Source organism: Ochotona curzoniae, unplaced genomic scaffold (assembly GCF_017591425.1).
Source record: "Ochotona curzoniae isolate NIBS_2020 unplaced genomic scaffold, NIBS_Ocur_1.0 contig_21, whole genome shotgun sequence".
In the NCBI taxonomy this organism is placed as follows: Eukaryota; Metazoa; Chordata; class Mammalia; order Lagomorpha; family Ochotonidae; genus Ochotona; species Ochotona curzoniae.
The window spans coordinates 10,785,806-10,927,779 of NW_024465322.1; the positions used below are offsets into that span (position 1 = coordinate 10,785,806).

The window sequence follows — 141,974 nt, forward strand, 5'->3', positions numbered from 1 at the left end:
CTGCTGCAGCTCTCTCTCTCTCTTTTTTTTCTTCAGGAATGTGTATAAGCTAATTTGGTATAAAAACTACAGTGCAAAATCACATGTTTTGGAAAAAGGATTGAAAATAAAAAAAACTTGTTGACACACATCGAACAGTTCTCTCAGTTCACTTCAGCACAGTTGGAAGCAGAAGGACAGATCCAAGGGTCTAGTAGCAATTGTAGAAACCCTTAAGTTGAAAATCCCTCACAGGGACTAGCCAAGACCCTATATAGATCCCCCAAGTGACCAGCTCCATGCAGTTTGGATTGTCTCCAGCCAAGGCAACGTTGTCTGTAGATTCCTCGCTAGAAGCACCGCTAACCTCACTCTCAGGAGCAATGCATTGGGATGGCTGACTCTGAAAAAGGACCACAGGGAGAAACGGTCAAGCCCAGCCCCTCCCCTTCTCACAGAAGGGTGGATACAATCTCTAAGCGAGTGGGCGAGGAGGAGAATGTCATGGTATAATTCAATGTCATATTTATGGAGTTGTATTTCGTAATGAAATTACAGAAAGTGAGATGCTGGAAGAACTAGATGTACGGGCTGAAAAAGATTGAGAACTACTAACAAATACAGAAAATGACTGTGATCCAAGGAGGGCTGAGAAGAACAGGCCATTTAACTGGGAGCTTGAGAAAACGCTGTTGGCTGCAGGGGTGACAGTGGGACGAGTAGGATCAGGCTGTTCCCGGAGTGTTCTGTTCCAGCTTCCTCCCCCAGCCCAGACTCCAGTTCTGGAGCAAGCTGTGAATTTGGATGGCTTAATCTGTGACTTGATTAGCTTGATTAAAGGCCGAGTGAAGTTGAAATGTTTGGCATCGCATTTCAGATCTGCGACATATTAATATCATCCCTGGACAAGAGGGAGTTCTGAACGTCTAAGGGCTTTAATTGGGACTGCAGGTGACCAGGACAGTCAACAGGGGAAGACTTGGTAAAAACAAATGCGGAGAGAGACAGAGAGAAAAAATGTATTGTGGGAAGAAAGTCTTCAAAAATTTACTCAATTTTTAAATTTATAAAGAAATGCAAACAATTCTAAAATTGAAATATTGACAGTTAAAAAAACATTCAGATGTTTAGCATTCTTACTCTCTCTTTTTAAATAAAGTTCTTTCTATGATTTTATTGAAAAAGCAGAGAGATGAAGAAAATATGGAGCACTTCTCCTTGCTGGTTCAATCCTCAGGTGACCACCACGGCCGAGGCTTGGGCAGGGCAAGGGCAGGCCCTGAGAGCTCATCCCTGCGCTCCCACACAGGTGGAAGGGAGCCAGCTGCGAGCCTTTGCCTGTTGCCTTCCCAGGGTCGGCTTCACAGAATGTGCAGTGGCTCCAGTGCAATGCTCTGACATGAGATGGGGGCGTCCCCAGTTCTGTCTTAATTGCTGCACCAAATGCTTGTCCCTTTACTGAACATTTTAAAATATATTTAAGTTGCACAGCATAATGTTCTCATTCACATACACACTGTCAGATAATGACAGTGTCAAGCATGATGATATATCCATCACCTCACAGTTACTTAAAAAGAGCTTGACTTCCTCAGCTCAGCTCCAGGGTACAATGCTGTAATCTCTAGGCTAGATTTTAGATGTATTGATACATACAAAAGTGTAAGTTTACACCTGTTCACCTGTGTTTCCCTATTTCTACACTCCTTTCTGACCCTGGTAATATTCACTGTTGTAGTCTTGGTTTCCATGTGTTTGACTTCATAGTAAAATTCCATCTGTCAGTCAGACAATTCGGTTGCGTTCTGGTGTCTTATGAGCACAGTGTCCTCCAGTTTCATCTGTGCTCTTACGATGCTCGGATCCTTCTTTGCCGAATCTCAGTAGTATCCCGTTATGCAGCGGTTTCTTTACCTATCCATTGCGCAGCTGTGTAGGCTGTTTCCTTATTTTGGCCTCTGTGAATCAAGCTGCGGAGAATGTGGGAGTACTCTACACGGTACTGATCTGACTTCCTGTGGCGAGATAACAAGAAGGGGGTTAGCTGGGTCAAACGGCACTTCTATTTTTAATTTTTTGAGCAACCTCCATACTGTTTTCTGTAACAGCTTTTACAGTGCTGCTTAAGATTTTAGGGTAACAAGTCTGTGGCTTCCAGAAATTGGAGTTACAAAGTAGTCATCAAAAGGACATATTAAGGAGAAGCAAACAGCGTGGCATCCAGGTGCATTGTCACACTCCAAACCCATTCGCTTCACTGTAGCTCCGTTCAAGAACAACACTCCCTGGAGAATGAACGCGGCATTCCACCTGCATGCTGCCTGTGTCCTGTGGAGGACAACTTAGTTTAAGACACAAGAAGTATCACACTCCTTGCTTTTTGTGTGTCTTGCGACCTTTCGTTTCTTTTTTTCAGGAGATGCACTGTGGCTGGCTCCCACCGGAGGCTTCTAGGTTGCTCTGTAATGACTTCTCTGGGTTGAAGTATCCAAAGGAATTCCTCCTTTTGTCATCCTTCTTAGAATACTTAATTAAAAGTCGTCAGTAGGTAGGGAAAATTGCTGAACAGAATGCAAATTCTAATTCAGAATAATGATCCGAAAGGCTCAAATGAGTTCAAGGCTATTGTATCAAGTTCTTTCTGAGAGCCAGAGGTGTCTTTTCCAGGTCTCCTGGAATGGTAGCTGATGCATAGAACTTTCCAAGCCAGAATTCCTTCTCGACTTGGTCATTAAAACAGGTGGAACAGATAAAAATCATTTTAATTAGCTCAGCATTCATATGTAAATAAACACGCTACCAAAAGGATAGAGCGTTTGAAAGGATTTCCTAAGGAAGGTTGATCTACTCCTTCCCTCTGGATTCTGTTTTCATTAATGATTTATTCAGACTTCAGAAAAGGAATAAAGGTTTTGATGGTGCTATGCCAAAATTATTTCAGGTTTTGTTTAGTTCCTGTTTAAGATTTATTGATATTGGCACTGCATGGTAGCGTAGCAGCTAAAGTCCTCGTCTTGCATGCGCCAGAATCCCATATGGGTGCTGGTTCTAATCCTGGCAGCCACGCTTCCCATCCAGCTCCCTGCTTGTGGCCTGGGACCCTGCATCCATGTGGGAGACCTGAAGGAGGCTCCTGGCTTCAGATCAGCTCAGCTCCAGCCATTGCGGCCTCAGTGGACAGAAGATCTTCCTCTCTGTCTCTCCTCCTCTCTGTGTAGCTGCTTTTCCAATGAAGAAGAAGAAGACACATGAACGAAGAAGAGTTGCTATCCTCATTCACAAGAGGTCACACTGCTAACATCTTGACCTTGAGATATTCAGATAGATTGTGTCACTGCCAATGTCTGATAAGCAAAAAATCTTCAAAATAGTTCTGCCGGTATGCCTTGCATTAATCACTTTATAGGCTTGCTAGAAGAACGGTGAGGTACTATAAGGGATGTTTAAACTATTACGCCCAGCACATCCTGCGTGCGGTACAGCCTGCTGAATGTACACCTTGTGTTCTTCTTCATGCATCCTGGATTCCTGCGGAGAGGGTGTATGATGTGGGCGTATTTCGTGTGCTTGATATCTATAAATACACGCAGGCTGCTCAGAGCTGCTCACTGTTATTTCAGCACATTCACTACATACACCCTCACCCTCCCAAAAAAGGAGCAAAACTGAATTCCATTCTGCTGTGATGACCATGATTCTAGACACATTGCTGTAGAGCAGATCTCATTTCAAATGTATGCATTTGAGACACACACACATAAAAGACAAAGACGGAGGCAGACTGAGAGAGCTTCCATCTGCTAGTTCGCTCCCCAGATGCCCAGGGCTGGGGTCAGGAGTCGGACACCTGTGCAGGCCTCCCGGATGGGTGGCAGGAAGCCGAGACGGCGAGCCGTTTCCAAGAAGTGCATCAGGAAAAGCTGGAGTCGGGAGCTGGACGGTGCAATACAAATGGGGACCCTGCGCTCGTGTCCTATGTCAGAGCCAAATACAGGCTCTCAGAGATTGCTTTTCTAGGTGACCCTCACCTAAAGAGGCAAAATTGACTTCTGTTGTCTCTCCTCTCTCCTCCTTCAGTGCTGGCTTCCGGCGTGCTGAGGGCTCTTTCAGCCTCTTCCTGCCTCTGCTGCCTTCATCCTCTTCTTCCTCTTCCTCTTCTTTTTTAAAGATTTATTTCTTTCGAGGCTGATGCTGTAGCACAGCTAGTAAGGCCTAAGATGCTGGCATCCCATGTGGGTGCCCGTTCACAGCTGGACTGCCCCTCTTCCATTCCAGCTCCTTGCTAACATACCTAGGAGGGCAACAGAGGATGGCCTGGGTACTTGGGTCCTGGTCCCCATGGGCAAGAATGAGGGGTTGCTCCTTGCTCCTGGCTTTGGCTGGCCCAGCCTGGCTGTGGTGGCCGTGCGGGGAGTGGGCCTGAAGACAGAGGTGCGGTCTTGCTCCCTCTGTTCCAGTATTGGTGAATGTACCTTTTAAATAAACGAGTCTTTGGAAGACAGACAAAAGTGATAGAGGCCCAAATCGCAATCAGGATGTAAGAAACCTGCTGGTTCACTCCCTAGACGTCAGAGCGTCTCTGGGTCTCCAGAGTGGGCAGTCTTTTCCCAGAGCATTAGCAGGGAGCTGGATGGGAAGCAGAGCAGTTGGGACTCAAACTGGTACGATCCAGTTTATTCATTTTACTTGAAAGTCAGAATTACAGAAAACAGGAGACACAGAGATCTTCCATCTGCAGGTTCGCTGCCCAAATGGCCACTGTGGCCAGAGCTGGACCTGTCCAAAGCTGGGAGCCAGAAGCTTTTACGGAGTCTCCCACGTGGGTGCATGGGGTCAAGCACTTGGGCCATACTTTGCTGCTTTCACAGTCCTTTTGCAGGGAGTTGGATCAGGAGTGGAGCAGCTGTGACATGAACTGGCGCTCACATGGGATGCTGATACCACAGGCAAAGATTTAGGGTGCTGTACCATTGCCCGCACAGTATCAGTTTTAATGGTATCATAGTGGTCTACTGTAAAGTGTTGTTATAGTAGCAGTTAGCAAGTTATCTGTTTATAACTTGGGGTTTGGGGCCTGGCACATTGACCTAGTGGCTAAAGTCCTTGCCTTGTATGCGCCAGGAGCCCATATGGACACAGCTTCTAATCCTGCCAGCCCTGCTTCCTGTCCATCTCCCTGCATTGGCCTGGGAAAGCAGTCGAGGGCAGCCCAAAGTCTTGGAACCCTGCACCTGCGTGGGAGACCTGGAAGAAGCCCCAGGCTCCTGGCTTCGGTTCAGTGCAGCTGCGGCTGTTGTGGTCGCTTGGGGAGTGAACCATCGGATGGAAGACCTTTCTCTCTGTCTATCATCCTCTCTATACATATCTGACTTTATAATAACTTGGGATTTTGAATTTATTGTTATATGAATATGTTGTATTAAAAATTCTGGTAGTTGGCTCATGTGCATTTTTGATCACTTCCTTAGGATAAATCGCTAGAAGTGGAATTCCTGTGTCACAGGGCACATCTGGTTTTTGAAACCTTTTGGTGCGTGTGTAATGATGTCTTCCTTCCACAGTCTCCTCCACCCAGTTTGGTCTGTCTGTTTGAGCCAGGCGGCTCCCACTGAAGACTGCTCTGTCTCAGAGCCTCCTGCTTTCCATTTCAAACCACTCCTCAGGCAAGTCTTGGGCTTCCCAGCAGAATATCTCACGTTACCCAGCAGCTTCACCTGCTGTCTCCATCGTCAGTCAGGCCTATTCTACTGTCAGTCCTACTGTTCTGTTCTTTTTGTGTGTGCGGAATTTGCCCCCTTTTGCTTTCATCTGGATCCTCTATTTCTGGGCTGGCTTGGTGACACAGTAGGTTACGTTGTTACCTGCAGTACCAGAGTTCCCATCAGAGCACCACTGCGAGTCCTTGCTACTCTGTGCCAGCTCCCTGCTGGTGTGCCTAGGAAAGCGCTACTCTGCCAGCTCCCTGCAGTGTGCCTAGGAAAGCAAAGCAAGGCAGCCGGGGCCGTGGGCCCCTGCACCCGCGTAGAAAGCCCCAGGTGGAGTTCTTGGCTGCTCATGTGCACCCAGCCCAGTCTCTGCCATTCATGCCGTTTGGGGAATGAACCTGCAGATGGATAGCATCTCCCTAGCTCTCTTCCTCTGGCACTCATTCAAATTAATAAAATAAATCTTAAAAAGAAAAAATCTGTATGTCCCTGAAGTCCATGTCAAAAACACCGTTTGCAGAAAGTGTTTCTGGGGAAAAAAAACAAACAAATAAACTCTTCCTTCTGATGATCTTTTCAATTCTGTACTGCGTTCCTCCATGATTGCAGCTGTGTATGTAGCAACGTTTGCTCAGGTGGGCGAGTTGCTTTCAGACTGACTCTACTGTGAGGACAGAGCTAGATGCTGAATCTTGAAAGGAAAAAGTTCTGGAATATTCTCTATTTTTAAAATCAGTCATTATCTCATTGCAAAATTAGGTGAATGGACTGGATATATTTGCAAAGTGATGTTACACCTATAATTAGTTATTGATGAAATGTCAATAATTTTCAACTGGTCCCATGAAAGACACATCCACTTATTTGCCAAAATTCTTTTACCTGCAATTCATTGTAAAAGGAAAATCTCTCACAACCGATTTCATCGTCACAATGACCAGAGTGCTTGGTGGTCACATGACATGAAGTATGGAAACCACATTAATGAGGTTCCATTGCACAAAGATATTTTAATTCATTGCTCATGATAGAAAATAGAACCAATGAATTTTAGAATCATCCTAGATACTGAACACTAAAAACAGCATTAAGATTTAAAAATATATAAATTATTTCCATTCCACTCCCCCAAAGTATGGTGCTTCACTGTTCCAAAAATATTCACATTCAAATTAAACTGCAATTATGAACACATATAGCTTTCCAAAGAACAGTAAAAATGGATTGTGCTAAATAAAATGCATGCTACTGTAATATTTAAACATGTTTTTAAAGTAAATCATTATTATAAACACACATGTAATTACACTGGATCTAGAAAGTTCTAAACAGGAATTCAAACAAACACAAAAGAAGAAAATTCTTGAAGCCTTTGACCAACATGGAGTGAGCAGGCCAGCATATAGAGATGGCCTCTCATACCCAGGTCTCCCCAGCCCTCATTCAAGCTTGTCTTAGGCCATATGCCCACTCCTAAAGTTATCTTTTACTTGGATTCCTCACGACCTTGTTGAAGTGCTATGTAACAGAGTCAGGATTCGTTTGAATCAGTCTGCCTTAGAAAATACGACGAGGAACACTTTTCTCATGATTTAATTTTATCTGGCTTTGAACAAAGCCTTCAAAATGGCAGCCCAGGTTCATTTTTAGTTCAATGAAGAATAACTCTCATACATATGCAGGATGGATTCAATTCTATTTCTTGGGCTGGATCCTTACCAAGATCTTAACAAGGAAAATGAAGAAATATGGATGCCTCAGGAATTGAGTAACCACTTCCATTCTGCTTAAACATGCCTGTCCATGTCCAGAGGCTGATGAGCACCGGATAAAGAACCAGCAAGGATTTTTTTGGCAAAGGATCCACACTGGCAAAAGTAATTCCAGGACTTGGGCTGGGCTCAAGCTTTGGGATTTATGTGGGAATTCAAGGATTATCTTTTTATATTATCATATGAACAGTCTGAAGAAGTAATACAAACTCCTAGAGGTTTGGTTTCATAAGGTCTAGAGTTTAAATGTAATATTTTTCATCTTAAGTACTCAGCATTGTTCTTTGGCAAAGTGAAGCATTATCTCAGGGTATTATACAGTAATTCCTCTGCTAATGAAAACTGTTACTAACAATTTCGTGATTCAAATAAAATAGGAGACACCAGAAAATGTAACAGGGAACAGGTATGAAGTTATTTATTTTTTTAGCTAAACTAATCCCAATAGGACATTACTCCATGTTTACGAGTCACTTATATTAAAGTGTAGTCTACCGGTTATTCTTCTTAACTGACATTAGACCATTCTTTTTAAAAAAAGAATAAAAATACTTATTTGAAAATCAGAGTTACTAAGAGAGAAGGAGAAACAGAGAGATACATCCTTAATGTGGTGGTCACTTCCCCAAATGGCAGCAGTGGCCAGGGCTGAGCCAGTGTGAAGCCAGCATGAAGCCAGGAGGGAAGAGCTTATTCCGGGTACCACGTGGGGGCACAGATCCAAGCATCTGAGCCATCTTCTTCAGGGCTATTAACAGGGAGCTGGATCAAAAGTGGAACAGCTGGGTCTTGAAGTGGTGCCGATGGGATGCTGATGTCACAAACAGTGGCTAAACATGCTACACCACAACACCCACCCCATCACTTTTTTTTTTTAGAGTTTTATTTGTTTTCTTTTTTTTTTTTTAAAGATTTATTTTTATTATTTTTTATTGGAAAGGCGGATATACAGAGAGGAGAGACAGAGAGGAAGATCTTCCGTCCGATGATTCACTCCCCAAGTGAGCGCAACGGGCCGATACTATGCCGATCCGAAGCCAGGAGCCTCTTCCGGGTCTCCCACGCGGGTGCAGCTTCCCAAAGCTTTGGGCCGTCCTCGACTGCTTTCCCAGGCCACAGGCAGGGAGCTGGAAGGGAAGCGGGGCTGCCGGGATTAGAACCAGCGCCCATATGGGATCCCGGGGGTGCAAGGCGAGGACCTTTAACCACTTGCGCCACCGCGCCGGGCCCGAGTTTTATTTGTTTTCATTTTAAGAGAAAGAGAAGTTCTCCATCTGCTGGTTCATTCCCCAAATTCCAGTAATAGCAAGGGCTGCTGGCCTGGATCTACAGCCTGGGTCTCCCATCGGGTCTCTCTTACAGGTGGCAGGGGCTCAAGCACTTGAGCCGTCATTGCTCTCTCTTGGGCTGTGCAGAAAGCTGCTTTGGAAATGGAGTAGCCAGGACCAGAACCAAACACTCCGATGGGGGGATGCAAGCTTCCCAAGCAGAGACTTCACTGCTGTCCCAAGCACCTGGCCCTCACACCAGATCATTTCCCAGTTAGGCTAGGGAGAGAGACACGGCATCAGAGTCTGTCTGTGGATGGTGAGGCTTGGAGGTGAAAAAAAAAAAATCCTCCAAAGAACAGATTGGAAAATGAGGATTCCAGAACAAACTTATTTCACAATTTTGCTTAGGGCGTACACTATTAATAGTTAGCTGTGGTGGACAAACAGAAGCTGTGGGTAGGAGCTTTTGTATGTGTGCACGAAAAGGCATAATTTGAGATGAAAGACAACAACCTAATAATACTTCGCGGAATTTATTAAGAATTTTTACTTGCTTTTTCTTCTCCCTAGCATTGCTGACTGTGTAGAAAGATGTTTAGTCCTAGATAATTCTATAATGAGGTATTACATCACCAGACTACATAAATAGATACCACATAACTATATACAAGCAAAAATAGATTAAGTAAATTTCCTTTTCTTAAAAAAGAAAATACACAGAGAAACTGCTTACCTGATATTCGTGAGTGTGAACCTATTTTTGGATACTTCCTGTACTAATTCCAGCAAGTTTCCAATTAAACTTTGCAGCAAACACTTTCATTTATTTCTGTAGGGACCTTAGATGTAGCATAATGGGCAGGTGTGCTGTGCCGGTAGCAAAGTCGGATATTAAAGACTCCGTTAACAAGTAGGCAAGCACTTGTAAGCCGAAGGATCTGTAAGACTTCTCCGTTAGCCTGGAGACCCCTGCCAATGCACTGAACACCACAAAGCTTGTAATAAACACGCGTGGACAAAGGCATTTGCAGAGTAGCACAATTTTACAAGGATTCTTGGAAATGCTTCATCATGTACCATATGCACGATGCTGCTACAAAAGAATAAAAAGCAAAAACCCTAACTTAGAAAAGCAAGTGGAGAAATCCATTTTAGGCTAACTTCAGGAGAAACTTTTCAGAAGCTCTCCTCCTTCTTTAGTGCCTAGTTTTGAATGAGTGATTCTTTCCACACTTGTCATATTTGCACTGGAAGGAGTTACAAATACAGAATTTATGGTTTTATGCTCTTTGGTATAGTAACCTCTTTTCTTTACAGAAGCAGTTCTCAGTATCAGGTTTTTGCTGTAAGGTGTTTTGGGCCTGATAGGTGGTATCATTAGCTTTGCTGCAGTGTCTTCAATTCAACTCAGTGCTTAAGTTGACTTTTGCCACCTATTACTACCATGAGGTTGTTTGTCTGCATGGTTTTCATCTTGTTACAGGCAATACAGTCTGGTCACTGACATGAGACTATGATTATTGGGAATGGCTCAAGAATTTTAGTTCAACAGTATAGCAGCAGGATGGGCTTTTCATAAGAACTCAACATGCTAAATAGGAAGGAAAGAAGTTGCTAGGGGCCTGGGGTCAAACAGCAGCACCATTGCTCTGCCCCGATGATGCTGCTGGCTCTGCACTTGGTCAAGCATCTTTGTGTATGTCTTCCAGGGAAGGGTGTCACAGATAACATAGAGGCTGGAGCTGGCCGAAGACCAGTTTTGCAAAGTTCTTTGACCCACCTAAAAATGCATATGGCCTCATAAATTTGCTACTGACCTGATGCAGGCCTGCTTATATCTGAAAGCCGAGGGTCTGACACTGTCTCTTTCAGAAAGCAACAAAGGGTCAGTGTGGACTAAGGAGCAATTTTAAGTCATTTCATGGGTCTTGGATGAGATCCTTGATTAAATGCAAGGCGAGGAGTCCAGCCACCAGGCTATTGTGCTGGGCCAAAAGCAATCATCTTGTAAAAGAACTCTTCATTACATACTTTTAAAAAGATTCACACAAAACGCATAAATTATGACCATTTCCAAGTACTCAATATCGCATAGCCTCAAAAATCGACCTTTGTCAATCATCTTTCATACATTTTCTTTCCCCCTTTTTGTTTGTGTAGCATTTTAAGACAAACCTCAGCAAACTCATAGTCTAATTGAGACAATGTATTTATTTGAAAGGCAGAGGCACAGGGCAAGAGGCAGAGAGGCACAAGAGAGCCAGCTCACTCCCCAAATGGCCACAGTCCCTGGGACGGGGCGAGGTGGAAGTCAGCTGCCAGGAGCTTCATGGAGTCTTCCGTGGGGTTTTGGGACGCAAGGCCTTGGGCCACCTTCCCTTGCTTTCCCAGCCCCATTAGTGGGGAGCTGCACAGGACGCCAACCTGTGCCATATGGGGCACCCACATTGTAGGCAACGGGCTCAGCCTGCTACTGGCCCAGGCCTGGCCCCAAAGACATCATTTTAGTGAGCGGATTTAGCTGCTTGCATTATACTCACCATAGAACAAGCCAAATGCTCCACTGTGGCCTAGTCTGCCTCCAGGATCCCCAGTGCCCTGATGCCCTCCCTCTGGCTGCTGTCTGCGCCCAACTCTGCTTCCCTGACACTTGAGGGTCTGACCTCAGGCTGCAGTCTGCCCAGAGGCCTTGGGAAGAATCACTTCGACCGGGCCTCACCTGCGGGGTTCCTGCCTGAGTCTGCACTGGCCTTGGAGCCTTGGCGTTTGCTCCCAGTGCCCAGCGCTCCACCGCAGCGGGCATACCGGGCACATCACCAGCTACAGCTCACTGTTTGCAGCTCCTGTGGTTAAGCAGCCGGTCCTGCCCTGCCCTCTGCCCAGGTTTCTGTCACCCCATCTGTGTGGCGCTGGGGGGTGGAGGAGGCTCCCTGGGCCGAGCCGTCCTAGGAGGGCTTCTCGTCCTGACTCCTCCTGGGCGGGCAGGCATCTCCATTCCTCTTCTCTGGCTGCATGGACAGCTCCGCAGCTAGACTTGGTCTAGCGTGTTGGTGCCTCGCAGCCTGGCGTAGTGCTCACTTCTCTCGCCCAGGCAGCCAAGCTTCTAGCGTCAGACACTGGGCAGGCAGATTCGTCTCCTGCAGCCTCAGTTTCACCATGTGTAAAGGAAGTGGTTTGCTGGTGCTGGTGGGGGGGAATACCTACCCTCCCTGTCTCCCTTGCACGGCCTCAGATCAAAAAGGAACCCGGTGAACGCGCCCGAGAAGCAAAGTCAGCAGCCGAGCGCGTTCGGGGCGCCCTTTTCCTGCGTTTTCTAGAAGCCTTCCCGCCGCTCGCTCCGGGAGCCCCGCGCCCGCCCCGCGCCCGCCCGCGCCCGGCTCGCGCCCGCCCGCCTCCGGCAGCCGCCGCCTCCGCCGCGCCGGGAGGAAGGGGAGGCGCCGGGGGAGGGTCCGCGGGGCCGCGGGAGGCCGCCTCTCGGGCCGTCACGGCGTCGCGCCGGCCGCGGCCGAACCCGGAAGAGGCCGAGCCCGCGCGTCCGGCCGGCCCGCACCCCGCACCCCGCACCGACGGAGCGCGCCCGGCCTGGGCCGTGGCCGCGGGGGCCGCCGCCGCAGGTGGTGGTGGCGCGCCGCGAGGCGGGCGCATGGCACGCGGCTGGGCGGGCGGGCTGTGCCGGCGTCCGCGGCTGGAATGGTGCTGGCGGCGGCGGTCGGTGCCTGCGTGCTGAAGCCCGAGACGAGCCACCATGGAGACGCCGCCGCTGCCTCCCGCGTGAGTGAGCGGGCCGTGGCCGCTGCGGAGAGGCGCGCCCTGCGGCGGCGCTGCCCGGGGACGGTGGGAGATGCGGGGCGTGATGAGGCGCGGGTGCCCGCAGCCCCCGGGTGGACTGGCCAGCATTGCCGGGGAGAGAGGGAAGACGCAGGGGCAGGCGGGCGGGGGGTGCCTTCCCGATCCACTGGGGATGCGAGAGCAGAGCGGGGGGGACCCGCGCCGTCCTGTGAATACCTCCTTGTGATGCAGGGGCTGCGGGTGCTCAGGCTGCCCACCCCTGCTGCCTAAGGGATGGACATAGGATGCACGGAGTCCCTAGGAAAAAAAAAGGCAGCTGGAAAGTGCCAGATTCCCGGTGTCTCAATGAATCATATGTGAGGTTGCAGGCTCCCGAATGGCTAACAAAATTGATACCCCGCGAGTCTGTCTGTGGCTCCCTAAAGGAGCTGCGGCCGTTTAGGGCATATGACCCGTTACCTGGCACTGCGGAGGATTTTATCCAGAAATCAGAGCGTTTCTGTTTCCTTGGCACCCTGGGCCAGTGAGTAGTGTATTGACCTGCCAGGCACAGGTGTCCATTTCCTTGGTATGCGGGCACATTCAGCATGTTGAAGATCCTGCAACAGGACTACTTTCTAGAAATGATAGCAGCCCAAGAATTCTGTGGAACGTTTTTTTTTTTTTCTTTTACATTATTTAGTACTGATTTTTTTTTTTTTTTAACATCTTGGTAGAAGTGTGGGCGTCAATCCTCTGGAGTTTTTGAACATTTTCCTTTTCCTGCGCTTTCCTGAGGTTCATCTTCGGGAAAGAACAGGAGCTCTTTAATGTGACTTCTTGAAGCTCAGGCATTCTCATTCTGAGAAACGGTGTCCCCGAGAGCTGTTTCACGAAGCCCATTGTTTTTCGGTTACATTTGGCCAGCCTCACTCCACGCTACTTGCACCACACCAACCTCTTGTGGTTATTTGGCAGAGCTCCAAACAGAATATGGACAATTAAAGGATAGATATTTTTTCATGTCTGGTCCTTTTCAGTGGGGTTTGGCAACTACTGGTTCTGAAAGTGCATTGTGGAATTTCTAGCTTGAGTGGCAGCGGTAGCGGGGTGCTAGAGGGGAGATGCCGAGGTGCTTGACCCTCTGGGCAGGTGGAAGGAGTGTGGGCTCAGCCTCACCTTGGCTGCGGAGCCTCGGAGGGCTGGGGTTCCGCTGGAGCAGGTCGCGAAGGCTCGGGAACTCTTCGGCAACATGATGGTGGATGCACACAGCCGGCAAACGCTGGCAGCAGGATGTGTTATCGGTGTTTTTGGACAATGTGTGGCCCGAGAGAGGTAACATGTTGGTGTGTCCGCGGTAGTACGCGCCTGCCCCCTGGGTGTCAGGGCTCTGTACTCCCTTTGTTACTTTTGTAGCACTGGCAGCCAAAGAGCAGAACAGGAGATCTAAGGATGCAGGTGAAAAGAAGGGTGTAGAAGCAGGCTCTGGAGGGAGGGAGTGAAGGTGTCGGGAATGCTTTAAGCAGAAGTAATGACAGATGCAGTGGGGCTGTGAGTGCGGGCACTGATTGAATTGAAACTAGGGCACATCAGCTGGTTCTGATCTTGATGTCCAGCACAATTTTCTTGGATGCTAAGACCCCATCAGGAGTGCTGAGACAATGAGAGGCTGGGATAGCGTGGCCAACCTGGGAGGCCAGCATGGAGGGGAGAATTGTTAAGACCTCTTCATTGCTGGATGGCTCAAGTTGTTGAGATGTGTGTGTGTTCATGCATGGAATCGTAAATGCAGATGTGTCTTGTGTTATGTGAACCCTATGCAGAATTGGTCTGAGTGCAGTGTACCTCTTGGCGATCAGAAGTAGGCCTTTGTGCCGGTACTCGTTGGCATTGCCTCCACTCGCATGGACTTGCTCCCCTTGGCTCTGAGAGATACAGGCAGCATCTTCGGAAGGGGGCTTCACTGGACCTCGCTGCTGCCATTGGCTCAGGACCAAGGCCAGTGGAAGTGACCGGGAGGACTCAGATTTTTCACAGAGTTAGTTTGTAGCCCGAGTTTGAAAGCAGAAGAAGATTGACCTGGACCTGGGGAGCCTGGGGGATGCGGCTGGAGTTCCAGCAGGTTTCCAGCTGGTCTTTGTGTGGGTGTCTGTGCGCTCGTTCATTCAGGCCGCAGGTGCTTGCAGCGTGCTTCCGTCTGCCCGGCGCCATGGGCAGCGCTTCTGTGTGCAGCTCTGAATAGCTGGCCGGGTGCACATTGTTCTCGCACCCCACTTGCTTCCCCAGCGCCCGCCACCGGATTGTGTGGGAGGAAGGCAGGCCCCTCTGCCCAGGTTCCTGTCGCCCTCAGGACAAGCTCCTAGAGTTTAGGATCTTATCTTTTGTGCTTTTTCCACCCCTCCCTCCAAGTTTCTCTCATCTTTTTGTTGTTGTTGTTGTTGTTTGTTTGTTTATAATTAGAGCTGTGCCGTCCACAGATTTATTTCCCAGATGCTGACAGCACCTGGAGCTGGGTCAGGCTGAAGCCCAGGAGGTGGCCTGGCTCTTGGCATGCGTGGCAGGTGCGAGGGCTTGAACCGTCATCTGTTGCATCCCGGAAAGCTGGAGCAGAAGCTGGTGTGAGCAGGCCTGGGGTGCAGGCATCCCCGGGAGAGCTTCGCTGCTCTGCCTGTGTCCACCCCTCCTCCCTCTTTCTGCTTCTCGCTTGTCACATCCTTAAGAATATGTGGCATTTAGATTCTGTTGCATTCTGCTGTCTGACATTTGCTTCTCAAAAGGTATGCAGGTATACATGAGGTCCAGGTATTCAGCACAGATGAGTACACCGGGGAGCCCTGGCCCCCAGCGGTGTCTCCCAGGCTGTAGCTTTTGTAGTGATTTGTGTAACATTTTCGTGTGCATCAAGTCGAAGGAGGCCTGACCTCCCATCCCAAGCCATTGCCTTGGCTGTCACTCTTACGGGCTGTTCCTTGGCCAGTTGTCGTATTCCTGCAAGCCTCACTTTTTTGCTTTCCCTCATAGACCTGGGCAGACCTGCCTCAGACCCACCCATGCTTTTTCACCGGACGCTCTCAACACCAGAGGCGGACAACTTGTTGACTTTGTCCTGTGGAAATCAGGCAGTGAATGGGTTGGCTTAGAGTAGAGGTTCTCAGAGTTTTGGATTTCACCTGTAAAATCAAAAAGAAGTACAATATGAACTGGCTACGTTCTTAGTTGTGTGAAATAATTATTGTCAAGATAAGAAGCATCAGCGGTCGCCATTGTTTTATGAAAAAAGAGACATTTTAATACTCCTCAAACATAAAGATCTCTCTGACTATGGGAGAGCTCTTAAATTGAAGGCATTTTTGGGAAGCTTTTTGCGTTGTGTTCATTTTGTCACACACCAGTAAAAGATTCCTTGAAGCTGCAGACTTGCAGAGCACTGGACCGCATGCCCGTCATGTCTGCCCTGAGGTGTGACCCTGGGGCAGGCGGCGCCTTCACCCGTCCTCTGTAGAGTGCGTTGGAGTATGCACTCTTGCTTTGGTTGAATTAGTGCTGAACGTGAATCGGGTATCTCATATCACAGGTGAATAGACAAAGATGTTTAGGATATATAGAGGCAATGAAGGCCCACAAAACAGTGGGGAAGGAAACCACAGGCACCCCTGTGTGTGGAAGGGAGTGCTTTATGTGGGAAACAATTCTGAGATGCACTTGGAAACTGGAGGTGGAGTCTGGAAGCAAGTTGCATGTGTTTCTGGTACTGGGGGTCGCAGGTGGCACTCCCCGCCTCAGGAGCCCCCAGCGCCTTGCTTGTCACGTGCATCCAGCAAACAGGGGTCGGGCTTGGGGCAGGCACTCGTGAATGTGCTGGCTGGGCATTGGTGGGGGTCTCAACTGGGGGTGTTGGTGAAGTCTCCTGCTTCCTTAGATCAGCCACAAGTCTTTCAGTTGCTTTTCTGTCATATTCTGACAATTCCAAGTGTGTGTTTGAGGCTTTTTTTTTTCTTTTTTCCAGACATGCATGTTTATTCAGTGTGTACTATTGGCTGGGGTTTAGAGCTATCTCAGAAAACAGTCAAGCCCTTTTCTTCATGGAGGAAGTGAATAACTGAAAATATACATAATATATTCACAGTGGGAAATATTCAACCAGAAAAGAAAGCAATATAGGGAATAGGAAATAAGTGGAGAGAGTGAGAATATAGATAGGGTCCAGATACGGTCATGTCTGAGCGCTGGGGCAGAGCCTAGAAAGGGAATGGCAGGTGCAGAGATGGGCTGCCCTGCCTTGGGCAGTGCTATCACGGCTGTGCGCATGGGTCACGGCTGTGCGCATGGGTCACGGGTGTGCGTATGGGTCACGGCTGTGCACATGGGTCACGGGTGTGCGTATGGGTCACGGCTGTGCACATGGGTCACGGTGTGCGCATGGGTCACGGTGTACGCATGGGTCACGGCTGTGCGCATGGGTCACGGCTGTGCGCATGGGTCACGGCTGTGCGCATGGGTCGAGGTGTGCGCATGGGTCACGGCTGTGCGCATGGGTCACGGCTGTGCGCATGGGTCACGGCTGTGCGCATGGGTCACGGTGTGCGCATGGGTCACGGCTGTGCGCATGGGTCGAGGTGTGCGCATGGGTCACGGGTGTGCGCATGGGTCACGGCTGTGCGCATGGGTCACGGCTGTGCGCATGGGTCACGGCTGTGCGCATGGGTCACGGCTGTGCGCATGGGTCACGGTGTGCGCATGGGTCACGGCTGTGCGCATGGGTCACGGCTGTGCGCATGGGTCACGGCTTTGTGCATGGGTCACGGTGTGCGCATGGGTCACGGTGTGCGCATGGGTCACGGCTGTGCGTATGGGTCACGGTGTGCGCATGGGTCACGGTGTGTGCATGGGTCACGGCTGTGCGCATGGGTCACGGTGTGCATGGGTCACGGTGTGCGCATGGGTCGCGGCTGTGCGCATGGGTCACGGCTGTGCGCATGGGTCACGGCTGTGCGCATGGGTCACGGTGTGCGCATGGGTCACGGTGTGTGCATGGGTCACGGTGTGCGCATGGGTCACGGTGTGCGCATGGGTCACGGCTGTGCGCATGGGTCACGGCTATTTCTTCTGTGTGATACACTGTACTTTGTTGCTTTTCAGATGACTGGCATTTCCTGAAGTGTTCCTTTTGACAAGATCTGCCTCCAAAAACAAACCCCTACTTCCCATGACACCACCTTGGTTTGCCTCCCGTAGGTTCTCCTTTCTAATGTGATTTATGTTATTATATTACCCTAGGCTTGTCAGAAATCTTACTGTCAGGCCTCAGGTGTTTGCTGTTTTATTTTACTTATTTTTTGGCTGAGGAAATAGAGGTTAAGTTACTCTTCCAAGCTCGTGGATTATTGGGAACACTGGGCCCGCAAGCCCTGTGGATCGGTTTGTGTCTTAGGTGACTTCTTCTGTAGTGCTGGTCAGGAGCAGTACGGTCAGTCTTTGAGTGATTACTCTGCCACGTTGTGACTCAAGTGTCTTTAAGTCTGGGATCTAGACCTCTATGTTGTTCTTGAGTTTGGAGCTTTGAATGGACTCTGCTTTGAGCTCATGGCTCCGACACAGCACGGCCGATACTGAGTTCATATCTTTGTTCTCAGGCTGACCTCACTTCATATTAACTGCAGTTACTCAGTGGAGTAACCATTCTTTTTGTGCCTGATAGCAAGGATGTCAGCCTCATCTCTGATTGGTCTCTTTTCGTGTGCCATGTCTCACGGTCCCCAGAGACCAGAGTCTGTTCCAGGCATCCCCCCCACTGCCCCTATTCTGATGAGTGGATTGCATCACTTGATGCTGGTTCTTTTTCGTTGGTCTCCTGTTGAACTTTGTGTATTCTCTCCTTACCTTGCAGTCTACCTGCTATGCTATCCTCCAGTGTCTTAGAGTCACATGATGTGACTCATCAGAACCAGCTACTCAGACAGTCACAACGTGTCATCATGTACACTTTATGGATCCAAGACCATGATGCATTTTACTCTCCTGGGATACACTGTGAGCAAGGCCAGTGCTGCCATCCTCCTGTTCCCGGTTAAAGCAACATGGGCTTCGTACCAGGCCCTGTTGGAGCCCCGTCCCCTCTACGACATCTTCCATTTTTACTCCAGTTCATTCCAGACCATGGTTGCATTCCTGCTAGCTTGTCATCAGTAGTGGGTCATCTTGCACCTGTGTTCTGACTGGGCCGTGATGGACTCCCAGGCGGATACAACCGGAGAAGAATCCCCGTTCTGCCAGTGGCATCCAAGTGGCAGACACATGTTGACTGATTCATAGCTCTGGTCATTTTGAGCGTTGTAATAATTTAATTAAAAATGAAGAAAGCCAGTAGAAACCATAGGAATAATACTGCAGTCTTGTTCCACGAAGCCTTACCTTGTCCTTTTCCTTGTCAGGTTTGTTTGCTATCATCTGGCATCGAATGCTGGTGAATATTTGTGACATTGTGTTCTGCTCCTGTAAGCATGCTGTCTGAAGCCCGCAGGGGCCGTCCCTGACCCGGGGTTCCTCGGTTAGTGTCTGGCACCGTCCTGGTCTTTTCCCCAATTCTTGCATTGTTTTTTTGTGCTCGTGCTAGAAGACATACATAGCCCAGTGTTGACAGCTGCTAGGTCGTCTTGCCACCCCTCTCAGTGACCAAGTGATGGCACTGGGAAAGGTGGCAAAAGGGGTCAGGAACCCAAGAGAAGCCGTGGAAATGTCTGAAATGGATCTGCCTCGTCTCTGCTTGACCCTGTTGCCAACACCCTACTGAGACAGAGCTTTGTTAATTATGTGTAAAATACTCTTCGAAGATTGATCTTGCATGAGACATGCTTTTATCCTCGTCTCCTTCCTGGTAATAGTCAGTGTCAGGGACAAGAAGTGCCTGGTTGTACTGTGTGTGTGGTGTAGGTGGGAGGGAAAGAGAGCCGTGAGCTGAGTGGAGCTGAAGCCTAGCGTTTTACAGCTCTGTTGTTCTACTATCAGAGGGCGATTATACTCCCTCTTCCATTTCCCTCCCCGCGTCCTCCTGGCTGTGCTGCCCTGATACCCAGCACCTACACAGAGGGTTACAGGGTGGCATGGTGATCATGGCAGGGCTGTGTCATGGCCCCTCTGCCCCTTCAGTAAGGCTAGGGCTCTTTTTTATAAAGATTTATTTATTTTTATTGGAAAGTCAAATATATATATATAGAGAGAGAGAGAGAAAGAGAGAAGGAGAAGCAGAGAGATCTTCCATCTGCTGATTCACTCCCCATGCAGCTGCAATGGCCAGAGCTGAGCCGATCTGAAGCCAGGAGCCTAGAGCCTCTTCCAGGTCTCCCATGTGTGTGCATGGTCCCAAGGTCTAGGGCCATCCTCTACTGCTTTCCTAGGTCACAAGCAGGGAGCTGGATGGGAAGCAGGGCCGATGGGACATGAACTGGTGCCCGTATGGGATCCCAACGCATGCAAGGCAAGGACTTTAGCCACTAGGTTACCACCTGGCCCAGGGCTCTGGCTTTTAACTGCTGATCCATTTTAGTGAAATTGGGCATTTCTAGCTTTTCTGGATTTTTTCCAGACTGGTGGAATTGGAATTATAGCTTTTACGCATGTATGTATCACAGACTAAAGCGTTCAGTGGTGCTGTAATAATATTGTCTGTAGCATATCCTGTGACTGAACACAGGGTAGGAAGTTTATTTTTGTCTCATAAGATACTTCATGTTCAGTTCAGAGGGTTACATACTGAAAATAGGCTCCAGCTGCTTACATGTCTATAGGGCAAATGTTAACACTTTTGATCAAGAAAATATAATATGTTTTTCCAGATTATAGCTTGCTTATTGGCACCATACTCTGGAATTTAAATCCCAAACATTAGGAGAAAATTTGCGGAACTTTGGTTTTTTGCGCTTAGTTTATCCCTAAAACTGAGACTTGAGCCTGCCACAAACTGAAGTGCGTTCCCAGTGGACAGACTCGTGGCTCAGGCTGGCTCTCGGCGCTTGTGGTCATTTGGTCGAGGGGAAGCGTGGCAGAGTGTGATAACAGAGTGAGCTAGCAGGTGATGGCCGATTCCCAGTTCTGCTCACATTTCTACTTGGGCTGTCCTGGATACGCGCCTGGGAGCAGAGTTGGGAAGACACGGCTTCGGAAGGCAAGTGTAGCTGGGAAGACAGCAGGGAAGAATAACAGCAGTGTGATAGAGTCATGGAGAAACTCGAAGCAGTGCAGCATGGCTGGTGGGTTTGAACACAGCAGCTGCTGACACGAACTTGGCAGAAGTTGGTGAGTAATGGTGGGTGAGTCATTGCGAGCAGGGGAGTCTTGCCACTTGTGAGGTGAGCGGGCAGGGGAGAGCAGAGATGGTGGCCACCCAAGGGCCTGCACGTGAGCATGTCTGATCCTCTGTTAACTTTTGAAGCTACGTTATTGTCGTGAATTATAGCATTGTTTCCACCAGAAAACCCTGAAAGCATAAACAACCTGTGTTTTCGAGCGCGCTTCTTCTCCATCTGAGAGGATCGTCCTGGGGTGGGAGGGAAGTGGGTGGAGGGACATATTACATCATCGGGTTTTTTTTTCTTTATTTCAAATCAAGCCTAGCTGCCCATCACTCTTGCCCCTGAAGATACAGGAAGAGCGTGCCTGGGGGCACACATGGGGAGGGGCAGCTACATGTGGTTGGGAAGAAATCACTTGAGTTCTTTGGTTCATTCAGCTCTTCTCCATTGGAAATCATTGTTCTGAAGCAGATGAGGTGTTCTTAAAAAGGTTGCAGTAGTCTTGAATTTTGAAATCTTGGTTGTTGGAGGGAGACAGGTGGTAGGAGACTTTAGAATTTCATTACCAGCAGTAGTGTCTTCTTAGGCAGAGCTAGAAAGGCACTGCATCTGAGATCCGAGCCTTGTCCCTATTTGGGAGTTGCAGCAATCAGCAGGGAAATGAAGGCTTTGGGATTCTGTAGCCTGGGGCATGGCAGGTCGGGGGGGAAATCCAACGCCTTGGGCAACTCAGCAGATTTAGAGAACTTTCCCTGTTGGTTATAGGAAAATTGCAAGGCTGGTGCTAGTGTAGTGTTGGAGAAAGACTTTAAAGGGGGAAGAAGCTTGTAAATGTGTCTCCTTTAGAGGGGATGGTTCTTAGAAATGAGAAGCACTTTTTTTTGAGAGAGAGAGGGTGGCTGCTTGCTGCTGAAGGGAAGTAGGAAGATCTCAGTTCTTGCCTTGCATGGGGTAAAGTGAAGGACAGAACCTCACCTCCCACCTAGCCACTTCCTCCTAGGATCTGCTTATTTTTTACATCTATAGTTTTGGAAGTGATGCATCATTTTCTGTTACTCAGTGCTGCTGCTGAATGAGAGCCCATCTAACACCAATCCACATAGGAAATGGGAAATTACGGGAAGGGCATTAGTGTTGGAAATAGGCCTGTGCAGCAGGGGTGCCATATTTGTAAATGGTTCTCGGAACAGAGAACACTTAAAAAGAAAAATCAGTGCAATTTCTCACGTATTGTTTTTTTAAGGTTTTGAATAAAGTCTTTTCCTTGCATAGTTTCTGGAGTACATCAGAAAAAGCGGAACTGGAAATAGCTTCCAGAGACAAGCAATCTAAGGAATTGATCGTGGTGTGGCGTCTGTGGCAAAGCTAATTCCGTAGCGCAGAGAGTTTTAATTCCTCATTTCTTAAGCAAATATAAACACTGCCTCTTAAATAAGATTTTCTTTTTAGAGCGGTTGCTGTTGTTTCCATTCTAAGCCCTGAAAACTCTCCCAGTCCTCAGTGTTAGTATCTTCCCTCGGTTTCAACTTGACGTTCTGTAACCCACCCCCACACAGGTGTTCTTATCCTGCTGTATGCGTGGACACTGAGTGTTCTGTGGTCAGTTTGCATGGACAGGTATGTCTGCCCTGGTGCTCCTCTGCCTGCTTGCCCATTGTTTGCTTTTCAATGAAGGTGACAGTTTCTGTTTTTCACTTCCAGAGTGTTCTTAATACAGTTCATGCAAAATGCACATTATTAAAAAATCGTGCATGGATTTTAAAGTATTTTGCAGAAGAAAAATAAACTTAACTTTAATTTGATTTTCCTATAAAGTATTTATTTATTTGTGTAACAGAGAGCTGTCCTCCAGAGGCCTGCAATGGTTTGGACTGGACTGAGCTGAAGCTGGGACATGGGAATGCAATTTAGGTCTCCTTCATGGATAGTAACAACCTGGTCATTTGAACCATCATTGCCTGCAAGGGTCTGCATTGATAGAAAGCCAGGACCAGGGCATCAGACTCAGTAACTCCGGTAGGACACGCAGATATCCTAAGCACGAGGCTGGGCCCAGCCCTTATAGATGGAGTTACAGGGAGAGGTTCAGACAGAACTTCCACTCCTTAAAGAGCCAGGCTGAAACCAGGAGCTTCTTCCAGATTTCCCATGATGGGTGCAGGGACCCAAGCGCTTGGGCCATCCTTTGCTGCTTTCCCAGGTGCATTACAGGGAGTTGGATCAGAAATGGAGCAGCCAGGTCTGGAACCAGAGCTTGTATAGGCTTGCTGGTATTACTGGCTGGGCATCAGTGCCTGCTGTCCCCCACCCCTCCGTCAGCTTTTTGAAGTGTCTTGGTAAACTGAAGCTTCCTTTTCCAGGTGTGAATATTTGTTGAGCTTTCAGCTTCTAGACCTACCAACGCTTTTATTACTCTGGGCAGATGTCACTTGTCCTCTGCAAGCGCATCCCTGCGCGCCAGGAAGCCGTGGGGAATAAAGTGCACCTCTTTGTCCCACTGTAGCTGTGGCCTTTCCAGTCGGACCTTGCGCCAATTCACTAGTTAAGGCCCCTTGAAAACTCTCACGTGGTGGAGCATTCGAACTGATTTCCACTTCCTGTAGGCAGAGGCGCAAGGAGTTAGGTGCTTTAAATTCTGTAGGGGCGGGGCAAGGATGTGAACCAGGATAATTTTAGCAGTTTCCTTAGTGTCTCAGTGCATGCCCCACTTTCATGGCTTTGTATGCCCTCTCCATGTAAACAGCAAGCCCCACATTTCCATCTCAAACCAGACGTTTCTCTCCAGCAGTACACACCAACATTTATCTCACAGTTTGCTATCTTCATCTGGAGGTCTGGTATCTTGAAATGACGTGTTAGTGCTGAGTTCTCAATCTTCCTGCTTGTCCTGGCTTCTGGAGACCTCATCCTTTTTCTGACGTGCATGTCTGTTCTGTGAACAGATGCTGCCAGCTGTGCTGTTCATGCTGAGCCAGCCGTCTCTTCCTTCCTCTTCAGTCCCTAGAGACTGTTCTCCACTAACAGCTGGACTGGTCCTTTGGCTTTGGTCACTCCTTGGCAGTGCCTCATCATGGTGAACGCCGGGCCTCACGGTGTCTTCCAGGACCTGTGTGGTTTGCCTCTCTGCCTCCCTGCCTCCCAGCACTTGATCTGGCTGTGGAGGGCTCCGTGTTCTTGGAACATACCAAATACTGCCCTTGGCTCTTGGTGTTTCTTCATCTGACGTCCTCACCCCTTCGCAGACAGCAAGCAAAACATGAATCTGATTGCTCAGTATGTCAAGTTTGTACGGGGTGTGTTCCCACTCCTGTAAGATGTGACTGTAGCAAGTTGATTTCCAACGGTCATTTCTCAGCGTCTTCCTTTGGTGGCATCTGCTAAGCCACTCCGGCTGTGTCCTGTGTCCGTCTTGGAAGCTTCAACAGTTAGAGCAGTGATCGTGTGGTGGTGGTTTACTCATGTGACCCTAGTGACAAGGAGAAAATGTTCTGAGCTGTGTTGGTCCTGCAGTGGGCTGGCCTGTCCTAAGGAGGAGAGGAAGCCATGCATTGTGTCTTTGTAGTTCGAGAAGCCACAGCTAAATGGTCTTTAACGATTTCTCTGTTCTTTTATGTACAGATGCACAAAGCAGGGTCATCAGAAGCCTCTCGATTCAAAAGATGATAATCCTGAAAAACACTGCCCCGTGACAGTGAACCCATGGCATATGAAGAAAGCTTTTAAAGTCATGAATGAATTAAGAAGGTACTGTTACGTGAATGTGCATATAACTGTTGGTCTCATTTCTGTATTTTTCAGTCGTTACAGTTAATTGCTTTGTTGCTACCAGGGACACTCAGAGTCTTGTTTCTCCCAGTTTGGTTTTGATCTGAATGCTGGATCCAGGTCACCCAGCGGAGAGCAGAAATTCTCCTAGCAGCCTCACTTCTCCCGCAGGTCCTCAGTAGCAGGAAGCCCCAGTTACGACGCTGGGAATTCAACCTAGACACTATAGATGTGTCCTAAACCGAGTGCCCTAGGTGGCAGCTTAATTGCTAGACCAAGCACCTGCCCCTGCAAGTTTCTGAAGGGAGGAAGAAAGCAGTTATCAGAAATGTGGATAATGTAGGACTTTTTCCCCTGTATTGTAGCCACAGCTCTTTTTTTTTCTGCCAGTCTGAATTGAGATACTTTGTCAGTAGAAAACTTGCAATAGCTTTGTTAGTGCAACAGAATGAAATAATTAGTAACTTTAAAAAAATACTGATTACATGTTGAAATTAAAATACCAGATTTGGGGATTAAATAAAATGTTGAAATCGGTTTCATAGTTGGTACCTTTTTGATGTGGTTACTGGGAAATTGTCGCTAGCATTATGTTTTTATTGGACAGCAGTGGTCGAGGGTTTCTGACTCACTATCCAGAGTGTAGAAGGAGGACATAGCTCTCTTGGTGCTGGCATTTTACGGATAGAGACCTGCCTGTTACTGAGTGCGTCCTGAAGTGTTTGGAGAGCTAATGCAGTGAAAAGAGTGACATTAAAAGGTGACTGAAAATATCCGTTGTGCGTGTATTTTTTTTTTAAATAAAAGGGTAGTGTAGATATTAGGAGTCTTAATTGTGCTTTCTCAGTCCTGGAGAGAAGATACTTGTTTTCCTGCTGTTTCTTTCTTAAACCACTCTGCACATGAGGGACATTGAGTGGCTGGGAAAACTATACATGGATTTCAAAAACTTTGGGGACCAAACTAAACTTTGGGTTCCATTATTGCATGAACTTTTCCAAGTCCCTCTGTCCCAGGAAGGGAGAGGCTTAAGCTTTCCTTCCAGCTCCCTGTGCTGTTCTTCCCTGAATTCCACCTTCTCAGCCCATCACTTGTTTATTCTTTAGTGACTTCGTTCATGATCTAGGTACCAGACACTGTGGCAAGCAGGAGCACATGCAGTTGCTGTGCCTCTGGGACCATGGTTGCCTTCAGGACACAGACATGCATCCGAAAATCACAGATATCGTTTAGCATCCAGTTGCAATAACAGAAGTGCTCCAAAGGAGCGCTTCCAGATTCTAGGAGGATTGGGAACCGTGGACAGGAGTAATGATATTCAGATCTGAATGAGGGTGGAGGTAAGGGGGTGAGGTCAGGTTGCCCGTGGTCCAAGTAGGGGGCTGTGGTGGGAGTAGGGTGGCCCCTTGGGAGGCACTGCAGGGGTCGCTGGAGAGAGGAGTTGAGTCAGAAGTTGCCTTGGGAGTGAGCAGTTACAAGAACTTGGAGCAGAGATGTGACATGATCAGGTTTGTGTTATGAATACTGGCTGCTGGATGGAAATGGATTGAGGAGAGGCCAACGGAAGTTAGATTGAATATTGGATTATTTGATTTGCTTCCTAGGACTGCTCTGACAGCATTTTCGAAATGCAGCTTTTCATTTATTCATTGGGAGAGTATGTCACTGAGGTGATTCGGCAGGGCTGACCGTGCTGTTTCCTTTTTTGTTTTAAAAAAAATCCTGTTGTGACAGTAGTTTTAGAATATAAAATGCATTGGTTACTAAGAGGAACTGAGAGGAAAGGAAGAAAAGTTTGTGCTTAAGACATTTAAAAAAAATTATCTTAAAACAATTTGAGCGGCACTGAGACAGAGTGCTCCCATCTCCTGGTTGGCTCTCCACAATGTCCACAACTCCTAATACTGGCCAGGCAGAAGCCAGGAGCTGGCAGCTCAGTGGGGTGACAGGTATCCCGCACCTGAGCGAAGGTGTCTGCACTGACAGGAAGCTGGAGCCAGGAGCCAGAGCCAAGGAGGGAACTCAGGTACCCCGGGGAATGTGGGATGCCTACCCCGAGACTGGGAACTGGAATGGCTCTTCTTTGTCTTGTATCAAAAATCTGAAAGAACTGACTTTAAAAAAAGAAAAGGAGCATATTCATTTGCAAGGCAGAGAGGACAGGAGTCTGGCTCTTCCATCCGCTGGTTCACTGTCAGCAGCATCACCCGTGTTTCCCTCTGCCCACTGCTGTGGCATGTGAGTGCAGCTCTGCTGACCTGGGTTATTCATCAGACTGTGGGGAGGGGAGCACCTGGCACTCCTCTTGAGGCAGATGGCCTGGGTTTTGGGGAAACTCTTTGGTCCTCCGTCTTTGTGCCTCGACTGGAAGGAGAGGCGTGGACAGGGTGGCTGTAGCGGGTCACTGCTGCTTTCATGCTCTCTGAGTTGAGGTTTTTTATCCCCTGTCTACTGAAAAATCTTGTGTTCTAAACTCTAGGGTCATTTACCGCCCGCCTCCATTTACCTGTCTGTCCCGTTTTGGGTGTGAGCGCTGTGTCTGAGACAGGACCCTTCTGTTCTTGGTGGCCTGATGGCAGTGGCTGGTGTGTGAGACCAGGCTCCTAGGAGGTGTTGATTGTTTTCAGAACAAAGAGTGACCTTTGAGGAGCTGCGGGGCTGGCTTGCAGGTCTGGAAACAGGAATATTTTAAGGAAGCCACCAACCTGCAGTATTCTTTGGTTAAAAAAAAAAAAGACTGTCTTGGGGGCTCATCAGAACCCCTGTTTTTGAAAAAGAAAAATAAATCGTTTTCATTCTTACCTCTTCTGGCTATTTTGAGTAGTTCAAAAACAATCTCAGAGGAAGCCTCTTTTCTTGCAGTTAGAAATCATTCATTATTTCCTGTCCTTGCATCAACTTCCTGTTGCCGGGCAAGGGCAGCCGAGAGTGGTTTCCGGACTGCTGGGAAGGGCCAGTTTCCGTGTTTTCACACTCCTGGGCTCTAGCCTCCAAGTGTCAGAGTGAAGCTGTGTGCTAAAGGGAGTGCTGGGTCCAGTGTAAGCAGTGCTTGCTGAGTCACTTCGAGTTATAGCTGGTGTAAGGTGTGTTCATGGCAGTGAGAGCACAAATATTTTCTGAGATTTAAGTTGAAGAATTAAAATGATTTTGGAGCAAAAGTACATGACACTTCCTTTAATCAAAGTTCTTTAGACAGGAGGCCCAGAGGTTTTGTTCTCTATCTTGGCCCAGTCTGCTCTTGAATAACATAAAAACTTTATGATGTAAAAACCTTGTGGTCACTTTGAAATAACAAACTCAGTAGAGATTTGTGAGTGTGTGGTTCCCCTTTGAAGTCAGCTGGCGTGTCCATAAAGCTCTGGGGCCTGCAGACAGTACCACACAGGCCCCTGTGAGTCTCACAAGAGCAAGCAGAAAGGAAAGAAGGACTAACTGGAGGCCAGACCTGGGTGACCAGAGGTGGGTCCGCAGCAGCCCACAGAGGGGGGCATCAGCGGGCCCTATGGGAGTGCAGTGCAGTTCACTTAGAGTGGCGGGCGCTAGCCTTCCCCTGTCTGACTTACTGCTTGGATGGGGAGGGCATAAGCATAACCTGTTGGGTAAAGTGAATCGGGGGTGCCTGCTTGGGGAGTCTGTAGAAAAGATGGAAGCTGCAGAAGTGCAGAATTGTGGCAGGCTTAAATCAGGTGATAAATCTGGACTTGATACTCCAGGCGGTGGGACTCAGGGAAGGTTTGCGAAAGGGGGAAGGACAGTAAAATTAATGGTGTTGGAGGAGCAGCTTGTCAGAGCTGTGAAAGGATGGCTCTGGGTCAGCCGCACACCCCTGGGGAGATTCTGCTCTTGACTCTGACTTTCTCCAGCAGAGGCGAGGGCAGTAGTTCAAAAAATGAAACCAATAGATCCTTGCAGTGTACCTGTTATCTAAAATGCACCGTATGGGTCTGTGGAAGGGAAAAAGGCACACATTTTTCCCCAAATACATGTTTTACTGAGAACATTAGCTTTCCAGGTTTTTAGATGACCAAAAAGGGGGCTGCCTAAAATGTAGGTAACATTTGTGTTTAAGTTTTAAAAATAAAAATCAAACTTTTTTCCTGCATATAGGTTAGATTGCATGAGTTTTAAGAATTTCAGGGATTATTAGTGGGAGAGCCCGGTTTAGTTTGGAAGGACTATAATTCAGGTTCTTAAATTACATTTAGGAGTTGAAAGTGTTCAGTTCGGCTGGATTGAATAAAGCCTCTACAATGTTCACTTCTCTGAAGGTCTTCAGAAAGTCAGTGGACAGCACACACTATGAAAAACCATGGATATCAGAATTGTTTACAGTGTAATGAGCTCACTTGTAATTCTGATTTTCACTCCACAGACGTCTGCCACATCTGGAGCTGGGCTGCGGTGAAGGCAGGAGCCCAGAACTCAGTTCTTGTCCTGGATAGGTGGCGGGGTCACAGGTGCTTGAGCTGTGACCTGCCTCTCAGGGTTAAGGGACAGCTGAGCTTGGCCATGGGGCCAGGACTGCCCTTGATCTTAGCTGAAAGGCCAGGAAGCGATGGGGCCGGGACGTAAACTCAGGAGTTGGGTACCCGTGAGCAAGTTGCCTGTAGACTTCTAGAAAGTTACAGAAGTAGACAGGCCATCTTTGTGGGAAGTTGACAGACTGATGGAGGAGGGGAGTGTTGGGGACCTAGGAAAGCCATACGCACGAGTGTACGACCAGTGTTTGGATGTTTGAGGGGTGGAAAGGCTGCTTGCTTTCAGCATACTTGTTTCTGTCATTCATGATACGGCTAACAGCAAGGCAGTGTTAGGCGCTGAAATCTCCTTGCTTGTTCTAGAATAAGAGACATTCCAAATTACCATCACATAAAGTGTGTACAAAGTAGGTGATCATGACAAGTTTTTGAGTGAATTAAGATGGGTATGTTAACATTACAAGTTCATTATGGTAGCTGACTAAAGGTTTGTTTTCAAGTTTGAAAACACCCTTCAGTTTTATATGTAATAATATTTTTTACCCTTGGAGAACAAAGTTTTTTGGTAAAACTTTCTGATTAAGTTCATGTTAAATGCCCAGATACCTTTTGAGCAGCAGGTATAATTCAGTATAATTTTACTCTTGGTTGATGACCCAGGGTCATTCTAAATATCCTTTCTTATCTGGAGGAGGTGTCTGACACATCTTACTGTTACCGTCGATCTTCATTCTGATGTCCTCTGCTTTTCTGCTGAATGTGCTGCCTCCCTGGTTGACCACTGCTTCTCCTGCCCTTGCTTTAAAAATCAGCGATCAAGTTGGGAAAGATCTCAGGGTTAAAGCAAGGCGAGATCTCGTTGGAGGTTAGAGGGTGTGTTGTGCGTTTATCGCACCTGCTCGCTGTGTGTCTTGTACTTAGGGATCTCGTTCTCAAAGCAGGGATCTGTTAAGCTGGTCTCCCAGAACCCTGGGCTTGGCAGCCACGACATGTCCATGTGTCTCTTACTGGTTTTTGTTTTCTTTCCTCCCTGCTGTGGACTGCAGTCAGAACTTGCTGTGTGATGTGACCATCGTGGCAGAGGACACGGAGATCTCCGCACACAGAGTGGTGCTGGCCGCCTGCAGCCCTTACTTCCACGCCATGTTTACAGGTAGGAAGTCCTCCTGGGAGCCTCGCTTTGCTTTCCACCTTGTCTCCCGTCGCTAACATCCAACTGCTGAGATAAAGAACTTAAGTGAAAGAAAGTACTCATGCTTGGCCCACATTCCTCCCCGCGTTGGTGAGGTTGAGGTCGGGGGTCAGCACATCCTACTGGTACACCTGCACGTGGCTTTGTGCTGCGAGGTTGGCAATCAGCACATCCTACTGGTACACCTGCACGTGGCTTTGTGCTGTGAGGTTGGCGGTCAGCACATCCTAGTGGTACACCTGCACGTGGCTTTGTGCTGCGAGGTTGGCGGTCAGCACATCCTAGTGGTACACCTGCGCATGGCTTTGTGCTGTGTTCTCCTCTACATTTATATTCCCACGTGTTCCTTCAGTTAGCCTCTCTTCTTTCTAACAGCTTCTTGTTTCCTTTTTAATTTTTTCTTTATTTTTGACATTCTTTACATAGTTAATTAGGGCAAAAAGGTTCAAGGGCTACAGGAAAGTGGGTAAGAGTATTATTTCCGCATTGTTTTTTTTCATGTATCTGGAGTAAAGGGGGCAGTAAAGGAAGAAGCCCTACCCAGTCTCCCATCCACCCCAGGTCCCTGATGTGGGGCATGCTCTGAAGGTCTTGCTCAAATGGTTTTGATAGTTCAGCAGTTAGGAATCGCTGTCAGTCTTGCCATTCCAAGCACAGTGAGGTCGCTGAAGAATCCACTGATGGACATAGTCCATCTTAGAGTCTCTGCTTGCACAGTTTTTCACTGCCAACATGTGACTGAGGTAGTTGATTGACTTGTTCTGTCCTCTGTCTTTTCATGGTTAATAACGGTTCTGAGTCCGACAGATCAATTGGGTGTAACAACTGTTTGACACTTCATGATTTTGGCAAAAGAAATCATTTTTACTTTTTTTAAAATTAGAAAATATTTATCTATTTGAGAGGTAGAGTTACAAAGAGGGAAAGATAGTGAGCTCCATTCACTGTTTCATTCCCTAAACGGCTGCAGCAGCTCAGGCTGAGCCAGGCTGAATCCAGGAGTCAGGAGCCCCTCTAGGTCTCCTGTGGAGGTGACCGGGCCCATTTCCCACCATTTCCCAGGTGCCTCGGCAGGGAGCTGCAGTGCCCTGCTGCGTCGTCAATCCATCTCCTTTGTGTTTCAGGTGAGATGAGTGAGAGCCGAGCAAAGAGAGTCCGCATCAAAGAGGTGGATGGCTGGACGCTGAGGATGCTAATTGATTATGTTTACACTGCAGAAATTCAGGTCACAGAAGAAAATGTCCAGGTAAGAGCAAATGCCTCGTACTGTCAGGCTCGTTGCACACGTGCAGTTTTTAAAATAAAACACCATTCCCACATGGCATGCTAGTGCCAAAGTAATAGGATTCATTGTTAAAACTGGATTTCTAAGGGACATTTGGAATGATCACATCTTTTCAATAATGTTTCTGATTTTGTAATCTTTTATATTCTTAGAAGTTCCAAGTTACAGATCCTTTAGTTCTCTGGGTGATGTTTGTTCTTTTATGAAAACCCTGTCATGCCAATTCATGATGCCTGACTGATGCTGCCCACAGCTTTTCTTTTTTCCTTTGAAGGATAGTCTATAAAAGATGTTTTTGACTGTCAACAGTCTTTAGCTCTTCAGCATCTTCATTAAGTGATACTAGAATGTAAGGCAGTTTGATATTGTATCTTATTTTCTATTTTAAAAATGTTTTAGGTGAGTTATGTAAGTGATAAGCACGATAGATTTGGAGTAAGAAGTGAAGGTCTTCCTTTGAAACTCCCTTCTACCTTACATGACGATCTGCTTGGGTTCCCAGAGAGGATCTCCTGTTACGTGCATGGTGCTCCTCCATGCTTGGGTTCCCAGAGAGGATCTCCTGTTACATGCATGGTGCTCCTCCATGCTTGGGTTCCCAGAGAGGATCTCCTGTTACGACGTACAAGGTGCTCCTCCATGCTTGGGTTCCCAGAGAGGATCTCCTGTTACGTGCATGGTGCTCCTCCATGCTTGGGTTCTCTCTCCTCTCTGTATGTCTGTTGATGCACACACAGGCATGCACACACACACACGTATGCACACACACGGACTTGTCATACATCTTGCTGCATTCATTGCTATCAAAGATTCAAATATGCACACACTCTTTGATCGACCAATCCCACTTGAAGAATGTAGCCCATGAAGTTTTTGCATGCAAATATAAAAATTTCTGCTCATGGCAACATTTTTGTAAAAGGCGAAAAATAATACTAGTTTATGTATAGTATACAACACAAAAGGAGTTAAGCCCATGATGGCGATACCAATGTACATATAAGAACTTATTATTCATCCCACAGGCATTGTGTTTTGAAGACAATGATAAGCACTAAGACTAAATTCTCTTTAAAAATGTTTTTTTTATTTGAAGGGGAGAGTGAAGGGGAGGAATGGAGAGAGTGAGGAGGTACCAGGTGAAAGAGAGGGACTGAATATGAACCTCCAGCCAGCTGGCTGACTCCTCAGATCTCCGTGGCAGTTAGGATGGGGCTAAGGCAGAGCAGGAGCGGGGAACTTCGTCAGGATCTCCATGGGTGACAGGAACCCCAGCACATGGAGCAGCATCTGCTGTGCGCCAGCATTTACCAGAAGCGGAGGCCAGGCACTCGGGGACGCCGGCGACTCTAATGCTGGCCTAACCCTCTATAGTAAGGCCCATCCCAGGACTAAATTCCTACGAAGTTATCTGTAATCTGTATTTCTACAATTAGGACCTATATGGATTCAGGCTTTTATCTCTTGTATTTGAAATATGCTACAACGTTTTTAATTTAAAGGCTTACATCTTTGTGCTTTAACTTTTAAAGATTTGTTGCTAATCGTTAAATGAGGCATAATGGTCGTGTGCTCTAGATGGTCTGTTGGTCTTTCCTGGGGCATCATATTTGTTAGGTGTAGGCTTTGGGGTTGTATGTAAAAGTTTGAATTGGATGCTGGGTGAACTTTTTTCTGTCATGGAAGAACATGTTTGCTCTATGCCCTGGAACTCCATTGGAAACATGTAATCCTGATGCTTTTCATATGGTTGACCTAGTAGCTGAATTCCAGGGAATTGTTTTTGATGAAAATTTATCCTTGGGCTTATTTTTCCTCTTCCCTTTAGTAATTAAGTCAACCTGTCAAAAACCCTTTCTGAATTATGCCATTACTGACCTGTCATTACTTTGGCTTAGGAGAATATTGGAAAATCAGAAATTATATAAGCACATCCATTCTTGATCTAGAACTGGGGCTGAAGCTGTTAGAACAGCAAACATCTGGCCAGCTTCATTATATCCCTAGCTGTGTGACTTGATTTAGCTGTTTAACTCTTCTAAGATTTGGTTTCTTCAACAGGTAAATTAGGAGATTTGATTTGATTTGATCCTTACATATTTAGCTATGGGCTGCCTGCATTCGGAATGATTCTTCATTTTAGAGATCTGTCAACTATCTGTTGCTTATTTGGAAGGCAGAGCAGTAATGGGAAAGAGAAATAAAAAAAGAAAAAAAAACGGAGATTGACATTTTCCATCTGTTGGTTTACTTCCCTAATAATTACAGCAGCTAGGGCTGGGCCAGAGAGAAGCCAGGACCCTGCTCTCCCACGAGGGAGGCTCCCAGAAGCATAGGCTCTCCCACAAGGCTGGCAGGATCCCAAACAGGGGCCACCCTCTCTGCTGCCCTGCCCATGCGCCTGAGCAGGAAGCTGGGTTGGAAGTGGAGCAGCTGGGATTCAAACCGGTACTTTGATATTGCAGACCAGGATCCTGAGAAATGGCTTCAGTTGCTGGACCATAATGCCAGGCTTGGTCTGAGGTATTCTGGTCATGAAATAAGGTTCATTTGAAATCTGAGCATTTGAAATTTCGCTTTGTTTTGGCTGGCTGCCTGCCTAAGAAGCGAGATTAGGTAGGAAGCCGGTGTGGCCCTTCATGTACTTTCATGTTATCAGTGAGAGTAACTGATGGTTGCCAAGATCAGCTTAGTAAGATAGGTCTTTATTAACTGCATAATTATGCAGTTTAAAGCTATTAACATTAAATCATGAATTTGAGATATTTCTGAAGCATTTACTGACAAAAAATATGAGTAAGAAACATTTTTTTAAAGATTTATTTGTTTTTATTGGAAAGGCAGATACAGAGAGGAGGAGAGACAAAGAAAGATCTTCCATCCAATGGTTCACTCCCTAAGTGGCTGCAACAGCTGGAGCTGAGCCAATCTGAAACCAGGAGCCAGGAGCTCTTCTGGGTCTCCCATGTGGGTGCAGGAACCCAAGGCTTTGGGCTGTCCTCGACTGCTTTCCCAGGCCACAAGCAGGAAACTGGATGGGAAGCAGGGCTGCCGGGATTAGAAGCAATGCCCCCATATGGGATCCCGGCGCATTCAAGGCAAGGACTTTAACCACTACACTATTATACTGGGCCCTGAGTAAAATTTTTATACATTTGTGTGGAAACAATGGTATTGCCCACTTTCTTATAGCCCTTGACCCTTTGCCCTAATCAACTAAGTAAGATTATTAAAATAAATCAATAAGAAAGATTTTTATACATTTGATTCATTTTTAAAATGTGTTTAACATGGGTTTAATTAGCATGGAGCCACTTGACTGGTCGCTGTTATTAATAATGTATAAAATTTCGTTGCCATATGGGTTGCTGCTAAAATAACGTCTATGTTCTCAACCTGGATGACTTGTTATGTCGCTTTGAGGGCTGAGATTCTTCATAGTTATATTTTCCAGATAAGTTCTATCTGCGCTTAGAATAGTGACGTTGTAATTGCCAAGGCACAATAAAAGCTAAAAGGCACGCTGTGGCTACTTTTGGGTGTGTATGGGTGTGGTAGCAAAATATGTACTGGTCATTGGTTTTTTTATTACTTGATCTTTAAAACAGTCCCTTTTGTGTCATTTCTCTTTGATTTATAGGCTTGGAAAACACACTGCTTGGGTGGGTGCCTGTGAGTTCTCCGAGCTGTCTCCTGTCACAGACAAGTAGACTAGTGCTGTGAGAGCAACCTGTAAACAGGAGGGTTTTGTCCATCCAGTAGCATCATCTGTTGTTTGAGCTGCTGTGATGTTGACTGTGAAATAAACACATTGTTGATCATTGAAGCGGCTCTTTCCACCACGAGAGCCTGCTGGTGGCGGCTCTGCCTTTTGCTGCGGCTTCTGGCGGCAGACATTTGGACACCGCTCTGCCTCACCGCTGTCTCTGGAACTGCCGGTGAGACTGTGGTCGTCACTGTTCGGCTGCCTTGGACGTTGAACATTACTCTAAAGACCGCTTTCCAGGCTGTGTGTATTTGTGGAATTAAATGGCTGCACTGTTAAGCATCTTGGAATGTTCTCTTCTTTGCTTCCGAGTACAATTATACCCGCAAAGAGAAACCTCTGATTGGAAAATTATCAGCCAATTAAAGCCATCCATGGAGAGTCGTTCTCATATAGCAGTGTAGCACACTGTATGTGTTGTGCAGTGGGTTTGATGTAACAATATTTTTTATACTTTATTTTTCTTAAGTTCTGAGGGAAAACTTACCTACATACTGTTTGCGTTTTTAGAGAAAACATTTAGTTGCTGCTAAATTGAGATAAAACAGAAAGATTCACCCATTTAAGTTCTTAATTTTACTTTATTTGTGGCTGTTGGTGCACAAGTTTATGTGTGCTGTGTGTGTGTGCCTGCACACGCACACACACACTCACACACACACACACACATTCCCTTGCAGAGTGAGGGAAACAGGCTTTCTCACACAGATGCACTGTTAACTGCGTTCACAGCTGGTTGTGTTGGCGTGGAGGACATCACGGATGCTCAGGGAGCGAGTTGCCTTCCTCAGTGCCCTGCCCGGCTGTGCTGCAGCCGCAGCGTGGCTCGTGAGAACATCAGCTGCGGGAACACACAGCCTGCTAGTTGTCAATGCCATTGTAATCTTCTCTAAAATTGACTGACTGTTGTACTAACAGGTGTGGGTTTTTTTTTTTTTCTTTTTGACTTTCATAAAAGAAAGCAGATGTTACATAACTTTTTAAAAATGAAGTTTCTCTCCTTAGCTTGACTTTCAGACTTGCTCCTTAACACCTTTCTTGTTTTAACGGAAAGATGTTTCATCATTGGTGTCTTTGAAAAGCTGTTGTAGTGTTGGCTGTAGGGCTTATAGTGAAGATGATTAAATCCCAACCAATAACCTTTCATTAGTATAAAACTGCCTAGTTATTTGACTAGAAATACCAACGTAAAAATTGCTGTTAGTTACCTTTCATGTTGTCTTTTTTGGACATTCTAGAGATGTTGTGTGCTTGTGGCAGGATCGCTGGTTTCAATGTCCACCTGCTGAGGGAAGCAGGTCATTGTCCCTGAGACCAGGAAGACAAAAGCCTTTACAAAACGAGCCTTTTTGTCACAGGTGTCATCCTGCCCCCACGTCCCATAAGTCACTGCTGCTCCTGCCCCGTTGAGCGAGGAGACAGGGCTGTTGCACTGGCCCGTAGCGCCCTAAGCAGCCTCAAGCTTGGTTTGAAAATGCAGAGGAACATTCTGTGCTTGTAAAATGGCCCGTCCGTCTGGCATGCGCAGAGAGGTTAGGCAGGGGAGTGCAGAACCATCACCATTCCTGCCAACGGTTGTTATCTTGGGCTTCTCTGGGTGTGAGTGGCTGGCCTGCTTGTGCCCTCTCGTGTGCAAGCCGTGCCCAGACAGGACGGGTTCGCAGCTGTCGCCTCAGTGGCCTTTCCTGTGTGTTGCAGGTACTTCTCCCGGCAGCTGGCCTGTTGCAGTTACAGGACGTGAAGAAGACCTGCTGTGAATTTTTGGAATCCCAGCTTCACCCTGTCAACTGCTTGGGAATCCGAGCTTTTGCGGATATGCACGCATGCACAGACCTCCTGAACAAGGCCAACACCTACGCAGGCAAGTGAGAGCCGTTGGGGTGTTCTTCATGGAGTCTCTACAGGTCTCCGTAGGGCTGTGTCCTGTTTCTAGACCTGGATTTAGGAAAGTAAGTGCAAAGTCTTACCTTGAGGGTACAGCATAATGGAAGATTGCCCGTAGAAATAGGTGCTGATTGTTGGGGAATCTGTTGCAGTGTTAACTCACTGACACAGAGGATTCTTCCCTGGAAAAGGTGAATGAGTTTATGCCAACTAAATGACACTTCTTACAAGAATTAATCCTTTCTGCTTTTACGCTTATTATGAACCCTACTTACGTCTTCATAAACTACATGTGAGCTCTCCCTGCTTTGTTGAGAGTTTTTTGTGCTGAGATGAGCTGTTTTTTCCTCAGTTTCCACCAAAACTGTCCATGTTCCTAGAACTGCTAGAGGGGCAGTGCTGTGGTGTGGCACTTTACATTGCCACTTGCAGTGCCTTCTCTCCTGTGGGCAGTGATGGAGACCCAGCTGCCCCACGTGGAGAACCAGCGGAAGATGGCCCAGGGGCTTGTGCCCCAGAGACCCAGGTAAAATTACAGGCTCATGGCCTTGGCCTGGCCCTGCCCTGGCTGTTGTGGGCCATTTGGGGAGGAAATCAGTAGGATATTAACGTTTTCTCTCTCTCACTTTCACTCACTCTGTCTTTTAAATAAAACTTTAAAGAAGTTCATGAGGGTCAGACATTATGACACAGTAGGTAAAGCCATTCCCCTTCAGTGCCAATATCCCATATATGAGTGCTGGCTTGAGTCCTGACTGTTCCATTTCTAATCGGGTTCCCTGTTTATCGCCTGGGGAAAGCATGAGAAAATGGCCCACGTGTTTGGGCCCCTGATGCCCACATGGGAGACCTGGAGACATCTGTTGTCTCCTGGCTTCTGCCTGGAGACAAACTTGGCTGTTGTGACAATCTGAGGAATGAACCAGTAGTTGTAATCTCTTTATCTCGCACTTCAAACAAAATAAGTAAATCGTTTTTTTAAAAAGTTCATGAAAAATTTATACTGTGAAGAAACTGTGTAGTTTCGAAATTTTTGTACTAAAATAACATCCTTAGAGTTCTGTCTGAACTTTAAAAAATTTATTTATTTGGAACCGACATGATGATTCAGTTGGCTAATCCCCCCAGTTTAAGCACTGGGATCCAATATAGATGCTTGTTCGTGTCTCAGCTACTCTTCTTTCCACCCAGCTCATTTCTAATGGCCTGGAAAGGCAGCAAAGAATGGTCCAAAGCCCTGGGCCCTGCATCTGTTTGGGAAACTCAGAAGAAGCTTCTGGCTCCTAGCTTCATGTCAGCTCAGCTCTGGCCATTGTAGCCATTTGGGGAGTGAACCAGTGGTTGCAAGATCTTTCTTTCTCTCCTCTCGGTAACTACATTTCCAATAAAAATAAACTTTAAACACATTTGTTTGAAAGGTGAAGTTACAGAGAGAATCTCATCCACTATTTCACTCTCCAGTGACTACAAGGGCTAGAGTTAGGTCAGCCAGAAGAAGCCAGTAGCTTCCTCCAGGTCTTGCACATGGGTACAGGGGCCCGAGCACATGGAGCGCCTGCTGCTTTCCCAGGTGCATTGGGACAGAGCAGGAAGGGAGCGGGCAGACTCAGCTCAATGCTCAGAGGGGTGCCAGTGTCCCCGGCCACACCACAGCATCCGCCCCTCCCCGAGCTTGCCGAAGCATCTTTTTATAGATGGAAGAATGCATATGTATATCATATGTTGTATGTATGTTTAATGTGTATTGCATATTGATGATACTGTTTCTATGACTGGGAATTGGGCCCTGTTGCAGTTACAGAATTCAGAGAAAAGGAACTATTAACATAGTTAATAGTTAACATAGGACTAGTCTGCTCTTTATTCCTGAAGGCAGATTACTAACGTCCCAGTGAAGCTGTGTGCTGTAAGTAGAATGGTGTGTCACTGTGCGAATGAAAGATTTGGAAATGGAACAGGGTGAGAGCTAGGTTACTGACGGTGGAGAGGATTTACTCAATAGACTCTGGGGTGCCCTGTGTCCTCCCAGGCATTGCGAAGGATGTGAATTATGGGAAATCTGTGCATGAATCTAAAGTGTTTTTGTATCAACTATATCTTAACTTTTTCCATGATTTTCCCCCCTTGTATGTACAGGAAGAGCACGCCCTACAGTAAACTCATTTACACCCGATTTTGCCAGACAGTGGCTTTCATGTTCAGGCTACTCTGCATATTTGTTTTTTCAAACACAGCGCAACTTGGTGTAGGAGTACAGCAACAGCAGGGGTTTTTAAGGAGCAGGCATGTTTTAGTAAAGTGTTACGTGACTTAGAGATAGCTTGAAAGTGTATGTTTTGAATTTGATAATTGATGTGAGGTGATGTACATTTGTTAAAGCAGCCATATTATGATTTTGTCAATACATTTCAACTACTGTAATTAGCAATATGCATGTGGTTTCTCATGGCTTAGTAACCCATTTCTTTTTCTTGCTGAGCAGTGATCCAGTGCTTGGTTGTACTACCATTATTCATCCATTCACTTATAGAAGAGAGATATTTTGTTCAGTTTTGGTAGTTACGTAGAGGACTCTGTCAACATGCATGTTGTACACACAGCACAAGCGTGCACGCACACACAGAGGAGTGAGAAGAATCTAATGTATTACATACAGAAAATAGAATTTGGAACATACAGGTCAGCAAGACTTTGGCTAAGTCTGGAGAATTAAGGTGTTGAGAAAGAAAAGTTACTAAGTTGTTTTGAAAGAGTCTGTTTGTTTTGGCAGAATCTTGCAGGAGAGCTGGCAAGTGCCGACTGGCAGACAGCCATGCTTCTAGGTCAGAAAGCTTACTTTTCTGGTCTAGGATTTATAACTCAGTTTTTGTGTTTGTGTTAACCGCTATTATCAGACCTTGTTATAACCTTTTTACGTGGAGGCATTGTTATATCTGATGTGTAGATAGGGAAATTCAGGAATGAAAGTTGTTTAAAGTCACACCGTTAGTAAGCGGTGGGACCCAAGAGTTCCAACTCAGGTGACCAGGATGCATGGGCACAGAGCCTGCACCCTCTTACTGTGAACTACAGCTCAGGTGACCAGGATGCATGGGCACAGAGCCTGCACCCTCTTACTGTGAACTACAGCTCAGGTGACCAGGATGCATGGGCACAGAGCCTGCACCCTCTTACTGTGAACTACAGCTCAGGTGACCAGGATGCATGGGCACAGAGCCTGCCCTCTTACTGTGAGCTACAGCTCAGGCAGAGCGGGATGCCTGGGCACAGAGCCTGCACTCTCACTGTGAGCTGTATCACTGTGCCTTCAGTGTCCATCAGATGCAGTCCTAGATGTTGAATAAACCTCTTCGCTTACTTCACTGAGGTCTTCTTAAGTAAGGCGTTTCTGTTGTCCTCGCCGTATCAGATGAGGACACCAAGGCTTAGGGGAGTTACCTAATTGCCCACAGTTGTGCAAGCAAGGTCAGGGCAGACGGATTCTCTGCCTGTGGTCCCTGACTCCAAAGCCACAACCGCGTGCCCTTTGAGTTTGTCTTTCATGCATGAGTAATGGATTTGCAAGAAATTTGTAAATAGTGCTCTAATTTTTTTTTTAACTTACCAATAGTATTTATAGAACCTTTTTTGTCTTTGGGAAGAGTGGCTATAATATTGAATCAAGGACGTTTTTCCCCAGTATTATAAGAATTATTAATTTTGCTAGTTTCAGGACATGTCTTTGAGTCTAAGTTATATAGTTTGATTGCCAGATAACTTGTTTACATGGAATTCAGAGCTCTGTATATCATAAACTATCCGTTTAAAAAATACTCATTTGCAAGACAGAGTTACAGAAAGTTACAGAAAGAGGGCGAGACAGGAGGAGAGATCTTCTGTGCTCCACTCCCCAAATGGCTGCAATGGCCAAGGTGGGATCGCCCTGAAACCTGGAGCCTGAACTCCATCCAGGCATGCATTGTAGGTAACGGGAACCAAACACTTCCGTGGCAGGGGCTCAGGCACTTGAGCCACCTTCTGCTGTGTTCCCAGGCATGTTAACAGAGACCTGGACCCAAAGCAGAGGAACTGGGACTTTAGTTGGCGAAGGGATACCCGTGTGACCAGCAGTGGCTTGACCTCTGTCATAATACCAGCCACAGATATGATGGTCATATGTTCAGATAGACAGGCGTTACAGTTTCTTCTGTTTTCAAGTAAAGCAGGATCCCTCCCACCCTTAATCTGTAATGGCCTAGAACCCTCTGCCTTTTATTGCATGATGTATTATGACATGGAACTTACCAGAACTTTTGTACTGATAGTGATTTAAAATAAATATTTAAAATGCCACCATATAAAACAGGTTGAGCTATGATGCGTGGATGTACATGAAGAGCAGCTTCTGGGACTAACAGTGTGGTGTGATGGCTTATCCACTGCCTGTGACACCGTCATCATCATGTGTTCTGGGTCCAGTCCTGGCCACCACCTCCTGTCCAGCTCCCTGCTAATGTTCCTGAAAAAGCAACAGAAGATGGTCCAAGTCCTGGGACCTCTGCACCCATGTGGCAGGCTTGCGTGGAGTTCCAGGCTTACGACTCTGGCCTGGCCCAGCCCTGGCTGCTGTAGCCGTGGGGTAGTGAAGAAGTGGATGGAAGCTGTTGCTCTCTCTCTCGTCTCTCTGTGACTTTGCCTTTTAAATGGCGAATGCATGAATGTTCTTTAAAGAAAAACAAAACAAAGTAAAAAGCTCCATTCCTTTGTTGCTGCTTTGCAGTTGCAGAAACAAAATAGTTGATCTTGCTAATTCTTATGTGAAGTACAGTTAACTTTTTAAAAATTCTTACATTAGGCTAACTTTATATTTTATAAGCAACTTGAAGCTGTGAGAGTGGAATCTTGGTATTAACAGGTTTTCTTTCTCACTCCCAAACAGAGCAGCATTTTGCTGATGTCGTGCTAAGTGAAGAATTTCTCAATCTTGGCATTGAACAGGTGTGCAGCTTGATCTCAAGTGACAAACTCACCATTGCCTCAGAGGAGAAGGTGAGCCTGTCTTCCTTTGCCCAGCGTGTAGTAATACCATATTTCCTTGACTTTGTTTTGTAATTTAGTGATTCTGGTTTGATCTGAAAGACGAGACTCTCAGCCAGTTGACCAGCTGATCGTCAGTATAGATTGCTCTGGTTGTACATGTCACAGCAAGCTCCCTAAATTGTGACATGTTCGAGTGTTGTGCCCTCAGAGTTCTGTGCCGCTGCCTCTCCTGGCTGTGTGTCTTGCTCCCTTGACATCCCGGGCTGCCTTGTCAGTCACCTGCAACTTGAATAAACATGTTTTGAGTGTTTACTCTGAACCAGACACTGTCATAATTTCCTGGATAGGAGAAATGGAATTCTTTACTCATAGATTGGTAGGACAGTAAACAGATGAATAAGTAGATATCAAATGATTTGAAGGGTAGTGTGGGGCCTTTCATTCTGCTGGGAATAGGCTTGAGGGTTTACATGCATGACCCAGATCTTCAAGGTCAGTGTTGGGGCAGGAGTTACTGCCCGGCAGTTAGTACACCTGCAGCCCACAGGGGAGTACAGAGTTGGGTTCCCAGTTCTGGTTCCTCAGCCCAGGCTCCTGTCAGCACACCACGGGAGGCAATAATGGTGACTGAGAACAGATTTCAAAACACCCGTGTTGGACCCTGGCTGAGTTCCCGGCTTCCACCTGTGGCCTGGTCCAGTCAGATGCCCATGTGGGCATTGGGGAGTCAGCCTTTGGGTGGGAACATGCCGTCTTTATTTCTTTCAGTCTCTATACCTGCCTCTTGAATAATATTTTTTATTAAATTAGAAACAAAGTAAAAATGAGTTTGAAGTTTTCTGGGGAGGTAGAGATTCATGGGAATGGAAGGATAGTGGGAGCATATGACAGAGATGTGGAGAAGTGATTTTACTCAGTTTGTTTAGTGGGATGGGCATTTAGAGTATGTTTGTAGAGTGGTAAGAGATTATATCATAAGGTAACATCTCAGCTTAAGGGACATTATCAATGAGGAAGAGTCTCTAAAGGGTTCTTAACCAAGAGAATACCATGTAAGTCCTGAATCCTGGGAATATGAGGGCTATTGTGATGGGTAACAAACCCAGCCCAGTTGAGTTGGGCTGCAGTGGTATGACTAATCCCCATTTATTATCCTATTGATTCTGTGGTCATTACTCATGCAGGGCACAGTGGAGATGGGCTGTCCCTGCTCCGTATTGCCTTCTGCTTTGCAGGGGACAGCCCCGCTGGCTGAATTCCCTGTGCTGCCCCCCACGGAAGCTGTGGGTCCCAGGCTTAGCTCTCCCATGTCTGGCGTCATGTGGGTCTGCAGCACTCAAGATGGCTCCTTCACTCACTTGCCTGGCTTCTGGGTTCCCCCTGCACCTCCCCGACATATCCCTGCCTTTCCTCTGCAGCTCGCTTGACTTTTGTCGTAGATAATGGTTTCAAGTAATCAAACCTCTTACATTGAATGTGGCTTGTCTCCAGTGAGCATTTCAACACATCAAGGTGAAAGCCACCAGGCTTCTAGGGCCCAGCTTCAGAAATTACACAGCACCACTGCCACCCCTCTATGTTGGTAAAACAGGCCAGTTTAGGGTCAGCGTGTGGATTACATCATGAACTTCTGGGTTACAGGAGTTACAATGCATTAGTTCCCATTCATGGGGATCTGCCGTCTGGGTGGTGAGTAGAAGGAACCAAAAGTGGGGTGAGGGCCAGCAGGGGGGCCACTGCTGTCAGTGCCAAGCAGAAGGCTCTGTGAGAGAAGACAGATCGCAGACGGGAAGATGGACTTGACAGGCCGCACACTGTCGGCCCACTTTTTGACTTCCAGCACCTGGCACATAGAAATGCACGGTAATAATTGCATACAGAATGATTTAAAGAGGAAGGTTAATTATAATGTGTTTTATTTTTAGTGCCTTGCTCTTTTCCTGTATCAAAATAATATGCATTCATTCCCAGAGATCTATTTGCATATCGCCAAACATTTTTACAATCCGTTAGAGATTATCAGGTGATACACACGTCAGTTTGGAAGGAAATGATATAGACGATCATCATCTTCACAAGAATATATTAACTTTCTCCTCAGTATGTATTATAAGTAGTAATGCCCTTCTGATGTAGCTTGTAAAAACTTCACCTTAAAGGGAAGTGTTCGATGTGTCTGTTGAGATACTGCTTGTGCTGCCTGCGTCTCTTACTGGACTAACAGGGTCAGGGCTCGGTTCTGCTTCTGACTCTGTCTTCCTCCCACGTGCTTGGAGCCCTGCCCCCACGTGGGAGACAGGACTGAGCTCAAGGTTGCAGCCTTCAACATGGCTGAGCATCTGAGTAAGCCAGGACACGGGAGATACTTGCTTCTGGCTCTTCTAAACAGTTTTAAGTTTGAGAATATTGCATTTTAATATATTCTATTACAGAGTTAACCTATTCTGCAGATGCTTGATTTGTTTGGTAAAAATATTTGAATGGCAGAGTTGCATTTAGTTCACTCTCACGATGGCCAGGGTTGGGCCAAACCAAAGCCAAGAGCCAGAAGTTTTCCAGGTCTCGCACAAGTGCAGAGGTCCAAACTCCTGGGCCATCTTCTGTTGCTTTCCTAGTACATTGGCAGGGAACTTGGTTAGAAGTAGAGCAGTCAGGGCTTGAACCAGTGTCCATCGGGGAGGCCAGTGTCACAGGCAACGGCTTTAACTGCTACACTGCAATGCGGGCCCCTGGAACCAGCATTGCATTGTTATTCAGTATTTTTAAACTTAAAGAAAAAGCTGAAGATGAATTGTTAAAAAGGATATCTTATCTTCATTTCAAAATATAACTTTGATTTATTATTTTGGGTACTTTATACCAGAGGGACTTGAGAAATTTAAATCTAGGTAAGTAGAACAGAATTCAATTTGCAAAGTTTATCTGTGGTGAAATAGATCACATGTTAGATTATTATAGTAGTACAGTTTTGGTAAGATTAGGTAAGGTGCCTATTAAAATGTTCAACGAATGCCAAGTGAATAAAGTACTTGTTAAATACGGAAAGCTACTGAAAGTGCTTAATGAAGTACTTACCCAGTGGCTCCGTGAGCACATTGCGGGTTAGGGTTTAGCAGATACTCTACCCATGAGTTAAACGTGGGTGTCTCAGTAAGACATGAGGCGTTTTTCCAGATATCTTGGCACAAAGCTCATTTGTACTTTATCCTTTCCTTGTGTTTCCTGCAAGGTGTTTGAAGCTGTAATAGCATGGGTGAACCATGATAAGGATGTGAGGCAAGAGTTCATGGCTCGGCTGATGGAACACGTGCGCTTACCTTTGCTTCCCCGGGAGTACCTGGTTCAGGTAAATGCATATGCCAAGCACTTGACAGTGGGTGGCTCCGCCCCCTGCATGGCACTCAGGGCAGACCATGGCACACAGGAAGGAGCACAACTTTGAGGGCTGCCTCTCCTAAAACCGTGCTGTGTTCTTAGATATCCACTCCCTCTCTGATTTCTGATTTGATTTGAACAACTACTACAGCTTGCTTAGCTGGTGTTTGGACTCAGGAAAACATAGGAAGCACACTACAACGTATAGACATAGATAAAGACTTGTTAGAAAAGTCACCAAAAGCATAGGCAGTCAAAGCCAAAATAAATAAATGGGACGACAGCATTTAAGACGCTGCTATACAGCAAAGGAAGCAATCAATGAGCAAAAAAGGCAACCAACAGATAGGCGACTAATATCCGGGAATTACAAGAAGCTTTAGAACTCAGAGACAGCAAAACAAACAACCTGTGAAGAAATGGAGAAGGAAATGAACAGGTGTTTTTCAAAAGAAAAATTCTAATAACTAATAGACATAGAAAAAAATGTTCAGGCTGTCCAGCTGTTGGGGAAATACAAATAAAAACCACACAGAGGTTCCACCTGTCTCCAGTGAGATTGGCCTACATTCAGAACTCTACTAACAACGCCTGCTGGTGTGAGGTGGAGGGATTACCTTATTTCACGCCCTGTGGGAGTGTAGGCTAGTGCAGCCATAGGAAAGACAGTACGGAGAGTGTTCAGACACGTGCAAATCAATCTACTGTAGGACCCAGCCGTCCCACCCCTGGGCATATATCCACAGAATGAGAAGTCTGCATATGAGAAAATGACCTACAGTCATGTTTGTAGCAGCAAAATCATAATACCAAAGACATGTTAAGCAGCCCAGATGCCCACCAAAAGAGAAGTCAACAAAGAAACTGTGGTGCATCTACTCCATGAAGCATCACACCGCCATTGAAAAGAATAAAATTCTACCATTTGCAATAAAATGGCCACAACTTGGGCTCGGTTAACTACGTGTTCGTAAACATTATGTGGCCATTCTGTTCAGTGAAGTAAGCCAATCCCCAAAGGACAGATATTATATAGTCTATTGTATATATGTATATACACACACACACATTCATAGATAAATTGTATAATGGGAACCAGCATACTGACAGGTGAAGATACGTTGCAGCATGCATCTCTGCTCTCGAATAAAATGAGTACGCCCGAAGAAACTGCTAAATGTGTTTTGATAATAGGATGCTAGGTTTTCCACCATTGCCTGTACCTCTTCTGCCATGGTGTGCTTAAATAACAGTGAACACAGTGGGGGAAGACGAGGAGGAGGGGAAATCCTCAAGCCTGCAAAACCGTATCATGGCAAATAACAAGAAAAAGGTTTTAAAGAGATTAAAAAGGTGTATTTGTACAGTGATTCTGTTGGCCTTGTTGACAGCCACAGCCCGTTTCCGAGGTCCTGGCTTTGAGCTTCAGCCCCTTTGCTTACGATCCAGCCTCCTGCTGACTTGCACGTTGGAAGCCGCAGGTGCTGGCTCAAGAAGTGACTTTCCTGTCCCCCAACGCCAGCTTCAGCCTTGGCTGCTGCAGGAATTTGAGAAGCCCAGCAGAGGGAAGGCCTCTGTACTGAAAATAGTTCATAATTCAATGGTAGTTTTAAAAATATGTGTAATGCATGCTTTTAAGGATCTGCACATGTGCTTTCCTCTGTGGGTCAGGGCTTGCGTATTTTTTTCCCTTACTCGTAAGTTTCCACCTATTGCATTCTACACTGAAACAATGAGGATGGTTGCTGCTTTTTGCCTCTTCTGTCCCGCTGGTGGCTTTGTCATGAAGTAGCCGTCCCTCACAGTGCGTGTCTGCTGCTTTCCGACAGAGGGTGGAAGAGGAGGCGCTGGTCAAGAACAGCAGTGCCTGCAAAGATTACCTCATTGAAGCGATGAAGTACCACCTGCTGCCCAGCGAGCAGCGCGTGCTGATGAAGAGCGTACGGACGCGCCTGAGGACGCCCATGAACCTTCCCAAAGTAGGACCTGCTGTTTGTACTCCTTAGCACTCCCAGACAGCCACAGTGATGCCAGCTGCTCATTTTGTGTTCGTCTGTCTCCACGCTTGATCAGTCTAGTCTCCCTGCCAGAGACTGTGCATGGTGGTGTTAAAGTCCAGCCTCCATTGACTTTCTGTCTCAGCGCGAGGATGGTTCAACTCAGTTAATCTTTTTATCAACTGCGTGATGTCACTCGTGGGGAACAGAAGGTTGCTCGTTTCTGCCCCTTCTGAGTCGAACTAGCTGTTTTAATGGTAGAAAGAATAGTTAAGCTCAAAAATTAGACTAGGAAGGGAAACTTCTGCGGGAGTTATGTTTTTGCGTAACTGAAAACCCAGTATTCCACAGAATGTGTTAGCGCCTCAGCCGGCGGCCTTCCTGTTCTGATTTGCACACCACTTGCTGCTTCCTACACGCTGTGTGTGGTCACTGAAGCGTGGATTTCTCGTGTGTCTAGATCTGCAGTGTTTAGATTTTTCTATGTGAAAGTTCGCATTCTACGGTTATCTTTGCATTTGCGGCCATCGTGTTTGGTTTGATCTTGTGGACCGAGTGACCCGTCGCTTCTGTCTCTGCTGGCAGTCCTTCTGCCCGTTTGTCTCTGCAAGGAGCAGCCTGTGTGTGTGACTTGTCACAGTGATCCACTTTCTGCCACGTTGACTTATGTGTGTATTTTAACTCTTGTGTGTGTTTGGGGTAATACCAGATGAAGAATCAGAATCTATCTGTTGTTTTCTTATCATTTTTAGTTTCTTACTCTCTCCTTCCCATTCACTTCTTTTATTTCAATGCTTTTATTTACGTTTTATTTTCAAGTTTTATTTTTGGAGTCTACATTTTTAAATGTTTCAAATCTACACTGGTACTGTTTTCCTGTATTTCCCAGTGTTAACAGTAGTCCTCAATTCAGAGCTAACTGTAGATTTTTGCCAGCATATTAGTAGCTCAGTTATTGAGGTCATAAGCTAATGTTAAAATGTGTGATGGACCCAAGTAATCTCTGTGCTGACACCTTAGTGGACACCCCCACCAGCCTGGTCCCTTGTGGGAAGGTCCTTAGTGGACACCCCCACCAGCCCGGTCCCTGGTAGACAGGTCCTTAGTGGACACCCCCACCAGCCCAGTCCCTGGTAGACAGGTCCTTAGTGGACACCCCCACCAGCCTGGTCCCTTGTAGACAGGTCCTTAGTGGACACCCCCACCAGCCTGGTCCCTGGTAGACAGGTCCACTCGTGTGCTGACACCTTAGTGGACACCCCCACCGGCCCGGTCCCCAGTACAAAGCTCCTCCTGTGTGACCACGTCCAGCATACAGGCCAGCAGTGACTGAGTGGCCGGGAGCATTGAGTGAGAGGGAGGCCCCACTAGACACAGACTTGGCAGGATTTCTTTCACACACCCTTCTGTTTCACCCCTAGAGATTTGAATGCTTTGCTCAAAATCTTTCTAACTTTTTACTAAGTTATCACTTAACGAAAGGCATCATTTAACAAGGCGTTCACTTCCTATCCTGTTTTAAAAACTGGTATTTGCCTTTTTAAAATTTTCTGATCTCTCCTCAGTTCTCCAAGATTTTTCAAAAATAATTGTAAGTGGCTCAGTAAGTACATTAGCTAGTTCCCTAAATTCCTTAGTATGCATGTCGTCTGAGCCTGCTGACTTTCTGTTCACATTGTCCAAATACCCTGCACCTGCTGCAGTAAGTAGCCATTTATAAGGCTTCCTCACGTCATAGTCGTCTGTGTTATTTGGTGTCAGCTTCTGTTCTCACAAAAAAAATTAAGTTATAAAATGTGTTCCAAGTCTTGGCCAAGAATTTCAAATCACCACTTTTTTTCAAACAAATCTCTGCAATTTCTTTTTGAGTAATTTCTTCTTAAAGATAAGTAGTAAATATTTCATCTTTGTTAAAAAGCAAACAAAACAGCGTTCTTGATACTCTCTCTCCTGGAGTTGTTGGCTGTGCTGCTGAGACCCCGCTGGGAAACAAGTTCATGTCTGATTTTTCCTGTCATATCTGAAGGCCTTCTGAAGCATCCTTAGGAAACTTGCTGCGAGTTGTTCTTGGTTAGGCATTTGGTGCGTTGGTGGTCAGCTCTTGAGTTCAGATGCTTCCCAGGCCTCTCTGGTTGCTGCTTTGGGGCATCGTTGCCAGTGGACGTGTTGGCACTCAGGCTTGCTTTTGTGATGGGAGTGTTCACCTCTGGGGCTTTCTTCTTTTCTGCCCTGCAGCCGGGGGTGAGGGCGTGAGCAGGCCTGCTGCTGTCTCTGCTTTGCGTTTCTGCCTGCAGGATCCCTTCTCCATGCGCGTTTACCCGTGCACGTTTTCAGAAGGGTGCCTGTGCTGGATACTGTTTGAGCAGCACCATTTGTCAGTTTGCAGTACTTATATTTAAGAGTAACTCTTAAGAATGAGAATGAAGTGAAGTAAGATTGAAATAAGGGTTCATTTCTTACGCTTTTTATTTCCTGGTAAAGATACATTTAATGATAGTAAGAAGTTGGATCAAACAAAATGTGATAGTAGTGCCTGGGAGATGATTGTAGAATTTTGATAATATAGATTTTTTTTTAAGCACTGCAATGACTTAGTACTCTTATATTGGGCTTTGATTTTGTGACTTTAAACTAACTTGCTTTGTTTTGCATTCCCATTAAGTAGTACTTGGATTGTTTTGAATATCATAAAAGATCTACTTTGGAATCTGCATCACAGATGCTCTCAGATTTGGAAATATATAGGGGCTTTTTTATATGTTTACCTAGAATACATTTTGGAAATTCTGATTAGAAATTTGTGAAACTTGGCTTTTCAGGAGAAGATATTTACTGTTTAAAAAAAGTCACGGAAAAGGAAAGAGCAGAGTACTTGAGCCGCACTTGAGGATTGGTCCCTTGGGTGTGCCTCAACTCCCTGTCCCTTGCCTTTCTCCACGTGTTTACATTTCACTCTTCTGGACAAAAGGGCCTGTCTGTTTTCTGCTGCCTTGTGCATGGTCAGTCCGCTGCTGCTCTGAGGGGATGCAGGGACTTACGGCGAGCTGGGGCCCAGTGGTAAGGCAGTGCCCTGGCTCAGAGTGTTGCAGCTCTGGTGGTTTCATGCAGCTGTCCCTGCTGGCCCTTCTCCCCGGCCCTCCCCGTGAGCTCCCCTGGCTCTTGTCTCTCTGCTTCCTGGAATGCCAAAGCTCAATGTGTTTCACTTCTTTCGGGTGAGTAAAGGGCAAACACTGCTACCCTTCTTGTTTTCGTGTTGATGTGCCAAAGTAACCTGTTGCACAGAAAATCCTGAGATGCAAAGTTTGAGAAATTGTGAGATCTTTGCATGAGAATGTTTTCTCAAGGATTGTTCAGAGTGTTGCCGTCCAAGATATTTCAGAATTAATGTGCACTGAATGCCTCATCCATGCCCCTGTCAATGTTGTGAAAGGATGGGGCGGGGTTGGAAGTTTCAAACGTCATTGCTAAGGATGAGCTAGATCTTAATTTGTATTCGGCTCTGGAGCTCCATACTCCCCCTGCCTGCCCCACCTCACCATTGCCTGGTTCTTTTTGTTTTGATGGTAGGAGGGTCAAGTATTGGAACTTTTCTTTGTTAATGCTTCATTTTATCTGATAACTAACCTGAAAAACACATTGTGCAGTTGGTCCATGTTCAGTCTTGTTTAAAGACCTTTCTGTAGGTTCTTGGGCAATGGAGATATGGCTCATAAGTCTTCCGTAGAATGCTTTTCCTGGTCCTGGCCAGATAGCGATGGCGGGCACCTGGAAACGGCTGCGGAGGAAACGTGTGGGCCTGCTTTATTCTCAGCAGCAGGCTGATGTGAACTCACTCACTGTGGTTTCTGCCATGGCTCTTCTGTCCTGCCGGGCGGCTTTATTCACGGGGCATACGGGGAGATGTGTTCACTTGCAACCTAGAAATCTGTACTCTTGTTAATTCCATTCACTGGCTCTTCCTTCTTCTATCGATTTGTTTCCCTTTTTTCTCTTCTTCCATCTTCCTGTAATACCTTGGTGTCTTTCTTGCCTCACCCATCCAGTAACAGCTTTCATTTCTTCAGCCTGTTCTCCCGTGTGCTGATGTTGTAACCCCTGGTCTTGGTGAAATCAGGATCTTGTCTTTGGCAAACCCTTTGACATCCCGGAGCCTTGTCAACGCTAACTGCTAGCTGTTTTTTTGTTTGGTTTGTTTTGTTGGCTTAAATACTGCTTTTGCTTGAAGGATTAGAAACTTATGTTTCAGTTTCTGAAATCCTTATTTTTGACAGAATGTGCTAGATAATAGCAGTAGTTCCAACCTGTGCCCTCTTGTTGACGCTTTCTCGGTGTTGGTTAGGTGGTTGTTCCCCTGGCTCACCCTGCCATCTTCACTTCTTAATGCTGCCCACCCCGTGTCTTTGTAGGACTCAGAAATCCCTGAATGTGAGAACTGTGTGTTCAAGTGTCTCCACTTCTGCCTTTGCAGCTGATGGTGGTGGTTGGGGGCCAAGCACCAAAGGCTATCCGAAGCGTGGAATGCTACGACTTCAAGGAGGAACGGTGGCACCAAGTCGCGGAATTGCCTTCCAGGAGGTGCAGGGCAGGTGAGCAGGGTGTGCGAGGTGTTGCTTCCCTACGGCAGAGACACTGAGCCTTTCTGCGGGGTCTGACTTGAGCAGTTAGGAGAGTTCCAGTTAGGAAATAGTGGTTCAAACGTCTCACTGACCACCTTGATGGGGAGAGCTGTTCCGGCTTCATCTTTACATTTTTGTGTTGTCTTGGGCATTATGATTTTATATCTTTGAAGCTAAGGATTAATTTCTGGCATAGTGAAGTCATAACTCTAAAATTCTCTATATTTTGAAAAACTTCATTTAAGATAAAATTTCCTACAGAATGCCGACACAGAAAGTTCTGATGTAATTGTTCTCTAATACAGATACCTCATAGCTATGCACAGTTGGCAACACTAAGGAATCAGCTTTGGCACATTATTCATAGATAAAGACTTCATCCAGACACCATCAGCTGTTCTATTACTACCCTGACTCTGTTCCAGGAATCCACATCCACACTGCACGTAGTGGTCACATTTTCTGATGTCTGATGACTTCTCAGGTTGGAGTCCCTCACTGTGCGCACCGTTAGATCCTATGGTGCTTTCTAGGCATGGTCGTGATCACGTGCTTAAGGCGCTATGTTGCGTTTCTCCCTTTGACAAAATCAGAGTTTCTATAACATGAATTTTTCTAATAATTTCACAGGTCAGTTTTTCCTCTTCTTGTTTAAACTATCTGGTCTGTGTTTTGGCATAGCTAAGGCATAGATCTTGCTTTTACCATGACTAACCGGTTGTCCTAACATCTTTTATTGACTAACCTGCTTGTTACCACTCAATTTCCACATCACTTGATTTTGTTCTGAATTTCCTGTTCTTTCCATCACTCGTTCCTGTTTATACACCATGATAAAGTGGCTTTATTTGCTGTGTTTTATAATAAAATGGAACGGGAATTGTAGGATAAAGGGGTTGTGATACCGTCCCTGCCTGATGACAGTGGATCAAACTTCACGCTCATCAGACACTTAGAGATGGTGATTCAAGTTCTCTCTCCTGGGATTCATAAAGTGGAACTTCACTGCCTACCTACCGTCTGGTGCAGAGACAGACATCCCCTGAAGAACCGTAGGGCCGGCTTTGTGGCATCACGCATCAGGCTGCTGCCTGGGAAGCCAGAATTCCATGGGGGTGCCAGTGTGAGACCCAGCTGCTTCCTTCTGATCCAACTCCCTGCTAATAGTCCAAGTGCGTGGGTCCATCCATGCCAGAGACCCGGAGGAAGCTCTGGGTTCCTCACTTAAGTCTGGCACAACCCCAGCTCCTGCGGGCATTTGGGGAGGGCAGCAACAGAGGAAAAACTTTAGTCTCTCCCTTTCCCTTTTTCAGTGTTAGTTCTGCCTTTCAAATAAATAGATTTCAAAAAAGAGAGAACAGTTAAAATTGAACAATTTGGAGAAATTCTCTTGTAGACTGTGTAAGATTTATTAAACTTCATGTTTGGTATGTGGTTGTTTCTTGCTTTGGGGTTTCAGGAACTGGAAGTTAGCCCTATAGATTAAAATGAGCCACAGGAGGCCTCTGAGATAGTGAAACTTCAGCTGGGGCATAAATATTACAGAGTAGATCCAGAGAGGAGCTTCCCAGATCAGGGGAACGGCGTGGCAGAGCAGTGGAAACCCTGAGTGCAGCAGGCTCCCTTCTCTGTCTAGGGATCAGCACACTTTCCCCAAGGAGAGCAAGGACTGCAGGTTAGGGCTTGCAGGTTTGCCTGGCCCCCTGACTCAGCCGCCTCTGCTGCAGAAGCAGTCAGCCGTGTGTGAATGGGTGACGCTGGGTGACGCTGGGTCCCATCGAAACCTGACTCATGTCTGAATCACACGTAGCTTTTTACAAATGATGAGATAGTCTTTTTTTTTTTTTTTGGTTGTTTTTCAGTCATTTAAAAAAATGCAAAAATCATTCTTAACTCAGAGGTTTACAGAACAGATCGTTGAGCTGGAGCAGCTGTGGACCGGTTGCCCTCTGAACACACCAGCATGACGAGCCAGGGCAGTGTTACACAACAGTGTAAAGCAGAAACACACAGCTTCAGTTCTCAAAGGTCCACTAGGGGATCCCGGATGGAGGGCCACGGGAGATACCTACAGGTCCGAGTATTTGGAAACTGTTGACCATGTTTTAGGTTTGCAAATAAACTTTGGAAAAAGCCAGGAATCAGAGAATACCTTTGACCATGACAGAAAGGAGGTGTGCCAGTTGTTGCACAGGAATAGCGTGGTTTTAGAACCAGTTAAGCAGATCTCCCCGCCCCTGCCCCCCCACCCCCGCGTCCTGACGGCAGCTGTAAAGTGCAAAACAGTCTCTAGAGCGTGCCAGTTGCACTGCCTCCTCATGCTGCGTGCCTTGGTTCCTCCACAGGGATGGTCTACATGGCTGGGCTGGTTTTCGCCGTTGGCGGCTTCAATGGCTCGCTTAGAGTCCGAACTGTGGATTCCTATGACCCCGTGAAGGACCAGTGGACCAGCGTGGCTAACATGCGAGACCGCAGAAGCACCCTGGGGGCCGCCGTGCTGAACGGCCTGCTCTACGCCGTGGGCGGCTTTGATGGCAGCACAGGTAAATCCCTTGGCATCGTCCCTCGTTGCTGTTGGAACTAACGCAGCAACCACATGCACAGAACAGATTGTGACAAAGTTAGGATAGACTTAAATGTGTTAACAAGTGGGAGTGTCATATTTAAAGGTAAGCTTGAAAATTGCCTCAAGAATCTCTTGAAATGTTGTGTGGAGTGCTGACTACGTGTTCTTCCTGAAGCATCAGTATCAGTCATCTTGCCAAGTTTAAAAAGCTTTGAAATGTCAGTAGCTTGGGTAGGACCCCCTGGAAAGAAACTATTCCTGCTCATCACGTAATGGATGTGTTTACACATTGCACCATTTTCTTCTTTAAGTTTAGCTCAGTATAGCATATGTGAAGTGTTTTCTGCTGACAATATGCATGTAAAAGAGTGGTTAGGTTTTTCTCAAAGGAGGAAATGAAGAGCACATCTCTGTTGCAGGTTTATCGTCTGTGGAAGCGTATAACATCAAATCCAACGAGTGGTTCCACGTGGCTCCGATGAACACCAGGAGGAGCAGTGTGGGTGTGGGTGTTGTTGGAGGTGGGTGCTGCAAGTTCGAGGTGAACATGTGCTTCTTGGCTGCAACAGTCTACTCTTAGCAATGTAAAATATCACCTTAAAAAGAAAACTAGTAGTTACTGTAGAATTTAAACTGTCTTTTACAGAGTAACTCATCTATAAAAGTTAAGCCTTCACTTGTGTGTGGCCATCTCACCCCACTCCCTGTCTCTTTCTTCCCTTGTGGCCTGTACCCCACTGTCAGCTGCTCGCTCTGTTTTTTAAAGCAGCTTGCTTTGTTTTGGAGGCAGACAGACAGTGGTATTGCTTGATGGCTGTCTGCTGGTTCCCTCCCCAGCTGGCCACAGCGGCTGCCACAGGTTCATGCTGAAGCCAGGAGCCAGAAACTCCATCTGGGTATTCCACGAGGGAGGCAGGGGCCCATGCGCTTGGGCCATTCTCTGCTGCTTCCTCAGGCACACTCACGGGGGTTGGATTAGGAGCAGAGGGGCTGGGAGTTAAACAGGCTGTGGCTTAACCACATGCTGGCCCCATCAGTTGATCATTTTTTTTTTGCTTGTTTCAATGTACCGTTCCATAGGCTCAGGAATTTCTCCTTCCATCCTCCCTCTTTACACTCCCCACACTCCCGCTGTTTCCCCATGTTATTGTAATAGTGTAGTCCTTCAGCAGCAGTCACACGTCCCTTATTTTTGTATTTATGTGTATCTTGACATTGTAGGTTTAGACAGTGGTAGAGAGTCCAGCACCCTACTGTCAAGTGTCATAGGGAATCCGCCTTTTATTCATGTGATCTTAGTTCAACCATTTGGGGAACAGGTCAGCTGACATGTCTGTACGACTTTTCTGGAAAAGGGCTGTTAACTTTTAAGAGGTAGGTTGCTGGAATGACTTATGTCCTAGTAGTTTGTTCCCTTACAAAACTTAAGGAAGGCTGTAAATGTTAGCCCTTAGTGTTCGCTTGTTTTCACATACTGGATTAGTACAAGTTGTGGGTTTCTGCGCCCTTTTTAATGGGTCTATTTCTTGGCACTAAGACTTTTTTTCTTCTTGAATCTTTATTGTTAGAACGTGTTTGGGTTGCCTACATGCTACAGCATACTGTGATGGGATCCCTGTGTTTCCGTGTCTGTTTCCTGCTCACTCACTGTCTGGAAGGCAGTAGTAACATCAGGGTTTGGTCCCTGCCCACCAGGGGAAGATCTACATTGCCCTAGCTCCTGGCTCCTGTGTTTGGTCTGGTGCAGTCCCGGTGGGTGGGAAGTTTACTGTTGTCTCCCAATCGCTCACATTAAATAAATAATAAATACACTTTCTATATCATGCAGTTTAACTATTTAATACAAAGCTCTACGCATGTGTCACCACAATTCATTTTCGATTAGTTTTGTTTCTCCCAGAAAGCAGCCCTGCTTACCTGCATCCTTGCCACCCCCTGAAGCCTCCTGTGCCTCCTGTTACTGTGGCACCTTGTTCCTTCTGGACGTTTCCGAAATGCAAAGTCAAGCAGTCTTTTTGGTCCTTTGCGACTGGCTGCTTTCACACTGCACAAGGCTTCCAAGGTTTTTCGTGCTGTAGCATTGATGGGGACTGCATAGCTTTTCATGATCAAATAGTATTTCATTGCAATACAATGTTAACTGTTGATCTTACTTTACTGAGGTGGCATGTTTAATTCTGTTTTCCATGATGTTAGCCATGCTGCAAATAACATTAGTTAGAAGATTAACAAGGTTACATTTTCCTCCAGATTGTTGATAGAAATGTGTATACTCTGCGCATCTTGCATGTTAGGGTTTGGTCCTTCTGCATCTCACCACTAGTCTGAATCTTTAGTAGAGTTCCCCAAAACTAGTAACACTTAAAGGGTAAAGTGTGCTGCCTTGGGCTCACATACATTAATGTATGACTTGAAAACCTGGGTTCTTTCCTTGTGCTTCCACGTTTAGGCTTGCTCTATGCAGTGGGGGGTTATGATGGAGCCTCCAGGCAGTGTCTCAGCACCGTGGAGAGCTACAACGCCACAACCAATGAGTGGACCTACATAGCAGAGATGAGTACGCGGCGCAGTGGAGCCGGTAGGTGGCGCCTCCCTCTGTCACCGCAGAGGGCTTCCTCATGAACAGCTTCACTGGTACCCCCTTCCCTTAGCTGAAAGTACTGGCTGATATTAATGTCATTCTACATAGCTATTGGATTGTGTGGGTAATGGTGGGTAGCACTTTTGCAAAATAAAATGCTATATGACTTGTATAAATAAGTTGTTGGGCATTTCTGATGTGTTTTTGATATGATGTTTTGGGGGGAACTTGCCGAATAATCAAAATTGCTCATACCTGTTCCTTATAAATTTTATGTGGAAGTTGTCTTAAATATCACCTTAAAGAACTTTTCTCCTTTGTGGTTTTCTCCTCCATATTATTTCAAATTCTATTTGACATGCTCTCTTTTTTAGAGTAATAGACTTTACCGAATTCATTGTCAAGTCTGTTGACATCCCATTCTCAAGTTGTATGCTTTAATACTGGGTTAAATTGTAGTTCCACCTGGATGTGCCCCACTATGTTCTCATCCCTTTTGTGCTGATACGGTTGATTGGTTGTGTTTTGCAGGAGTTGGTGTATTGAACAACTTGCTGTATGCCGTGGGAGGCCACGATGGCCCTTTAGTACGAAAAAGTGTCGAAGTATATGACCCCACCACCAATACCTGGAGGCAGGTTGCAGATATGAACATGTGCCGAAGAAATGCAGGTATTTTTTATCTTGAGATTTATTTTTAATTTTATTTGTGCTTTGCTGCCATCACTGTTTTATGGATCTGGGTTCCCTGGTAGCGTTTGAACTGTGTGAAGGCAGGTGCTGATACAATGATCATGGCTGGCCATGACAGCTTGTTGTGGCAGTCCTCTAACTTGCTGATTCTCTGAACTACCACTTCTTATGCTGCTGGGTCTGGGGACCGATCTCCATTTAACTTACTCATTCTTACCACAGGCATTTAGAGCACACTACCATGTATCTTACTGGAGAGTCTGGTTCTTGGGGAATATGTTCCAGTGAAAAAAAGTATTTATCTCAGGTTAAAAAACTGATTGTCTGAATCTGGAGGGAAGACTAGAAAGGTATCTGTGATGCCATTTAGGCTTTCCAGGAAATGGAAAAGCTAAAACCACGGCCACTGCAGCAAGGCAAATCTGAGAAAGTAGAACTGGTCAGTATTAGGGAATTCACTCTAAGGAATTGTTTGCTTGCTGGTGGGTAAACAGTATGAGAAATGCGATTTAATCAATGCCATTTATCAGTTACGTGACTGTCTCAGTGTATCCCCACCCTGATGGGTGTCAGACCTTGGTCACTTGTCCACGCCTAGGCTGCTGGGACTTAACTCAGCACACTCTTTGGCCTCGTACTTCTTTGGGTTTAAAGTACACTCTGAACTTACTCACTGACTGTGATGATCAGGTGTGCTGTACGTATCCGTACCTGACGGGCAGCAGGCTGGCAGTGTGTACAGCGGCAGCATGGTCACACAGGCTGGGTGTGTGCCAGTTCCTAGCACGTAAAGCCGTTTGGAAAAAGGATACCGACAGATTGAACAGCTTTCTCTGGTGTCTCTCTGCTAGGCCTTAGGAAAAGACTTTGAAGTATCTGCGAAAGGGCTGTTAGTCTGGGCGACATTGTGCTTGCTTCGGGAATCATCAGGAAGAGCAAAACACGAAGCTTAGTCTGCAGCCTAACCGACTAAGTGTATTTTCTGCATGGGTCTGCTCCTGCGTGCTGTGAGCTGCTCTGGATTTAAATGAGGAAGTGTCTGAGTATACATGTGTAAAGAAAAATAGCCAGAGTGGATATCTGAATTTTAATGGTCATTATTCTAAGTGGTGTGAGATCAAAGGTGATTTTTTCTTGATATTTTTGAATTTTTACCAAAAAAACAGGGGTAGTTATTCTATTGACTCCCAAGCACGTGAAGCACTTTCACGGGGCCTGGCCTGAGCCGGAGCCCACAGTTCGTGCAGGGTGCGCCTGTCGGCGAGCTGTCGGCTGGGTGCTGTGTCAGTGGGAACCTTCAGTGGGAACCTTCAGTGAGAACCTGGGGCTACACGCCAGAACCGGGAATTGAACCCAGGGACCTGGCCCTGGGACATAAGCTTCCTGTCGACTAGGCTAAGTGCACAGCCTTCTCTGGCCTCTCCTATGTGTCAGTGGGTCATCCTACACGCACGGGAATGCTCACTGTGTCCTCTCTGATTTTCTGAAGGTGTTTGTGCAGTGAATGGCCTGTTATATGTGGTTGGTGGAGATGACGGCTCTTGTAACCTGGCATCAGTGGAGTACTATAACCCAACTACCGACAAGTGGACGGTCGTGTCTTCGTGTATGAGCACAGGGAGGAGCTATGCAGGTAACAGCTCTCATTTCCGGGACTCCTGCAGTCCGTACAAAATGACGTTGTGATTCTTACGTTAGGCTTGTTCTTAGGAAGAATTCTTCCTCAAAGTATATTTTATATCTTAAAACAGTTACCACGGAGTGTGTATGTTCCGAAGTAAAGCATCGATATTCATTTGGCTTTCTATGGTAGTTTATAGTCAAAAACCCCGAATCTTTGCAGCACAGAATGATGTCCTGTGATTTCCTGTCCAAGCCTGCGTGTGGGAGAGGGCGTTGCACTGTGGCCAGGCGGCATGAGGCGCTCATCTAGCTTGTGCAGTGATTTTCCATTTTTAAGCATAATACAGGTTAAATTATAAAATACCATTTTAAATCTGTTGTGTTAGTAACATAAACTGTAGTAGTCCTTAAAAACTGTTATATGCTAATTATTCTGATGATATTTATATTGCTTTAATTATTAGAACGTAACAAACCTGGTGCAAAAATGTAGTGAAAGGTTTCTGTGAATTAACCATCGCCGCTGGTTAACCATCCAGAGCAGTCCAGGAATTAGATATTCAATGGCATTCCAAAGTTCCATGGCTCAGCATTAAGCGAAGCTTTTTCAGTAGCTTCATTTCATAGCTGGTATAACTGACAGGATAAATACTCTTTATTTAAAGTGTACAGTATTTATTACTTTTGGCTTCTGGAATAGCCATGAAAACATCACCACATTCAAGGGAACGAATGTTAGCTGCCTCCTTCGAAAGCTTCTTGGCCCGTTAGGTGACTTTCAATATTGTGTGTAGCAGAACAACAAGCAAAAGACTAGTTTTAGATGAAATAATCTCAAATATTCTGGTTCCAAACTAAACAGAAAGCCTACTGCTTAATCGTTCAGATTAAAACGATGGCGCCAAACGTGGAGGAACAAGACTGTAAGGTCGCCATGTGTTCAGTCCCTACTCTGTAAGGAATCCAGAGATGCCGGTCCTGCCTGTGCCGCCTGCTTACTTCTTCCTGTCTTTCTCAGGAGTCACAGTTATTGATAAGCCACTATGAAGGGCGTCCTGAGCAGAGTCACCCACGAGGAAAAGGCTTCCACAAGCATTTCTGCAGTGACTGGGCATCTAGCACTTCTCCACTTGTAGCTGCACTTTAAGTCTCAGCAGAAGACAAGCTCTCTGCCTTTCTAGGCCTCGGTTCCTGAAGATTATTTTCGGTCGAAGCACCGTGTGGGCTCTTCCTGCACTGAGCAGCAGCTGGCTGGATTTCAGCGAGAACCCCGGGCTGCCGGCCTCCCCCTGGAGTTCTCAGACTCTGGCTTTCCTAAAGACCACTTCTTTTCATCCGGGAGTGACCAGCGATTATTCTGTGAGGAGGAGGAAGTAATATGTGTTCTTGTAAAATTAAATTTAATCTTTATTCCTTATCTTGAAAATCTGTATACCCGGGAACTGAAAATCTCTGAGCAGATATTAAAATCCGTGTAAGTATACAAGCTAGTGGAGGGATAACACTGTTTGCTTTTATAAAATATCTTTGATTACATGAATATAATAAATTGTGTGCATATAAATGTGTGTCTATATGCTTTCCTTTAAATATGTTTGAAAAGATGTTTGAAACTTGATTATACTATTTATAATTGGCACAGTACTTTGAATTATGCCAGTACTACATTGTAAAACAGAGTTGTATTTTTTGATATTTAACAATGCTTAACACTTTAAAATGCCACTTCTGAGGAATGAACATGGTGTGACACACTTGAACATGTGTGATGCCAAACTTTTTTAAATAAAAGATAAATAATGCCTATTTATTATTTTCTTTAGTTTAATCTTGGTCATGTTTTGGTGTGTATTTTTAATTTTTTTGTTAAAGTAACACTTTGGCATGAACATTACTGCAGGTTTTTGATGAATATAATGGATGTCTGGAATTCAACTGAATTTGCATGGTCTTAAGACATTTTTCTGTGTATAAATTTAGCTGCTGTTAACAGAAGAAAGAACTTCCTGTAAGTAGCCATTGTGCATCGATCAGATTCAACCTTTCTGAGCTCTTCAACTAGTCTCACTTTAAAACAATGACCAAAACATGTCTTTCTGGAATTATCTTTGAATAAAAGTTTGTATATTATTTGTTTCACAATATCCTTGAATTTTATCTGTTTGGTTTGATGTTAAGAAAGTTACTTCTTCAGTTTTTATGTTCTTTTATAAAGTTTGCATTTTCTAACCTCAAAAGTCCGTTTTTTTAATTTGTTGTCAAATTAACTTATAAGGCCAGTCGGTTAAGTCAGTAACTGCAGTCACTCAAAATTGTCCTTCAAGAAACATTAGCCAGAGTCCCATCTCCTTCTCATCTTCGACTTGTGCACCCATGTTCTCTCAGCTGCCCAATGAGTCTGAAACTGCTGGTCTTGTGAATCGCACTGGGGTGGAATCACTGTATTCGTGCATTAAGGCTGCACGGTTCCAGCTTGAGCCTAAGGAGACTGCCTCCAGTACCTCATTGTGGGAAAAGGGAACCATGCTTGAGTCGAGATTCTGGGGTTCTTATCCTGGCTTCTTTAAGGATGCAGCAGTGTGGCACATTAGAAAGCCCAGCAGCATGGAAATCAGATGACTCAGCTTGCATGCCCCACCCCACTGCATCACACACACAAACACTCACACACACACGGGTTTGCCAAGTTGCCAGCTGTGACTTTGAATACATTGCACAATATCTAACCTTTGTTACCTCTAAAATGTTGGTACTGTTGTCATAAAGTTGCCAGGTCTGAAAGCAGTAGTGCATGTTGATGGGTTTGACATAATTACAGCTGTTGTCACTCTTTGTTGTGTTTTCATTGTAAGGAAATCAGGGAGTTTGATGGGGGATAGAGCGGGAGCTGGTTACTAGCTGAAGGAGCCAGTTGTCTTCCTGCTGGAACCCTGCATTGCTAAAAACGCCCAGAGCTGGTCCCATGGCACAGGAGGTCAAGCCTCCGCCTGCGATGCCAGTCCCCTGTGGGCAGGGATTGAAGTCCCACTCTTCTGATCCAGCTCTCTGCTAATAGCCTGAGAAAACAGCTATAGATGGTCTAAGGCCTTGGGCCCCTGTACCCACACAGGAGACCTGCATAAAGATCCTACCTTCCTGACTTAGGACAGGCCATTTAGGGAGTGGATGGAAATTTTCTCTCCTCTTCTCATTTCTGTAACTCTGCCTTCAAATAAATCTTTTAAAAAAAAATCTTACCTCCTTTCCTGCCAGTTCAGCACACCCACTGTCCCATGGTGCACCTGAGATTTTTCCACTCTGCAGACTGATGAACACATGTATGCCTAGCACCCTGAGAGACCCCATGGAACCTTCCAGAGACTATTAACAACACCCTGCTCTCCATGTAAACTCCATTGCACTGGTGTACTCACAGCACCAGCCCCTGATCGATAAAGGGAGTGATCCAGATGAGGGTGGCGACCATTCTCTCAGAAATGACTCACGCTCCTGTCCTGAGTGTGTACCAGCTCTTTATAAGATAAGTCCTGCTGACAGTCTTGCTGCTAACCTACTTTGCATTCATGTTGCACAGTGAGAGAACAGCTTACGCCCACACCCCTATGCCCTGGAAGTTGAGATGCCATGTTGGTTTCATAATGTGACCCTCTACATATATACACCTGCTGCATCCTTAAAGAAGCCAGGATAAGAACCCCAGAATCTCGACTCAAGCATGGTTCCCTTTTCCCACAATGAGGTACTGGAGGCAGTCTCCTTAGGCTCAAGCTGGAACCGTGCGGCCTTAATGCACAATACAGTGATTCCACCCCAGTGCGATTCACAAGACCAGCAGTTTCAGACTCATTGGGCAGCTGAGAGAACATGGGTGCACAAGTCGAAGATGAGAAGGAGATGGTAAAAACCAGAAATCCTACGGCACAGCGTAGACAAGCAGAAGTTTGGTAACAGCCTTCATATCATTGCCCTTGGTCTCAGCCGTCACTGCTGTCGACAAGGGATAGATCCAAGACAAGCAGAACCGACAGGAATGTGCCTGATACCGTGCAAAAGGCCTTCCTCGTGTTACGTTAAACTCTCCACAGAAGTACTGCTTAAGAGAGAAGTGACGGGCAAGAGTAGGCAAATCAGGAGTTGGGCAGTCAGAGGCGGGATCTGAGCCCATAGGCGGGGCGCTGGGCAGCGGGACAGCCACGCAGATCAGTCTTCAGTGGGATGAGCAGTGAAGATCCAGTGAGCCCCCAGCAAGTGTGTGCTCGGTGGAGCTCGGCAGCTGCAGCCCTGATGAGGGAGACCTGGGTGGTCCTCACAGTACCGGGAGCCAGGGAGGGCTCTGTCACAGCCCCCAGGACAGCTCCCACTGCTCTCCATGGAGTGTGACCTCCCTGCCATCCTTGACAGAACATGGGTGTGCCAGAATGTGGCGTAAGCACACCAGGGGTGGGGGTCACTGAGGATTGGAGACCAGCCTCAAGAAGGGACTTGCTCAAGGAGGACGTGGACAGAGAAGGGAAGGAATGTTCTACCAGGTTAAGTAAGGCCACGGCCTTCCCACGGCGTATGCTTTTATTAAGACATCACACAGTGCATCACTAATTCAACCGGGGTGCGGGAGGGGGGCGTGTTCACTGGCTCAAATGGCTGCCCCTTCGGCAAGCCAGGAGCTTTTCGGGTTGTGATTGCATAAACTGATCTGCCGACAGAAGGCAGAAGAGCCTAGAGCTGGGGAGAGAACTGGCCGGCCGGCCCCAGGGATCCTACGCGGGGACTGTGTGTCGCCCAGGTCCCAGGCGAGGTCACCACCTGCAGACTCCTCAACCTTCTGTCCGCAAGGAGAGGGAAATGGCCATGACCCCTCCGGATCGCTGCAGGGGCGGACACCGCGTTTGAAACTGCCGGCCTTCCGCCAACCGACGCACTGAGAGGATGACCTCGCTTCACAGGACGGGGCGGGGAGGGACAAGGTCTCCAGGAGTCCAGGTCCAAGGTGGACGTGAGGCGGGTGGCACGCCCGCACACGCAGGGAGGTAGAGCGTTTACACTGTTTTCTTGCCAGGGTTTGGCCATGAGGATGCCACACAGGGTCAGCCTTGAGACGCAACCCTGAGGTGATGACGAGCCTCGGTCGGCCCTGGCGGGCCCGGGTCAGCCGCCGGGAGGAGGCGACGCAGGAAGCGCAGCTCCAAGGCACTTCCGGCGGCGGGTGTCCCCGGCGCGGCGCGTGCCCGCCTCCTCACGCCGTCACCCGGCCCCACGCCGCCCCGCCTCCGGCCTCACGCTGCCCCGCCACTGGCTGCACGTCCGAGTCTCACTATCCTCACTCCATCCGCGGAGCCAATGGCTGCGGAGCGCCAGGGCTGCGTCCGCGTGAAGTCACTAGCTGGGCCAATCCCCATGCCGAGGGGGCGGGGCGGCAGCCCTCACAGGCCAATAACGGCGGCGGGCGCCGGTCTCGCCCTCTAGGCCCCGCCCTGTCGCCTCAGAGCCGGGAGAGGTAGAATTCGCAGGCCGCTGCACCTGGCTGGATTCGTCTGAACGCGGGCGGCCAGCTCTCGGCGGGCAGGTGAGGGGAGACGGCGGGCAGGTGAGGGGGGACGGCCAGGGGAGACGGCGGGCAGGTGATGGGGGACGGCGGGGCAGGTGAGGGGAGAGGGAGAGGGAGAGAGAGAGAGAGAGAGAGTGAGTGAGTGTGTGTGTGTGTGGGGGGGGCGGACTGGCGGGGCAGGGATACAGCGGGGATGGAGAGGCTGGGAGAAGGTTGTGTGTGTGTGTGTGTGTGTGTGTGTGTGTGTGTGTGTGTGTGTGTGTGTGTGTGTGTGTGTGTGTGTGTGTGTGGCTGGCGGGGCAGGGATACAGCGGGGATGGAGAGGCTGGGAGAAGGTTGTGTGTGTGTGTGTGTGTGTGTGGGGCTGGCGGGGCAGGGATACAGCGGGGATGGAGAGGCTGGGAGAAGGTTGTGTGTGTGTGTGTGTGTGTGGGGCTGGCGGGGCAGGGATACAGCGGGGATGGAGAGGCTGGGAGAAGGTCGTCCCGGAGCGGGCTGCTGAGGGATGAGTAGGAGTTGGCGAGCTGGGCCAGCCAGTGCCCGGCGGGGAGCCTGCGGGAGGATGGAGATGGTGGGAAGGGGAGGGAGGGAGAGGCGTCTGCGGGACGCGGGCTGGTGCTGGGTTCACTCTTGCACAGGACGGACGCCGGCGGGACTTGGGGGCACCTGGGGGACACACACCGAACCCCGTTTCTTTTTGCTAAGGATCTGCTGTGCTTACTGTCCTGGGATGAAAAGAGAAGTGACCCTTCTAAGGCGTTGTCCGTCCTCTCCCCGTACTTCCCTCTCCCCCTTCGTCTGCCAGCCCTCCCTTGGTGCAGGCATTTCCAGCTGGCCTGCAGGTTTGTGGCACGCACTCTCCAGTTGAGTTGGAGATGAGAGAGCCTGGAACCTTCGCTCAGGATGGCTCAGAGGGCGGTGGGGCAGCCCAGCAGGTTGTGGAGTGGGAGGAGGGCTTGTCCACCTGTGGGCCATGTTGGATTATGATGGGGTGGCCAGAAGCTTGCCGTGTGGGGCGAGGAGGTGCCAGGGCTGAGCGCAACCCTAGTCCGTGGAAGGTGACAGATGTCGCCTGGGAACCCGGAGTGTTTTCGGGTGATGATCTGATCCGATCCCTTGAGAGTGTTGGCTGTGTCGGGTGCGAAGCGCCTCACTGTGCCAGTGAGACTAGACCGCAGCTTGCTGAAGGGCCAGGGAAAACGGCTCCTGCGGAGGGGCTTTTAAGAATTTTTTTAAAAAAAGTTTGTTGACATACAAGGCAGGCTGAGAGAGAAGGAGACTCAGAGGGGAAGATGTTCCATCTGCTGGTTCACTCCCCAAGTGGCTGCAGTAGCTGGGGCTGTGCCAGGCTGGAGCCGGGAGCCTCTTCATGTTTTCTATGTGGGTGCTGGGCCCAAGGCCTTGAGCTGGATTCTGCTGCTTTCCCAGGTGCGTTGGCAGGGAGCTGAATGAGAAGTGGAACAGCCAGAACTTGAACTGCTTCCTCTATGGGCTGTTGGCACAGCGGACATGTGGCTAACGTACTGGCCTCCCTTGATCTTTAAACCTCAATGTTTTATCTGTGAGATGGGGATGAAGACTGGTGCTTGGCCCTGTGGACACCCGCACCCTGTATCTGGGTGCCAGCTCTGCTTCGGATTCTGTCCCCCTTCTGTAAGCCCTGGAGGGTGGCCAGTGCTGCCGCAGGTGCCTGGGTCTCTCCCACCTGTGTACGAGGTGCAGGCTTGGGCCTGGCTGTTAACAGTCATGGGGGAGTGAACCAGTGGGTGGAAGATCTCTGTTTCTTTCACATAAAATCAAAACCGGTTTATAGGGGGAATAAAGGATAGTGAAATACCAGGCTCAAGACAGTGTGGTAAAGACTTAAGGTAGACTGCAGAGAGCATGTGAGGCTGGTAGAACACTGGGCCTCGCACAGAAAGTGGCCCCGCTTGACTTGTTGGAGCCTGGCGGGTATGATGGTGTTGGACAGGCCCTGCACACACAGTGGCTCCCGAACAATCTGGAAGAGCTGTTGATTGTTCCTGCAGATTTGATGGAATTGTGGCACAGAGGGGTTACATACCCTGTTCGGGTCACAGGCGAGTAAGCGGTGTTGGTTTGACGTGAGGTTGGTGATGACTCTAAGAGGAGTGGTGTGAGGGTGGCTGTCTTCTGCAGTTTAGTAGATCCTTGAGGTAGTCGGAGCAGGCAGGGAGAGGGCAGGCGGTCCTGCGAGCCGTGGGCAGGGAGAGGGCAGGCCGTGGGCAGGGTTCTGTGGAGCTCTCTGCTGAGAGGTAGTTGGTTGAAAGAAGTAGGACAAGGGCTTAGGAGAGGTGACAGAGCTTAGGAAAGCCCTTTTCAAGAGGAGACTGGATGTTTTTGGACTTGAGGAAATGGATTCAGTGGAGGCCTCTTGCTGAGTAGCGAGTGGCTGGATGATAAAACACAGGAAGACTGGTCAGTCTAGGAGAGATGAGGGAATCCAGAGGCAAGTGAGGCTGAGGGAGTGCAGGAGAAGGCACTGTGGGGCCTGGAAGGGGAGGGTGTGAAGGGGCTGCTTGGGCGCGCTGACACCTGCTCCGTGCAGTGGTGAGATGTCAAGAGGCAGGAGGAGCAGCTTGGGCACCACTAACAATTCTTTTTTGGAAATTTTTTCTTTTTTAAATTTTGGAAAGTCAGATATACAGAGAGGAGGAGAGACAGAGGAAGATCTTCCTTCTGCTGATTCACTCCCCAAGAGATCACAACAGCTGGAACTGCGCCGCTCAGGAGCCAGGAGCCTCTTCCGGGTCCCACAAGCAGGGAGCTGGATGGGAGACAGGGCTGCCGGGACACAGCTGTGCCCATATGGGATCCCTGCGCATGGAAGGCGAGGACTTTAGCCACTGGTCTGCCACGTGGGGCCGGCCACTAAGAATTTCTAAGGAGCTTTAAATTCATCCTTAGAGCAGCCCCAAATTCACAGATTAGAGGCAGCAAGGAGCATTTTCAGGAGAATGACTTAGTAAGTTTCTGTTGTAGCTGGCTGGTGTGTTAGATAGAAGGTGCTCCCTGGCTGGACTGTAAGCAGTGCCTTCCGTGTCACCCTTGCGTCACTGCTGTCAGTGTTCTCTGCATTTTCTGTGTGTATGCGTGAGAGGGTGTGGGGAAGCTGAGCACACACACGGTACCCTGCAGCTTGCCATGCGGGTCACCACCAGGTGGGCATCTCTGTAGGACGTGGCTGTGTCGCATAACTGCTGTAACTCCTCCTTCGTTGAACTGTCCCAGACTTTGGGTTTCTGTACTTCTCTTAGCTTTGCTATAAGAGACGGTGCTCTCTTTGCCTTTGAACACTGGAGTGAGAACATTGCTGGGGCAAGGATTGTGATAGATGCTGCTGATTTTTCCTCACGGGGTGTGCTGTCAGCCACATAAGATGTTTGAGTGGCCTTTGGCATTTTGCTGTTGGGCTTTTGATTTTTGTTTGTGGTACACTTTGTCACCCTTTAAAGATAACAGAATTCTGAAGCCAGCATTGCAGCATGACACATTAAGCTGCAGCCTGCAACGCCCATGTCCCAAGTGCATGTCCTTGCCGCTCCATGTCCACTCAAGCCCCTTGCCAGTGCTGCTCAGAAGGCAGCAGCAGACGGCCTGGACGAGCTGTGTATGGAGCTCCAGGGTCGTGACTTCTCCCTGGACCAACTCAATGTGGTGCTGCTGGAGCAGGCCAGCAAATGGAAGATTTCTCTGTAGTTCTGCCTTTCAGATATGCAAAATAAACTTTTACGAAACAAGTTCAGAATTTCTTTTTCAGAGTTCCTTTAGGTGTTTTTAAAAATGTAACATGGTTTTTAATGCTTACAAATGAAGTTGTTGGCAGCATCTAGGAGGTTTTTTCATTATATTTGGAAAAAATGGTACTTTATAGATCATCATTTTTAAAACCCAGAAAAATTTAAAGATTTTTAAATTACTTTGAGAGTCAGATACAGAGCAATCTTCTTTCCTGGTCCCTTCCCAGATTGCCTGCCAGCAGCCAGGTGGACTGCAGCTGGCAGCCAGGAACTTTATCAGGTCTCTAGGGGTGTGGCAGGTCCCCACGCAACTGCTCCCTTTACTGCTTTGCCTTGGTGTGTTAGCAGGAAGTGGGTTCAGAAGTGAAAGTGGGCCTTGAACCCGGGCACTCTGACATGGTGTGTGGCCGGCAGTGTGTTACCCATTCATTGTGACAGATGACCCCCAGAATATATATTTTGGAAACTTTTCAGAATTTCATTGTTTAGCTGATTTAATTTTCTTTTTCTTTTCTTCTCTTACAGGCTTACAGGGCTGCCCCCGTAGAGATTTGGAAAATGACAACAAACGAGAGTGTCAGCATCTTCAGCCCAGCCTTCTTGGCTGTGGAGTATGTCGACTCCCTTCTGCCCCAGAATCCTCTGCAGGAGCCCTTTAAGAATGCTTGGAACTATATGTTGGATAATTACACCAAGTTCCAGATTGCAACGTGGGGCTCCCTTATAGTTCACGAAGCACTGTATTTCTTATTCTCTCTTCCTGGATTTTTATTTCAATTTATACCCTTTATGAAAAAGTACAAAATTCAAAAGGTGAGCATAACAGATGTGAAGTAGAATTCAAATTAGAATGGTTGATTATTTCAGAAGTAAATATAGCCGCTCTCAGGTAGCACTGTCCAGCAAGAGTATACTGAAGTCATGGGATGTGATTTAAAATTCTGCAGTAAAGAAATAGTGAAATTAGTTTTCATTTTATATTTCATTTAACTCTGTAAACATTAACTGTTCTGATTTGGCTGTTTAATCAAAGCAGATTCTAACTGAGCTGTTGTATGCCGTTGTCACAAGTCTTTGAGAGTCCGTGTGTCCTAGGTCATCCGTTAGTCCCCCTCAGCTCTCGCTGGCCGCCACAGCTGTACTGGACAGTGTAGCCCTAGATCCTCGGGCACAAAGTTTCAAGAATAGTTTGCTGAATTGGGCTCTAAGTAGATGTGATGCTTATACAATTTGTATTTAATGCATGTTAAAAGTAGTTGGAAAAGACGAGGTCAGGGATATGTGGCTATTATTGTGTAGTCCATTCCTCCCCCTGCTATCTTTGCACTCATGTGCAAAGACCTAATTGAAGCACTAAAAAAATGCTAGTTTTCCTCCTACACCCAAGTCAATGGTGGGTAGTCTGGCAGTGAGATCACACACTCCCCATACCCCCCGTGCGTGCCAGTGCACACACACTCCCCTCTGCCCTCGCTGCTTCACAGCCCCGTGTGCGTGGCAGTGCGCTGAGACAGTGTCCTGCACAACTCCAGCACAGATGGGTACATGGTGAACACTTGAGATTTGTAGACTGAGCTGCTAGGGTTCCAGGGAAGTCTGTTGCTTCTTTAGAGATGATTTATGGGCACTTGGTGATCCAGTGATTGCTTTTTATTGTCACTGTTAGCTTTTCTAAAGTCATGTAGAACTAGAATGCCAGGGCACAAAGTGTGTGTGTAAGAGCAGACCTGCTGAGAGCACTGGCGCGTTCCCTGCGCACACCTGGGATGGGTGACTGCTCTTCCTCTCTGGCTGTTCAGCCTCTCCTGGCGAGTGGCACGCGAAGCACCTGCCACTGGGTCCTCTTGAAGTAAGGCAGGGGGATCAGGTGACAGTGCACTGCAGACCAAAAGAGGAAAGGAAAAAGGAGTGTAGACTTACAGGACACTTCTCTGCCACCCTCAGTTAAGGTCCCAGACACCCCAGAGTGCTTTTTATAAGCAGAGTTCATCTGGAGGGGAGATTCTGGCTGCTTGGTGTTGGCCATCGAGTCCTCTAGGGCTGATGCCTTGCACAGCTGGCCGGGCGAAGGCATTCCTTCCTTCCTCGCTCGCTGCCCTCCACACTGGAGTCAGTGTTAGAGAGGGAAAGCTTCCCACAGAGGATGCATTTTCTCAGTCCAAGGTCTGTGAGAACTATTAACATGAAATGTAAGAGGAACAGCAGATGGTATTTTAATTGATTAAAGCTACTTTTTATAAAGAGGTTGAAAGGCCTTGTCAGCTTAAGCCTAAAGTTTTGATTTATTTTGTCTGGTCACAACAGAGATTTGGAGGAGTGAGGTTCAGATAATTCTGAGTAGAAATACAGATTTTTTTCCATGTTGAATCCCCATTTTATCATCGAGAAAATGGAGTTGCGAGCATCACAGTTAACTGGTTAGTGGTCGCCCTGGTGTTAGGTCCTATGTCTTGGGATTGCTTCATTCACTTTCTTTCCTAACTATGTCAGGGAGATGATTTCTATTTTTTTTCTTTTTTTTTTTTTGCTTTTTCTTACTTTTTTAAAATTAAAATTTTTTTAATTTGGGGGAAAGAGAGGCAGATTTACTGAGAAAAGGAGTGACAGAAGAGAGATCTTTGATCCCCTGGTTCACTCCCCAGATGACCACAAAAGCTAGAGCCGAGCCCGTCAGGAACCAGGAGATTCTTCCTCATCTCCTGTGAGGGTGCAGGGTCCCAAGGACCTGGACCATCCTCCACTGCTTTCCCAGGCCACACGCAGGGAGCTGGATGCAAAGTGGAGCAAGTAGACCATGAACCAGCACCCATATGGGATGCCAGTGCCTGTAGATGGAGGATTAGCCCAGCTGAGCCATTGCTCCATCCTGGGGAGATAATTCCGAGCCATTGCTCCATCCTGGGGAGATAATTCCTGATACGGCACTTGGAATTCTGGCTCATCCATTGCCTTGTCCAGTATGATCCTAGACAAGCTGGAAGATCTCTTTGGGCCTCTGTTGACGGGCAGCAATTTCATAATTTTAACATGAAGTGATTAAAGGGGCTTGCTTGATGGGTTTCTCAGTTTTTGAGTAACTCATGCTTACTGTCTTTTCCTTTTTGTTAAAACCAGGAGTGCTTTTTCTTAACTGAGTGCAACTGTTCAAGTTGAGTAAACTTACTGTTTGTGTGGACTTGGTAAGCAGTTCAGTAGGCTGATGAGGTTTATGACCATCGTCGGCAGGATGCCTCTGAGGTCCCGTGTATTGTCCTGTCTTGTGTACAAGCCGCAGTGCTCTTACTCTGGAAGCGTGGGTCCTCCAGCCCTGGACGCTGTGCAGCTTCAGCAGCTGTAGGCACCCGGCTGTAAGGCCCACAGCATCTCCTTCGCTTTGTTGCGGATCCTTGTGGCTGGCCCTGTCCTAACCGCAGGCTCTCTGCCTGGTTAGACCAGGGACGATGGTTAGCAAGAGTTCAGAAGGATGTTGTGATTCTTGAACCTTGGTTAGTATAAATTAAGAATTCAATTCCGGTTATCAAGCTAAATTAATATTGAATGTTGTGTTTTTCTCCGTAGGATAAACCAGAAACATGGGAAGGCCAGTGGAAATGTTTCAAAAAACTTCTCTTTAATCATTTTTGTATCCAGCTTCCGCTGATTTGTGGAACCTATTACTTTACAGAATTTTTTAGCATTCCTTATGATTGGGAAAGAATGCCAAGATGGTATGTATATAAAAGTTTGAACAGTTCATTATCTGTTTAAATTTATCTTATATTTATTCTAAACCTTAAAAGTTAAAAAATAGTAAAAAAAAAAAAAATTCTGAAAAAGGAAAGTAAATGACTGGGGAAACTTAACAGTGTTCCTACTCCTGAATTTTCATGTAATATTTTATTATAAAGTGAATTTCTAGCATCAGAAGATTTCATACTGTGCTTTTAACTATGTACATGCACATATGTACATTACCTTATGCTAAGACAAAACTCTGTTTTAAGCCTCAAATGAATGAGACCCACGGTAGTCCGTTCACAGAGCTGTGTCCCCGTAGACACGGTTGTCGTGGTCGTGTCTTGCCTGACGGTGCTTCCCTCTCCAAGGTACTGGATCCTGAGCCGGTGCTTTGGCTGTGCGGTCATTGAGGACACTTGGCACTACTTCCTGCACAGACTCCTGCACCACAAGAGGATCTATAAGTACATCCATAAGGTGCACCATGAGTTCCAGGTACGTTACAGCACTACACAGACACTTCCATTTTCTGTCAGAGGGAAAATGTTGGCCAGAAATTTTTGAAATGTCAGTGATGTTTGTATTTCGTTTCCTTTGGTGTCATTATTAAGGAGATAAAATGTACATACAGAAAACCAGTTCTACAAGTTTTCTTCATTAATCATGGTAAATTGAGACCTAACAGAAAACAGCATTCCATGGAAGAACTCAAACTCCCATCCTTGCATTCAAATGTTAGTCATGTGTGACTTCAGTTTTAGTACTTAAATTTCTAACATAATTATTGACTTAGTTTTACTACATTTAAATGCATAGCTGACATCATAAAGGTAATGATTGTCCTTTTTAGCCAAGCAGCTTTGATGTAGCTGTGTCAGGCTGGCTGTGTCAGTGTGCTCTGCACCAACACGATGACAGTGGTGCCACCTCAGCCCCAGGGCGATGGCCCAGGACCTCCCAGTGACGTCCCAGATCATTGTTCTGAACCCTGTTCATTCAGCCGGTCACTGAGCCAGTGCCCAGGTCACAGGCTTAACGGCAGGTGGGCAGCTCACGTCCAGGCCGGCACAGCGAGATTTTTAAGGAATTGATTGATGTGATTGTTGGGCTAGGAAATCGATCTGCAGAGCAGGCTTCAGTCTAGAAATTCAGAGAAGAGTTAAGATTTGGGCAGCAAGGTGGACACTCATGGTGGGTTCCTATAAGAGTTCCTTCTTCAGGGAAGCTGGCTTTGTCCTGCAGTCTTGAGCTGAGCGGGTGAAGACACTCCGACTCGGGAGAGAATTCTCCCGTTTCTTGTTGAAATGTTAACCACATCTAAAGAAGATCTGTATGCTGTCTCTGGCCGAGCCAAGGTAACCATCCCTGTAGGTTGAGGAATTCTTCATCTCTTTGTTTCAGGCTCCATTTGGAATGGAAGCTGAGTACGCACACCCTTTGGAAACCCTGATTCTCGGAACTGGGTTTTTCATTGGAATCGTGCTTTTGTGTGATCATGTCATTCTTCTGTGGGCGTGGGTGACTATCCGCCTGATAGAAACTATTGATGTCCACAGGTGAGTCCTGGAGTCTTTCTGTTCAGGAAAACATGAAATTCCTTTGTTTTGTTTTTTCTTCTCATGATGCAGTTGCTTAGACTCAGGGATTTCTCCTCCCACACACCCCATCCTACAAGGTGATGACTTGTGAGGTGCCATGCGCCAGATGCAGGGATCTCTCTGCTCCTGCACTGCTTTCCCTTCTGTTATTAACAGTACTGTAATCCTTCAACAAGAGTCGCAAGGCCAACATTCTGCCACTTGAGGGTATCATGACAATGGCAGAAAGCCCAGCGTCGTGCTGTCAAGATGCAGATAGCAGTTTCATTGGGAGTCCATCTTTTATTCAGAAGTAGAGATCATACTAAATGTCTTCACAGTACACTTGCCTCCATTGTGCAGTTCCTCTAGATGAATCATGAATATACATGCTTACTATAAGTCCTTGGATCTTGTATTTTGCAGGAAGGTGCCTTATATCTTAGAGAATCTATGATATTTGTCCTTTGGGGATTGACTTATTTCCCTGAGCAGAATGGTCTCCAGCTGGGATTCTTTTTAATGGCTGGGTATTATTCCATGGAGTAGATGAGCCACAGTTTCCTTATCCACTCTTGATGGGCATCTGGGTTGTTTCCATGCCCCCTATTGCAGATGGTGCTGCGTAAATGACAGGTCACTCTCTGACATGTACTTTTCGTTTCTTTTGGAAATCTTCCCAGAAATGGCTAGCTGGGTCACACGGCAGGCTTATTTTCAGTTGTCTTAGCACTCTCCATGCTGACTTCCATAGTGGATGTGCTAGCCTAAGGTGCCACCAACAGTGAAATAGGTTTTTCCCCCACGTCCACACCACCTTTATTCTCATGATGGTACTATTTGTATTTCTAAGATTAATAATTTACACCTATTGCACAGAGATGAAAAAGTTGTGTAAAACAGGAGAGACCACTGTTGTAAACTTGGTCTTGCTGTAACCCTGTCCCGTCCCAGATGACATTCCCACTTAAGTTTCTGAAAACGCACTTCGGTGGTCTGTAGAACATGCAGCTTTTTACTGTTACTGCCTTGTCCGAAACAGTGGTTTAGGCCGAGCGGATCGCTCCTTGAGTTAGGAGCGAGCTCACAACTGTTGAGGAAAATGGCAATGATCTGAGCTGCCTCTATTCCCTGCTTTATCTCTGGCCTTTCCTTTCCAGTGGGTACGATATTCCCCTCAACCCCTTGAACCTCATCCCCTTCTACGCGGGCTCTCGGCACCACGATTTCCACCACATGAACTTCATCGGGAACTACGCCTCGACGTTCACCTGGTGGGACAGGATCTTCGGCACGGACGCTCAGTTCCATGCCTACTACGAAAAGAAGAAGCTCGCGAAGAAGGCCGAGTAGACCTCTGTGAGCCTTCCCGAGCAACACGTTCTCCCAAGTTGAAACTAGTGGCTAACATTGCTTCTGGGGAGCAGAAATAAGTCCGCGTCTCGACTGCTGCTGAGTGACTGAGAGAACATTAACAACCTTTAATCCTCTTCCTAGCAGACCTGTTTCTACCTTAAGTGCAAGTCTGTGTATGTAAACACATCAGATTCAATACAGTCTTCATGAGGAAGTTTTAAAGGCCACGGTGCTGGCCTTACCAAAAGGTTGTGAAAAATCAGAAACATTCAACCTGAACCTTTCCTCCGGAATCCCGTGGGCCTGAAGTTGACACTGGCCGTTGGTGTTTTAGATGCACACTGTCATTTCAGAACATCCTGAAGCTGCAGTGTGGCCTCGTTCTTGGCTCTTGCAGATTTGCCTGAAGATCAGAATAACCACGGATGGGAGCGCCTCGGCTGGCATGCCTGATCGCCTGCAGCTGCCAGGCCGGCTCTGGCCCACAGTGAGAGCCGACCACTTTGGGGTGACTTCCTCTGAAGAACTGTGGGTGATGACCTATGCCACTGGCATCTGTAATTTAAGCAGTTCCAAATTAACGGAAAAGAAATATTTTAGTCTAAAGGTTTTCCAGGTTACTTGAATTTTTTAAAAATGAGGAGCTTTATTTCTGCTATCGACCCTTTCATTTTTGTATATCAGGTTTTCATTATACTCGAAGCTGTATCTGGAAACTTTGTGAACTGACTAGCTGTATTTGCACTTTGAGCTGTTGAAATAAATGTGATTTTTGTCTGATTATCTAGTTTCCAGCACCAGACATGAGCTGTCACCCATTGTGCTTTTTTTTAAGGAAAGTGCAGAAATCATTGAACTGTTGTTTTGTAATAAAAGGGAAAGTGCCATTTAAGTGCTTTGTTTGCTAAACCTTCCTGGCAGCTTCAACTGTGTTCAAGTACCAGGTGTGTCCCTCAGGAGGGGGCAGGGAGCTGGGTTGAAAGTGGAGCAGCCAGGACATGAACTGGCACCCATGTGGAATGCCGGCACTAGCAGGTGGAGGATTAGCCTGTTGAGTCACCGTGCCAGTTCCAGAGGTAAAGTTAGGATCACATTGTAGATTCTCAGGCGTATGGGGCTGGCACCCTATTTGAGTCTCAGCTGCTCCCTGCTTGTGCACCTAGGAAAGCGGCGTTTGCCACTTAGGATGGCATACGCACTCAACATGAGATACCTTGGTTGGTCGAGTCCAGACTCCTGCCTTTACCTTCAGCAGACGCAGTCATTGCAGCTGTTCAGGGAGTGAAGCAGCAGATGTAACTGCCTTTCAAAGAAATAAATCTTTGGATTCTCAAAATGGCAAATTGTAGTTGATGATTCTTAGTGTGTAGTGATATTTGTAAGTTAAAGTTTTTGGAAACTTGATAAAGGGTACAAATAAGCATCAAGTTATGAGTGTTTTGAGAGGAATGTTAGAAAGCTTTCATCCAGTTTATACATCTATCATATGTCTGTGTGTTAACCAGGAAAAGGTGACTCTGTTCAGCACTTAAGGAGCATCAGACATCTGGTGCTGGACGCGGTACTAAGTTTTTAAGATTTTAGTTACTTACTTGTTTATTCTCTAAATGCCAAAATTCACAATAGCTGTGCTAGACCAGGCTGCATCTAGGAGCCAGGAACTCAACCCAGGACTCCAATGGGGGAGGGTCCCAGGTGCTGGAGTGGTCACCCACTGCCCAGGATGCAGACTGGCAGGTGGCGGGGCTCGGGCAGAGCCAGGTGCTCCAGAGGGACAGGCATACAGGCCTCACCAGTGGCATCGTAGTGGCTGTGTCCAATACCCAGCTCTGAGTCTAAACATTGGTAAACAACTTGGTATTTCTCCCCTACCATTTTCATTGTAGTGAATGTTTAGTCCACTGAACTGTGCTGTGTGCTTTCAATGTGTGTTCCCATTTCATCGTTCTCTTGGGTTGATGACACTGTCAGTCCAGAGACTTGGCCTTTGGACTTTGAACCCTATCCTGCAGACTAGCACACTCGCCACACTGGAGAGCTGCATCTTCCATAAGGATCTCGGAGATCAAACACCTTTAGAGTGCTGTTGGAAAAGGGAGGAGTTCTGAACTAGCCTTGCCCAGCAAATGGTTACTCATATTCACCAGCACATTAAAACAGTCTAGGCTTTAAGGAAACCTACCAAGCCCTCCTTTACATTTTTAAAGTTAACTGAATTAAGGTATTTTGTCTACTAGCATTTTACAGATAAGTAGATGGGAAGACCGTGGAGCTCTGGATGAGAATCAGGCAATAGTCGTTTTGTGTTTTATCTTGAATTTTACTTGAATAGTACTATAATGTAATTAATGAATATGATCTCGTGTATGCTTAGGAATGGAAGTGCTATAACTCGCTAGTATTTTGGTCTCCTGCATAGCTGGCTAAAGACATTGGATCTTTGGACGGGCCTGGGTGGGTCAAGCACTGTTTGATAAATAATAGACTTTCCCCAAGTCTCCATTCTTAATGCTCTTAAATAGAAGCTAGGGCTTTTAATTCCATCCTCACATTCTCTCCTTGCAGTGGAGAAAGGTAGTGGATGGACTCTGTCCCAAGTGAGTGCCCACGTTGGGGACAGTGAAGGAGGCTGGCTCTTCATCTAGTCTTCCCAATGTCAAGAGCACTGCAGGTCTGAAGTCCAATGAATTCTCGCATGTGACATTCCTATAAAAAGTAGCCGAAGGGCCATAGCAAAATGTCTTCTGGATGCATTCTTACAGTACTGAGCTCTGAGCAGGTCCAAAGAAAAATGAAATGTGGGAGGGAAGAAGAGGCTTGAATCCAGTATTTGAAATCTCATCTTCAGAACCCAGTATGATAGCCTAGTGGCGAAATCCTCGCCTTGCGTGCACCAGGATCCCATTTGTGTGCCCGTTCCTGTCTTGGTTTCTCCACTTCCCATCAAGCTCCCTGCTTGTGGCCTGGGAAAGCAACAGAGGACAGACCAAAGCCTTGGGACCCTGCTTGTCTCAGCTTCAGCCTTTGTGGCCACTTGGGGAGTGGACCAGCGGATGGAAGATCTCTCCTTTCTGTAAATCTACCTTTCTATATAAATAAGTAAATTTTAAGAAAGAAAAGGAAGGAAGGAAAAAGAATGTCAACTTCAAATGATGAAGAAACCAATAAGTGATTTAAGTCAGGACGTATGTGCAAGCTCACCATGTCCCAACTACAGAGCATTCTGCTCAGTGCAATAATTTGATCCCCAAAGGACAAATACCATATATTCTTCTCTGACATAAAGACCAATAACGCCTTCAATACTGTTTTTCCTGCAAATCATGATACTTTTGCCTTTATTTTCATTTCTTTACAGTTTCTTTTATTCAACTCCTCGTTGACTCCTAGATCCCACAGTAGCATCATTTTCTCCAAGAAAGTTTTGTGTTTTCATTTCCTCATTGACACATTACTTATTCAGTAGCATGTTATTTAACTTCATGGTGATGCAAATTTTTTAACTTTATTCCTGTTACTGATTTTGTTTTGTAGCTTTTCACTTAAGGGGATGTGTAGTAACTGTAATGGAGACTATATCTAGATGTGAAGATACAATGCAGTATGCATTCCTACTTCCAAATAAAAAATGGATTGCCAATGAAACTCTTAAATATACAGGATGCTGGACTCTGTGGTTATCCATGCTGACAGTGTTAGGGTATACTTTAGTAACAGAATGATGGACTTGGGACAGTTTCTGAAGGACTATTATAATAATATGGGGGAAGTCAGTCAGGGGAAGGGAGTAAGGGAAATCCCAGTGCCTATGGAATTGTCATCATAACATTAAAAATAAAATAGAAGGAAAAATATATATTCTTCTAACAGAGTATGTTTGTTCTGGTGCCAAAAGTTCAGATTGTTTTTTCCAATACTTACTTTCCATAAATTTTTTGAAAACACTGCATAGATATAGAGATGCTGTTACACTGTAGCCTTAAATTCAGACACTTTGCTCTTTAGTGAAGTACAACTAAGCTATACAACTATTAGAAGCTTTGTGAAGAAGCTTTCATGAAATAGGAAAACTTGGTAAGTGTTTCTAAAAGGCAGAATGATACACTTGTACGTATCATGAGCCTTTTTAAATAAATAAAAATGTTAAAAAGCAGAAAATGGAATCAGTTACTTTGGTAGAGAAATTTTCAAAATCTATGCATATAACAGGTGTTCAAAAAGTTTGTGGAAAAATGCTTGGTGCACAGATTTAGAAATATTCCTAAAATAAGCTTCTAATTACAATTTCCCTGAGTGTCCTGAAGCGTCCACGGGAGACGTGGGTACTAAATGCCAGCTGTCCGTATTGCAAAGTGTCTTTCTGTAAGAATTTGGCTGAAGGCTCAGCCCCCATCCCAACACTTGTCTCTGTTACTAAGGACTTACGTCTGCTTCAGGCCAGGACAATCTGGCCTGGTCCCCACCCTCACAAGTTGTTTAATGCTCCTCTGGGGCACTCCTTAGCAACTTTGTGTCACTGCCTCCTCTGAACCCAAGGTCTCTGCCCTGTGGACTTTCATTGTCCTGTTTATGTCTTAGCAGTGAGGTCACTGACATGGTCACAGACGAGCAGGTGCAGAGCCAAGCTGAGTGAGGAGCTGGCATCGCTCTACTTGGTAGTCTTCTGCAGGTCTGGCATGGTGCCTGCATGTGCCAGGGATGCAGTACAAGTCAATTAAAATGAAAGAGAGCATTACAGTGGCTTCAGAGTGTAGAGTGCATGAGTGGCAGTTCTGCTGTCTTAAATCACTGATTCGGAAAGCTTTCAGTCATAACAGCAAATGGTGGGAGAGGATGGGAGGAGCTCCAGAATGACCAGCGGCGGGATGTTCCTGTGACACAGCACAAGCCAGTGCCTGACACGCAGCTGCCTCGTTCAGCTGAAGTCTGCCGTGCATCTTAAAGTTTGATTTAACTGATGCAGCCTTCTTTAAATAATTAACTTGAGAGACAGAGATGGGGTGAGGCAGAGGGAGAGGGATTTACTCAAAAAATAAACTAGGTCATGGCCGAAGCCAGATGCCAGAAACTCAGTGCAGGCCTGGAGCCGGTTAGTTGAGCTAACGCCACATACTTGGTCGCTTTTGATTCCTTGCTAAGAGCCATCCTCTCTTCCTTACCAGCGTTTCCTCTTTATGATGCCCGATACAACCTTTCCTAGTGGCCAGTCCTTGTTCCCTTCACCTGGCTAACGCCCACACTGTCCTGTCTCAGCCATGGACTTCCAGTTCCTTCTCCTTCTGTCTGGCCTAGGCTTCTTGCATGTATCCACAAACCACTATTGATTGCCACTATGTGGTATTTAGCACACTTCCCCTGTTCACACACCTGCCCCAGGAACTACACAGCTCCTGGGTACTCTCTGGAGCTTCAGAAAACCTTTTTGGACTGAAACCGCAACACATGTCTAAGGACAAACACAATTGCAACGTATATATTCACTCAGTGAACAGATGCTCAATCATTGCTGGCCAAAATCAGAGTACCTGCAGATACACACTTGACAGTGAATTTATAAGAGCAGAAGGTGTGATGGCTCAATTAATTAATCCCCCCCCTTCCCAACACCAGGATCCCGTATGTGCTGGTTCCTGTCCTGGCTGCTCTACTTCCAATCCAGCACCCTGCTGTGGCCTGGGAAAGCAGCCATAGGTGGCCCAAACCCTTGGGCCCTGCACCCAAGACCAGCAAGAGGCGCTAGCTCCTGCTGTTGTCGCCGCTTGGGGAGTGAGCCAGGAGACGGAAGATCCTTCTGTCTCTCTCCCCTGTAAATCTGCCTTTCCAATAAAAATAAATAAATCTTAAAAGAAAAAAAAAAGTAAGCCAAACTCATATGCTTAAAAAATCAAAACCAAAACTTGTTGAAATAACTTGAACAAGATCTAGACAAATGCAGGGACATTCTATGTTCATGGGTCCAGGTATTTAATATTGCTAACATGACAACATTTCAAAACTTATCTCAAGGTTCAATACAATAGTTACCAGATACAGTGGAGGGCATCCAGATTAAACAACCCAGCAGGTCAGACCATGTATGCGTGAGGGAAGATACTGGCTTATCTTCTATCTGATAAAGGTGTCTGTGCTTCATAGCGTGCTTGCTGCATCACCATTGTCAGTGAGTTCATTGTACTCATCATCTTACAGAGCTCAACTGAAAGCAAGCAGAGGTTTGAGTAGGCATTTCTCCAGAGAAGATACACAAATAATCAAATGTGCTAAACATAATTGTTTATTAGAAAAATATAGCCCAGGGCCCGGCGTGGTAGCCTAGCAGCTACAGTCCTTGCCTTGAATGCGCCAGGATCTCATAGAGGTGCAGGTGCTAATCCCAGTGGCCCTGCTTCCCATCCAGTTCCCTGTCTGTGGCCTGGGAAAGCAGTCGAGGACGGCCCTAAGCCTTGGGAACCTGCACCCATGTGGCAGACCGGGAGGAGGCTCCGGGCTCCTAACTTCAGCTCGGTGAAAAAATGGGGGGAGCTGTCTTTTTAGGGTCCCTGACAACATTGTAGCTGAACCCTACATGGTGTTAAATGACGCATCTACAGCCAGCTCTGACCATGCCGGAGGGACCTTCGCCGTGGCCTCCCTCTACATCTGCCGTGTGCTCGCCCTTTTTGTGTCTGGTTTCAGCCCATTTACCCAACTTGGAAACTTCCCAACCCCCTTCTGCAGGCCAGTCACAGTAACAACAACAACTGTGAAACCAAGCTAGTAATTATACAGCAATAATGTCCACGGTAGGATGAAGAATCGTACCAACAGTCGCGAATGTTCTCCTTCTGCGAAGGTGAATTCAGGGTTTTCGTAGCAGTAATTGTGTGTGAGGACACTGTGGCATAACAAAGGCAGGTGCATCTCCCACCCCCTCTTAGCTTTACAGTCAGCTGGAAGGAGGTGAGATCTCCTCGGGTTGCTGCGTCCTCGGTGAACTTAGCCATGGACCCGGGGTTCGATCTCCTTCCCAGGTTAGACAGACAGGAGCGGTCAGTCGGGTTGTAAACTCAGTGTCCAGCGGTCCTGGGCTGGCCGACAGGTGGCGCTGGTCTGCAAAGCAGCGTGGCCCGGAACTGGCACTTGCTGGAACCCTGCCCCTTGCCCTGTGACTTGACTGTGTGACCATGGGCAGGTGGCTGCACCCAGTTTTTATGTCCTTGTATGTAAAATGGGAATGATAGTTGCTGACCTTGTGAGATTTTAAGACAAATTTTAGTAGTTATAAATGCCCTATTTACAATCCGTGTTAAATGAATGACTGGCAACATAAAGCCCACTTTTTATACGTTGTCGTTTCTTAACCTAGTACACAGTGAACATCCACGCAGGGCCTCAGGCTCGAGGGTTGTGCCCTGGGTGGTGCGGGTGGTCTTGTGCCAGGGTACTTAAGTGTCCTGTGTGGATTGTTTCAGTAGGCTGTGGGCAGGCCATACCCAGAGCTGGAAAAGCAGGACTGAGCTGAGGGCTGGGGGCCTTGTGCAGCCCATGCGAGGTACACACGTGGGGTCTAGAGGGGTGGGGAGGGGCGCGTGAGGCATCCGATTAACCCAAGCCAGGGAGCTGGGCCCCGGGGATGCTCTGGGAAACCAGGGCCTCCCGAGGAGACACACCTGACCCGGAAGAGTGCCTGGGTGAATTCCGACAGAGCAGTGCGGGCAGGCCCCTGGTGGGTCTCGGCCCGTGGCAGTGGGCGGGAGTGGAGCCTCCACAACCCACGGGCTCTGCCCCGCCTGCGGCTCCGCACCTCTTGGGGCGAAGGTGTCCTTAAGGAGGTCACCTGCCGGCCAGGTGTGTCCTTGCTGCGAGGCGGCCACTTCTTTCTGAGGACCACGCCTGCCAAGGGCGGGCAGCAGACTCATCGGCTTGCACACCAGACCAGCCCCCTCAAGGCCAAGGTACCCAGGAAACACTAAGCCGCCCCCACCCCCCTGGGATGCTGTGCAAATAAATTACGACTTCGCACCGTTTTTCCTTCACAAAGAAAAGTCAGGGCATGGTTTCAGAACGAGGCTGCCCGGCACCTCTGATGTACCCAGCTGGGGAAGCTGTGGCACACGCTGAGAGGGGCTCCCCGGGGCCAGCGAGGCAAGGCTTGCGTGTCTGTGCACGCCGTCCGTGGGGCTCCGCGGTCCACCAATCCGGATGGCCACCTCCAAAGACTTCTTTAGTGGCCTCTGCCCCGGTGCCCACGCAATTCTCCAGGACCCGGGCACTGGTAGATCTGGAGTCCGCCCTTGTCCTTTACCGTGTATGTGATGCACAGTGTGCTGGGTATACAACGATTTTACACGAATGCAAGTGCACAGTAAACTTACAGTGGCTGTTGTGTTGTGCACAGAAAGACGGTTTGGGAAAAGCAAAGATTGAATGTTTTGTTTTCAGTTTCTTTTTGGGGACTTTATAATGTCCTTTGTCATTTTATGCAGTTTTCTTGTTTCATTCCTAAGGAATCCCGTCTTGTCTGATATCTCTCGTGACGGCTCCAAGGCGATAGTGGTTTTGACAGTGGTTTTCCTTGCATGGCAAGTGCTTGTCAGGCTGAGAGCAGATAATTTGGGGGGCTGTTATACCAGACTAACTTATGCAAATGAATAATTGCTTGTTTTTAATGTCTGGTTTGTTTTTGATTGTCTTGCCAGCAGCCAACCTGTGTCTCCAGCCATGCCTTGGTTGCGAGATTGAGTTCTTACCTCAGAAAAAATTCCCAGAGGGTACTTCGAGGCTGGACTACTTGAGCCATCTTCTTCTGTTGTCCTACACACTTTGAAGTGGAGCAGCCAGGACACAAACCAGCATTCATATGGGTGCTGGGTTGCAGGGGGTGGCTTAACGTGCTAAGTCACAATGCTGGCTTCCTTGGAATCTAATGTCCAAATGGTGTAAAGTTTTTGTGGACTTAAAGAAAAAAATATTAGGACACATATTCATTCTGTCAACAGCTATTTATGAACCTCTTTCGTGAGCTAGGCTCTGGAGCTAAGTCACTTTCTAGAAGGAAAAGCAAAAAAAGAAAAAGCAATATAATCGGTGACAGTGTTTTGCTGTGATGCGGTGGAAGCAGCAGGCAGTACCTGGAAGACATGCTGCCCGGGAAGGCCTGGGAGAGCACAGGGCTGGAGCACAGGGCCAGAGCAGGCAGGTTCAGACCCAGGAGGACTGTGACAGCCACAGGTGGACGTGGGGGATTTGCTTCAAGTCCCTTGGACAGTTGCTGGAGAATTTTAATAAGCGGAGTGATAAAATCTGGTTTACTCTTGATGAGTAAAAACTTATCCGTGGGCAGGTGTGGAAGCAGTACGTGGGGGGCAATTGCTGTGGTCTGCGCAAAAGTGTTGGCCCGTGGGCAGAGTGAAGACAGGATCAGTATGTGGGGGCGATTGCTGTGGCCTGCGCCAAGGTGCTGGCGCTAAGTTTTAAGTGCTGGTGCTAAGTTTTAAGTGCTGGTAGTGGCCATGTTGGGAAAGGAATGGATACCATATGGTGAAGACAGAAGTGAGAGAAATCACTGACATGAGGAAAATATATTCCCCCCCGCCCCCCAAAAAAGGAATTACAAGCCACAGGCAGGTGTGTGGTGTGGTGGTTCTGTTCAGTAACTGGGATCCTGCATTCCCTACCAGTGGGCCTGGGTTTGAGTCCCAACATGCTTCTGATGCACATCTGGGAGGCACAGGCCATGGGCCAAGTAGTTGGTCCCTGCCGCCCACATGCGACCCTCAGCTTCTGGCAGCAGCCTGGCCCAGCCCCAGCCACCGTGGGCAATTAGCAGGTGTGAACTCATGGATTGGCTCTCTCTCTGCCTCTTAAACAAAATAAATAGTGAAATATTTAAGATTGTAAACTGGAATTTTATTCAACAAATAGTTAAGTCATCTATGAGATGAGGAAGACTAGGAGAAAACAAAGGTTCCTGCTTGTCAGAGGAAGGGGCAGGGCTGTGAGGACCAAGAGTTTGGGGCACGAATATGAAAAATGCAAACGGATTGGATGTGATTATTAATCACGATGAAAAGAGCGTGGACTGCTGTGCACATCTGAGTTGTGTCCAGAAATGCTCGGGAAGATTCCAGGGCGTCGAAGGCACGCCATAAATAAAGAGGTTGGCAACACCTTCCTGCTAAGAACAAAAACAACCGTCTCAAGACTGTGAGGAGAGGGCGCCATATGCTTCTCATTTAGGTAATTCTAGTCCCAACAGGTCTACAGGAGGAAAATGCACTTTTAGCCTTCTGTGAACATTGTATGAGCAGAAACACCAAGGACTGCAAAGCAGTATGGCTCCCTAGCCGTTAGGATCTTCATGCTATTATGTAAGTAGGTTACCATGAACATCATCTTTTTAAATTCCATTTTGATGGTGTCTTCTCAGATACCATACAATAATGCTTGAAGTCTGATGAATCCCACCACATTTTGTAATTGTGAATGTAATCTCGTAGTCTATTCTTGGTGGAAACACAGAATTAATTAATTTCTTTATAGATAGGAAGAAAACACAGCAGTTGAATTCATTCTTGGCTCCTACTTTTGTGTTAAGAATTTAGATTCATGATATGTTGTCCTAAAATAGAAGCAGTTCACATTCCAAAACTTGCATGGAAGCGAATTCTAAAACTCTATGTGTTTGAGCTAATGGCATATTTTTCTTTGGTGCAGCACCTCCTTGCCTTAGAACTTCTCTGAATTTGTGTGGTTCATTTATAAAGGGTGGCTCATGAAATGAGGTCCGGTCACTGTGAGGATCAATGAACAAGCAATAATAAAGCTATATCTAATGGGTGTTACTTGTTTTCATATTGCTTCTGAGTGTTACAATAACATACAGAGATTTCTCAACTAGATTTAACAGCAATCATCCGGAAGGGAGGTAAGTTTCCCAGTGATCACACGAAAGTAGATGATGTGTGTTGTTCTGAAGATCACTTAATTTGTGTTCGTAATTTCACTTTTCAACTTAACTTTTAAAAAAAAATCTTCTCATTCTTCTCCTTTTCTGTGTACCCCTCTCTCCTCCTCTCCCAGCTCCGAATCTTCTCTGACACAAATTCCACACGGATTCTCAGATTTCCCCCCGAAGGAAATCAGCTGCGGGGACACTCAGGCCAGGGCCTAACTAGTCTCATCTACCAGCAAGGACTCAGGACTCGCGTGGGAGGCTCCCGCCAAGCTCTCTGTGGACCCGTGTCTATGTGCTGTGTGGGGTCGTGCCCTCTCTCACGTCAGTATCTCAGGATGCAGGCTGCTACAGTAGGTCACGTGACCTGCAAGGAAGCAGAGCAAGGCAACTCGGGGTAAGCTTCTGCTCCAGTTACATTTGAAAAAAGGGTGTATTTTTTATTTGAAAGGGAGATTTACACTGCGAAGGAGAGGCATTCAGTTCTTCCATCTGCTGGTTTGCTCCCCAAATGGCCACAATGGCTGGAGTTGTACTAATCCCAAGCCAAGATCCAGGAGCCTCTTCCACACAGATGCAGGGTTCCAAGGACTTGTAACCATATGGAATGCCAAGACAGACAATTAGCCTACTGTGCTACCATGCCATGCCTGCTCCCTTCAATCTCGTGTCTTCACAAACCCTTTAAAGTATCCTTGTATGTTTTTCTGTATGTCCCTACCAGGGGAAGGAGGAATTTCTATTGAGTACTAGACTATTTGAGCTGACATCTTGTAGTAATGTATATGAAATAAAAAGGTGATTACTTTCTTAATTGGACTCTTGAGACTAAAAGATGCACAAGAAAGAATGAGGATTCAGAAGTAACATGGAGGACTATGGTGTAATTATTGCTAATAATGAGAGTCTAGTACAGGTGCTGCCTGGCATTGCATTCCATAGAGATTGTCCTTTGAGTTTTAAAGTTAGACCCTTACCTGGGCTGTTAATATGTGGCATGACCCAGTGTGGTGGTGGTGGTGACCATGGCAGCCATGGTGGCAGCTCCCAGTTAGCTCTGAGATCCTGAATGGACAGAACCAGCACAAAGGTGTACTGTGTGGCTGAACTATGAAATTCTGTAACTTAAATGCCTTACATTTTCATTGCAATATTTCTGCTTAGCACTCTTACCTGAATGTAACCCCATGGGAAATCCAAGCCCATCAGTACTCGCTTCGCTCAACATTACTGAGCAACTTCATCTACACCATAACGTTGTCACACGCTGTTGTGTTGGTCAGCTTCCAGCAGCTAAGGAAAACCCATTGTTCTCTGGTTTGCTTAGCTGACAGAAACCGGCAATTTGATTTTCATTTCAGTAATCTGATTTCCCAGATAGGAACATAGTGGACACTCCGTTTTTCTCCTCTGGACATTATATATTTTAGTGGTAGATTTAAAACGACAATAGTGGAAGAAATAGGAACTACAGTGAATATAGAGTGGGAAAATTGGTAAATAACTTATGCAAACAGCTTGGTAGATGCGGTTGATGAGTGTACAGGAAATGGTGGTTGTTGAATCCTACTGATGCAGGGATTCTGAAGGGGCCATGGGAGGCAAGAACTGACAACTCCAGACAAGAAACAAGACAGGATGTGTTTACTGTGGGTGAGCATTGGCCATGATCTCCACTTCAGCTTCTGGCTGACGTGTATCGTGGAGGCAGTAGGTGATGACCCAAGTCTTTTGTGGTTTCACAGTAATTTTAGTCGTTTTTTTTTTTTTTAGGCATAGAGTTGACACTAGCATGGTAAGAAGGGCCACAGAAGCTGGCTCAGAAATGATCTCACAGTCATTACCTTGAGATCAACACTCATGACATATGACCTCTTGAATGTGATGTTGGATTTGGTTGGATTGTGGTTTGTTAAGAAGTCTCCTATGTGTGTTTACCAAGGATGTTGGTATGTCGTTTCCTTGTCTGGTTTTTGGCTTTTGTATCAGAGTGATGCTGGTCTTATAAACTTGAGAGCATTCCCCTTATTTGAAGTTTTTGATATATTCAAGAAGGACTGATGTCAGTTTTTCATCAATTCTTTGGTATAATTCATTACTGCAGCCTTTTTCTGTTTAAGGTTTTTGAATGCATATTCAATCTCCTCATTTGGTTTCTATTTCTGCGTGGATGCAGACAGTGGGTCCTCACTGTTGGATTTACAGTGTCAGTTCCTTCAGTCCGTGTGCCTGATGCTTCAGTACCTTTCTATGAGGGCTTTTCTGTAACAGGACAATTTCTCTAGTGCTGGCAGGATGGGTTCTGAGAGAGGGATAGAGAGGAGAGGGAAGAGAGAGAGAGGAGGAGGAGGAGACAGAGAAAACATAACAGCTATTATGGTGGAAGTCACAGTCTTTTTATAACATAATTATGAGAGATAAAATCCCATCACTTCTGCTACATTATGTTCATTAGAGCAAATCATTAAGTCCTGCCAGCACTCCGAAGGAAGGGAGGGAGGAGGGAGGAAGAATGAGTTGACTGCCATACATGGATGGCAGGCAGGCTATGGCTTGTCTCCTGATGCTGTGGCTGCGGATGTCAAGCGGACACGTTGAAATGAGCAGTGCGGGAATGGCTACCCCACGGCATGCAGCAAGCACTTGTAGTCATGTCTCTTTCCTGCTGTGCAGCCTTGTGCACAGTGCTGATCTGCATCTGCACAGCACTTTTGTAGAGCAGGTTCCTTCCAGACACAGCTTCAGAGGCAGGAAGTGGAGGTTCTAGGAACTCCAAGACGCCCTCCCTGATGGCCAGGCACTCGGGTTCTCACCCCGTCCTTCTGGGCTCCGTGCGATTGAAAATGGGTGTTGGCTCCTAGCACTCATTCTGAACGCACAGGCACATCAAAGACCTGGAGCAAGCTTTCCTGTTAACCCGTGATCAGGATGGGGACACAATCTTTTTCATGATTGTCTGTGAGGCTGAAAACAAATAAAGACCACTCCAGGAAAGCCAAAACACTGACCTGCACCTGAAATAACTCCAAGACCAAGTTTGAGTTCCTTTGAACTGTTGCCTTGGTGTGTGGTCTGCTGAGTAATATGGGAGGGGTGTGGCTGTCTATCAGATGAGCAGGGATGTATTTTTTTTAAAGGAAACTTCCAGAATCATCACAGTGTTTCTGGTATGAAAGAGACCTTGGAAGATTTACAGGACACTATTTCTCATGGTGTTAATATCTGTTAATATCTGAAGCCCATTTCAGAACCGACACATTGGTGGGGGCTTGCGAATAGAAACAGTTTGCAAACTTCCCAAGTGAATCCATTGCCCTCCAACATCTGAGGATGAATAATCTAACAGAAACCTTTCATTTTACAGAAGCATACCACACAAATGAGAACACAGAGTTGCTGTGATGCTTCCCATTAAAAACAAAAAAGTTTTTAAAAATCACCATAAAACCAACATTTGGAGGAAAATAGAAAATAGGTCTTTTATGTGAAACAGCAGATGAGGAACAACACAGAGCCTCTAATATGTTGTTTGTACTTGTAGTTACTAGTCAGTGTGCCCCGCCTAGCCACAAATTAGTGTGGTTACGTTAAATTGCTAACATGAAAATCAACCTTCCACTTCTGAAGTCATTGGTTTCAGCTACTTTATTTTCTTCTCTCTGTGTTTCCACAGTTGTTCTTTGGGGCCTGATTTTAGAAGTATAATTATAACCCTGGTTTTACAGTTGAGGACCATGCAGTAATCAGGCGTAGGCCAGTGATGGAGGAGGACCATGTGGTCCTCAGCCCTGCCGGCAGAGACGAGGAAAATGCCTGGCCCCCCAACCATTGCATTTGGGGCAATCCTGTCTACGTAGGGGCAGCTTGCCACTGGAAAGGTTCTCCTTGCTGTGATAAATGCTGAGGCTGGAATCCTGCTCCTCCACCAGCCCCTTGGCAACCTGGTCCAGAACCAGAAATATTGTGTGTATTTTTCCAGGTGAAGGGTTCTGCCCAGTGCCGTGCAGTTACGCCGTGGTGAAGGGAAAAAGGTCTGACATGAAAGGTTCCAGAGTCTCCGCCTGGGGTGCAGTTGCCTGGTCGCCAACACGGACGGGTTAGTAACTTCTTTAGCTTTGCATTGTTCTGGAGTCCAAATGACATCCTCTTCCCGGGCACATCTGCTCCAGACCCTGTGTAGGGGCCGCCTGCTGAGGCTGCAGGCGTCATTTGTGGCCACCACTTGTCCTTCTGTCACAGAGCTCAATCCTCAGGCCAAAGAAAACCCTTGGTCAGAGGCGCCGGCAGAGTGGCTGCTGCTGGGAGGGCTGGCATAGGCATTGGCAAATGGCCTGGCTGTGTGTGTGTGTGTGTGTGTGTGTGTGTGTGTGTGTGTGTGCGCGCTCTGTCTCCTAGAAGAATCCAGGAAGGTCCATCCCTACAATTTAAGTCAGTGTCTGCAAATGGTTGCAAAGTGTTTCAACTCTAGCCTCCAAATCCAGGCGCCCGATGTTCTCATATCCAGCCAGCCTTTGCAGTCCAGGAAAACCCAGCCCTCGGGTTGATGTTTGGACTCTTGATGCTGTTATGAAAGATGCATCCGGGGAGAAGATGAGTGGCTGCCAGTACTTCCTTCTGGTTTCTCCCCATCCCCACCCTGCCCTTCCCCTGAAATACTCTGGGACAGCAAGATGAAAACCCTGGTCGGCTTGGGATAATGCATGTTTCTTTAATAAGAAGCTCCACTAGCAATCCAAGAATATGCTTCCAGACGCAGCGTCACGGCCTGGGTTGTCCGTGACCGCTGCCATCCCCGCACTCAGACATTAGCTGTCATTTCACCTGCCACGCTTCTGGCGTCCTTTGCCAAGGCGCCTCGGATCCTTCGGTACCCGCAGGGACTCGCTCAGCTCCCGCCCGCAGCTCCGGTGGTTTTTCCTGCAGCTCCCCTGGGCTCGGGCTGCGGTAGTGCAGCCCACGGAGCCGGCCTGCGCCCTCTCCTCGGCCTCCCCGCCCCACCCAGCTCCGCCCAGCGCCAGCTGACACTCGTTCAGCGGGCGAAGGTGAGGCGAGAGGAGGCGGTGCGCAACTTGCCGCCCCCTGCAGCGGCCGCCAGCTCCGCCCGCTGGGGCACCCGGCAGACAAAAGAGGCAGCGGGCGGCGCAGGCAGGCACTCCCCGAGGCTGCAGCAGCGAGCGATGGCCGGGCGCGGAGGCCGGGTGCTGCTGGCGCTATGCGCCGCGCTGGCCGCCTGCGGCTGTCTCCTGGGTGCCGAAGCCCAGGAGCCCGGGGCGCCGGCGGCTGGCATGCGGCGGCGCCGGCGGCTGCAGCAGGAGGACGGCATCTCCTTCGAGTACCACCGCTACCCGGAGCTGCGCGAGGCGCTGGTGTCGGTGTGGCTGCAGTGCACCGCCATCAGCAGGATCTACACGGTGGGGCGCAGCTTCGAGGGCCGCGAGCTCCTGGTCATCGAGCTGTCCGACAACCCCGGCGTCCACGAGCCTGGTAAGGGCGCTGTCCCTGGCGGCCCTGGGCAGTGACTCTAGGGTAGGATGGGGCGGGGATAGGTGGGCCAGGGACGCCTAACGGGAAAGGGTATCCTGGCAAGTGGAGGGAGGACAGCGAATGGGGAAGGAGCGGACCTCGGAGCAGCCGGGACTGCTTGGAGCTGATGCTCAGCCCTCAGGCCACCCTTTGGTGAGCTCTGGCCGGCTGCAGGGGCTGGCCGTGGCAGTTCCCAGCCAGCGGATGCTGGCCTGCGCGCAGACCTGGTGGAGGCCAAGACGCGCACTGCGCTGTCTCCAGCACCCCAAGGAATCGTTGTGGCTACTCTAGGGGCGAGGCGTTGGCCTTGCTTGCCCGCAGGCAGCCGAAGATACTGTGCGGGAGGCTGGGATTTGGAGGAAATGAAGGATAGTCGTTTCCAGAGGTTAGCTGATTGGGTCCCTGCAGGTCCTGTGCTCTGTCTCTCGCTGTGTGCCAGGCTTGGATACGCCGTTGCTCTCTAAGGATGGAGGCCGTCTCCAGGGGTGGAGTCCTTCCGTAATGTGCAGAAGTGGCCCCTGGGAAGCACCCAGTGTTGAAGCTACACACGGTCTAGCCAAGGCAGAAGGAGTGTTCCATTTACTCTGCGGCAGTGGAGAGGAGAGGTTTATGATCAAGTTTGTTTTCCAGCCCCTGTCTCCACTTAGCCATCTGGACGCATCTCCGCCCGCCTCTGTAAGGCCAGCTACGCCTGCTCTGTGTTAAATGGGAGCAGCCCAGTGCAGTTGGGACGTAGTTGGGAACATGATCTTGGAGCTTTTTCTTTGTTATGTTTCTGATCTTTTTAAATGATTCTGGCCTGCATTTCTTTCTGATGGCCAAGGTGTTGTGGGGGTGAACTGGCCGCTTTTGTATGTATAAAGGAAAGAGATGGCAAGAAAACTAGGTTAGGCATTTCACTCAGTGCAGGCCCAGGTTAGGCCAGTCAACAGAGACCTTGTGATCTTGGTGCGAAGATCACATACCCGATGTATGGCTGCCATCCCAGGCGGTTTAGCTGCGTGTGCTGCTTCTGCTGCCTGGTTAAGTAGGACCGTTTGCGACCCCTTTTTCCTGGTTTGCTCCTGGACATTTTTCCCATTGCTATTCAAAGAGATTACCTGAAAGCCAATGTTGAACTTTTTTGGCTCTAATTTCAAATTTAGAAATAAGATTATATTACTGTTAAGATGTGAATACTTTTGAAAGCAAAAAAATAATGCTTGTGCAATCTCCCAAGATTGGCAAATCTCTCCTGTGGACTCCAAGCCCTATGCCATAGAGCATATACGTTCTGAATATATGTTCTGGAACAATCCACATTATGGGGAAAATACCCAGAATGTAATATGGAAAAAATGAGTCACTCAGCAGCTGAATAACACAGTGCTTTACAGTGGAATGTTCTATTCCTTGGGCACATAGACTGAAGTCATTTTGCAAAGAATTGGAAAATGTACCATATGTGCTTACAATTCCTTTTATAGGGGAGAGACTTTCAGTATGCCCATCAATAAGAGTGCAAAATGTCTGTCCATTGTGTTTTTCCAAAGTGGAAATCAGATGTTATGAGCCCACAGTAAGACAAAGCCAAGGGGGATCACCTGGCCCACTCCCATGGAGGAGGGGCTAAGTCAGGAGCCCCCAGAGAACCAGAGCACGGGTGCCTGCTAAGCGGGAGTGGGGTCGTTCTGAAGAGTTGGCCCACGCAGAGTCATGGATGATGGCTGCTGCACTCAGACTACATTGAGATCCAGATATGTGAGCACATGGGAAAGGAGCCTGCACGGCCGTTGTAGGTGGGAACAGATGCCTCTCAGGGTAGTGGGGCACCTGTGCTTGTGGCCAGCGCTGAGTTTGATGGATCCTACAGCCCTACGTCAGTAGCTTTGCCCTTCCATACAGAATTGGGTGTTTGGAGGGCAGCTTACAGGTAAGTAGGGCAGCCAGGGAGGATCCTGGGCAGGTGAGGGGAGGGAGATTAGGTGACTGAAGCAAGGATGGCAAGAAGACAAGTCATGTGTAGGTTGTGAGAGCTACCTGTTCCAGCACAGCTCGTGCGAATGCTCATCTGGGAGCCTCTACTATGGGAGGAAGGTAACAGTCTTAACTAACTTCACCTCACAAACTCCTGTTTCAGCGTGTGCTAAGCTTTTTAATGCAGCTCTAAAAGATGTTTGACTTAACCAGTTGATTTACTTGACTAAAATGCTGCTGCGACTGTTTATGTCCATTTTAGTTTCCAGCAAGGGACAGGTGTCAAGCTTGTCACTTTTTCAAACTTAGATTAATTTTCTGAACTTTGAAAAATCATAGGCATTTTCTAAGGAATCCGTGATTAGAAATCAGCAAATGAATAACTAGGAGAAGATACTTCAAAATGCCATGGAAAAGTGGGATTTAAAAATAAGCCAAAATCTTAAGGCCTCCTTTGAGGTGGAAGTTACAGATGAGAGGGCCACGTGGTCAAAGGCCTGGTTGTGGGAGACATATTGGCGGGCACTGGAAGCTCTCTTCCTGAGCAGTAACAAGTGATCTTGATTGGTGCACTGTGGATTGAAGCCAAACTTCTGATCCTCAGTGAACCTAAGGCTTCCTGAAGAGGGAAAGGGAGTTTCCGTTTGAACTGATGATGAAAAATAGCCGTTCCTGTTTGGGGATGTGCCCTGGAAGGCAGCTTGCTCTGGCCAGTTGGAGCTCAGCTCCAGGGAGCAGCGTGCAGTCGGGGCAGGGCTGAGGGTGCTGGCCAAGCTCAGCAGGCTCTCATGCATCGCATGGTGGGTCTGCTCCCCTTCGGGTCGGTGATTGTGGTCCTCCCATGACTGGGCTGAGGGTGTGCTCTGACTCTGCAGAGGCGATGCTGCATGCTCAGGTGTGTCCTGTTACAGCACTGCCAGATGTGTGCGCCCAGCCCGGTGTCCTTGTCTTTTACCTGTATTTAACATTTTGAGACTAGTGCTTCCCCAGGCGTGTGTGCACATCAATGAGAATATTAAGTTAGGATTCACTAATGCAATCCATATTCCCAGAGAGTGCTCCTCAGTTAAATAGGACTTAAGATTAGTTTGTTTAAAAAAATTACTATTCTTAAAGTGGCACACAAGGTTTATTATTTTAAAACTTTAAAAACAAAGAAACATTATGATCAAAATACAGTGATAAAATCCTAACATTCTGCAGACAGACTGCTTGGAGATGCGTTTAAGTACATTTTTGAAAGTTGAGAACTTTTTTTGCTTTAATTTGTTCATGCCTCCTTATTTTTAATGATTTTAATAAAAAGACTATATATTTCAGATGGAAATTTTAAATACATGGTAATATTCTTCTTGCTCTTTCCCTCCTTAAACTATTTTTCTTTACATGTAGTTTAGAAGTGCTTTTGGGAAGCAAATCTGATTTATAGCTGGAATGTTATCTTCCAAAGATTCTTTGGTGTTTGACTTCTCTCTGAAATGTTGGAATGATTAGTTTGGACCTCTTACTCCAAAAATCTGTTAAGATTTAAAGACTATGAATGCCAATGTACATTTGCCAAATAATTGTGATGGAACATTTAATTTTGGCCAAAGTTCTGCATAACTTGAAAAAAAGCAGTGGGGATGAGAATATTTGTCCTGCTTCTTTTCACAATACGTTAGAACTTATGGTTAGTAAGGATGGATGTTAGGACTAAGTAATGCCTTATGGTTAGTTAAGATGGATGTTAGATTCTGGAGAAGAATCTAGGTCTACCATTCTTGGTGGAGAGTTATTTTTGGAGCCGTGTGAGTCCTTGCAGCTCTTAGCAGAAGTAATGTTCTTGATGGACTTGTGATTTGCTAACGGAAGAGAGGGGAAGTGGGGCTGGCCCCTGACTCTGTATTCTGAGTTCAGACAAAGAAGGCAAATTTCTATGAATGCTAATTGAGAGAGGGCAAAAGAACCACTGCCAGTTTATTCCCTCTCCTATCAATCGCTTCCCTGGGGAAAGGCACTAAAAAATGTAAATCAGTCCTGTAAAGTGTGATACAATAGTCCATGTTTTCTCAGAGTATCTTCGGTAGCACAATAATTTAGTTGGGTTTGGTGGTGTTATGCGAGTAAATATAAGCAAGTCTGGATATTGCAAAATCTTAGAATACCTGTGTCTAATTCAAATTGCCACATTAGAGCTACAACGGAGGACTTCAGAAAGTTTAAAGAAAATAGAATTAAAGACATTTATTTGGGGACACAAAATCTTGAAATCCGGGCATAGATATAAAAACTTCCACCACCCCCAATTTTTTTGCTGAATGTTTGAAGATCCTCCCCCATGAGTATGGATTTCAATAGTTTTGTACCCAAATAAACTGATCTTTTAATTCTTTTTCTCCTTATTTTTAAAAAATCCCCTTGTGTGTTATACAGTATTTTGTTATCTTCTTTCACCACGGAATTCATATTTTTGCAAGGAGTCATCTTGGAACTGCTAGTGTTCTGTGCCTCAGCCTCTTGTCACCCATCACCTTATGCCGAGCTCACTTCGCTAGCAGGCGCCTCCCTCAGGGAGCTATAAGCAATGGAGGAAAATCCAGAATTATGTTGTCAAGTTATAATTTAAGTTTCTTGAGAACACTCCTTTTATTTGGGTGTAGAAATGCATATTGCAATGTATCTTGACTTCCTGGTATGCTAGTCTCCATTATACAGTTCATCTATGAGAATAGACATAAATATATATATATGTACATATATATATGTTTGCCTATATATCTATTGTTTTGCATTTTGTCTGAATGTTGCTTTATACTAGAGAGAACACAAGATATTTATCCTTTGGGGATTGGCTTGTTTCACTGAGCGTAATGGTCTTCAGTTGGAACCATTTGGTTGCTAATTGTAGAATTTCATTTTTAATGGCTGAGTAGTATTCCATGGAGTAGATGTACCACAGTTTTTTTTTTTTTTAATCTATTTTCCTTTGGCTCCCAAATAAACATCTTTCAGTGTCATGGGTTTCATGCAAGTCACGCATCTCCAAGTCCCAGTTGTTCCTTCCCTCTGAAATGGGCTTCAAATCATATACTTGAAAATGTCACAAGGGCTGGCAGAATGGGGTACATGGCCTCAATCTGGAAATGTTTAAATTCATTTTCCCCCTTCTCATTAGTCACTCAAATTGCTGTGAGTCTGTTGCCCCATGAATGCTCCTTCTATTTTAAAATGAAAGGGTCCAGTGTTTTGTAAGTGATGTAACATCCTGGCTCAGGAGCAGAACCTGTGTGTGCTCAGACCAGCTTCCCCCAGCTTCACCGAGCCCGAGTGGGTAGGAGGGGAGCAGGTGTAGAACAGTAACAAGTAAGTTGTGGTAATACACCCTAACACAACTCTCGTGGCTATACAAGACTTTGTTTTTTATGGAATCCTATTAAGTTTAACATCACTGCTGATCAGCTTAGTTCTCTAACAATCATAAAGTCCCTCTTTTAGAGACCTTTTGTTTCAAACTAAGGCTGGTTACTTAAAAAAAAAAAAATGGGAGCAGATCCTTTGTGATGGCAATGAATGTAACTTCTAACTGAAAAAAAGACACCAACAATTAATTGCTGTGGTTTTGGGAGAAGCCATGGTGATCTGATTTATTTATTGGCTCAATGCAAGCAGTCCTTCATGAAGTTCAGATCCTGAAAGTGATTGCACTCATTTTATTCCTCCTCCTATGTCACTTAAAGCATTTTAATCCAGAAAATCTTTCCTTTACTCTGCCAGTGTGTAACTCCCCTCCCTCCTTTGAGGAAATGTCTGAGAGGTGGAGCCAACATCAACAACTTGCTCAAAGCGTGGCCTGTGACTTTTTGTATAGTAAAACAGCAATACAAATACTGGTGGTCACCTCCCTGACCAATGCCCTAATAACCCCTTTCTTAGTTTTTTTTTTTCTAGCCAAAGGGGTAATTCTAAAACAACCTTTTATCCTGACCATTACAAAATATGGCCATGTGTGAACATATGTTCACCTAGTAGAGCTGCAAAATGGAAGCCAGCACATGGAGAAGTGGAGGTACATTGCAGTGTGCATCTGCACTCCAGAATAAAAACTGTACTCCCAATGAATCTCACATAATGATGGGCATAATCATATTAAATATACATATAAATTAAGCAACAATTGATCAGTAATGTTCCCCCACTTGTAGATATTATTGAACATTCTTAGCAAGTGATAGGGTCAAGCATTTTAGGTGCTTTAAATTTTGTTAGGTAAATTTATGGCAGTTGAATACAGCTCAATTAGTGTTCTTTTTTGACTACGCAATTCAGAAACTGATTACAAAACAGCCTAAACAAGAACTGCAGAAACCGTGACCTAGCGTGAGTGTTGGGAGGGGAGTTTCGTTCAGTGCTTGCTTCCATGCAGATATTAAGCCAGTTCTATTTGTCTAACACTGGGATCACCATCATATGGTTTGTCAGATGCTTTGAGAGGAGAAATTCACTTTGCCTAAATATTTTGAATTTAACTAATTTTTCCAATGATAGGTTTCTGATTAGGGCAAATTTGTTTTGAATTACTCTGAATGTTACACCCAATTTTCATTAGTGTTGCATAGAATGGTGAAGCATTTGAATTATAGATGTTTTTTCCTCGAGCTGGAAGGAGCAGTCATTTTATAGATGATTAAGTTGAGTTTCAGGGAACAATTAAATAACCCACCAAGGTTGGGAAGCCTGCGACCTCTGGAACTCCCTTCCTGAGGTAGAGCCAGACACTCCTTTACAGAATTCCGCCCCCAGCAATGACCACACTCATTTTTCAAGTGGTCATGGAGGGAGTGGGTTATGCGTTGTTGGCATCGACTCAAGTCTGTGAGGGAGTTTACTTTTCGGTTCTTTAGCGCAGAGCTTCCTGAGTCTGGGTCTGCAAATGGCCATAGTGTCCAGAGGTGATGGACAGGCCCTGGGGTGGCAGCAAATCAGGAAAGGACCAAAACCAATCACTGCAGTCTGCTCTCGGCACATGCAGGGCATGTTGTTTTCCTTGGCAGCAAAAGCCACTAAGAAGAAACAAGCTTTTGTTGGACGATTGCTTGAAGAACCCTTTGGAGGCCTAGGCCTTCAAGGTTGGGAAAGGAGCTTAACTGCCTCAAAAAGAACTAGATGGAACCAAAAGCCTGTGCGGAGGGGCGGGGAGAGAGAGGCTGAGGGCTGGTGGCATGGAGACAGTGGACAGTAGCAGACGTGCTGCCTGGATCCCCAGCAGCTTCTGTGCTGTGTAGAGGAGATCATGTGTGAGATGAGATGAAGACCTCCGTCTTGCTTTGTATAATAGGGTCAGCCAGACTGAAACTGCCCAAGGAAGACAGTCACAGGTGACTCTGCATACAGTGTGAGGACTTGGGGAGTACAGCACTCGGAGAGGCTTGTGTATGTGTCTGTGGGTGGGGATGGCGGAGTGGTCAGTGGGGAAGGAGAGCTGCACTTGCAGAATAAATGATGTGCTGTGCTGTTGGAATGGGGAATATAAATAGCCAACATTGGATGAGGTTTTCTTTTGTTTACTTTTTTTTTTAATTTGAAGAATCTGAAGAGAGAGGGAGACATAGAAAGGTTCTCCGTCTGCTGGTTCACTCTCCAAATAGCTGCAGTGGCCAAGGGACGTTTTGGCTGGCCAGACGGAGCTGGGATCCAAGAGCTTTTGTTTCCCATTTCCCATGTGGGTGCAGTGGCCTGCATGTTTGGTCAGCCTCCGTGGCCCTCACAGGTACATTAGCAATAGAGCAGCTGGGACTCAAACTAGTGCCAGCACTTCAGGGGTGGCCCAGCCCTCTCTGCCCCAATTCTGGCTCCAGACTCAAGGTTTGCTTGTAGACAATGGTATTCCTGTTGACTGTCTCTCTTCAGGTGTGTCTCCATCTTATCTTGATTCAAATATGTAGAGAAGATTTCAAAACGTTTGTGAGTGAATTTAATTATGCCTATTTGGATGCAAAGCATGTTGAAATTCATCTATAGTTTTTCTTAATCCATATTTCCCATGGATTCTTGGAAGATCCTCACATTTCCAGACATTTTTGTAGTTCCTGTCTGCATTCTCACCAGGTTAAACAAGATCTTCCTTTTACGTGAGAATTTATGATTTCAATTTAAAAACTAGAGCAGAATTAAAATGATTTATTTGCACTTTACATATTCATATAAGACCACTTACAAGCTGGTAACAATCAAAATACCCTATTCTTTTGCACATTATTTACCTCATTATTTAGTATTAAACCTGATGTCACTACTCATTTAAGAATGGTATTAATAAATATTATTGATATTCATGTGCCAGTAAAAATCTCCAAGACATCAACATTTGTTTTTATAGTTATTGTAGTTAACTCCCAAATGCAAGCAGATCCACACATATATAAAATTTAAATGGAGTATGTCTAGCTAGGGAGTAAAGGAAGTTTATAGACTGAGTATAAGTATGTATTTAAAAAGGAAGAAACGTGATTAGCTAGCCTTGATTTGAGGTCAGTGAAAAGGACTGGATGGTTACTCTAACTGAAGTAGCTGGGTAGGAAAGCTTGTAGGATCTGTGATTGGGAGATCGTTTGGCTTGAAAACCCTGCACCTTGCTGAAACTGTGTTGCCATGGCGACAGGGCTTCCCCATCGAACACTGGTTTCATTGATTGACCATCTGCAGACTTGCCTGCGTTGCTAGTGTTAATATGTTCCCTCATGCTGGTTTTTACTGTGGAGACCATCTGGTGTGAGCTGTAGTTAAAGGCAAAGAACGCAGGTAATATACTCTGAGGTGTTAAAAATGGGTTTTGCAGGATTCAGTTGTTTTAACAAACTGTCCCTAAGAAATTTCACTTCTAATTGCTGCCCTTTATAGGCAGTTGGCTTATGATTATATACTTTGACATAAAGAATTAAAGGTTTGGCTGCTGAGCTTATTTATGTTAAAAATTGATTGCCTAAATATATTCCAATACATAATTGTATTAATCATGATGTGCCTAAACATTTATGTGGAAAAGTACTCTCTCACAGTACACATTCATAAACCAAAAGGAAGTGGGTAGTGCAGTGTTTGAGAGGACAGAGAGGGCGATCTTGCACTTGGCTTCACTCCCCAAACCCTGCCGGAGCTGTGGTGAGGTCAGCCTGGTGCCCGGGGCCGGGACCACTGTCCCAGTCACTTGTTAAGTAACTCCCTTCAGATGGCTAGGGAGCCTGAGCAGTTTTAGCCATTTGAATTTGTTCTTTTGAAAAATGTTCATTTCCTTCACCCATTTCTTCACAGGGTCGTTTGTTTGGCTGCTGTTGAGTTTCTGAAGTTCTTTGTAAATCCTGGATATTGTTCCCCTATCGGTCGTGCAGTGTGCAAGGATTTTCTCCCATTCTGTTGGATGCTTCTTCACTTTGCTGATTCCTTTGCTGTGCAGAAGTGTTTTAGTTTGACATGGTTCCATTTGTTCATCTTGGCTTTGACTGCCTGTACTTTTAGTGACTTTTCTGAGAAGTCTTTCCCAGTTTGTATGTCTTACAGAGTGCTTCCTATGTTTGCTTCTGATGGTTTGGTGATTGCCGGGTGCAGACTGTGATCCTTGATCCATTTAGAGCTCATTTTTGCACAGGGTGACAAGTGGGGTCTTGCTCAGTGCCTTTGCAGGCTGCTATGGGGGTCATCTGTTTCTAACGAAGAGGATTCCTACTGTGACAGATATGGCAGGATTTCCAGGTAAGAGGGCTTCCCGAGGAAGCAGGGCAGCCAGGATACCCGAGCAGGCTTTTCATTCGGTAATGCAGCATGTGGCAGCTACCTTGCCCTTTACCCTGTCGGTGCTGGTGTTTGTAGAGCGTTGAATTTTCATGCTGAATGGCTGTTTCCATTCCTCCCTTCCTTTTCAGTTAAATTGGCTCAATGAGTCAACAGATCTGGGCAATGTTGGAGACGTACTCTATATCAGGCATGGTTTAGTGTTCTCCCCACTTCGTAGTTGCACAGGGACAACTTAGAGGTGGAAAATGACTTGCTGAGTGTCCTCAACTAGTAGGTGGTGCTGTAGAAACTTAAGAGCTTTAGAGTGTCATCTTCTGTAATCCATAGCTGCTTCTGAATTCCAGCCTTGAATCTGCAGCAGTATTACCTAGATAGCTTGTGAAAATACAGGTTGCTGGGGCCCCATCCTGCAGTATTTGATCTGGTGGATCTGTGGTAGACTGCCAGTCTGTGTTTGCTAGCAGTTCCCGCTCTATAATGCCCATTCTCCAAGGGCCACAGAAGCTGCTCTGGGGAGGGAGAGCACAGGGACCAGACATGGAGTCCCTCCCTGTTACAGGGGCCGAGAGTGCGGGGAGGAGACCATGAACCCCACCTGCAGGCTTGGGAGACATTATAGCAGTGGGGTGCTCTGTGGGTCCTCTCCAGGCTTTCCCTCACAGCACAGCAGTAACCGCTCCTTCCCTCAGGATGCTGCCGCCAGCTGAGCTCTCCAGCATGGGAGCCGGTTCCTTGTGAGGGAGGTGGAGGTCCTGGAGTAGCCGGGTGAGGATTGCGGGGAGAGCAGGCAGAGGATGACGGAGCACAGAACCTGCTGAGAGGGAGGCTGCTCAGAGTCAACCAGCCCCCTCTTACCTTACAGGGTGCTGTTTGTAGGAGGGACAAAACATAAGTAAGGGACTTATCTATGATGCTGTTTTCGACTCTAAAGCTTTTAAAGTACCGAGAGCATCTCGAGCAACAGCACAGATAGCAGCAGTGTAGCAGTGCTTTTCTGCTATGGAATCCTGCATTGTTCTCATCCTGAAACAGAAGCGTAGTCTTTGTTGAAGTATTTTTTTTAAATTGTTTATTTTGAAAATCAGAGCGAGATTGATTGATTGATTGTCTGTTGGTTCATTCTCCAGGTGGCTGCAGTTGCCAGCACTGGGTCGGGCAGAGGCTGGACAGGAGCTTCATCTGCTTCTGCCACATGGGTGGCAGCGGCTCAAGCACTTAGGGTATCTTCTGCTGCTTTTATTCAGGCCATTAACATGGAGAAAGGTCAGAAGTGAAGTAGATGCGACAGAAACAGGTGTCTTTACAAGTGGTGGCCGAGCCGGCTCCTGCACAGCCCTGGCGCCTGCTGCAGTATTTTAGATTTTGGTATATTTTCACTTCATGCTCACTCAAGACCCTTCACATTGTGGACTTTTACAGGTCCAGCACTGATGTTATTTAGGGTCTAAGGATTGTGAGCTAGTTCTTCCCTTTTTGAAATAGTTTATTCTGTCAGCCATGCACGGTTGTATTTCTTTTTTAAACCAGAGATCTTAATGGTTCAGACTTGAACTCTATGAGCAACTCAGTAACAGCTGCAATTTGTAAAAAGTGAGCAGAGTTGCTGGATCCTAGAGCCCGAGCAGACTCCTGATTTGGTGCAACCTGATTGTGAATGGTCCTATTCATAGCTCGGCCCAATGCAGAAAGTCACACCGCGCTTGGGTGAGGAAATGAAAAAGACCAGCCCACTCTCTGGGGCCAAGGACCCGCAGCTAACAGCCATGGGTTTCTATTGCATGCCTGGAATCATGTTCTTAGAAGCCCCTCAAAAGGAAACTCAGTAGCACTTCATTGAAGAGTTGGGCACAATTTTGCAGTTACTGAAGACAAAGAAAGAAATGGAAAAGCCACAAAGGTGGGCAGGCTCATAAATATCCTTGTATTTATTCCTATCCCCAGTGGAAAGTAGACTACTTCGCTAGAAAAGTTTTCAAAGACCTAACTTAAAATCTTAGGTAATGCTGGGAAATGAGAGGCTCTTGCTTAAGATCAGTTTCCTGGGGCTGGTGTGGTGGCACAGCACGTTAAGCCATGGTTTGTGATGGCAGCATCTGAAGTGGGAACTCCGGTTCAAGTCCTGCCTGCTCTCCTTGCAGTCCAGCCCCTGGCTAATGTGCCTGGGAGAGCAGTACACGATGGCCTAAGTGCTTGGGGCCCTGCCACTCAAGTGAGAGTCTTGGTTGGAGTTCTGGGTGATGGGGCTTTGGCCTGGGCTAGCCTCAGTCACTGTGGCTGTTTGAGGACTGACACAGAATTTGGAAGTTCTCTCTCTCTAACACCCCACTTTTCCTATAAACAACTGAATCTGAAAGGAAATCAGTGTTTGTGGTATCACTAAGCTTGTTCTATTTAGGAAAGGAGGGAGGGAGGTGGTGGGTGCACATGTGTTACACATACTGTGTGTGTGTGTGCACGCCTGCACTTTGGGAATGTCATTGTTGTGGAGGCTTCCGAATGTGGGAGGCCAGGTGTCAGAGGCCGTCAGCAGCAGTTTCCTGGTTGTGCTGGTGATAAAGCCAGGGCCTGGAGAATGTGGAGGACACGGCAGGCTCTCTCCAGCCCTCCAGGACATAGAGAAGTGATTGTTTCAGTGTTGTGCAGGGGATCTTGACCACAGGGTTACTAAAGGTCAAAACCTGGCTCAACATTTTGGGAAGGCGGTTTCTTTCTCATCTCCAGAGGAAGAGTCCTCCTTTTTCTCTTCGTGGAAAGAAACTGTCAAGACAAAAAGGCGTTGTTGCAATGGGAGCCCTGTAGGTGCTGTCAGAGATGCGATCCATGCTTGTTTATTTGAAATGCATTCCCTGTGGACTCTCGCCTCCTCTGCCTTCTTGTCCTGTCTTCTTTCATCTTCTACCTCTCTCTCTCCCCTGTGCCTCCATCCTTACCCACCCCTGCTTCCCCGATCTGTTGTTTTATTTACCTTATTCCACAGAACTCACAGCTGCCTGGTAGGCACACTTGCCATTCTGTACACTTGGCAATCCAGTGCCACACATGGCCCTAAATGATTGGCCAGGTCAGTAACAGCACCAATGAATGGGTGTATCCCTTCGTTCTCACTGTGAACTCCAGGTGGAGAGCAGCTCTCCTCTGTTCTGGGTATCCTGGTTTGGATTTTCGCTCCTTTAGGTACTCGCTGAAATTCTGGGCTGTGTTTGAGGATGCCTTTTCATTAGTATCTAGACACCTGTGAAGATGTTACGTGTGTGAGATTGTCTCTATTTGAGCTGAATCTAAAAGTCAGAAGTGTACTGTTATTACAGCATGTGCTGATCGTTCACTGGGTTCTAGTTTTGCTTCTACGGTGCAGATCAAAGGAGGAAATCTTTCTTTAACGAGTCAGGAGGAGAGTGGTGTGGGAACAAAATGGGGACCAATTGTCATTAAATTGACAGTGAGTGTACCATATCTTTAATATGTAAAACTCATGTCCACAGGGCATGGCTGTTCTGTGCTCTGGACAGTACCTGGTACACAGTGGGCATTCAATGTTTTTTGATGAACCAATGAGCCAATGAATGAGTAGAATTCCAACATAAAAAGGAGTCCAAATTCTGTGACTCAGCTTCCCTTTAGTATGGTAGGACCAGGGCTGGGTTTATTTAGAAACCTGCTGTGTTTCCTTGCAAAAGGTGCAAATCTATTACTCAGTTGAGGCAGTAAGAGAGATTGTCATTTGCTCAGACTGGAAAATAATCTGTAATTCATTAGGGTGTGGGGTCATGAATGAAGGGGGTGAGGTAGAGGATTCCTGGGGAGCAAATGCAGTGCAGATATTTAAGGAAATTGGACAACTGTTCGATTTTTCTCACTTTCGGCTTTCTTAAAAAAAGTATTTACGTATTTAAAAGAGCAATGGAGCAAAAGGGCAGAGAGACAGAGAGAGAGAGAGTGCGAGAAGAGATTTTCCATTTACTGGTTGACTCCTCAAATGCTTGCCACAGCCAGGAGCTCCAGGTAGATCTTCCATTGCGTGGCAGATCCCACTTGTTTCCCAGATGCGCTGCCAGGGGCTGGACTGGAAGATGGCAGCTGGGAGGTGAGCATGTGCTCTGATGTGGGATGCTGGCATTGCAGTGAGTAGCTCAACCCTCCATATTGCAACATCAGCCCTAGGCATTTTTTTTTTAACAGCTGAATTTTCTAGACGTCAGTGTCTAATTTTGCTTACTTTGCTGTTTCTAATGTGTAAATTTTCTAGAAGTCAGATTTACCCATAGGAAATATTTATACTAAGTTATATATGATTTTCTTAATGATATTAGATGCCTCGTGACTTAGAGACAGAGCTCTTCATTACTGAGAAATCTCAACAGATCAGGGATTAAGAGAGATTTTATCCTTTAGCAGAACAATTAAGTGAAATAGGAAAATATACTCCCAATTTATAAGGGAAATTAGGCAGTGGGAAGTGGACCAGCACTTAAATCTTTTTTCCTCTCTCTCTCTCTGTTGCTTTCTCAAATGTGTGTAAATAAATGCATATCAAAAATTAAAATAGGTGAGAAAATTATGGCTTTTGTTGTTGATGTTCCTTGTTAAGTGCATTTCATTATTTGTGAACTGTGAAGAACTTCATGGACTAAATTCATATGTCCCTACTATGCTCACTGTGAGAACTGAATTTTTTTTTTTATTAAACATTATTTACTTTGTCTCTTAGAAAGGCAGAGGGACAGACAGAGATCTTCCACCTGCTAGCTCACTGGCCAACTGCCAGCGACATCATGGTGGGCCAGGCCAGAGTTGGGAACCATCCTAACTTTCCTGTGGAGAGTAGGGGTCAACTGCTGGTGCCTACTGCTAAGGGTGTATATTGGAGGACATTGGACTTGGCAGCAGAACAGGGACAGGAGTTTAGGGACTTGGCTGTGGGATGTGGGAATTCCATGGCACATCTTGGCTGCTCCACTAAACACTCTGCCGCAGAATCAAATTCTTGGGGGAACTGTGAGAACTTTAAGATGGATGAGCCCAATGCAGGTCGTCATGTAGGATAATAAATTCAAGAGCTTAATGAACGTGTTGTCTTAAAATACAAGTATCACGAGCTGGTGGTGGTGCAAAGACCTTTTGTGGGAATGAGAATGTAAGCTCACCAATTGACATTCAAGACCCGATGGAAGCATGAGGAGCCACAGAGTGGGAAGAGCAGCTTGGAGCAGCTCTCCAAAGCTGCAGAAGGCCAGAAGGTGGGGAGGAAAATGCCAGACAGCAGATCGTGGAGAGAAGCACCAGAGCCAACATCCGTCCTTGCTGGCCGTCAGCGGGGCAGATGGCGATGGCAGTGTTCAGTGAGGGGTGATTCTGCTCACATTCACAACAGTAGAAACTGGCCTCCTGCAGCCGAAAGTTTGGGGCAGAGTCAGAACTCTGCTAGAATTCACGGCAGGGTGAGAGGACAGAAACAGAATATTAAGCAAGTGTGTATTTGTGTCAGGATAGTCAAAATGTGAGATGCTTTGTTTGGCAAGAGATTGTGACCGAAATGATAAAAAGTGTTTTGTGCTGCACAAAAGAGGTTGGATTTGTATTAAACCTGCTCCTTTCACAGTTTGGATGGAAGACAAATTCTCTGGCAAGTGTTAAGAAGTTGTTAAGGTAGCACTGATGATTTCTATGCTGGGTAGATTTCCCCCTCTTTTTGTTTTTCTTTTCCTTGAAAAGATCTTTGAACTAGGTATATGATGTAAGAAAAAACAATGTGGAGCTTTTTGGTAAATGATTTTAATTTGAGCATTGAGAAAAAAAAATTGTAGCAGAGAAAACCTCTCATTTGGTCTGGGAGGTGTCATTTAAAAATTAACATAAATATTTTCAAAATTGGGTTAGTTTTTGGCAGGCCTCTTTTTCTGTGCTTGATTTTTAATGATGTTTGTTTTCATCTGATACTGTCCCTAATGAATGAAGCTTCTTCTAGCCCAAGGGAACTTTTTATTTTTGTATGGGCTTCGATTATAAACCTTTATTCATGTGCCAAAAAATATTATGTGACCCTTCTTCTTTGGAAAAAAAAAATGATTTTTAAAGGGATTGATGCTGTGGCATAGCCTACTAATCCTCTGATTGTGACACGGCTACCTGTGTGGGCACCAGTTTGTGTCCCAGCTGCTCCACTTCTAATCCAGCCCTCTTTTTTGGCCTGGGAAAGCAGTGTTTTCCACTGCTTGCGAATGACTCAAGTCCTTGAACCCTGCATCTTGGTGGGAGGCCCAGAAGAAGCTCCTGGCTCCTGGCTTTGAATCCAGTCAACTCTGGCTGTTGCAGCCATTTGGAGAGTGAACCAACAAGTGGAAGATCTTTCTTTGTCTTTCCTCCTCTCTCTGTAACTCTGCCTTTCAAATACAAATAGAATAGTTTTTAAAAAAGAAGAACTTATAATTTAATATGTTGGGTTCAAATGTAACCACATGCTCTAATAGGTAAGTTTTATATTTTATATCTAAAAGGATGAAAGACTGGGTGTGGGATAATGCTCTTGCCCGTTTCCTTGAGCACTGAGGCATAAAGTTAAAACTACTGTACAAATTTATTATACTTAAAATGTGTATTTATCCATTTGAAAGGAACATCCCCACTCACCGCCCCCCTGCCCCACATACACAGGCCTTCCACTTACTGGTTCCCTCTCCGGGTCCCACTGGCAGCCGGGGTGGGGCTGGGTGCTCAGGACAGCTCTGCTGTTTCCATAGCATCCACTGTTGTCTACCTGGACAGGCGTTAGCAGCAATCAGGGCGGAGCCGAGACTTGAGTCTGATGTGTAACATAGTAATGTAGGCATTTTAGCTGCCAGGCTGAATACCTGCCCATTTTCAACAGCAGAGGGACAACCCGAGTTCCACTGCTTCCACGTTAGCAGGGTGCTGGGTGGAAGTGGAGCAGTCAGGGTTTCCAACTGCTGCTCATATGGGCTGCCAGTGTCACAGGTGGCAGCTTAACACGCGGTGCCACAATGCGGACGCTGAGTTGCAGATACCGAATGTGCTGCGCTAATTTGGCTTAGGATGAACATTTTGTGTTTACTGCTGCATCTATCTCATAATCGTACTTAATATTACGTCCTCATCCATGACCCAAATTACACAGTAGGGTGACACATCCGAATAGCTAGCATTGTCTTAAGTTAGGGTCTATCATTGTAGTTGATGTGCAACTATTGTAGAATTCCGTTTTCTCTATTCACTATTATGTTCACTTTATTATTTCTGATCTAATTAATCTCTTTTTCTTTCCTGTGATAGATTTGTAGGAGGTTTGCCTCAGTGTTCCAAGCTGTTCTGGGAATACTAAAGACAAGGTCAAATAAGCTTGGAGATTGTAGAGACTGGCTTCTTCTGGAGGACATATTAACATAAGAAAAGAGCCCCTAGGTGCTCAAGTGAATGTGGAAACTTTTCAAGTCTCTTTAATGATTAAAAGAACTTGAAAAGAAAGGACTTAATTTGTGTGGAGGAAGACTTGGTCTTGGCACAGTTATTAATATCCTCTGCGATGGATTTGGACCACTTCGTACCAATTTGAGAAGTGTTAGTCTATTTCATTGGCATTACTTAAGGATCAATGGGATTTATTTTTCTCTTGTTTTATTAATTATTTTTACATTAAGTTTCTCAACCTTCTTAAAGAGCTCTTTCCATTGTTTTGCAGTTTAGAAATGTTCGATTTGTTTACTTTTATATTAAAACAGAAAACACTAAAGCACGAAAATATTTGAGTAGACTTTTGATAAGTTCTAAAGATCTGAACACTTAGGAACCTCATTATTCCTGCTTTATAAGGTCAATTGTTTTCTGTTTGATCTCGTTTTCTTCCAAAGAAACATTGAAAATTTGGATTTTATGCCTATTTTTAAGGTCTATTAATGTCTAGTTTCACTATATATGTGAAAATCTGTATTCCTTCCTATTTGCAAAATTTTGTCTTTTAAAATTCATCAGGCTTTTAAATGATCAGGTGTGTAATTAGCTGTTACGTTTTGTGTACATGTTATAGTGCGATTTGCCTGCTTCCATATCCTACATTTTGATTAATTTTACTTTTCTTCTAAAAATCTTGGTTGTGCATATCAAAGCTCCTTGTTTGTGGCTCCCCAGCTCTAGGCGTCCCAGGCACACACAGGTGGGCATGTGGGCTGCAGTGTCTCTGCTGGGAAGTGTTGGCGAGAAGAGCTTTGTACAGAACATGTCACCCTTCAGGGTGGCACAGCCTCACTTGGCATGGAAGCTGTGTAGGTGTTGGGGTCATTCCATGCACCTAGACTCTGTTATGGAAATAGTGACAATCCTAGATGTAATGCTATCATTGTTACTGTGCTGTAAATAAATACAATGGATCCATTGTATTCTTGTTTATTTTTTCCTAGTTTTTAATAGCTGCAGAAATCACAGAACCTTAAGGCAGCTCTCATGTTTTTGGGAATCACTTCCTGCAAGTAGCCATCTACAGCCAAGTGGCTCGCATATGTGGACTGTTTTTGGAAGAAGTCGTCTTAGTCATGCTACAAGACCTTCTTGTTCCCTGCAGAAGAAAATGTCACTTTGGGAAATATGCACAACACATTTTGAAGCTGTGCCAGACAGCATGTGACAAAATGAGTTCAAAATATGGTTCTGGCTTGCTTGCTAAGTGCTGGTGTGGGCTTTCGTGGCAATGTGCATGGGTGTGCTTCACAGGATCCTGTGACATTTTGAAGGTAACACACTCGACGTGTTGTCAGTTAAAATTCAAGCCTTGTTGTTTCTGGCAGAAATCCCAAGAGGAAAAAGAAAAGGGCTTTCTGGAACTTAAGATGTGATTGATGGCCCAAACTATGTGTAGTGAAATATATAGCTCTCACTCCATGTTGGGATTTGTGCAAAAGTGTCAATTTATATAAAAGTGATTTTTAAAATTAATCATGGGGTATGTTTAACAGAAGAAATGTAAAAATAGAACCATTTAAGAATACAGGTTGAGAGCCTAGCATGGTAGCCTAGTGGCTAAAGTCATTGTCTTGCATGCACTGGGATCCCATATGGGGGTCAGTTTATATCCTAGCTGTTCCACTTCCCTTCCAGCTCCCTGCTTGTGGCCTGGGAAAGCAGTACAGCAGTAAAGCCTTGGGACCCCGCACACACATGGGAGACCAGGAAGAGACTCCTGGCTCCCGGCTTCAGATTGGCTCAGCTCTTGCTTGGGGAGTGAACCCAATGGATGGAAGATCTTCCTTTCTGTCTTTCCTTCTTTTTGTAAATCTGACTTTCCAATAAAAATAAATAATTAAAAAAAAGCACAGATTGAAAATTCCTTACTCAAAAATACTTAGGATGAGAAGTATTTTAGAATTTTGATTTTTTTAAATTTTGGAATATTTATTTGTGCCGAATGAGGTACTTTGAAGTGGGATTCAAGTCTCATTACTGAATCAATTTACATTTCATATACATCTTAAACACGTGGTTTAATGGTATCGAGTGTGCTCCCATTTAAAAAAGCATTTATTTATTCGAAAGGTGGAGTGATGGAGAGAGGGAGACAAAGAGAGAGCTTTCTTCTGCTGGTTCACTTCCTCAGTGCCTGGACAGGTCAGGGCTGGGCCAGTCCAGAGCAGAGCCAGGGGGCACGTGTGGGCGCTCTGTGGGAGGGGCAGGGCAGTGGCCAGGACTGGAGCCATTTCCTACCGACTGCTGCAGGGCCTTAGACTGGAGCTTAGACAGAAGCCGAGTCCCTGGAAGGCAAAATGTTCGAAACCTGTGCATGGTTTTCTTAGACTACGCATTTCCATGGTTGTTTTTGTTGTTGTTTTTGAAGGCTCCTTGTCTACAACTTTGCCAGCCACGCAGTGTCTGTGAACACACCCTGCCCCCTGGGACAGCAGCTATGGCTAGTGTGTGAGCTCTTCCAGAAAGACAGGCTGCAGTGAGATTGATTGCTCTGGTTGTCGTTTTCTGGGGGTCCTTGTTCTGTGGGCAGAGAACCTTCCAGAATGCAGGTGCATGTGTCAAGTCTTTGCTTGCAGCTAAGCTGCGTAGCTGCTGTGACTGCTCAAGAGCAATACGGTGATGGCCAGCTTTCTCATCCTTGTCACGGGTTCTTTATCCTTTTTACTTTGCACTTCTCTTGGCCTTGTGTGGTTCAGATGTTTCAGAATTCCTCCCTGACTCAAGGCCTAAGCACAAGCAGTGTTTTCCTCTTCCTGGAAATTGCACTAAACTCCCACTCAACCTTCTGTTCCCAACTTAAATGTCACTTTCTTAGGGATGCTTTCCCTACCAGTTCACATGAGCTTAGGTTCTTTCTGTTGGGAGGATACTTCAAAAAATTCATGGAAAGGAAATTTAAAAATTATGAAATCAGGCCCAGTGCAGTAGCATAGTGGCTAAAGTCCTTGCCTTTCATGCGCCAGGATCCCATATGGGTGCTGGTTCTAATCCTGGCAGTCCTGCTTCCCATCCAGCTCCCTACTTGTAGCCTGGGAAAGCAGTTGAGGACAGTCCAAAGCCTAGGGACCCTGCACGTGTGTGGGAGACCTGGAGAAAGCTCCTGGCTTCTGGCTTCAGATTGGTTCACCTCTGGCCATTGTGGTCACCTGGGGAGTGAATCAGTAGACAGAAGATCTTCCTCTCTGTCTCTCCTCCTCTCTGTATATCTGATTTTGCAATTAAAAAATCTTTGATAAAACTATGATAAAATGAGTTATGATAGAACAGTTTCAAAATTTTTTTGAAAAAATATTTAGAATTATTTTTTATTGAAAAAGTAGACATACAGAAAGGAGTACAAACGTAGAGGAAGATCTTCCTTCTGGCAGTTCACTTGCCAAGAGACCGCAACGGCTGGAGCTGAGCTGATCCACAGCCGGGTCTCCCACACAGGAGCAGGGTCCCAAGGCTTTGGATCATCCTCCACCACTGGATGGGAAGTGGAGCAACTGGGACACGAACCTGTGCCTGTAAGGGATCCTGGCAGATGCAAGGTGAGGGTTTAGCCACTAGGCTACCACGCCAGACAGATAGTTTTGTGGTTTTCTAAATATAACATCGGATGCCTTATGAGGTGATCAGCATTTATGGTCACATCTGAGTTTCTGACTCTGACTTTTCAATGTTGAATCTAGTGCCTCGTCCAGAGGGCATTTAGCAAATATTTGCTAAATAGATAAATTTAAACTACAATTTTGTCTATAATGTGAAAGTATTAAAGGAACAGTTGTAAGTTGGCAAAACAAGGTGAATTATAGATGTGTTGAATGCGGGGCTGTGGAAGGTTCACTCTTCAAGTGGCTGTAACAGCCAGGGCTGAGTCTGGCCAAAGCCAGGACCCAGGAGATTCTTCAGGGTCTTCCATGTGGGTGCAGGGGCCCAAACACGTGGACTGTCTTCCACTGCTTTCCCACGCGTTAACAGGGAGCTAAATCAGAAAGGCCAAGCAGGACTTGACTTGAGCTGGTGCCCATATGGAATGCCAGCATCACGGATGGAGACTTGGTGCATCACACTGCAATGTCGTGCCACAGGGTGGCTTTTCTGAGAGCTGAAATACTGCTGTTTTCCAGGCTGCAGACGAAAGCATTTCTTGGATGAGAATGTACAAACACAGATGAAAGAATGAAAGGTTGAAATGGGGTTTATAAGAGCAGATGTGAAATTAATTTATTAATTGAGCATGCTATAGGTTACTTAAATATTGGAAAATTAGTATAAACACTGTTTCATGTACTAACAAAGGTTTAGAATATGAAATACAATTTTTTTTTTAATAACAACTCCATGTGAGTCTTAGCCGGGATATAAGATCTGTAACCTCTTGTAGCTTTTGAGTTCTGTGGTTCCACAAAAGGTATATAGAAAGGAAACAGAACGTGGTTGTAGACGTTAACATTTTGTATGCCACATATCATACTACCTGCAACACTCCTCTACAACCTGGCCCTGTGTTTATCCTTATTAAAATCAACCAGATATCTTTGCAAATGGTCACAAATCCCAGGTGGCTAGAAGACACATCTGTGGGGAGCTCCCCTTGACATGACGCAGCTGAAGCTGGATTAGGACCTCTGTCTCTCACCAGCAGCAAGTCCCCATGCTCACCTTTCTGACCCAGAAAGTTACCATCCTGAGTTAACAAGCTGGTTTTCCACCCCTACGCCCCCAACCAAAGGTGCAATGCGTATAACTAGCCTCTCCTCTAGCGGACTTGGGTGCCTGCCCCTTTCGCATATGCACAACCCTTTTCCAGAACTTTCTCAAAATTTTGTAAATGTGTGTTTAGAAGCAAGGCCTAGAAAACCAGTAACTCCTGGTTGTTTGGGATGCCTGGTTTGGGGTCATGAGACTACCATGTTCCTGAAATGGCCAACCCAAATAAATTCCTTTCTGCTTACAGCTCTAACAATTCTCTGGGTGTTTCAATTGGCAGGCACACCAGACAGGAACCTTCAGGTTTTATGCCTGATTTATGTGTACTGCTCCTTATTTAATTTGTTATCATCTTTCTGAAACATGTGAAGCATTGACTTGTGTCATTGTTTCCTTCCTGTCTTGAATGAAACCCAATGACACCTTTGACCTTACTGTTCGTTAAGGAGAGCTGCTAAACTTAATCTCTTCAGACAGGACTGGCTGGCCCTGAAGGATTCAGTTTGCTCATACGTTCTGTTGGATTCCACAGGCTGCTCTGTCATCTCTCCTCCATCCTCCTGCTGGAATTGAATATTACAGCTTCTCTACTGTCACTGTCTTTGCCAAGATCGGGGTCCCCACTTCAGCAGTAATTGGGTTCCAGTGGACCCTACTGGTTGTTCCTGCTTTAGAAGGTGGTTCACTTGGTCTCTGGGTTCTCATCTATATCTTGGCTGGTTCTTTTCTGATTTCTCTGTTCATTTTTCCTCACTACCAAAACTCAAGAGATATATGTTTTCTTATTTAATGTTTTTCTCCCCTAATTATCAGTAAGAATTATTAATGCATTCACCTGGTTTCTGTCCCCTGAGGAAAACAGCTGTGTACTTTTACACGACATTCTTTTTCCCAAAGTGAAGTAAGATTTGATGTTTTCTGAGTCCCAAGTTTCCAATGTTCTTGGGTTTTGTAACCCTGATGAGCTAGTGCAACATGTAATGATTAGTATTTGTATCTCGTAAGTAAACTGGATGCTTCATGCAGAGGCAAAATGTGGCATCACTTGATGTTTTCAGCCTACTTGGTATAGCAAGAGCATCTCCCTTAGGGACAGGAGGATCAGAATCTGGACTCTGGTGTTGCACCTCACCAAGAAAGGATCTGGAACAAGTCATGCCATTTAGTTTTAGTTTGCTCATTTCTCAAGGGACACCATCCATTCCAGGTCTGCGCAGTCAGAGGTTTGTGGAGAGACAGTGATGGCTGACAAGACCATAGCCTATTAAAACACCGTGAAGAGCATTATGTAGATATATTACATTTATTTTTACTTTACTCTCCTTAATCTATGTGTGTTTGTAGGCCAGATGTGCCTGACTGACTTACTCTGTTTATTTCTCTGCATTTTGTTAGCAGCCTAAGCATTACCAACTTGAATTCTGAGTAAAACCAATTCAGCTACTTTCTTCTGCATGAACGGCTTTGGGGGTATGGTGTCCGTGTGGTCTTCTGTGCGTGACCCTGGGGTGAGAGGGTGTGGGATGCTTTTCTTCTGCTTGAAACGTCGCAGACATTTCGTCTGTTTCTTATCATAACACGTGTAGAGAATAGCATTACGTCATGTTGGGCCAGAATTTCGCAGAGGCCAGCCAGTTTCCTATTTAGCCTGTTTTAGAGAGAGCCAATGTAAGAGCAATTTTAATAATTTATGGAATGGCCTTTGTTTTTTTCCTCCATGTAAAGTAATACTCTAGAGAAATTCAGGAATTAAGAGTATACTTTATTTTAACTTACATAAAAATTATAAATTTCACTAGTCATTATTCTGTACTACTTTTTTCCTAAGGAAAAATACATTTATTTGAAAGACAAGAATGAGTGAGAGAGAGAGAGGAGAGAGAGAGAAGATGAGAGAGATTGAAAATGAATCTTCCATCTGCTGGTTTATTTCTCTAATGCCACAACACCAGCCAGGGCTGGGCCAGGCTCCAACCAGGAACCAGGAATAGCCATATGGGAGGCAGGGTGCAACTATGTGGACCATTTTCTACTGCTTGCCCAGGCACATTAGCAGGGAGCTGGACTGGAACTCAGGGCCAGAACCCAAACCAGCACTTTGATTTGGGATGTCTGTGTCCAAGCTTCCCAATGCTGGCTCCTGTCGACTACATTCTGAATTTCAGAGTTGGACTAGGTATGAAGGTTAGGAGCTCATGTGATTATCATTGTACTCAAATGCCTGTAGTAAATCATGGGCATTCCAGCTCTAGTGAAGAAGAGTTGGATCCTAATGGCTACAGGAGTGGTAAACTCCAGGACAAAACTGGCTGAAGGTGTGGCTGCACCAGAGTGTAAGTCAGAGCAGGTAAAACCCCTCAGTCCTTGAGGGCTTGTGCTCTCTGTGTCACCAATGCCTTTCTCACACACACTCCTCTTGGAAGGATTGGTTCTCGTGAGCATTCTTGGTCTGGCTTTACTGGTGTGGCGTGCCACATGCACTTGTATCTGAAACAGTTATGATCCGGAAGATGGTGCACGTTGGTCAGGTAGGCCTAGGTTGTATAGACCCAGAATGAGGAAATCAGCATGCTATTACTCAACAGGGGTTATTAATTCCAGTCCAGCCAAAGCTACGGATGCCTGTTGCAGACACCATTGGCCTACTGATTTCAGGCATCCTTAGTGAAGCCTGGCTCCTGTATGAAGCAGCTCTATTCTGCTGGCTTCTAGCGCCTTATCTCATCCAAATTTATTATTTTTGAAGGACCTGGGAGTAGGGGGAAAAAAAAGGAAATGAAAACCCTTTAGGTCTTGCTAAACATTCAGACCATGAAGACAAAAAGTTGAAATGGGAAGGCAAAGCTCTAGCTCATGAGGTCACTCTACCTAAAAAAGGACGTAGGAACAGGAATTCACAAGGTATTGTGGGAGGAAAGACACCTGGTCTATGTGAGAGCAAAGAGTAGGATGTGGAGAAAATTCTGGAAAGATTTTCTGGAGGAGCTGGCATTTGAGTGAGAGTTTTTGGGTAAAGAGTGGAAACAGGGCATCTGGGGAGAGAAGCATTTTTGGGCATGGTGGGGATGCGACAGAGCAAGTGTTTGCTGCTGCTTGAAGGTGGAGTGTGCCTCAGGGAAAGACTCAGTGAGTGGTAGGTGTTACCTAGCAGGGTGTGGAGCAAAGAGAAAGAAAGAGGGTCCTATTGGTTGGTTCCACCCTAAGTGCCTGCAGCAGTCGGTGGGGGGTTAGGCAGGACAAAGCCCTGACTAGAGGCTAGGAATTAACCCAGATATCCCCTGGGGGTGATAGGGACCTAAGTACTTCAGCTCTCACTACTGCCTCAGAATAAATGTAAGCTGTAAACTGGAAGCTGGAATGGGGAGTGGAACTGGACTTGAAGCTAGGTACTCTGAAGCAGGATGAGGGAGTCCTGAAGTGGCAGCTTAATTGCTCTGACAAGCACCCATCCTGCCCGCCCCCAGCATGTATAAGCCTAGGAAAAGCAGTAGGTTTGTATGGAGTTTCCCAGAAGCTGCTGAGAAACAGGAAGCAGCTCTCCACCTTGCCTTCATTTGAGGCATGGTGTTGCCGAATCCTTGCAGTAGGATTTCACCGAGCGTCTTCTGTGTCATCGTCACTGCACACAGACTAGCACGATTCTAATAATGAACAATGCGGTTGTCCCCTGTTCCCGTGGAGTCTATAGACTGGTGAGGAAGAGGAATAGGTCAGTTAAAACACAGCGAGTGTTACAAAATGGCTAAAATACAAAGGTGTTTCAAAAAATCGAAAATAGAACGTGAAAGTACTTATTCTGGGTCAAAAATTTTGAAATCCATCTATGTAAGAAGTCTTGAAAGAGCTCACAGAAATGGATATTAATGTGAAAACTGTGGATTTCAACTTTTTTTTCACATGAAAGTGTATTTTTGATTCGGTTTTTTACATGCTTTCTTAAAAAGCACTCTAGTGGAAATGGTTTTTAAAAGAGGAATATTGTGATATGGCCAGCGTCTGTCCTGACTTCAGGGAGTCTGGTGTGTAAAAGACTGGGAGGGTGTCGGGCAGTATTGGGCTAGAGAAATACAGGAAATTGATTTTGCATCTCTTGGGACTTGGGGCTGGCAGCGTCTGTAGCCATTTCAGTGCAGTTGCTGGCCGTTCCAATTCAGCCGTGTGGCACAGAGGATGCTGCGAAGCGCTCCTGGTGGAGGCATCCTTGTGGCTTCAGAGTCTAAGTGTTGCTATCAGAGGTGCTGGGTTTTGCTGGCACGAAGAGGCTTAAGCCTTCAGACATCTGCCTCTTGTAATTCTGACTTATAAGGAAAGGGAACAATGAGAAACACGTCATTTCACTTCATTGGAGTTGCTTTTGGGTAAATGGTCTGGCTTCCTATTTGAAAAAAGCAGCCAAACCACCAACCCATCCAATGTTAACAACAGCAATAGAACAACAGCAAAACACCAACAGCCAAAACCAACCAACAAGTAAACAACAAAGCCCAAAAAACCGTAAAAAGTAATTGCTTGGTAGTTACTAAAAGGTGACCTTGGATTGAGTCAACTTTAAAATTTTGTAAGGTAATAGAAAGGTCATATGAGATGAATGAGGAATGTAGAAGAGGAGGGGACAAGGGTTGATTTAGCTGGGTTGTTTATCATTTTGACTTAAACCAACAGAAATTCATTTCCTAGTTAAATTGTTAGAAATAAATTATTCATGGAACAGCCATCTGTGCTCTCAACTGTTAATTTATCCACATAAAAGAAACAATATGTTGTGACAGAAGTCTGTTGGAACAGTGTTTCAAATGTGACTCATATAGCTTTAAAGATTTCCTACACTTTCAAACTTTAATCTCTGTGACAAGAGGTGGTGCCGAGCTTCTGATGCATGAGAATTCAGAAAGACTAGTAATAAAAGTAGGATGCTGTTGCTAAGGAGACAATATATGTTTATAGTTGCTGCTTGAAATTTCTCCATCTGACAAAATGGAGACTGGGGAGGCAGTGTGATTAGAAGAGGAGTAGCTCACATCGATAGAGGCAAGCGGCGATGTTCAGATGACCAGCTGCCCGTATCAGAATGACTGGTTTGGGTCCCAGCTCCTCTGCCTGGTTGCAGCTTCTTGCTAATGTGTGGCCAGCAGGCAGCAAGTGTTTGGGTTCCTGTTGTCTTGTCGGGACCCTACGTGGAGTTCTGGACCCTTGGCTTTTCCTGGCCAAGCCCTGGCTGTTGGAGTCATTTAAGAAGTGAGCCAGAGGATGGGAGCAGTCTCTCTTTTTCTCCCACACTCTCTCTTCCTTTGAAATACAATGGAAATGAATAGTGGAAAAAAAAATTTAAGGAGCGAGGAGAGTCTTCTAGATTCTTACTGTTGAAGGTGTTGGGAGAATTTATGGAATTATGAGATGGCCTAAAGCACCCACCAGATTAGCTCATTAACTCAATGCAAAGCACCTGCCTATGTAGTCATTCTTGGGGTCTTTAGTTTCTCCTGCCACAGACAGTGTGGATGTGTGTGTGTGTTTTCTGATTTTGCTCTCTGTGTAACCTGTCCAGGCTTTCAACATGCTTCTCATGCTGTGAAGCTTGTAATCAGAAAGCCCTCCCTCCCCCAGGGCTCTTCTGCCAATGGGGAATTAATGGGAGGCAGAAAGGATGGTGATTTTAATCTTTGTTGTCACCAAAAATAACCCTGTCTTTAATTATCTAGGGCTCAGTATAGTGGTCGGCAACATGGAAACTTCTATGAGGTATTCTTTCGCAGCAGATTTTTTAGGTTTTGGTCTTTTCTTGGTTACTCCTTCACCCGCTCCCCCCACTCCTGGTCATGCCCCTTCTCTAAATTTCCTCTCATTTCTTCTGAAGAAAAGGATCTATTTGTTATAACCATATCTGGCCTCTCCCATTGTTTATTGGACCCATGTATTTTAGCGGTCCATTTAGCAATATGCTCAGCAGTTTAGGCTGCTAGGGCAGACTAAAACCCGACCTTGACAAGCTCTAGAAGCTTGCAGAGTTGGTTTCTGTGGGGATGGTTTCCAAGCTGTGGTTGATTAGAAGGCCAAGCAAATGGAAACAATTAGTTGCACTAATGTCCTAAGCCCAGGTTTACCACCGAGGAGTGAAGACTGTCGATTCAAAAGCCCATCTGTCCAGGGCTGCTTGTGCTTGCTTGTGTTTGGAAGTGTGTAAGTCAGATTGATTCAGCGATAAGCTTATTTGGATAGTCGACTTCTGCTGCTCAGGACCTTCACGCATATGCTTGTTATGACATCATTGGGAAATGGGGTTTTATCCAGGATACTGTTGCTATTCAACATTCTGCTTTGTGCAAGGAACCTGAAAAAGTTGATGAAAAACAGAATGGAAAGGGATTTTTGATGCCCCAAACACTGACATCCACGCATGCGAGGGGACCTTCAAAAGTTCATTTAAAATGGTCTTATGAAAAATTCTGCATAAATTTCAATTTTTTTTCCTAAAGATAACTTATATTTCATTTTTCATTAGTTTTTTTTTAAGTTCTCCGGCTTATTACATGTGGCAGGATCACGTAATTTGCAAGTGCCAACAGGTTTAAGAATTGTATAATAATGTTGTATAATTGTATAATATGGTTGTGGGGCGGTGTGTGAAGCCTCCACTGTCTGACACTGCATCTCATGTGGGCTATGGTCAGCATCCTGGTGGCGCAGCTTCCCACCCAGCTCTCTGCTCATGGCCTGCGCTGCACTCAGGGCCCCCAGAAGAAGCTCCCGGCTCCAGCCTGCCTCAGTCCCGACTGTTAGGACCATCTGGGGATGAACTGGTGCATGAAGATGGTTTACTCTGTCTCTCACTTTCTCTCCTTAACTCCAACTTTCAAAATAAATAGATTCAATCTTCAAAAAAATTTTGAATCAGCGAGTTAAACATGTACCTTCCAAATGTGTAACTGGACAGGTTTTGACAAAAGCTTGATGTCGGAGGGAGAACGGATCCATTTCCGTGTGAGACTCCTTTCTGTTTTCAGAAAGCACGATGGGAGAATTTTGTTACTAAAATTAAGTTCTTCCCGTAAATACCCTTAGCCTACTTACCCTTTTCTAAATGATGATGCTGTACTTCTTGCATAGAATTTCACAACACACATCTACTTTCATGAGCCTTTTGTGCGTTTTCCCTCTGCTTTTTCTTGCCACACGCAGGTCATTCAGTGATGGATTCTGCTATTTCAAAGCTATCTGCTCAGTTGCCCATCTGATGGTGAGCCTTCCTGCCATTTCTAAGAGGAGAAAATGGAACCTAAGGAGACAGACTGTCGGGTCCTACAAGGGAGTAATGCATCTTCCCTTTCATTGGAAAGATGGACAATGTTAGACTTTCTCTTTGCCTCTCTGTGGGTTATTTGTTCCCATGTACTTGTGTTAGAAGCTCTCTGATGTCTCTAAGGTATGGCTGGCCTTCAGCTTTAGGTATGATCCACAAGGATGTGGGCTTGGGGGTACTAAAATGTGAGTACTGTATTTTTAAGATTTACTCAACTATTTGAATCTCAGTTACAGAGAGCGAAGAAAAGAGAAAAAAGGGGGGGGAGAGAAAGGATAAGAAGGAGAGAGAGAGTGAGCAAGAGAGAGAGACAGATCTTTCATCTGCAGGTTCACTTCCCAAATTGCCACAGTGGCCAGTTCTGGGCCAGGCTGAAGTCAGGAGCCAAGAGCTTCTTCAGGTCTCCCCAGTAGGTGGCAGGGTCAGGCACATGGCTATCTTCTGTGCTTTCCCCAGGCTGTTAGCATGGAGCTGGTTCAGACAGTGGAGCAGACAGAATCCTGTGCCCATACTGGATGCTGATGTCGTAGGCAGAGGCGTGACCCACTACACCAAACGCTGGCCCCAGAAGTGGTTTGTTTTTGTGGCGACAGACATTTCTGTTTTTTAGAGATAGGTATCTTTGACTGGCTCATTAAGACCCCCGGCAGTTGGATTTACGCTCCTACTCTGGGCTTATTTCTGTAGCCATGCAGTGCTCAGGTCGCATTCGGCACCCTGCTGAGCTGCTCCTTTTCAGAGACAGAGATGCCCTCCGTGCACACTCTGATATCCTGGTGTGAACCAGTGTGGCTTGCTGCAGATACAGCTGAATTTGAAGCAAGGTCAATGCCATTCCCTTTGAGGCCCACACTAGTCTCAACCTTGCAGATATATCGTTCATCCAAGACATTTGGTCCTACAGAAGAGGCGCATTCTCCTGTTAGGACCCTGGTGAGTGCACACAGACTTCACCTTGTAAAGGAGACCAGAGCAGCAGCCTTCATGGTGGACAACAGTGCGGCAGGAAGCCACGGTCTTTCCCTCAGCCCAGCATTTGTCAACCTGGAGCTGCTGTCTTGTCCAGGACACGGAATCCCATGTGGAGGTGACGGGAGTCCCCTCAGGGCCAGGCAGATATTTCTGGAGTGGGCGCAGCAGACAGTCTCATTGTTTTGCTGAGAATAGAGAATGGAAATTGCTTTAAGTTATTTCTTTTTTATGAATGAATATTTCAGATCATAGTAATTTAACATTTGTGCAAATTAAGAATTAATCTGAATTTGAAATCATTTTCTGCTCCTACTTAGTTTTCTGTTGTCATTTCTGGCCTCATTACAACTGTGAATATACTTTAAACACTTGGAAATTATTCCTATTTTGTTCTGATGAAAATGCAGATACAACCATTACTGATTCTGAGCTACACTTTAAAAAAATAGAATCTGGCCCAGCCAGACCGGATTGCGTTTGTCAGGTGATTGGTTACCCTGCCATGGGATGTAACTGGAAGATCTTGACATGAAATTGTGGGAAAATTGATTCGGGGACATGACACCTCCTGAGCCTGGCAATGCACCCTGTGCAAACAGGATGACTCCACAATTGGCAACCAGGAACTCAGGATTACCACGTAAAAGCAAACGGGAGTTAAACAGTGGACTAGATGCACAGGCAAACAGGCGCCGTCTGTGTCCTGGGAGTGGTGCTTCTGTTGCCAGGGGAGAGGTGAGTGAGTTCTGGGCTGCGTGCGTTATCCAGTGCGTCCACCAGCAATGACGCACCTGGCAGCTTCGCTCTGGGAAACCTGGGATTGATCCTTCTAGAAGCATCGTAAACAGGAAGGCGTACGTCACCGTCTGCCAGCCTGCTGCACAAAGGAGCACGGTGATGATGAAAGGCTCTCACTCCCTTTTTAATATTTCAAATGGGACAGAAAGAGGGCCCTCAGAATCCAGAGCCCTCTGTTCTCTTCCTGTGTCCAGGCTGATTAAGGATTCTGGAGGGAAAGTCTCCTGGGAGTTCATTGTTTAGAGTCTACAGCAAAAATAGCCTTGGAGAGCTGCTTGCCGGGAGAGGCTTTGCTGTGACCATGGGGATTAATCTTCTTCGTGGGAAAGGAGCTGTTCACAGCAACGCTTCTGCCGCCCTCCACCCCTTTCCCCAAGCAGGAATGGCTCTGTGCCTGTACTGGGGGTGTGCCACGGAGCCACCAGCTGTGGTGGTCTCCAGTGGCTCCACATGGGGTTGCTGACACCTTCCGCTGCCCAGGCTGCCTGTACTGCTCCAGGAAGGTTATCCGTGACCCGGGCTGCCCGGCGTCTTCAGGGCATGCTCTCCTGTGACTTCTGCTGCTGCTGCCCCGGTCGGGCTGTGACAGACAGACTTGTTCACGTCTTCATTGCCGTACGCCTGTATTCAGTCATCATTCGCGGCCCCTCCCTGTGCTCCAGGGTCTTGTACAGGATATAGATGACCCATGAGTGAACTAAAAGGGATGACTGCTGTGGTCCCACAGATGTAACAGACATGTTGGGAGATGTTGGTTTCAGCAGGAATTTCCTGTGGGGTTGCAGATGAGGAACTATATTGACATTTTTCTGACTCTGCAGAAAGCAGCCACAGGCAGCGGAGTGGCCTGGGGCAGACCTGAGCAAGAATGAATTTGAAGTCATTGAAACCAAAGCATTCAAAGTCAGATGCACACCAAAGTGTCTAGGGTTCAAATGTGGCCATGTGGAATTTCTGCTTTAAATGATTTCAAGACACTACACCTAGAAAAATAATAGGAAATTTCGCCTCCTCTCACTGGCTGTGGACCAAGCTCTTTCAAGTGGCTTGAAGTGTCAAAGCTGTGTAGGGGCAGGAAGCTGGAGTGGGGTGGGGAAGGTCCCTGGGCGTGTCCCCGGGCAGGGGGAAGCAGCAGCTGCACCCTCCCACCCTCCCGGCTGGTTGCCGGCTCTGTGGGGCCTCAGTCACACGAAGGTGCTGAGGAAGGAAGCTGGAAGGGCAGGGGACTCACACCTCATCTGTTGAGATGACAAACAGAGGAAATGTCACCTCTCAGATCTTCTCATTTCTGCTCACGTCTTTGGGGCGAGTTGGTCCTCCATATGCAAATACAAGGGGTATAAATAGCACCACTCCTGCCCCTGCCTGATCCAGAGATTAAGATTAGCTCACGCTGGATCTGAGAGGTCAGCGGCAGGACATGGGCTGCTTGTCCATGAAACCAGACACTCAGCAAGCTCCTACAAAAGTATTCAAATGCTGTGTTTCCTGGAGGGAAAGTGTTCTAACCAGGAGCAGGAGGTTCCAGGCAGGAGAATCCTCTGGCTGCAGAAACTGGGCCTGTGGGATGCATGAGGCTAAAAGGAACAGAAGGACAACCTTGCACTTGGAGCATTTTGCTCTGTACTCGGCCATCGTGTTGCTTCTGGGGCAAAGCAGCAGACAGGGCAACTGGAATTTGAGTTTGAATCCGGAGCCCTTCAGCACAGCGTGTGCTCCGTGGGCAGAGATCGAACCATCATGAGAATAAGACACTTGCCTTCCACCTCTCAGTGACTTGTTGTAAGCAGAAAATTAGCTTATGTGGCTTACACCATCCCACCATGACAAAATGAAATGTGGACTGATGGTAACATCAAAGGAGTGACAGCAACCCGGCACTGACATTCACAGCCTCACTCAGGTCAAGTAGCCTTTCCAGGGAGAATCTATTGTTACCTTTATTATTGTTTTTTAGCTTTATTTATCTTTATTGCAAAAGCAAATTGACAGAGAGTAGGAGAGACAGAAACAAAGATGTTCCATCTGCTGGTTCACTCCTCAAATGGTCACAAGGACCAGAGCTGAGCCAATCTGAAGCCAGGAACCAGGACCCTCCTCCAGGTCTCCCTCGTGGGTGCAGGGTCCCAAGGCTTTGGGCCATCCTCTACTGTTTCCCAGGCCACAGGCAGACAAACAGAGAGCTGCAAGGCAAGTGGAGCAACTGGGATATGAACTGGCGCCTACATGGATCCTGGCTCCTTCAGGCAAGGGATTAGCCAATTGAGCCGTGGTGCCAGTCCTGTCACTTTTCTACATGAAGTGGGTAACACGGACCATGAAGCACTGGAGGGACTTGAGCTAAGCCGTCTAGTAAAGATGAAGCCGATTGCTATTAGGCACTATGGTTTAGGAAAAAGGGCAAGGGCACGGCAAGCTTTTTACCCACACCGGAAGAGCAGGACTGGAGGCCTGAGTTCAGGCGCTATGCTGTGTGAGCCAGTCTCTTGGCCAGTCTGACCTTCAGCCTGACCATCAACACACAGGAGCCAGAGGGACACACTGTCAGTGTTTGGTGGGCACTAAACTAGGACATGTGGCAACAGGAGGCGTGGAAGCAGCTCCTGATTGGCTGTTGGGAGGGAGGGCGTACTGGGATGAGAATGGCATTACAAAATCCCACGGATAGGCAGCTCCAGCAATGGCCAGGAACTCCCATGGTCTTGGAGACTAGAACATCAAGGTGCCAACAGAGCGTTTCCATGGAGTCTGAGGAAGCCTCTTCCTCTCTCTGTCCTCCCATGGCCTTGCCTGTGATAGGGACAGCGGGGGATGAGAGAGACACAGAGACATACAGAGAGACAGAGAGACGCACACAGAGGGTCTCGTGTTTCTTATTGTGTCCCCTCATGTTGGATCATGACCTGTTTACCCTAAATTCCCTGTGTAAATATCCTGTCTCCATTAGATACTTGTGTTGGGCATCGGGCCTTTATCCTATGCATTTCGGTGGTACAATTTAGTTCCTAACAGGTGGGAAGCCGAGGAGAGAGGGATAGGGCGGAAGGATGTTTGTAGCAGGTTCCTTAGCCTCCCTCTCAGCTCCGTGCAGTCAGGCGGCAGGGACGTGATCTGCTCGCAACTGTGTGCCTTGCTTTCTCGTTGGCATCTTAGATGTGTCTTCAGATTTCCTCGTTTTGATCCTTGCAGGTGAGCCTGAATTTAAATACATTGGAAACATGCATGGCAATGAGGCCGTTGGGAGGGAGCTGCTCATCTTCCTGGCCCAGTACCTGTGCAATGAGTACCAGAAGGGGAATGAGACCATCGTCAACCTGATCCACAACACCCGCATCCACATCATGCCCTCCCTGAACCCCGACGGGTTCGAGAAGGCGGCGTCCCAGGTGGGTGCGGGCAGGGGCTGTGGTCAGCGTGCGTGTGCAAGGGGTGCTGTGGTCCTGCAGCTCAGTGCTTCCGCAAGGGACTTGGAGAGCAGAAGGGTTAGAGTCCAACTGGCTGGTAAGAGAAGAGTTCGCCCAGGCAAGGGCTCTGACGGCTTCCTCAGTAAGGAGCTCTGTAGCAGTGGCTTGTTTGTGCTGTGACAGGATTCATATTCACTCATCCCCATGCATGACTAGGTATGTTGGCTTTGACAAATGTGCAAGCATGAGAAACACTGCTCTTTATAGCAGGGAATGCCCCGGCTCTGGATGAGTCGGTGTCAGAACGCCCTCTACTGAGCCGACGGAGGAACAGGCGTGGGCCAAGGTGTTAGCACAGTGTATGATGAGAATGTTTTAAAGAGCAGAGAACTAACACATTTAAGCTGTTGTAAAGGCTGGGAGTTAATGGCATTTTAAGAGACGGCCTAAGGTGTGTTCTTGGAGGCCATTGTAGCACAGTTTTCTTCAGTTAGAAACTGTTTCCTTGTTTTATTAGAACACAATCCAGTTTTCATTTTTCAAAGTCAGTATTTTGCATGGATAGCTGGAGTTAAGGCGAACCAGTGACTCAATAGTTTGATATCTAGTCACGGTAGAATTTCAATAAGGAAGTATAATGCTGATATACCTTCCAAGTATATAGGAAGAAAATTCTAGCAACAAAGAAAACAAAGTTATATGATGTTTTAATGTGACAATGCAGACTACAAGACAGATTAGGGAGAGCTTGTAATTGCTGTTTGGCGGCTTATAGATCTTTGTCCCTCATAGGCTAAGCCATCTAGGACTACGTGGCTTCAGTCCATACCGAGTCTTTGATGTACTGCCATCGCAGAACAAAATTCATATTATAAAATTAAACAGAGTACCTTGCAAATTCATGAGACTTCTGTTTTGGACCAAAGTGAAATGAAGCATTTCAGTGGAGCAGGAATTTCTCAAACCATGAAACACTGGCACTTACTTCTGGGGCTTCTCTGACTTCATGAAGACTTTAGGAGGGAGGTGGCCTATTAAAGAATGAATTATTCACGACACATTTGTTCTAAGCTTTTAATTTTATTCAGCTGATTATTTGTTTAAATATTGAAAATGGTTTGCTCTGGTTTAGAGGTAATGAATATTTTACTTAAACCTAAATATAGAATTATGTTATTATTAAGGAAAAGATGCTGAAATGTTTTGACATACATCATTTAAATATTCATTAGCACTTAAAGCAGGATTCATGGAAAATGTTTACAAAGTATCCAAAACGAATGCCTTACTTTGATACCTTCATTCTCCTGTAAGTAAAGTAGTGTAAGTTACATTATGGGAGGATATCAAGTAAATATTTAATCCTAGTAATTTATTTAAAAGGCACTAATAAACATCTCGGATAGGTGTTTACACAATGCTGAGTAACTGGCCATCTTTGTCTATTGTTTCCTCTTCTTTTGCAGCCTGGCGAGCTGAAGGACTGGTTCGTGGGTCGAAGCAATGCCCAGGGGATAGACCTGAACCGGAACTTCCCGGACCTGGATAGGATCGCTTATGTCAACGAGAAAGAAGGGGGTCCCAACAACCACCTGCTGAGAAATCTGAAGAAGATCGTGGATCAGAACGCAAAGGTCAGTGAGGTGTTGGCCTCCCTGGGCAGTGTCCTCTCACCTTCCTCAGCACCTAGGACACGGGTGCTCAGTGGCCACCCCACTGCCCTGCCCTGGGGTCCCATGAAGGACATGGGTGCTCAGTGGCCACCCACCCTGCCCTGCCCTGGGGTCCTCCCAACTTCCTCAGCACCTAGGACACGGGTGCTCAGTGGCCACCCCACTGCCCCACCCTGGGGTCCCATGAAGGACACGGGTGCTCAGCGGCCGCCCACCCTGCCCCTCCATGGGGTCTCTTAAGGGTCACAGGTGTGCAGCAGTCATCTGCCCTGTCCCTCCCTGGGGTCATTTGCTAGGCTGTGGAAGTCAAGGTCAAGGTCTGGCTCAGGGCGGTGAGTCCTGCCCTCTAGAATTGGGCCTGAGGAGGAGCTGGGCTGAGTACAGGGCAGGCGCCCAGGGTAGGCATCTCACCCTCACCAAGGCTTCTCTGTGGCACTTGACACAGTTGAACGCTTTTCTAGAACGTTCTCCAACTTGGAAACTCTCTTTTACCTCTCTACATTTCGATATCTTCATCTGAGATCTGGAGACAGTGGCTGTGTCTCAAGGACTGATTGGTACAGAGACCGACTAAGTGCGTCGGCGCTTGAGGTCAGGAGCTGTAACGCCTCTCCTCTGAATGAAGTTGCTCAGTGCTCCATTAGCTAAAGTGCTTCGGGGTTAGCTGGACACTTACTGGCTCAGCATTTGGTGCCTTCAAGCCAGAATTGTTTTCAGTGGTGTGGAGTAGAAATCGAATCCCTTATGGAAGCAGGGCAGAAGGTCCCTTTTGTGTCATTGCAGCCCCATCTGGGAGCAGGGTTGGGGGAGCACTGCTCAGGGCTTCTCCCAGGTCCCTTTCTGTCATTGCAGCCAGTTCTTGCTCTGGGGTCTCAGCAACTTCTCAACCTGCTCCAGAGTGGGAGCTCAGAAAGTACATTTCTCCATTCTGTTAGATCTCCAGGGTTATTCACAGTTTCCCTTGGCCCCTGGAAGCTGCCAGCTGGCTCACTCCTTAATCCAGCTCTGACGCTCAGTGCAGCCACACTCTGCTGTCTTCCCAGGCTGTAAGCAGGGAGCAAGATGGGAAGTGGAGCACCCAGGACATGAACTGGTGCCCATGTGGGGTGCTGGAGCTGCAGGGGGAGGATTCGGATGTTGCCCATTTCTCTTCTTGAATTTACATCCTGTGAAGTCTTTCTTGGTGTTCTGCCCATGTGCTTGCAGGGCAGTATTGGTTGTTCAAGTGGCTGTGTTCCCATTGAGCCTACACGTGCCTCCCTGTCTGTAGCAACTACAGCCCAGGGTTGAGTCTGACCCCTATGGGCTAAGGGGCTGCAATGAGTAAATGTACCCCAGTCCCACAGATGAATCACGGTTTCTAGAAAGCGTGGACACTGAAAGCAGCTAGAGCCAGTGTTTCGGTGCAGTGGGTTAAACCATTGCCTGTTACGCAGGCATTCTGTGTGGGTACTGCTCTCGCACTAGCAGTTCCACTCCTGATTGCAGCTCCTTGCCAGTGCATCGGGAAAGCAGCTGAAGATGACATAAGTGCATGGGCCCTTGCACCCACCTGGATGTCCCAGATTGAGTTTTTGGCTTCCGCCTGGCCCAACTCTAGCCTTTGCAGCCATTTGGAGAGTAAACCAGCAGATAGAATATTTCTCCTTCTGTCCCTCTCTTTCTTTTAAAAGTAAATAAATATTAAAATAATAATTAAAAAAATGAATAGCTGGGTTGGGACACTGGGTAGGTCCAGAGGAGAGGGAGCCCAAGGTTACTGACTTAACATTTTAAAAACTCTCCTGCCTGTGTTTGGAATTCCTTCCAGAATGGTGGGTTGAGCCAACAGGTGGAAGCTGGCCTGGCACTGGCCTGGCATAGGGCTAGGATCTAACAGAACCTGGGCAGTGAGTGACCCAAACTTCTCTTCCTCCATGTCACAGATTCAGTGCAAAAATCAAAAAATCCTTTGCAGGGAGAGGAAGAGCTGGAAAGGCAGTGGGGTGGGGTGAGAGGTGAGGAGTGTGGCCCTGTGAGGACTTAGTTGACTGGGTGAAGTCCTGCTGCGGGAGCCGAGTCCTCATGCTAACCCCTGGGCTGTCCTCATCCGTGTCCTTGTTTAACCAGCCTATCTTAGGTCTCTGAAAAAGGAAAGCCATTCCTGGCACCCATCAGAGGAGAGTTGCGAAATGAACTCCAGTTGACCAGATGTTTCCTTGGCGACTTTGTGCAAAGGCCATGATTTCCAGCCGGCGCTACCTTCTCCTGCCCCACTTTTGCCAGTACGATACTCACATAATCTTTATAGCAGATATTTTTGAACACCCCTCCTGGGGTCTGCAGTGACACACACACACACACACACACACACACACACACACACCCCTCCTGGGGTCTGCAGTGACACACTCACACACACCTCCTGGGGGCTGCGATAACACACACTCTCACTCATTCACTCACATCTCCAGCTTGCCTCCAGACCAATGCCCTCCAAGCTCCTACAAGCCTCTCAGAGTAGAACTTCCCCTTGCTTTTATTCTGCTGGGTCATTTCCTTATCTGTTCTTGTATTTTGGGCTGGATTGCTTGAAGTCTGCATGGATTAAAATGCATCTCATATTTCATTAAGTTCGCACTTATGTTTAATGGCTACAGTTGTGGAGAAAACTGCATAGGATAAACTTTTGAAAAAAGTTCGTGGAAGACTTGGGGAGCAGATGTTTGTGCTAGCAGTAGGCGCCAGTGCCTCCCGCTGTGGAAGCACCTGAACTGGACAGCTGACTCAGCCTTTTGCTGACATGCCCAAATGTAGCAGCGATGGCTCAGGGGCTGGGTGCCTGCCCCCTGTGTAAGACCTGGCTTGCTGTTTCAGAACGCCAGGCCCCGGTGTTTGTCCAGTCCAAACCTCACTTGGTGCAGGCATTTGGACAGTGAACCAGAGGATGGGAGATCTTTCTTTCTTAAATAAGTGAGCAAAAAATGTTTAAGGTTCATGGAAAGGTAGAATTAAAAGACATGTTTTTAAAATTCATGCACAGTTTTCATGATAAGCGTTTTTATAAGGATTTTGAATATTTCTCCTGTAGTTCTAGTTTATTTTGGAAGCCAGGACCATCTAATGATTGAGCTTAATATTTGAACTACATTAACAGTCTTTAAGTGGAAGTGTGAAATTAATTAGCGAATTCATTTTATTGTGAGGCAGAGGCAAACACAGTCTGAGATCTTTCATTCTCTGGTTCAACCCTCCAATGGCCTCAACAGCTGGGGCTGGGCTAGCCCAGTGCTGGAATCTGGCCAAGTCAGTCTGGATCTCCCACTTAGTCAGGGAACTAAGTCCTTGAACCCCGCAGGGTGCACGTTAGCAGGGGTTCGAGCTGAGGCTTGAATACAGGTGCCTGGGCACTGGCTCTGTCCTTTGGTTGCCTGGGCACTGGGTCTGTCCTTCGGCTGCCTGGGCACTGGCTCTGTCCTTCAGATGCCTGGGCACTGGGTCTGTCCTTCAGATGCCTGGGCACTGGATGTGTCCTTCAGATGCCTGGGCACTGGGTCTGTCCTTTGGCTGTCTGGGCACTGGATGTGTCCTTCAGACGCCTGGGCACTGGGTCTGTCCTTCAGACGCCTGGGCACTGGATGTGTCCTTCAGACGCCTGGGCACTGGATGTGTCCTTCAGATGCCTGGGCACTGGGTCTGTCCTTTGGCTGTCTGGGCACTGGATGTGTCCTTCAGACGCCTGGGCACTGGGTCTGTCCTTCAGACGCCTGGGCACTGGATGTGTCCTTCAGATGCCTGGGCACTGGATGTGTCCTTCAGACGCCTGGGCACTGGGTCTGTCCTTCGGCTGCCTGGGCACTGGGTCTGTCCTCTGGCTACCGGGCACTGGCTCTGTCCTTCGGCTGCCCGGGCACTGGGTCTGTCCTTCAGACGCCTGGGCACTGGGTCTGTCCTTCAGATGCCTGGGCACTGGGTCCTTCAAACGCTGTTCCAAGGACAGACCTGAGTTGCTTTGAAGCTCTACTGGGGGTTGATTTTTGGGGTATTCGAATGTCTGCTCTGTGGACCACGGAAATATAAGGTGTCTCCAAAAGTCCTTCAGGGAGTAAAGCTGTAATTGTAATTTTCTTCTTTGTGCTTTCTTTCTTCTCTGTCCTGAAATTTCTCAGTGATTGGCATGTTGCTTTTCAATTTGCAAGGAGACAAAAGATCACCATCCACAAAACCTGTGAAGAAATCGAAATGTTTTAGGAATTAAAAAAAATTAATATACATCTAAGACAGATATAAGAGGTGCTGCTCGCAGGAAGCTTTCCTCCAATGGAAGCAACCACAAAGTGGTTCAAGTAGAGGCCATTTCCAGCTTTGCATTTTCCTTGACCTTCCTGAGTCTTTTCTGATATGAGGTCACACCAGTGACTGTCCGAGTCTTAACCCTCTCCTCTCCGATGTCTCCTGCAGCTTGCTCCCGAGACCAAGGCGGTCATCCACTGGATCATGGACACCCCTTTTGTGCTCTCTGCCAATCTCCATGGAGGCGACCTTGTGGCCAACTACCCCTATGATGAGACCAGGAGTGGTAGGTGCTCTTCCTGCTCTCTGACGAGCTCATGGCTTGCAGTGTGCACACGAGGAGGATTTCTGTGACTTTCCTTTAAGGAACGGGTCCTTAAGTGATTTGGACTGTAGAAACATGCGTGTCCAACAGGAAAACGCTCCGAGAGTTTCCTTTGGCACTCACATATCTGGTAATAAAAGAATACAGCATTTTTGTTTTAGGTTTAGATGAGGAGAAACATATATATTATCAAGTGTATATTTTAAAAAGTACTTGGGGGCAGGGGAAGGGGTAATGAGCAGAGAAGGGATGGAGGAGGTTGGTGGTGGCGGGCAGCACGTCTGTTTCACTGACTCAGTCTCTGCGTGCTTGCAGAAGTTGGGTGGGTGGCTGGGCAGGGTCAGGAGCCAGGTGTGCAGGGCAGGTCTTCCATGGGGGTGGGCCGGAGCCCCCGATCTCCCAAGGGTCTTCATCAGTAGGAAGCTGGAGTAGGGAGTCAGAGCCGAGCTGGACTCAGACATCCCAATGAATGTTTTAACTGCTAGGCTCAGTGCCCAACCCCAGAAACATGACAGTGACCACTTTGCAAGACAGAAGAAGAAAGCAGAAGTCATAGGCTTGGGTTGCTGCTGGGACGCTGCTAAAATGAAGCAGCTGTGCGAGTGACGTGGCTCTGACTTAAAGATGGTGGTGGGTTCTTGGAGCCTGAGCAGAGCTCCTGTGACCTCCTTGTGTCCCTCTTGCTCTCGAATTGTGAAAACTCTTTCCAGCAGTGCCAGGAAGGCCAGGTGGTGTTTGGCTTTCTCAGTTTTAGTTGAACTTCAGGCAAGGTAAGGTTGAATTGGCTAGCTTCAGCTTCCTTTTTTTCTAGTACCAGGAAGTGTTTTGCTTTGTGTCCAGTCTTGGGGCCTGTAAATTTGCTAGCTGAACACAGGGTGGTACTTTTAGATGTTGGAGACATTGCGATTATTTCACCAGGAAAGGCTGGTGAAATAAATTTGTTACATAAACTTAGAAATTTTGTGGTTTGTCAGTAGCCGGGAAGCTGTAGGCCTGGAATGGAAGGGGAACTCCAACAACTTCATGGAAAAATGCACTGGAAAGATAAGTCTGTTTTAGTGAAAAGAAATCTGGAAATCTATGCATAGTTTTCACATGACACAATTTTCAGGAACTTTTTGACGTCTCCTGCTGTTTTATAGTAGGTGAATATAAACACAAGGCATAAAATTGGTATTTATTTCTTGAATGCACATGGCTTTTAACAAATTTTCAGTAGAATATTGGATAGCATGTAGCTGGAAAAATATGCATCAGTGAAAGCTCAACATGGAATACTCTGGAAAACAAGCAGGGCGCTTTGGTCTGTGCTGAGTTCTCGACTCTTGAGGTTTGTTTTCTAGGAAGTGCTCACGAGTACAGCTCCTGTCCAGACGATGCCATTTTCCAAAGCCTGGCGCGGGCCTACTCTTCTTTTAACCCCGTCATGTCTGACCCCAACCGGCCACCGTGTCGCAAGAATGATGACGACAGCAGCTTTGTGGAAGGAACGACCAATGGTGGTGCCTGGTATAGTGTACCTGGTGGTGAGTTTCTGTTTTGTGCTTTGTTTAGGTCAGAGTTATTCAGTTACTGTTGCGAAGGATTTACATTTAGAAACCTTTCCTCCTCTCCATAGAGTAAGAAGTGGGTTGAATATACAATTTTTATGTTCAAGTTAATGTTATATGTCAATGATTCAAAGACATAGTTTTGTTTTCAGGGATTTGTTTTTTTTTCAAAGGCAGAAGTACAGGGAGGGGTCGTGGGAGAGAGATCGTCCATTCACTGGTTCACTCCCCAGATGGCCCCAACAGGCAGGGCTTGGTCAGGCTGAAGCCAGGAAGGAGCTTCTTCTGGGTCTGCCACGTGGATGCAGAGGCCCAAGCACTTGAGCCATCCTCCAGTGCTCTCCCAGGAGCGTTAAACAGGGAGCTGGATTGGAAGTGGCGCACCCAGGGCTTGATCTGGTGTCTGTTTGGAATGCCGGCGTCAAAGGCTGCAGCTTATTCACTGTGCCGCAATACTGGCTCTGATTTGTAAAATTTAGATGTGAATTGAAAACAAACTAAAGACATGCATTGGAATAATATAAATTACATATTGTTAACAATCCTGCCTGTCAAATTAGGGTCTTAGAGAATAAAATAGCATCTTTGTAGATTTTTTTTTTGCACTAAAATAAACTTACCTTTTAATTCCATCTTTCCATACAATTTTGAAATACTCATACTTCTCCACTAAGAAGAAAAAGTGAAATGTAGTGGAGGATGGTCCAAGATACTGGCATTTTTTTCCTTTTCATTATCTAAAATAAACCGAGCTGGGAACAGAGGGAGGCTCTGGCACCAAATGGTAACGGAGACATGTTTACTATGCTTAATTTGGTTGACTTTTCTCTAAGAGAATTAGCTTCCTAATGTTTCTTTCTGATGTGTGTGACAGAGAGAGAGAGAGAATATTCTGTGTACTGTTTCATTTCCCCAAATCCAGCAGTGGCTGGCGCTGAGTCAGGCCCAAGCCAGCGGCTGTGAGCTCAGGCCCAGTCTCCCACGAGGGTAGCATGTGTTTGAGGTGTTACCTGCTAACCCCCAGGGTATACATTAGCAAGAAGCTGGGATCAGAAATGGAGCCCATTCTCAAACCCAGGCACGCCAGTAGGGGCTGTGAGCATCCTAAATATTGTCTTTATCCCTGGGCCAAGTACCCATCTCTCCATGACCTCTGAGGAACCTCTGTCCAGTCCTTCTTACTGTCTTTCTTAAAGCCCATTTCAGAAATGGAGAATGTGGGTGATGGCTGCATTGGCAACACGTTAAGCTAGATTTGTGTCCAGGAATGCCAGTGAGTTGGTGTTTTCAGGGTGTAACTGTCTCCCTGCTTGTTTTCCAAGCCTTTGCGGTAGGGATTGGAAGCTCCCACCACTTGGTGCTCTCACTGCATCAGAGTGGACTGTGTAGAGTTCTGATCACCGCGGGTGTAGTGTTTGATTTTCCATCGGATGCTTTGGCAGGCATGCAAGACTTCAACTACCTCAGCAGCAACTGTTTTGAGATCACCGTGGAACTCAGCTGTGACAAGTTCCCCCCGGAAGAGACTCTCAAGAGCTACTGGCAGGATAACAAGGACTCCCTCATTAGTTACATTGAGCAGGTAAGCACAGGCAAGGCAAGCGCCAGGAGCATCTGGTTCTGAAGGGCGGTATCTCTCTCATCAGATGTGGCCAGTCCGGGGCGGCCAGAGTCAGAACATGAAACACAGGGGTCGGCCTTGGGTCACTTGGGCTTCCCTTTGTTGTAGCTGTTGTGGCTCATGACTGTTGTCTGAGAGAAGCTACTTTGGGGAGTTGTGGAGAAGACAGAATCCTGCTTCCATTTGTATTATTCCAAGCAGGGGCAAGCCCGGCAACATTCCTCTTTCTTGAACACATTCAGTGTGAGACATCCCAGCAGGCCAAGCAAGGGCAGGGTGAATGAGGCATGCAGGGCACACAGTGTAAGGAACAGTTCATTCTCAAGGTCATGCAGAAAAGCCAACCTTGTTAGGAACTCTCTAGAAGGTCTTCTTTGAGGAAGGTTGTGTTGAGATGGATTTTCAAACATCAAGATTAACTGAAAAACACATTTTGGGAGCAGAAGAAAGATGGAGATTTTTGTTGCATTCTCTCCTCACACATCCAATAGTATCTCCTAAATACAATGGTTTTTATTTTGTTTGCACTCTGTGGGGGAGGCCAGGGAGTAAGTGACCGCTCTCCGGAAAGCTTTGTGTCACTGGGGTCAGAACGGTGAGTCCTGATGATGAGCGGAGTTGGTAAGTACTAAAGTGAAGGTTAAAGAGGGTCGTGGGAGTTCACGGACATGTCCTGACGCTCCACTGTAAGATTGACTGTAGCTGATGTCCACAAGGTGATTAGATGATTAGAAAGCAGATTCACCAGCTCTGTGAGCTTCCTCTGGAGACACAATGCGATAAAGCTAAACGCAGATTTGTGTCCCTAGGAAAGGACATCAGCTTGGGCAGGTTTATGGCAGCTGGTGGGCAAGCTTCCAGTCCTTCCGTTATGCCAACTCATGTGGAGATACACTGGAAGGGGGTAAGGTGCTAGAGCACTGTTACAGCCACTTGGAGAGAGATTTCTTTGCCTGGGATCCACATGTCCTACCCTGAAATGGAGTTTATGTACAAGATGTGTTGAAACAGACTGGTGTCTATAATGGACGGGCATATACAGCTCACACCATCGTGTGTGCGTTTCTGTAGGGAATCAAAGGGTGCCGAGAAGTCAGTGCAGACGGCCGGAAGTTCTGCTTTGATCCTGTGGTTTTGACAATGGTGGTGATTAGTAATTTAACACTTGGGCTTCTGCTCCACTCAGGGACTATTGGGCGTCTCATGGGAAACATGATTAGCGGAGATAATTCTACAGTCGGTTGAGAAGAAATCTCTTGCAGAGCTTTGAGGGGATGTGTGGCGAATGGAGAGCTGAAGAGCTCATTAAAGCAAGTGGAGTGCTCGGGAGAAGAGCAAGATTCTGAACATTCTCAGGGGCCTCTCAGGAATGGTCTTTCTAGGGCCAGGTTGAATGAGAAATGATGCGAGGATTTGGTTTAATGACCATCTGATACTCCAGTACTTTAAAACATTTAAGGGTATTACCTTCTCTTCCCGCCCCCCCAAAAAAGCTGTTTTGGTAATTTTTATTGCAATAACTAATTGCTGACTGGAGCCTAATTCAAGATTACTCTCAACAGCAAGTCTTCCATTTTCTTTTGAAATGAGTACACTGTTTAGTTTTGAAGTCCATTGATCTTTCGTATCGTTTCCAGCCACTATATTGTTAATGTGTTTAATGCGATCACATTGTACTTCTTTTATTTCTCCCAGAATCAATCGAAAGTGCTGCACTATTTTTAAGGGACAGTGACCCAATGTTACAAGTGTGTAAAGGAGGAAGGGAGTGAAATATGCTAAAACTAGGACATTACAAACATGAAGGACTTTATTTACTGTAAACCCAGAAAGTGCTTCAGATTCTTCCCGTGACTCAGGAGATGTGGATTGGCAGGAGGTTAGCGCTCGTTTGTCTGTTTGAGAAAAAGTGGAGAACAGGGTACCCCAAGCACGCCGTGGCCTTCCGATTGTATTTAATTCTTGAGCCTTGGGAACCTGCAGTATTTTGTTAGAAAATAAGGAGCTGATTGATATGAAACATTTGAAAGGGCACTTCACAGGAATGTTTTGTTTGTTCTTGATTTTGATAGATCCACCGAGGAGTTAAGGGATTTGTCCGAGACCTTCAAGGCAACCCCATTGCCAATGCAACCATCTCCGTGGAAGGAATAGACCATGATGTCACGTCCGGTGAGTGCCCTGCCTCTCGTACAGAAGCAGACGTCTTATTGTCATAATTACACGCTGTTCCAAGCACAGCGATGAAATCCTCCTGGTTCCCAGCTTTGACCTAGGCAGGTTCTGTCAGCAGGAGTGGGTCCGGCACAGTGAGACTGTGGGTGGCTGCTGCACCTCCAAGTCCTCACTGTCTCTCCCCAGAGCCACTTTGGCAGCCACCGAGGACAGATTCCTTCTGGCTGCTCCGGCAAGAGAAGAAGAGCTAGCTGGAGTCAGAATGCTAGCATCTTCCTAGTTTGTTAAGAAACACCCACAAGCTGGAAAGTGCACAGTAAGGGGAGGGAAGAAGGTAACTGCCAGTGTGCAGTGTCGGGGGATTCTCATTCATTGCCTTGTTTAATCCATATCACAGATGTGGAGTTATTGGAGGTGAAACCCAGTGTTGGAGGACTGAAGTTTGACTTGATTTAAAGCCACATTTCTAGTTTACCAGTTGGGGGAAAATAGTCTGTTGTTGTTGACACTTTTTCCTACCTGTTATTAAACTCCCATCAACTTCCATTTGGATTAATGGTCATTTGTGGGTACCTTTGCAACAACATTTTTTTTTAAAGATTATTTTTATTGCAAAGTCAGATATACAGAGAGAAGGAGAGTCAGAGAGAAAGATCTTCCATCCGATGATTGACTCCCCAAGTGACCGCAAGGGTCAGAGCCTGTCAATCTGAAGCCAGGAGTCAGGAGCCTCTTTTGGGTCTCCCATGCGGGTGCAAGGTCCCAAGGCTTTGGACCATCCTTGACTGCTTTCCCAGGCCACAAGCAGGGAGCTGGATTGGAAGTGGGGCTGCTGGGATGCGAACTGGTGCCCATACGGGATCCCAGCGTATGCAAGAAAAGGACTTTATCCTTAGGTTACTGTGCTGGGTCCAACTTTTTGTTTTAGTCATTTAATTTTCATACTATTGCTACATCTTATATGTAATTAACCTTAACTTCCCAGCCCAGTCTGTATCACTACAGTTTTTAATCTTTACATTTACTGCTTGATTGTTTTTAAATCTTTAGCATCTGTCCCCTCGAGTGTCATTTATTTACACATCCAGCAGATAACACCCCAAGGGCAGTATGTCTCTAGAAGCTGGGTCACGGTGTGGCTTCCCTTCGCTCTCAGGGATGGGGAACCCTAACATGGTACCCTCCTGCTGTTAGCCGTGGGATGCCATGCAAACATCATTTTCCCTATATCCTGAAATCTGAGAATTGGGCTCTAGGATGCTCCCGCTTCAAGGTGGGACAAGCAGTGGTCTCAAAGGTGAGAGGAAATAAGAAATTGTCCTGGGAGTCCTGGGGCGTTTCTGGATGGAGGGGGTGATGAGGAATGCCAAGGAAGAGGGGCTTGGAGAATGGGAGAGTGGAGTTGGCAGAGCTGTTGTCTCTTTAATTTGTGTTCCAGGGCCTTGCCTCCCTGGAGGTGAGAATCCAAAGCAGAGGCATCAAGACAGTCCGTACCTAGAGGAGGATTACATAAAAGAGGGAAAATACCTTTACGCATGAGTGCGGAAAGATGCCTGTGAGGGAGAAGGGGAGGTGGCCAGAGATGGGCCCTGAGCACGTAAGGATCAAAAGAAGGACATTTCCACCGTGTCAGCGTCATTTAGGGAGTGATGCCCTGACTGACTATGCTAACAAGGCTTTCAGGAAGTCTCCATGTGCAGCACCTGCTTCCTGGTCCCAGTTGTAACTGGCACATCATGGGAAAGTGAGCATGCTGGGTCGATGCGTAGGGCAGTGGAGTCACAGTGCAGGGCTCTGCAGAAATCAGGAGACCACTCTTCCTAACTCCTGCCTCGTCCCGGTGGCAGTGCGGAGGGCTGGGACAGGACCTGGTTCAACCCTCTGCTGTGCGTGACTTCTGGCAGCTGCAGCGCCACCCTGAAGGGTGGGAGGGCCCAGAGCTCCAGGCTCCACCCCAGCCAGGGAATCCAGGTTTTCCAGGTGGTGGCTCTCCAGCTAAGTGTGAGGATCCTTGATGGAGGAAAACAACAGATTGAAAATAGCTCAGGAAACCAACCTACTCTAAGTCTTTAGGAATCTGAGTTTCTGTTTCCCTCAGGGGGCTCTGATGAGGCTGCCCTGCGGCTACACTCTCAGTTTACCTGACAGGAATTAAGACAATGTCCTCCCTGCTGGGAGACTCCTTATCGTCCTTATCTCGTGATTAGGAGATTTAGAAGAGTTAGAGAACTTAGCAGTGGTGTGTGCAAAGTAGCTGTAGGAAATGAGGTGGGTGCCAGGAGCGCCATCCCCTTTGCAATGCAAAACTTTAAATTCCCCAGCGGGATTTTTTTCAAACTGGGGATCCAAGTTAAACTGAGCGAAGACAGGTGTTTCTCAGACGGCACAAGTGCACATATATGCCTCGTGATTTGTTCTCCTGCAGCAAAAGATGGTGACTACTGGAGACTGCTGGTACCTGGGAACTATAAACTGACGGCCTCCGCTCCCGGCTACTTGGCAACCACCAAGAAAGTGGCAGTTCCCTACAGCCCTGCTGTTGGGGTGAGTAACCGCAGCTCAGTGCAGTGACAGCCAGTGAACCGTGTGCTTGCAGGCGCACTTCAGTGACATGGTTACCACTGGAGTGACTTCATCCTGCTCATTAGATGAGAAAACAGATTTGCTCAAAGGTGATTCGCTCAAACGTCTCACTGAATGGTTTATCACCAATGATACCATACTCAGTTTCTGAAGAAAATGGCATTAAAAAATGACAATTTCATTTGCTAGCCTTGATTTCAATCTATGTAAAATTCTGTTTATCTGTTTACCTCCAGTGCCTAGCACAATGCCTTACTCACCAAGTGCTGAAAAAAATAAATGATGCCCCTTAGACAGTTTTGGACTTTGGTTAAACATTAGTCAAGCATGTGCTATCAGCAAGGCTCCTATGCTGAGCGCTGTCACAACCTCTGTCTTCTAGCAGATACCATCGATGTTGCCGATGTTGCTAGGAGGGTGATGGTGATGAGACCAAAACTTCAACCCCTGCAGTCCCTGGGTCTGTGGGTTAGCCTGCAGTATTTCCATTCCAAAGGCTTACTTGAGATAAATGTGTTGAAATACAAACTCTTGATTTTACAAACAAAATATACTGAATTTTTAACTCGAGCTTTGGTTTTGGCTGTGTGTACATAGTATTAGGTTGTATATATATTAAAATCAGAAGGCACATTTTGGCAAGTGAAACTTGGACTTGCCCCAGGGGCAGGCTTGCCTTCATTCTAAGATGTGTAATCCTATACCCAAAACAACCTGGGTGCGGATGGCCACATTCAGCAAGGCTCCGTGTCCTTTGAAATGGGGGTGCTGGGGAGGCGTGGGGTCGAGTGCTGTGGATTTTGAACAGCTTTTGTGCAGGAGTGAGTAGATGCTGCTAGTTCTGACCAAGCTCCCACGTGACAAGGACAGTGGTCTGGAGCTCAGTGTGTTCAATTCTTTAAGAAAGCGGAGGTTTTGGATGCCATGCAACCCATGGCACAGGATTCTGTCATGTGTCTCCAGCCAGTAGCAGGAAGTTCAAGGCAGAAGGTTAACTCCAAGTGACATCTTTTTTTCTTTATAAATTTATGTACATAACGTGAATAAATGTTACGTGTTTAAATGCAGGTGTAGTTGCACAGTGACATTTCTATTTCTTTGAGAAGTTTTCACGGTGGTGAGTGGCACCTCTTAGTGAAGGAAAAAGACTGGGGCAGGAGAATTTGTTCAACTACACGTGTCTTGAAAGCAATTCAGTCGAAGCACATTTCAAACAGAGTAACTTTTATCCCCCGCCCCCCCGGGCATATCTTTTGTTCATTTAAAAAAAATTTTTTTTAAGGATCTACTTTACTTCAGGTGACTGGCTTGAACTTGGTGTGTACACCCTGAAATGTAATTTTAAAAATCTCTGTTTTTTAAATCTTTGTGTTAAATTACA

General features: G+C 46.5%; 3 protein-coding genes across 5 annotated transcripts in view; all 3 read left to right on the forward strand.

The window, feature by feature from the left end:
- The first annotated feature begins 12,292 nt into the window (after positions 1–12,292).
- Positions 12,293–61,765, forward strand: KLHL2 (kelch like family member 2). Of its 2 annotated transcripts, none has more exons than XM_040971361.1 (15): positions 12,293–12,498; positions 24,402–24,527; positions 30,073–30,179; positions 31,343–31,464; positions 36,968–37,130; positions 42,072–42,181; positions 45,402–45,518; positions 47,377–47,526; positions 52,013–52,130; positions 54,506–54,703; positions 55,146–55,247; positions 57,176–57,304; positions 57,839–57,979; positions 59,490–59,633; positions 60,642–61,765. In XM_040971361.1, exons 1-15 carry the CDS (start codon positions 12,473–12,475, stop codon positions 60,668–60,670), a joined length of 1,782 nt encoding a protein of 593 aa, XP_040827295.1. In that variant the 5' UTR covers positions 12,293–12,472; the 3' UTR covers positions 60,671–61,765. The 2 variants fall into 2 exon arrangements, with proteins under 2 accessions (XP_040827295.1, XP_040827296.1); XM_040971362.1 differs by lacking the exon at positions 12,293–12,498 and adding an exon at positions 17,598–19,042.
- A 3,345-nt stretch (positions 61,766–65,110) lies between these two features.
- Positions 65,111–76,471, forward strand: MSMO1 (methylsterol monooxygenase 1). The gene is made up of 6 exons (XM_040971364.1): positions 65,111–65,186; positions 69,455–69,742; positions 72,488–72,636; positions 73,015–73,141; positions 74,048–74,202; positions 75,384–76,471. The coding sequence occupies exons 2-6, from the start codon at positions 69,488–69,490 to the stop codon at positions 75,574–75,576; spliced, it is 879 nt and encodes a 292-aa protein (XP_040827298.1). The 5' UTR covers positions 65,111–65,186; positions 69,455–69,487; the 3' UTR covers positions 75,577–76,471.
- A 14,936-nt stretch (positions 76,472–91,407) lies between these two features.
- CPE (carboxypeptidase E) overlaps positions 91,408–141,974 on the forward strand; it is a 51,395-nt gene continuing 828 nt past the window's right edge. The window contains exons 1-8 of one of the 2 annotated variants that reach the window (XM_040971366.1): positions 91,408–91,996; positions 126,180–126,376; positions 127,861–128,028; positions 132,508–132,629; positions 134,012–134,190; positions 135,657–135,796; positions 137,908–138,007; positions 140,436–140,554. In XM_040971366.1, coding sequence (XP_040827300.1) covers positions 91,690–91,996; positions 126,180–126,376; positions 127,861–128,028; positions 132,508–132,629; positions 134,012–134,190; positions 135,657–135,796; positions 137,908–138,007; positions 140,436–140,554 — 1,332 coding nt within the window. In that variant the 5' untranslated portion in view covers positions 91,408–91,689. Of the gene's footprint in view, positions 91,997–126,179; positions 126,377–127,860; positions 128,029–132,507; positions 132,630–134,007; positions 134,191–135,656; positions 135,797–137,907; positions 138,008–140,435; positions 140,555–141,974 lie in introns of both variants that reach the window. The other variant, XM_040971365.1, reaches the window with a different exon arrangement.

Bases quoted from the DNA above. Each gene is read 5' to 3' on its own strand.
- KLHL2 (XM_040971361.1), top strand. From the start codon at position 12,473: ATGGAGACGCCGCCGCTGCCTCCCGC. The intron at 12,499-24,401 runs GTGAGTGAGCGG...TTTTATGTACAG, and splicing joins ACGCCGCCGCTGCCTCCCGC to ATGCACAAAGCAGGGTCATC. The intron at 31,465-36,967 runs GTAAGAGCAAAT...TGTGTGTTGCAG, and splicing joins TCACAGAAGAAAATGTCCAG to GTACTTCTCCCGGCAGCTGG.
- MSMO1 (XM_040971364.1), top strand. From the start codon at position 69,488: ATGACAACAAACGAGAGTGTCAGCATCTTCAGCCCAGCCTTCTTGGCT. The intron at 69,743-72,487 runs GTGAGCATAACA...TTTTCTCCGTAG, and splicing joins AAAAGTACAAAATTCAAAAG to GATAAACCAGAAACATGGGA. The intron at 73,142-74,047 runs GTACGTTACAGC...TCTTTGTTTCAG, and splicing joins AGGTGCACCATGAGTTCCAG to GCTCCATTTGGAATGGAAGC.